The 144179-nt window shown below is 37.9% G+C and overlaps 1 protein-coding gene across 1 annotated transcript; it reads left to right on the top strand.

The window, feature by feature from the left end:
- Nucleotides 1–85535: 85535 nt before the first annotated feature.
- Nucleotides 85536–110332, top strand: VSTM2A (V-set and transmembrane domain containing 2A). Its single transcript, XM_013952773.2, has 5 exons — nt 85536–85614; nt 87896–88062; nt 88979–89029; nt 92540–92876; nt 110244–110332. Exons 1-5 carry the CDS (start codon nt 85536–85538, stop codon nt 110330–110332), a joined length of 723 nt encoding a protein of 240 aa, XP_013808227.1.
- Nucleotides 110333–144179: the final 33847 nt, after the last annotated feature.

Raw genomic sequence — 144179 nt, 5'->3', positions numbered from 1 at the left:
TTGAGGTTAAAAAACATTTTCTTCTCTTAAGCAATACATAATTATATATTGCTCACAATGATTGATGGTTTGTTGAGTGCTGGATCATGAAACAGTACCCTGAATATTACAATAAAGCAAGTCCCACCAAGTCTCAAGGTTTCAGGAGCTGTCACACAGATCAGTCATTTTGTATTGTAATCATAAAAGGCCTCCAAAAATGATTAAAACAATAATAAAAGAAAACGCATCATTCACTTGCAGAGTGGAGACTGCTTGATCAGCATAATTGTGGGAGAGGCACTAAAATGTCACAAGGGAAAATAATCTCAAGACATTTCAGATTCTTTTTACTTGTTTAGTTGGTTGTTTTTTTTAATGTTATTTGACATGATCTCTAAGTAAGAGCAGTTCTGTAAAATGAATGCTGCAAAGAGAAGTTGTCTGTATAGGCAACAAACCCTTAGGAAGTTGACCCTTTTCAGAACTTCCTCAAACAGGAGAACTTTGAATATGTTGAACCAGAAGATGTATGACAGCACCTTTTCACCTCAGGGATATATACAAATACACTGAGATAGGATAGACTCTTTTCCTTTTGGCCATAAAATTTTGTGTCTCTTCTTTATGGCTGCCATGATGTCAGTGTTGAGCAGCATTGCATACTGAGTAAATACAGGCCTTATCTCTAATCAGCTCAGGTGACTGACATCCCCTTTCACTGATAAGGGCAAAACCATCCCCAAATTGTCTAGCTTTGGGATAGATATGATTTATTGTTGCAGACTTATCTATTTCACTGCTTTTGCAGCTGACAATCTTTTGCGGGCTAAATTCTGGGGAAGAAAACCCCTCTGTATTTGCATATTCCAAATAACACGCTGAAGGGTTGGTTGAACAAGATCTTGTGTCTAAAGAATACCCAACTCTGAATGAAAAAACATGGTTCTGTGGCACACCAGATGTTAATGAAAGGTTGGCCAAGGTCTTCTGAGAGGCCAGAATGAGAGTCATTTAGAGACCTTATGGTTAGGTTTGCAGTTTATAAAGATCACAGTGGAATTATTTAAATCACACCAGTGCAAAAACAAGCAGAGAGGGATAGGCATGTTGAAATTTGGTCAAAACCATGGATTAGACTAGGTGACATTTCAGAACAACTGCAACAAATTAAATGCAAAGTGAACATCTGCACTCCTTGCACAGAAAAGCAGTTAGCAAGCATGGTAGTGTATTCAACTTAATCTAAGCTAGAAACATCCACCAAAACTAACAGATCTATGTTTTCTCTGATTTGCATGCAGAACAGCTTTTATTCCCTTTAATGAGACTCATTCACACAGAAGTGTAGGAGAATGAAAAAACTAAATCAGCCCCCTCAACAAACCTAGAGCATTAAGACTGAAACCTGCTAATATGAAGACAGTGCTATCATACACCATAAAAGCATATTTTACAATAAAAACATAATACTGAAAAGCAGTACTAGCCAAAACTTTCCAGTGAAAATGCTTTGAGTTCCTTCTGACCAGAAGGGGTCAGTTTTGAAGAAACCTTTTTTCTTTTTTTCCCCATCAGAATACAACAGCCTTGATGACCCTGGTACAAGTACATGATGGAAAAGAAATTCGGTCATGTTTTTGGCACTAACTAAAGAAATCACTTGAAGCCCATGCTTTTTCAGTTTGCCCAGTACAAGCCAAGTGCTTTGCCATAGTACAAGCCTTAGAGCTGACCTGCTGCAGAAAAGGAAGATGTCTGAAACCTCTGTGCTTTCAAATATTTGAAACCCTTGGAAGGGGGGAAAAAAACCCTCTTCTTGCCCAGTTGCATTCCCAAATTTTTCATCTGATGACTACTACATTGTACAATGACTGACTGAAAAAATATTTCCTCGTGTGTAACTTCATTGTTCATCATACAGCTGAAGCAGCAAAGCAGTGGACAACCATCTCCAGTTATGTTGTGCACCGTCTTTTTATGTTAGAAAGAACCTAACAATATTGTGACTGCCTTGATTTGTCTGATGGCAGATGGCTTTCAATGAGGCACACTTCTGCATTGCAACACAGCTACTGTGAGCCACAGCAGAGCTGAAGGAACAGAGTTTCCCTGACCGCTACACAGTAATTCCTTGTTATCTTTTGACTCATGCACATTTTCTTGACTTCATTGCTATTGCCACAAATGGTATTGCTTTTAAGACAGGAAGTGAATCATGCATTATGCACACTTTCATAATTGTCAGCTATATTGCACTTATGCACTACTTTGCAATATTATGCACTTCGTTATGCATTACACTCGCTTTGTGCCTACAATGATGTTCGTATACACAGCTGTTGGGGAGCAGCAGGGAGTAATCATGCACAAACACACCCCATGACATCTCCAATGGGCTGTTGGTAGATGCTCTGAAGGAAAGATCTTCTTCCCATCCTCACCTGGGATAACTTTACTGGTGTTTGTGGCTGTTGAGGGTATTCAACAGCAGAGGTATCCCATTGCACAGTGTTTTAATTTTGTAATCATTTAGAGAAATATGGAAAAGCAAAATATCAATTTCAGCATTTCTGTTCAGCTAATAATGAATGAGTGCCTTTGGGGGAATAATGCATGTGGTCATTTGCACAAATGTACTTATTGTTAGATAGTTACTTGTATGCTACAGCCTGAGTGGAATCATTTTTCTGCCTCATTTTTCTGCCTTCTGCCTCAGAAGGACAACTACTTGTTGCTATGGTAGTACATAGTACAGCACGCAGTTTCAACAAACACAAGAGGCTCAAGTTATTAGAATTTAGCTGGATTAGTGTGAGATATTTTAAATTTAAGTCAGTTTTTCAGTCACAGTCTGGGGAAGGAAAAAAAAGAAGGATTTGTGTGTACTGCAAAATTCTCAGCAGAGACTGTAACCAACAAGATCCTTTTCAGTAGCCAGTTTGCGAATAATGTTATATCACAGTCCTTTCAAAACAGTTATTTCAGTCAGAATATTATTGCAAGTTTTTAATTATTTTCCTGTGAGGAAAGAAAAGCCTGGCTTTGTAATCAGTGTGGGTTTTTCATTTGAAGCAATGGCAGCTCTTTGTGCATAGTCAAAATATGACTTTTGCCTGCAACTAAATACTAATTAAACGATTTTAAGATAATATAATGTAACTAATCACATGTCTTTACTTGTATTAGGGCAGTGCTCTGAGACCTCCATAAGGGTGTAAAACTTTCAAACATAGATATAGGCTTTACCCCGATACAGCTTATTTTACAAACAAGTGACTCACAAACAAAAGGATGAAGAAGCAAAGTTAAAGATCAGGCACATCAGCTGTAAATCTGTAAACCACTACAAATCACTTGATTTCTTGGGTGTTTCACAAGTCCCCTTGCTCTAACTGCCTATCATTTCTCCAAGGCATCTCTGACTTCTGCAACTCAGCACATAAGTTGGCTGAAATTTGGCCTGCAAGTTTCCTGCCTTTCCTCTTTTTTATCAGTCCTCCACCAGTAGTAGAGAAAATTGAGATAAAAATGCTGCCCTATTTTTCAAACTGACATGTAACAGGACATCTGACAAAAGCTACATCTTTCCCTTCATGAAGATTGCTGTAGGAGTGAATGAGACATTACTGCCTTTTACTGAAATGGCGGTTCATGGGTACCATTCCCAGGGGAAGGCTTCCTTGATAATATTTCTACAAATGTTAGTATTCAAAGTACCTTTCAAATTTGTCCTCACTGAATGTCCCTGGGTACAGAGCAGAAGTTGGTGGCTAGCACTCAGATTGCCTTGTGTTACATTATGCAATTTTTGTGATAGTTTGCAAAATGGATTCATGACCCCTAAAAGATTCTGGAGACATGAAATTTAATCTATTTCCTGTCAGTGTTAAAATACTTTGAAAATAAATTTTGAAATCCAGTAACTTTTTATTTGACATGAAAAAAGTTAGATGGCTGCAGGGTAGAAACAATCAAAGATCTTTAAAAATTCTGAAATATTAGTAGCCAAAATTATTGGTAATTCAGTATCACAGTGTATGCTCCCAATTCATCAAGACAGTTAAATACATGAATAGTTTTAAACTTGTGAGTAGCTCTTGCTGAGATCAACAGACTAAAATCACTTCGTGATATTTACATGCCTAAATACCTTTATGAATTGGAGCCTAAATTTATAGCTGAAGTACAAATGCTCTCCACAGTAGTGTCTGTCTTTTAAGATTGTATGACTAAATGATAAAACACTGCATTGCTTCTCATACTCTTTGTGCAATTGTGTTCAAAATATTATTTTGTTTTAAAATTGCATCAGTGATAGAAATACAGAAATTTAAAGTTGTTAAAGATACTTTTTATGGGGATAATTGGATAAGATGAACCTATATTTATCCTAGATTGTCATTTGTTATTTATTTTCTGACCACAGGCTCTGCTCTACTTTTTAATCAAAAAATTTAAGGAATAATCTAGAGAAATGTGTATTTGATGAAGTATACAAACCAACAACAGGGTTTTTTTCACACTTGAGTGTGCTTCAAGACCACAATAGGCATTTATTCTGAATGTGTGCTAGTGTCTTCACCTAATTCCCTATTATATGATGAGCAAGAACAAAAAATAACTTGTGAGAATATAAGAAGCAAACTTTATCTTGTGCTAAAAGATGTTGAATGAGCAAAATTCTGCTTTCTTATTCAGTCATGTCAATCTCAGGGCAAAGCCAAGGCAAGTAAATGTGAATATTAATTTGAGGCTGTGGATTATACAAAAGTGACACCACTAATACAACCACATCAGTGCAATATATTGGGAGATATCAGTGGCCATTCGTGTATTTGTATCTCACCTCTTACATGCAATTGGCTGAATGTTTCCTTTTTTTTTTTCTTTTCTTCTTTTTAACCAAATACTGTATTGAGTCTTAAACCTAACTTTAGATGTAATAATTAAGCATCAATGAATTATTTTGCTAATTAGATTATAAATACTTTTGCATTAAAACTTTGTGGGAAAGGGTTATCTTTAATCTTTGGGGCATTCTGTGCTGTTCTCTACAGCACCCTGGCCCATATATACTATACTATAATATATAACAATTTATAAATCTGCATTCGAATTTGGTAGTTTGCTAGGAATTGGTTTTCATAACCCATGAAATATAAGAAAATACCAGTAATTCTAGTTCACAATGGGATGAGAACATAGGACCTTCTCAGTTTTTCAGTGCCCTGTGCCCCCAAAATAAACAAAAATCTACCAACACAACAAGCCAAGAGACAAACAGAAAAAGAAGGCTCTCTTCTGAATGCCCAGAGTCACGTGCTTGGGCTTCTCCTTCTGGACATGGGAAGAATGACAGGGACTGGTCTTTGCATACTCGACATCCAGTGAACTGCCACATGTATTGAGCTGTTGATGGCTTCTGGAACATTTCGTTTTACAAATGCAACCAGAAATTACAGCCTAGCATTGAAAAAAACCTTTCCCAGTAGCATTTCTTATCTAAACTGGCATGTTTCTACAAACAGACAAACAACAAAGAGGTTTTAATTGTGTGATGAAAAATTACCAACTATGTATAACTGTGGTACCACTTCTACTAAACCAATAAACGTGAAGGAATCATATACCTCATTACGGGATCACAAATGCGTCACACTGCAATACATCATAAGCCAGAAGCATATGGTATTACGGAAAAAAAGTAAAGAATTGACTGGTAAGCTGAAAATTTATGGCTTGGTTTTATTCTCCTTTACACTACTTTCCATGTCTGGATTTGGCTAATGTGAGATCAGAAATATATCCTTTTCCCTGGGCACTGTCCTTGAGCTGTGAAATTATGAGTGGTTGGTGAAGAATGGCAAAACTGAGCTAAAAATAAGGCAAAGGACTCAAACCAATTCACAGGTGTTTGGAAAACAGGATTTCCTGTGGTACTTCATAAAAAGATAGTATGTAGAAAGACAGACATGGTAAAATTAAACCACTTTTCAAGTGTATTATCAATATCAAACGTGATTTTTGCTGGTATAAGCTGAAGCAGCACAGTGGCAGGACAGGCTCATAGTTCATGCATTTGAAGAAAGAGAATGTCAAGCTGTTGAAAGACAATACAAAAAAGGTAAAAATGGTAACAACTTGCAGTATTATGGACTATACAAAGTTGCCTGAACTGCCACATTGTCTCACTGTCACGCTATGAAGGTTCGATAGCAACGACTGAGACAGTAATATAATAATAATAAAAAATGTTTATTTCCTCACACAAGTTCTTGGATTAGTAACATCCATTAAAATAATGCGATTACTAATTTAGGAAGGATAACACAAAACCATCAGTTACTAATTTAGAAAGGATAACCCGAAACCATCGATTACTGCGTTATTAATTGGAAGGACTGCTTATCCCTGCTTGAAAGCTTTCTTGTTCACTCTCCTAGTGAGAGGACTCTCGACCTCGAGGAGTTACCTTAACCCAGCGTCCCAGGAAAAGGGGAGGGGGGGGATACTCACGGTCCAGCCGGAGAGGATGGTCAGGTCACGTTCCCGTCCCTGCTCAAACTCTCCTAGCTCCCAAGTCTCTCTTTATACGGCTGGGGCTCTGGGCAAACACTGCTTTTGCTGACTTTTAGCAAGTTTCGCAATTTCAGGACTGTTTGTTTGTCTGCTTGGGAGGACCCTGCTAGCGAGGCAAGACCACAACACCTCCGTATTGCTTCTTCCCTCCCCGGGGGTCCGTGCAGGTTCCAGGTGGCAGACTTCACTTCTCCAGTCTTGTTAATGCTGCCATTCCGCAGCCTTGCGCATGTCAGTCCTTGCGCATATCAGTTGGTAGACTTCTTTAGTCCTGTTAAGTCCTCTGTTCAACAGCTTTGCGCACATCAGCTCTGGTGCGTATCAGTTTTTTTGTATATTGATTGACAAATTTCAGTCCTGTTAACTCTTCACTCACCCGTCACACGTGCTGAGACACATTGTAATGAACCAAACTGTAGGTTTAATGTGGAGTTATCTGTCATCAAGTCACTGAAACCACAGAAACTTCAGCTGGATGAAGCAAGTCCTTAAAAATATGGTCTAAATCTACAAATCCGCTCTGTGCCACTCTGTATCTCCAGCAAAGACTGACAGCAATAGCTAAGGCAAAGCAGAACAGGACAAGCCTATAGAAATATTCCTCCATGGTACTGTCCCAGTCTTCAGAGGTTCACAGCTCAGGGACTTTCTGAATCAGAGGTGATATCTTTGCATTTAAGTAAATGAAAGCCGTTAAACGAGTGGAGATACGCGAGCACTGAACTCTGTCTAGGGAAACCCAAAGTGGTTGTAACCAAGGTAATCGATTTAGCACTTGCTTCCTCTTTCTGTAGATGCTGTTCTGAACTTCTGCACCACCACCAGTTCACACTTAGTTCAGGGGTCTTCATGCTCCATTCACAAGAGTGACCACAGGGGAGATGCATTACAAATACGTTACTATTACAAGTACACATACAGATTACACAATTTTGAGTGCTTTGCTTTTTTTGAGTATGCTTTATGTAGAAACACAATTGAAATACTGTCTTGCTTTAGCAAGAAAAATAACAGCAACAATTATTCAGTACAGTCCAATTCTGTTTTTCTGAGTTAGTTTATCTGCTGAAGAAATAATTATTCACCAAGTCCTCCTCAGGACAATATTTTGTCATGTCTATAATGATAATACTTGCTTGACTGATGACTAGAGAAAACTGTTTTGATACACATATAACTCAGGAAGGTTTACTTTAAGAATAATGAAAAATATATATATTGAATCTCCAAAAAAGAAATATGCAAATGTATATAGAAAGGATTTTACAAACATTGTGGTAGACTTGGGATGTAATATACAGCAATTTTAAATGTAATGATTTTAGATTCATGTCTGTGTCATTGAAGTGGTTATAAGGTATGCCTTTTTTTTTCTTGTAAGAGACAAGTCATCATGACATGCAGGAATATGATCAAGGTTTTTTATTATTATTTTGTGCATTCCTTCCTGATAGAAAGTATTCAGAACAGTTTGTTCAAAATAAAAGCACATTTTGTATTAGTATAAAGTCCCTTTTGCCCTTTTTCAGCCAAACCACTCAAACATGAAGGATGCTTAGAGGAAAATGAGGAATAACTTGGGTAGAAATTCCAAAATGATAAAAGGTCATTCTCTGCACTGTAAATCTAGACTTAATACAAAACTTCAAGAATGTTTTGATAGAAAAACCTTAGCTCTCTATGAATCTCTGCAACTAGGAATCTCAGATCTGAATAACAGGAATAGTACTATTAATAGCTCACACATTGTTATAGAAGTTTTCTTTGAAACCCTCTCCTGACTAAAATCCTAATGCTTCTCTATTGTACCCAGGGACCAGCAGCCACACAGTACATTTCACCTGTAAACAAAACCTTTCTATGCTTTTGTTTTCTGAAAGAACCTTAATGATCTTTTAATGTATCTCCTTTTCCTTCTGGTGTGTGAATGATTTAGAGGTCCCTTTTGGTACAATCATTACTCATTTCTTTGATAAAAAAATGTGCCCTGGTTTAGTTAAAAAAAAAACCCAAAAGCTATGACATGTATGTATCATCGATTCTAGCAGATTCCAAAGTATTTTAAAGCAAGTGTGTAAAAATAAAGTAGATTTACTTTGCTTGTTTTTCTTGAATATGGAATAAAGTAAATTGCAGAGAGGCAATGTGATTAATAAAATTATTTGTCAAGACAATACTTTCATTCCCTTCAATACTCCACCTAGAAAACAATCAAACAGCAGTCAGCTCTATAATTTTATACAGCCTGGTAGACTAATGGAAAACCCTCTTGGCAGCGGGTGGTGGATGCAATGAGGATATAGCAATGAACATAAAGAGGATTGGTGAGCAACAATTAGTAAGGAAGCACAGAAAAGTACATTGTTTTCCCCATTTGGTACTTTGCTACTTACTCAACCACATCAAGAGAAGTTATTATCATGCAGACAGTCATGTATTTCTTTCCTGAAGATGAAAGAAAGAGCTCTGGAATTTTACAAGAAAAGACAAGATTTATTTTTCCATCAGAATATAGATAGGAAAAAGCAAATACATAAGCACATATTCTGGAAAGCAGTTTATATTGCACAGATGATGAAATGTTGAAGAAAAATTGTGTTTATTTTTCTGTTTAGCTGTGTGATCCTGTGATACACCTATGTACAACAGTCTTGTTAAGCAGTCAGAATATTTGATGAGGGAAAGACCGTTGGGTTTTGAGGTATAGATCCACAATTTGAGGCGCATGTTTGTGCTGGACTCTGTAGGACTAAGGCCAGAGTAGCCTCAATATGTGATAACTTTTCCAGGGTATATCATCAGCCTCTGATCATTGGCAAAAGCCCTAAACTCACCAGTTCTCCTTGTGGCACAGTCAGCATCAGACTCAGACCATCCTGGTGTTCTCAAAGCCATGATCACTGACAGTGCATCTCCTATAACCTCTTATACTAATCTCCAGTATTATATACAAACATGGTGAGCTTGTCTTCCTTAGCAAAAAACATCAAGGTAAAAGAAATAAGAGGTCTTAATACAGATTCTTGATTAATTTTATGGATAATTTTGTAAATAATATTCTGCAGCCACATTATACCTGTTAACCAGAGTTAACATGTTAACTCACGAAAAATTGACATGATCCTTGAACATAGCATGTCCCTATGCACGTTAACTGCAAAGCTGAGATCTGTATTATATCAGTTTGCAGGACTCTGCAATGTCTAGTTGTTTTAAAGATCCAGTCTTCTTGTGGAGACAAGCCTAGTTAGCTTTCCACCCAAGACACTTATAACCACTCAGCTGAAGTCTAAAGGATTGTAAGTGGGTGTAAATTGCACAATGAGGAACTGTAAGGTAAAAATTAGTTACAGTACAATGATTTAATTTACACCTTCCAAGTTTCAGCACCTAGTTAGACCTAGTTAGACCTTAGGAGTGGGTGTAAGTAACTCTGAAGAAGCTTAAGTAAGTACATGATGATCTAGCTTATGTATCAGTACCAAGTTGTCCTTGATGGCCAAAAATCAGTTTGCTACAACACTGTTTTTGTTTAAACTGTATAAGGGGCAACATTATTAATTTAGAGACCTGGGCAAGTATTTCTACAACTCCTTGGCTAAGTTACATTCGCTCCCAGAATTATTGACTCATGCTGACAAGTGAAAAATAAATTACTTCTGTTTACATTCTAATGACTTTTACTACAGAGAAGAAGCAAGCAAATACAAAACTAAACCAAATAACTAAAGATAAACAACCCTAATTTCACTGAAGGAATTAAGAGTGAAACACTGTCATGGTCAAATTAAAGTCACAACTCGGAGAGATTTGACAGACCAGTGGATTAACAGTGATGTTCCCTTAAATTAGCATAATTCAACCTCAGATGCCATAGGAGATAGACTCCAGCTTTGGTAGGAGCTCACATCTGAAAGAAGTGAGCATTCAACACTTCTTTTCCTCTCAGGTGGAAACATCAGCTGCAGCACCATTCGGCTCTTGGCTGTCTCATTCAGGAGCATGTCTGGTTGCTTCCGTAAATTTGATCCTGGGCAACTGCTCTTCACGTCTTTCAATCTTATGGTGATGAGCCAAAATTTGGTTTGCTTTTAACTGCATAGTATCAGGGCATCTGTGATTAATGCAATGAATCTAATTAAATCATGAGACCAACACACTGGCAACCTCCTCCCTCTTTCCCCTCCCCACAACCTCATAAAATAAAATGATGATTTGTTTTCTTCTATTTTAAAATCCCACCTAGCCTACTGGTCACAACAGTAGCCTTGGCTGGTCAGGGCTCTATCCTGAGCCAATAGAGACTTTCCAAAGTAGATGGTGAAATAAGCATGGTGCCTTTCCCTCTTCCTTTAAGACTTGGCCTGGGTCTGATACTCACTCTTAATATCTTCCCCACACATCTCAATATTGTTGCATCAATAACTAATTTTGCAGGCCTTCTCTTCCTTTTCTATTCTCTGATATTCTGTAGCCCAGAATCTAAAGAAATACCTGAAAAACAAGTGATGAATAATGAACCCCAAAAAACTAATAGTTTCTCAACAACCTAATTTTAACCTTGTGTAACTCCTTAACCCATAAGATAGAACTAAGGGCTTGGGATTTTCTTTTTCACACGTGTGTGTGTGTGTATGTGCCTATTTAGAAACATGGACACATCCACACTGTGCAGACACTCATGAGGAAATTGCTTCTCCATCAAGCATTTTTCTGCCTTTGAATCTGCTGAATCCTTGACTCTCCAGACTCATGGTAGAGAAGTATGGATAGTTTGATACTAGCTGGCATCATTTAGTCCAGCATTTAGCCATAATCTTTCACTTCTTCCTCTGGGTGGCTTTCCTAGAAAGAGTGAACCTTACTCTGAAGTGACGTTTATGATGGGGAAATCATGTTTTCCCCATCTGTGATCTTTCTTTCTATAGGTCAGCTTGCATTTACTCCACCTCAAAGTCTACCTTTGCTTTGGGGCCAAGGTCCAGGGGATTTTAATATAGGCTGTGTGGCCCAGTCCCTTTTTTACTGGTGAGACTGTAGCAACTAGGTCACTGGAAGGGCTTGTATATGGATGACAACTGCCTTTCAAAAATACAATGTTGTAATCACAACAACAAACAGACATACTGAATCTGCACTGACAGAAGAAGTCCACATTGATGCAGTCAGTCCATACAGAAAAGAAAAACAACACACAACAAAAAAGAATCTGGGGCAGTGGTCATAAGGACCAAATATAGCAAATTCATTTAAATAGTTGAGGTTATCAGTCTAGCTGACCGTGCTTGAGCAGGGAGGTTGGAAGAGATGATCTCCAGAGGTCACTCCCAACCCCAGAACACTGTGATTCTGTAATTATCATTCTATATAAAAATCCATATTTTTCCCCAGAAACAACAATCAAGCTTCTTTCATAGGCTGAAAAATAGCTTAAACTGTGAATGCCAGCAGAAAAATTGGTATAAGTGTGCATGTGGGTGAATATCCAAAATTTAAATTCTAAACTCTCAAGCAGAAGCCTGCTACTTGCTAGTTGCAACCGGTACGGGCTGGTTCTAAATGTTATTAAAGACTATTTATATTGGGAAAAATGGGGACTTGGCTTCTGGAAGAAAGATCAGGAGAGATAAAGAAGGGTTCCTGAAAAGAAGTGATTTCGGAAAGAATGTGAAGATCCTGGCTGAAGGAAAGATCCTGGAAGTTGAGAAAGATCCTGGAGCTCAAAGAACTGCATGGAAACACATGCTGGGGGATGCCCAGGAACCTTGGACTTTAAATTTTCTAAACCAAAAAGAAATGTGGGCTCTTTGCTTCAAAAGAGAGTAAGAAGCACAACAGAATTACGGTCATTTTGGCCATAGATACTGATCTTGTGACACATGTAACACTTTTACATTGTCAGTCAATGCAAAAGAGCAAGGTGATTCCATTTACAGCTTTCTATTTAGTAACTTTTCATTTAGAGAAAAAATGACTGTGTAGGAGGATGAGAGAAATTACTAGTGAAATGATTTTGCTACAAAGACTAGTAAAATAACAAAATAAGGAAAATATGTGTAATACTCCATCTCCCCTTTTACTATTTTGTTGTAATCTTGTATATTACTAGAAGCATGAAAAGAAAACTAGAAGCAAGACGTAAGGTATCTGAAATGTATCCTCATTTCCTTAGAACTGGATACATACTCATATTCTCAAGACTCTTCCATTTTTCCCACACAACTGTGATGGTAGTTTCACTGCAGATTTAACCAAAGCAAGGATCATTCTTGTTTTCAATGGTAATGAATTCTTCACAGTTTTTGATGCTTCTGTATGTAATGGGATTGAACTCACTCCAAGGTTCATTGCTGGTTATTCTCTTTTCTTGAGTTTGAATTATTTATTACAGGATATTCAGCTGGAGTGTTTGACCTATGTTCAATTTTCCTTGGATGAGTGTTCTTACTCATATTAGTGATTGAGCCATTTGTTTGATTTACAACAATTAACCAGTTGTCTGTGCTCTGAGCGTGAAAGAAAGTAAGAAGGTTGCTCACTTTGCCTTTCTTGGTCCACTGCCATGGTGCCTATATACTCACGTAAAAAATCTTTGTGCTCTTGTAAAAGCAGATTTTCATTAAAGGTTAATTTTTCCTTCTCCCGACACATTTTCTATAAGAAGAATGTTACAGTGGCTTAATGATTCTAGTTCAGATTTGCAACAGGGAAAGCTTAGACAGGTGTCTCAGGAGAAAATCCTCTAAAAATATGCTTGCAGAAATGTTGTGTTAAGTGTTGAAAATTGGTTAAATTACTTGCAGTAGGTGGGGGCACATAATTCTGTTTGCTTCTCTTCCAGAGCCTATGACTCATGTTCACCTTTGTAAAAGTTATTTTTACTTTGGGAACCACTACTGTTCATCTTCACTTCTTCCAGCACTCTGTAAGCACCTAGTAGTAAATCATTTGGACCCAACTACCCGATCTCTTGTACAGGTTCATCAAGCCCTTTCTTTGTATTGTTAAATCATTTGTAAAATTAAATAAAATATGAGGGAAATGATGAATTCATGAACATTTAACTAAATTAACTTTGAGAAAGTAGTTTAGCTGGCAAAGGTGAGTGATATATATTTATTTTAAATTGATTTTGTCAGAATATTCTATTAAATTAAATACAGAAGTTACAATTTAATGATGTGATTTTCATTTCTGTCTATTTAAATGGTTAGATTCATTAATTATTTAATGCAGAGATTATTTAGCTTGAAATGAATGTGCAATTAAATCCATCTCTAATTTGATTTGTATTACACATTGCAAAATTCATAGCTTGCTAAGTTTTCTTGTTTAGTATTTTGAATTAAAAACAGCCAGGTAGGTGCAGAACCTGTAACACACCCATGCAAACAGGCTACTGCCACACCTCCTAGAGCCAGGCTGGAAACAGTACTATTACCTGTTGGTACATCATTTTCGACATTTGGAAATGGATTCCTATTAGACAACTGGGCAACTTGGGGGTAGTGTTTGGCCCATTGTATTTGCATCTCCTAACTGCTGCCTCTTTTAAGTGTCTAATTACGTTGTCAGTAGCCTTTGCTTTGCAAATGTGCATTCATCTGATATGTGACGGAGGGGAACCCTCAAACCGTACTTTTTAGTCTTCAATTTTCCCATTAGGATGTACTTGGAAAGGAAATTAAATCGGTGCTGTGATAATGATTTATTGCAGGAAGGAACCCAATTTACACAGAGAAAAGTGGAATTTTAATTTTATACGGTTCACTAACAGCACGTTCATATGGTCTAACTGTAGGTGTTGCAGTAAAGATGACAATCTGGGTTTGTTTTCTGATAAAGGGACAACATAAAACTATTTGCACTTTTAATACATTATTCTAATGTCTTTTCTGTACAATAAAAAGGGATTTTTCTGGTCAATTTCATTATTATTTTAAAGAAAAGCATATCTATACTTTCAAAATCTTCAGAGCATGGTAACCTATCTGCATATGACATTCTATTATATAATTCCTCATATGTTAAAATATGTCAGCACACAATGGCACATTTATTGCAATAGTTCAATGTGTTTATTATGTATTTAAAAATCATAGAAGTAGTTTTCCAAAGTTGCATAAATGTCTATTACTATTTGTTGCCTGCAATCAACCCTTTGGAGCCAGCAAGTTAGGAACTCCTGCTGCTCATTCTAATACATTTTGCATTAGTATCTCACTTCAGAAGATCTCGATTTGTGGTGTCAAAAATGTTAAATAAATAAATAAATAATATACACCATTGACTTGTATTATCTCTGTGTCATTCTATCATTTATTTATTTAACCTCTGAGCTAAAAATGAAGTATTTTCTTTTTGATGAGAAAGAAAAGGTTTGCTGCTGGGAGCTGCTAGCTAGGATATGTGGAGTGTGCAAATCCATTGTTACAATTTAAATGTAACCACACAAAAATATTTTTGTTTTTAACTTAGATTTATTGCACTGTCTTCTGTGAGACAACTCTACATGAATCTTTAGGAAGGGAGTCGATAGTTCCTCTTTTCGCATTATATACTTAGCATTTTGGAGTTATCTTTACTAGATATCACTTGTTACTTGATGAGGGCTACTTTTTTTTTTTCCAGAGTCTAATTTTCTTCTGATTCCAGGGGCTCAAATTTATCCTCTATACACAGGGAAGAGAAAGATACTTGCATAGTTAGTGGGTCATTGCCAGCTCACGTTTTCAGAAAAGAAAGCATCTGGAATTACATATAACGATCTCTAGAAGAACAGGATGTAATTATTCCTTCACTCCAAAAGACATTGCAAAGGCTAGAATCAATAGAGTCTAAACCATTTTTTTCTGATGAGCTAATCTGTCTGTTACCAGGTTGGTCACATCTAGAGTTGTAATAGAAGTAAGGACCATTAAAAGGACAAAATTCCACAAATACAAACTTAAAGTTTACAGTAACATAAAAAATAACATGGTAAGACTACCATAACTGAAATCAACAATAGTTATTATAGATCCTCTCAGCAAAAATGAAAAAAAACTGACTGAAAGTCTTATATACACAATAATTTGGCAAACTACAGACATATTACAGCTGGTTAGCCAGCTTTTCAGTTTAAATATTGCTTTCTGAAAAATGTCTTTTGTCATAGTTTTTTTTTTTTTCTGAAAATGACATGACCAAACAAAAGAAAAGTATTTATTTCTTTTGGGGGTTGTTCTTTGGGTTTTTTTTCCTATTAGTGCTTATTTTTTCTCAATGGCAAAATGAAAAAGCAACAAGTATGATAAGAAAACAGAGTGGAGAGGGAAAACAAAATCCTTCGGCTCCCCAAAATGTTAATGCCCCCCCAAGTTTTTTGTTACACTCATTTTTATTTTATAAACTTGCCCAAAGCAGTCAAACAGTGTTTTCAAAACCCCTGCAGCCAAAATACTTGAACATTTTTTTTTCTCCCATTTCCTTCTAATATTCTCTTTATGCCACCATCTTATTGAGAAGTGAGTGAAAGGCCTTATGAAGGGACAGGGAGAAGAGAAACTTCTAATGAAGCTGGATGTGTTGTAACTGCTGGGAAGCAGAGCATTAAACTTTCTAGCACAGACTGAAGCCGCTACAGTGTGTGCAGCCTAACGAGGTGTACGGTGATGGGCAGAGGAAGGTAAGTAGAAGAAGATCTAGTTAAACACTGAAAAAATAGTATTCACAGACACATGCATTTGAATTCCGAGCGGAGCAGGGCAACTTTTCACTTTATTAGTCTCCTGTACATGTTCCAGTTTATATTATCACCATCTGGTTGTGGTATTCTTTTGCAAATCTGTAATATTACTCAATTTGTCTTGGTAATTTGGCCCATCTACTATGATTTACTGTTGCAAAAATAAGGAAATCAAACAAAAATATTATTTACTTTAATAAATACAAATTTTGCTTGAAAAGTACTTTTTACCAAGTACTCTGGCAGCCAGCTAGTCTGCACTACTACCATTAACAAGTATTTTTGCTCAGTTAGAAAAAAAACATCCTCTACCCATTTAAATAGCTCAGGCTTTACAAAATATTCAGTGAGATAGTAGATTTGCCTTCAAGTGGTACTGAATCATGAGTGTTTCTAGCATAAAGGGGTTGCACAAGGTTGGCCAAATTACTTCAGGAAGAGTTTTCCTTGTTGGATGATTCTTCCTTCCTGTACAAGCCAAAGTAGGAGGAACAGAAAACCTTCAAAGACAAAAGATGCTGTCTGCTGTAGTTACATCAACAGTAAAATGTTAACAGTCAGGAGTCTGAAGGAGATAAGGAAAACATCATTATGAGCCAAGACTGAGAATTAATGATAAGTAAGGAGAAAACCTTTGAACCTAAGAAATAGATGAATAAGACCGAGAACAAAGCATACTAACGTCCTTGGGTTTTTCTGATTTTCAGCATCAGCTACTGCTGAACATATACTTCCTTGTGTTCTTAAGGCACCTGCTTGAGACCAAATGGCCATCCAGATCTTTATCTGTTTAGCAGTAAGATAAGTAATAAAGTCCCAGGCCCACTGAAGAAAACAGTATTTTTTACAGGATTTCACCAAAACATTTTGTCATTCATGCCCTCACATTGTTGCTACTTTAAGTGTTTTGCTTTAAAAATTAAAATAAAGCAACCTTTTATATAAACAGATAGATGTTACAGAATGCTTTACAATATTAACATTTTTCAAAGTCATGGAGAAAGTTGAACAAAAGTATTAATATTCATCTCGAGAAACCTAAATTTTTGTTTCAATATTCTTTTATCCTCTTTTTCTGTGAACATTCGTATTTTTATCTTTCCTCTCTCAGAAGTACTTGTGAAAGTCTGACAAAGGCTACCACATGGTGTTCCAAAATCTTTTATAAAGAGACCACAAAGTAAAACAATACTATCTTATGTAAATGTCCAAAGCCCACCATGGATAATTCAGGGATGATGCTTTATTGGCTCCTGAAGCTGAAAGGAAAAGAGAAGCATGAGCAGCATATGCAGGGCTGTGGATGTCCTGCAAGGCTTTGTCTTCCCTCGCCATAGCACCAGGTACTGGGGTACCTGATCCCACATTATGTATCATGATTGTCATTAAATGATTGTACATCCCCAGATGAAAACTGGAGCTATGTCCTCCCCTAGCACTCAGGCTGCATTTTTCCTCCCCTGTTTTTTCATATAGAAAAGCTCAGGGATTTTTGTTTGAAGTCTTTCATAGAGTCAGGAGATTTTTGACTCCCTTTCAACTTAAATAGGCAGCAAATTTAGCCTGATGGTTACAGATGTAAACATTTTACACACAAAAGAAAGGCTCTTCAAGGAGACAGAATCTGATTTGCCCCACTTTTCCTCCTCACTAAAAGCTAGATTCCTCCATGTGTGGCTATCCTTACTGTACTTGGGCACCTCATCCGATCATTTCTATCTTCCCAAAACCTCTCTGGGAGGAACTATCACACCTTTTGTACAGGTGCACGGAAAGCTAGGTTGGTATCACCTATGGTGAGGAAGTCACATAATAGTCCACAGCTGGCCAAAGACTGTTGAAGACTGTTCAAAAGGTTTTTGTGAAAACCTGTCCTTTCCAAGACACAAAGCTGAACACTGGGAATTCTTTCAGATCCTTCTGCACATTTAGCATATGGTTATAATTATTTCTATGGCTTTCCCTATTTTCACCTATTTTTCCTTGCTTCTTCTAAAATTCGTAATTTATTGAGCAGGCTCTCAGTGACACCCAGTTTTCTTGAATAAATTGTGATTTCCACTTTGTTCCTATTCTGGCTCCATTTGTCTTTCTACTTCTGGCCTTTTAGAGCTTGGAAGTCTGTAGGCTCTTTGGAGTGACGACGCATTTCTGCCCTGACTGCTATTTCTGCTTAGTTAGGGCATATCTACACGAGCAGACTCTGCGCTCTGAGTTGGAACTATGTGAGCCAACTTCATTCAGAAGCCAGATAGCCATGCAAGCAAGCACAGTGTTGTGCTCATGGTAATAAGTCCTGCTGAGAAGTTAATTAGTTGCTATTGCAGCCCCTTTGCACTTTTTATCTGGGTTTTGGTGTCCAGTGGAGCTCACTTATGTCTCAGCCTGCCCTGGCCAATGTTGACAGCAGATTGCAATTCATCTATTGGACAGTTACACTTCATCCTTAGTGCACTGCAACCTATGCATCAGACCCCATGCGATGGAAGACAATATGTGCGGATGGCTTGTTCTGTGGCTTAAACACCATGTACTGTCCTCCACATACTCACCATCTGGACAGTAACTTGTCTATTATCCAGTTTTCCTTATATTTTCAGAAGTACCATATTAATCTGCTGTTTTTTTCAGGAGCACTGGGGTTGACTTTAGGAGTGAGATTCATCACATCCACATCTGCCATGAGAGGTCTAAGCATCTGGCATGAGAGGACTGCTGTCTTTGTCCAGACTCATCATTTGGTAAGTGAGGAAAAAACAGGCACTTCTGCTGTACAGTTCATTGTATCCTAAGGTAACTATCTAAAATAGGTCAGGTGAACCTAGAAGAACTGTCTCCCCCATTGATTAAAAATGATTCTAGGCAGCTGCCTCGGAGGTAAATCTATTTTGTAGTTACCCACAATGAGGTGAACCAAACATCCTCTGGCTGAGATGGCTAGTCAGGTTTCATATGATTTTGGAGAGGTACTCTTTGCCAGGTAGGGCAAACGTTATCAGGGAAAATTTATCAGTTATTTCATAAATTCAGTTTGTTCTTTTTAAATCATGTTCTTTGCCTTTAGAGTTTGACCTTGCATTTCAGCTTAACTTACGCTTTTTTCTTCTTTCTTTACTTCCTTTCCTTTTTTGGTATTTCTTTTTGCTCATTATGTTGGTCTGCTTTTATAACAATAGATATAAGCCATCCATAGAAATTCTGAAGGTAGTGCACTACTGTTGCATGGTTTGGACAAAGCCTTAGGGTATTTCCTTTTTATGACTTAATTCTATATAATTTCATTCAAAGTTTCTTATACTTTCCCCACATTTCTTTTTCCATAATGCAAAGTCTTCAATGCTATTTAACCTCATTTCAGTCCTATTACTAATGTAATTGTTGTCAATACTACTGTAATACGATTTGGCATTTATGTCGCCAATTCTTTTCTTTAAAGTGAACCTGGACTGTTTTTAACTTAGTCTCCAGCACAATATACCACATAGGTCACCATATTGGTTCTACACGCTGCAGCGTGTAGCGCTACTGCAGCAGCAGGAGGCAGGAGGAGATTTTACAGAGTACAAGGGGGGCCCTGGAGGGAAAAACACGGGGAAGGCAATGACACAGGAGCAGTGCAGACGCACACATGGCTGGGATGGAGCATGCCATTGTCGGGTAGCAAGTCTGAAACCACTGATTCTATTTATTACTCAGAAAAAAAAGAAAAAAATATATATGTATATATGCATATACACACTTATACAAACATGCATATACACATACATATTTACAGAAATATATTCATAAGATAAAATAATTATGAAGGCTACATTTTCAAGTATAGAATGCAAACACTGTTGCTACCAGTCATTATTACAAGGGGATTATCTGGCTAGTTGAATGACAATTCTGCGGTTTAAAGGGAGATTGTTATTTCCTGCTTTTATGTTTACTCTCCACTTTTCCTCCATTTATAGGACTCTTCATGAAATGAAGCAAAAAACTAATATCAAATTGAGCTTGTTTCACTGTTGCCTTAATCCAGCTAAAACCAAGAATATGCCACTGAAATAAAAAACAGTAATGATGTGAAGGAAAACCAGGCTCCTTAAGATTTTTAATCATTAAACCACTACGCCAAAGAGTTGGATAGTTACATGTTTGAATTTGTTTTCTCTTAATGACAAATTTCAAGACCTGAATTATAGGAGATGATAAGCACCCCTAAATCATTACTTTAATAAAACAATCTGCCAAATAGAAGAAAATAAACAACGGAGACAACCTGACTCCTCGCAGCAGTTAATCTGTACAATACATATGAAAGGGCAGCAAAACAATTGTGTTTGTTTCATCACCTTGCTTAGGACACCCTGTTAATGATAACAAAATGTTATTGTCCGCATTTAAGAGCCAGCCATACTTTATTAGATGAAAAAGACATATTGTTGATGACACCACCTTTAGATGTTCATTTTTAAATGTCACCTATGAGAAGATTCTCATACCTTTCACAGTCTCTGTAGACTTTCTTTCTGTAGAGAATCCTGGTGAAATCAACCATGCTACCCAAACACAATAAAAAGTTGTATCAGAATCTAGATGCTGTAATTCAAGTTACAAGTCTAGTATGAAATGCTCTTTGTGTTATGATCTTCCACTGTTCTTAATTGCCAAGCTAACTTAAAGCACACTGCCATCCATTTGCAGCTTGATATCATCAGCATGTGAAATATGAGCCCTTATTCTGTAGCGGCATGCTCCTAAATGTTTATTTTCATATTTTATATTTTGAAGCACATGAAATGTGATATTACAGAGATCTCTGTCATCCCAAATGAAGTCATCTGAGAACAGTAGAAGATTAGGAGAGAATAATTATGAAACTCCCTACAAATCTGTTTAAAGTGTTAGCAATGCCAAGGATCTGATTTTCCATTCTTGTCCATTTAATTTGTATGCTTAAGGAAAACCATTTAGTGAGAGGCTGAAGTGCATTTGGTAGATCAATACTCCATTGATGTTGATATTTGTCAGCATTTTCTTTAGCTGATGATTTATAGGGTGCCAGAAGCATTTATAGAATTCTTAACTCTTTGTCATGTCTCAATTTGCTCTATGCAGAAAACGTTTATTCTTTATTACACTGTATTTTTAACAAAATAAAGGACATGCTACGTTAGATATTTTATAAGTGTGCTTAAAACAGAGTTATTGCATACTAGGAGTTATTAGGCTGATGTTACTTGGTCTAAAATCTTTTAAAAATAGTTGAGAAAAGAACTCTTTTTAAACAGAACAGTGAAACACTTTTTAGCCTATACAACATTAATCATAAGAAGAGTTGAATTAATTTCTCTCTTTTAACCCAAATTTTTTCTTTCAATAACATAAAACATAATCAAAAATATAGTTCATTTAAAGTGGAATGGCCGTTCCTGATTAAATTAAATCTGAGTTCTAAGTAAGCTTTTCCTCAGATTTGTTATGAAAAAGACCTAGAACAATAAAGCTGTCTCTTTCTGTGGTAAAAACTATATATTGCAACTATTTTAATGGAGAAATGTAATTTGCAACTCATAAATCATAAAAAGGTATAAAATAGCTAACTAAAAATGATAGTATCTAGCTCTTACATAGCAATTCCAATACAAAGCTTGAGAAGAGCTACCTGCCTTTTTCAGACACTGTGAATCTAAAATGCATAGAGATGAAGTAAAGTCTCCAAGTCAGGTTCCCAGGGGGCAGATTCAGCTGCAGAACATGGGCTCATGAGCTGCAGCACGAAGTCCAGCTGGAGGCCAGTCACTCGTCATGTACCTCCAAGGTCAATACTGGGGCCAGCACTGCTTAACATCTTCGTTAATGACCTAGATGATGGGACAGAGAGCACCCTCAGCAAGTCTGCAGACAATACAAAATTGGGAGGAGTGGCTGATACTCCAGGTGGATTTTATGCTGCCATTCACATCTGGAGTGCTGTTTCCAGTGCTGGGCTCCCCAGTACAAGAGATACATGGACATACTGTGGAAAGTCCAGTGAAGGGCCACGACGATGATTCAGGGACTGACATACAGGGAGAAGCTGAGAAAGCTGGGGGGGGGGGTTGGCCTCGAGAAAAGGAAACTCATGGGGATCTTATCTCTATGTATAAATATGCGATGACGGGGAGTAAAAAAGCTGAAGCAAGATTCTTCTCAGTGGTTCCCAGTGACAGGACAAGAGGCAATGGGCACAAATTGAAGTACGGGAAACTCTGTTTAAATATAAGCAAAAACATTTTTACAGTGAGGGTGAGCACTGGAACAGATTGCCTAGACAGGGTGTGCAGTCTCCATCCTTGGAGATATTCAAAATCCTACTGGACATGGTCCTGGGCAACCTGCTCTAGCTGGCCCTGCTTTGAGCAGGGGTTGGAGTAGATGATCTCCAGGGATGCCCTTCAACCTCAGCCATTCTGTAATTGTGAACCACAGCCCTCAAGTAGTAGCCCAGCCCTACTACTTGATTACTCTAGTGATGTGCACATTTTCATCAGTGAATATACATCAGTGTAAAACTGAAGTAATGTAGTGATAAAATATATGACTATGTAAGGCAATGTTCCAAATACAGTAGAAGGTTATTTTAACTTCAGAAGAGATTTGTTTGCTGCTAAGGTAGTAAAAAGAGGCCAACTGTTACAGAGCTGTAGTATACTAATTAAACAAATAGCCACAGAAATATCAATATTATCTAAAATCATTTGTTTTACAAGGGTTTTGACATGCTTCATTGTGAAACAAACTGTTTAATATTTTATTCATGGATTAGTATAATATATTTCTAGATAAAAATCAATACTGTGTTTTTATTAAGAACTACATCATTCTTCCCAGCAGAGAAACAAAATGCACATAAGAAATGAACTGCAGAATTAGAAAAAAAAATAATAGCCAGTGCTAACTCGTATCACTATGGACAGTTCAATAATCCTTATGCGCGTGCATTTAGTTGTGTGCCTGTTTATTTCCTTGGTTGGACCTTTTTCTGTTTCAACAAGGGACTCCTCCTATTGCATCTCAGGACTTAATTTACAACCAACAATGCACTCATCTGTATGACACATTTGGTGAGATCCCTGAAATAAAAAACCTCCAACCAAGAAGGTAGAGCACAGGGACGCACATGAAAAGACAGTTGGAGAGGGGCAACCCATATTTCCAGATGAATTTCCAGATGAGACCATCACACTGCTTTTTGGCTGTACTTGGAAAAACTGAAGAGTTATATAGTAGGAGAAATGAGTTGTTATAAAATGAGAAAGAAGATCAAAAGAAAATTCAGCGTCTAACACTGACAACAGTGAACTTGGGAAATCTATATGCTAAGCGCCAAAAGATATCTATCCTTTGTTGACTTACAGCATATTTGGCTGTCCAGTGCATTTTGAGTGGAAGCTGTAGTTTATTTGAGACATCTCACTTTTGAGATGGCAAAAAAAATATTCAGCAAAGAACATTAAGACTTTTAAGTACCATTTAGATGCAGCACTCAGGCTATTTTTCACTTCCTCTTTTTAACCATTCATTGTGACATATTGCCTGATAATACTTCAATTCTTGTTCATTTCCCTGGCAAACTGTCGTCCCCTCAAACCAAGTTATAGCTAAGTCCTTTTTGAATGCTGGTAATGACAGAGGAAGCTTATGCTTGACTGCAGTTCCTCCTCCCTTGTGAAATGAGACTCTGACAGAGTCTTTCCAAAAAGGGACCTCCCTCATTTAATAGCATGTTGCATTTACTTTAAAAATTTCTCAGTACTCTGAGTGTGAGAAAGTTTTGGTTATTGATATTGTGATATTTGTCCTAGCAGTTAGCTTAGAATCCTACTATCCAAAGAAAAAAGAAAACAAAAAAGGAAAAATCTCCCTGCCCACAGACATTTAAGAAATCTATATAACTAATGGCACTGAGAAAGCGGTTCCTCCTACCATTCCAAAAGCTAAATATATGGGTTATGCCTGTCCACAGTTGTTAGTCCACATCCAAATCTTTGCCTTCGTACCACCTGCAAGTCCAGCGAGACTTAGTGGTGCCCAAGGAGGATAAAAGAGTGGTGCTTTTATACTAGTCTGGCAAAAACAGCTTTGAGAGTTCATACTCCACTACGCAATTCTCTGGATCAGCTCTGGGGTACTCATTCTTTGTCTGGTTGAGTAGCTTGGGAGCTGTGAAATAAGGTCTTCATCACTGCTTAGACTTTTCCATAAACTCCTCTCTACTCTATCCTGTAAATTCATTCCACGCAGAGCATACAAACGCAAAAGAAAACACAAAACAAAAGGGGCCCTTTAAGACAATATTTTCCCCTACGACCACAGCACCTGCCTGGTCTCTGACAGAGTCATTTTTCTTCTTTCCTGGTTGTCTCTTTAGAAGAGATCAGTTTAGAGTGACCCTTTCTTAGAAGGACTTTTCTGTATATTCCCTTTGCCCTTTCCCTGCAGTAATATTGCTTAATTATCTTTTAACAAGAGCTTACATTTCAATTGAAGCAACAAAAGTCAGCAGATGGTTTTATAGGTATGAAACACTGCAATTCATATACACTAAACTAATGAGAGCTGGATTGTTGGATATCCCCCCCCCCCCATTCTCTGATTAGGGAACAATAATTTCTACTTTTTCTAAGTCTTCAAACTCAAAGGATGAAGTCTGTCTCAGACTAACAATTTTGAGGTATTAATTGAGCCTGTAGCTCATTCTATGTCTTAATATATTGTATATGGGAAAAAAAATCCTTACCCTCAAAAGTCTGCAATCTAAATAGATAAGACAGATAAAAGACTGGAAAGAAAACAGCAACAGAAAAGGGAGGGAGTAGTATAAAGTCACATAGCCATCTGTAAAGTCACAAAGAGAGCCCAGCTCTCTTCACGCTCAAATTAATCTATTACGTAAAGCTGTTTTCTTTCCACTGGAGGGAATTGCCAAGACTGTATGCATACAATTTAACTTAATTTAATTTAATTAATTTCTTGTACATAGCACTTTTCCCACACCAGAATTTCCCATATAAGGAACTGTTAAAAAAAAAGAAAGTGTAAACTCTTTCTTGTGCTTACCTAGTAAGATTAAGCATTCCAGATTTGGGTTGATTTTGCCTCTGATCTACAGTTTCCATAGTCGAGGTTTTAAGATTTTCTTACAGGATTTTTCATGAATGGCCTGTCAATTGCTGTGACTTTTACCTATTTTTCCCTTTTACCATATTTTCTTTGCTCACACCAGTGACTAGCCTACTGGGCAAAGGAGTGAGGCAGGGTGTTTCTGAATTTTTTTTCCCCAAGGATTCAATCTTGGAAGTGGTTATGACTTCAAGATCAACCTCAAAAGCTCACCCTTCCCACGTGATTAAGAGACATCACATATGACTAGGAGAAACAGCCACCTGTGTGTCACCATGCTGCTCTCACAGGGTGTGGTAAGAAGTTCTTGAATCTGTGTGAGGAAAACTAGCAGAGAGGCTGAGGAAGTAGTAGCTGTGCCAAGGAAAAGATCAGGGAAAATTTGGCTCCAAGATCTTCTCCAGCGCTTCCTCAGAGGACTACAGCATCAGAAAAAAGTGAGGGGAGTCACCAAAACCTTCAGCTATTGTATTTCTGACAAGTGCTTTCCACCATATACTTTTCCACAGTGACAAACATTTTCTGTAAGTTTTATCTTTCAGATCCATTGTATCTGAAGATGCCACAGGGTACTAAAGGGAGAGTGAACATATTCATAGAAATAAATCCACTAAGAATTACCAAATACATAGAAACCAATGCTCAAAAAGTCCTGAATCGCAAATTCTTAAGAGGCTGAGAGAGTACTGCATTACTAGAGCAGTCTTACTACACGCTTGCCCTGCACTTAGTCTTTCCCAGGTATCTGCTTTTAGCTACTATCAGAGAGAGTTTACTGAACTATATGGACCCTGTAAAGCCACTTTTAGCATCTTACATCCTGAAGTCATGTGATGTCTACAGAAGGTCTAAGAATATGAAGACAGAAGAAGGGAAAAGACTGAAGGATTAGCCAAGGACATGGCTTCATCATGACCAAGTGTATGTTTGGTCCTGCTCCCCTAATTAGTTATATTTTGAGTTGAAACAATGCCAGTTCCAGAAAGGGACAGACCTGGGCTTGCCTACAGTAGACTGGGTATCTCACTGGGAATCTCTGCAAAAGGAGTGAAACTCTTCTCCTCCCTCTCCAGCTACTGCAAAGAGGGAAAATAGTGGGCCCTTGTTTTGTAGCTATAATGAGACAGGAATCTGGATCTTGTATTAAGGGTGAGCAGGATTTGTGGTGTTTCCCCGACTTCAGTATGACTAGGACCAAGTCCTTAAAGAATGTGTGATTGAGAAGGAAATACCAATCCATAATGATGACAGTAATGACAATATTTTAAAGTTATTTATAAGAAAGAATTAAATTCCTCATAAAACAAGTTATCTATCTGAAATAATGGACACTTTCATTGAAAACAAACATGAATGAAAGGCATTTGCAGAAAACCTAGTTTCATCAGTCCTTGGTCCAGTAGAATTATATATGCATTGTGCACAGTACAGTGAGTAAAACAGATGCAGGAAATCTTCCACAGTCATAGGTCGTCAAAGAAATGTGCATGAAATATAGACCAATACTATATATCTGGAAAGAAATGTGATCAAGGAAGTATGAAACTCAGCCACAGAAGCACAGAGAACTTAGCTCTGAGAAAATGCTAAGTTAGAAATGGGAGCTTTAGGGTGAAGTGTCATGAGATAAGAAACTCTCTATGGTCATTTGGTTTGTCCTTACATTCAAGGAAACAGAATTTCATCTGCAAAAAAAAAAAAACAAGAATGAATCAGAGATACCTGAAAAATCACTACCTTCTCCTCCTGCTCATAACCACAAGTCAAAATTTTGAGTTAATACTATTTGCTATTTCCATTATGGTTTTGTGATCTCAGTCAAGGGTCAGATCTCTACATTATACGTACAAATAACAAAGCAATAAGCCTTGAAAAGTTTTATGCAACACAAACGTGGTCACCAATTACGATAAACCCTCCTCTGGTGCTATTCTAGAAATTGTACTCTGTCAGGCAAAGAGTTTATGTTTACATATGCACGCTTATTTTCACTACTGACAATACTGAACAACAGCAAGATATGTCAGCATTTTTTTGAATGTATGTTCAGTAGTTGCAATATACATTTACACGGCGTATACCACACAGGTGCTTCTCATGGATGATGAAGCTGACTAATCTGAGTACTCTAGGACTATGTCACTCTTTCAGGTTAATAAATGTTCACTTATTGTAAAAGGATGGTCGTCACTGCAAGAACATCCTCTTCAGTTAGCTACTGAGTTTTCACAGTGTATGTGAATATTTGGGGATAAAACAAAACAAAAGAAACAATAAATATGTTTACCAAATATTTTCTAAGCCAGCAACAGTGACAGGAGCAATAGTGAGAGTGATTCCTAAAATGGCATCTCAAAAAAGTGAAGAAAGTGTTTTATGGTCGCACAGTCAGAAAGCCAACCCGGAACGTGAGCAGGCTTTGGCTGACTGCAGCCTTGCCAAGCTTGGGACACTATTCAGGAGCGCCGTGCAATGGACTGCCCCACTGTGCTCCTCCCCAGCTTTACGCTATGCATTTGCAGGTCGGTGCCGCGAGCTCTTGCTCGCTCCCCGACCCCCCAAGCCAGACGCAGCCAGCCAGGGTAATCTGCCAACGAGCAGTTCAGGTCACTTGGGGTCCCAGGGTCACGGTGGAGCTCAACAAGCAGAATTCAGAGGAGGAAGCTGGGAGACAAATGCAAATTTCAGGAGCGACCCACAGCTGTGGTACTTCCCCTGTCACTACCAACCATGTGGGGCCTGCCATGTGACCTGGCAGAGGGCTGTCAAGCGTTCTTGGACCACAGCTGGTTCAGCATTTTCTTTGTGCATGTATTCAGGACCCACTCAGTGACAAAGACATTTGCCCCAGTGTGTGTGTTGTTCCACTTGTTTGCTGTTCTGCAATAAGTGCATTAAATACCCACTTCATATTTCTTGGCTAGCCTGATCTATTCTTCCAGGCCAAGCCTCTAAAATGCTATTTGCCACAGAGGAGTGTAAGACCAGCTTTTGGAATGAGGACAGCACAGATTATCCAACTGTATTTATTTACAAAGGTCCTTGTCTCATATCTCTTTTCATAACGAATTGGAAACTTACAGTCAGATTTTCCAATATGTTCAGGCTCAGCAAAGTGGCTGTAATTCCACTTTATCCATACAGAATTTACAAGCTGCCCTGCATAAGGAGGGCATCCCTGGAACGAGGCTTTTAACGCTGATTCTATATTGAGATGTTTTGCAAAATAAAACTGAAGTTGATTCCACTTGTTTGGTTTGTACATATGGTTTACTCATTCTTTTAAATATGTGGTTTAATTGAAAGATGTAAGGCTGGATGGATTGGTCCTCTTCAGTGTTTCATATTCATATTGTGTATTACAGACCATTTGAAAGTCATACTTCCTGGGAGTGCATCTAAGGACAGCATATATCTTAAATGATATACTTGTGGGTAGTCAGGCATTTAACCCAAGAACTGTGTTGTATGAGGTGTTTGATGGTGGAAATTTTTATAAACAGATTATACAACAGTCTTTGGCACCAGTTCTCAAACAGTCTCTGTAAATCAGACACAACTGCTTTATTGAAGTTAATGGAAGATCTGGAGATATTCAAAACACGCCTGGACGTGATCCTGTGCAATGTGCTCTAGGTGACCCTGCTTGAGCAGGGGGGTTGGACTAGACGATCTCCAGAGGTCCCTTCCAACCTCAGCGATTCTGTGATTCTGTGATTCTGTGAATTAAATTGTCATAAAAACAGTGTAAATAAGGGGAAAATCAGGCACATCAAATTTGAATACTGACTTGCAATGTCAGATTTAAAGTAATTATTAGCCTTTAATTTTCAGTGACAATCTGATCTTTCACATAGTGAATATGGTAGACATAGCTGTAATGCTGAGAAGTAGCTATCCTATCTACTAACATGCATGCAGCTAAATCCAGCCCTATGACTACAGTATTGTGCTTTTTTACTTGCCCACCTTGAACATGCATTTTAATACTATATTTCCCTGTTCACTACCCTGTTAACACCACTCTAACTATTGGGTTCTTTTTGTTATCAGTTGCTAGACAGCCTGCAAATAATAATTCTACCTGTCACATGTCCAGAAGTGTTCTTAAGTACTACTTAGTGTAGTAAAGCCTTTTAATTCCACTAAAAGTTAATGTTTCTAGACCTTGAATTAAACTTCCATGAAAGGAGTTTGCTCTATTTTCTGTAAGAAAATTCTGTGACTATTTTTTCTTCATGCAATTTAAATTCTTCCAAGACTTAAACAGAATATAATTCTATCAGTTGTTAGCATCCCCAATATATTTGTTTATTGCATAAAGTTTTTTGAGTTGCATGAAAACCATGGGATTGAAGTTGTCATGAGTTGCATTCTATCAGCACAAATGAAGGGTTATTTGCCTTATAGAATGATTATTTCAACTCAAGCTGTGACAGTTCTGAAGAGAATGACTGCACATATATTATGCAAAAATCAAAATAAAAAAAGTTAGAAGGACCCTGCAACACAGTCCTCTACATGCAATTTTTTTTAATCCTTCTACATTACAGTAATCTATTATTGTGTTACTCTGAGTTTGATGAGCTGAGAATGTATGTATTTTTCATGTAAACATCCAGCCATTTGTGTAGTCTCCTAATTATTTTCTGATATTCTAGAAAGAAAACCAAGCAATTCTGAATTTGGAGAAAATGCTTGTGGCTTCATTATTTTTTATTTTAAGCTGTTTAGTTTCATGAGTCTGGGGAGTTTTCAGAGCTTAAAATAAAGAGAAGGAAGCAATCAAACATTCTGTTTGGTAATGATTCATTTATTCAAAAGCCCATGAAAAAAAATGTATGGTTGAGAGGAACTCTGTCATTTGCAAAGGTGACTTGAGGCAGAAAATAAAAAGAGGTTTAGAGTAATGTTACAGCCTTTTTGACCACATTAGCATTGCAAATATGTCCAGGCAGGTTCACATTTTCTGTTTATGCCATATTCTCCATTCTGATACATGCACTTAATTCTACACATGGTCTGTCTCCTTTGGTGAAAACCCAGATACACAGAGAAGAGGTTTGGTTTACAAGTCAAGGAATAGAAAACTTTTAGTTGTTGTTGTTGTTGTTGTTGTTGTTGTTGTTACAAAAATAAAATAACTTTTGCTCTTTTCTTAAACTTCAAGTACTTCACACCTCTCAGGGATTGGAAGAGTATGGCACTTTTAGAGCTAAAATTTCTGATATTTCTTCTGTCTTATACTGGAAATTCCTAAACAGAGGTGGGCATATTCTACTTCTTCAAGCAATGTGTTTGAGAAGTGTTCTTTATCACTAAGTCAAAGTCAAAGTCATAGTAGGCAACACCTCAAATAGAGAAGTTAAACTCAGTAATATGCCTGTGTCTTGCTCTCAGAAGTCAAACAGTTCTCAGGACATATCACAAGTGCCATACAACAGCCAACAAAATAAGATACTCTTCCCAGTGAGCATTGGCACCCCACTCAGATTCACAAACAGAATCTAATATTTTTAAATTCTCAGAAATAAGTAATTCTTCTTACATTAAATTTATGGAGATGTAATATTTCTCAACTGTATTTCCTTCTTCCACTACATTGCCTCTCTCAAGGTATATATGATTTAGAATTTTTCTAGGTCACATCAAAATAAAGTCTCATGACCAGTAAAACAACCAAAAGAATGGAATTATTTACTGTCTCGTGGTCTAGTTTTATTGTTTTGCAGTAGCAGAACAACCCACAGACATATTGGGATTGATTGTATCTCCTTAACCTGGACTTTCTTAGTTGGCTTAAGGTAACGTCTTTGCACTGATGAACTAATCATAAAGAAATTACTGAGTCAAAACATTTTAAAAATCTTTAGAGTGTAAATTCAACTACAAAAACTACAGATAATATATACCAGCAGTGAGCCAACATGAATAGTTCAACTCTAACATTGAAGAAAACTTGAATTTAGTTGAGATTTGAGTATAACGTTATCTACATGTATCAAAAAAATCATGGAACAGAATAGGAATATAATAGAAATATAACTACCAAAGTATTCATCCTAAGGCAGGCAACTAGTTTAGGCTAGTCCTCTCAAGACATTTGAGTTCTGCAAAGCCATAATCATCTGTCTTAGTAGAGCAGAAGTGTCTGTCTAGTCTTAGAGTAGGAAGTGCTTGTATCTACAGGTGCAGCTACCTGTTCGATGTATAATAGGGATCAGTTCAGCAATTTCCCATACAGTCTGTATTTTCCCATGGTTATATGAAAGACACACCAGCAATGTAAATTGCTGGTGCAGCCAAGCAGAATACTGAAGGATCGATATTATCCCTTTCTGCTCTCATAGGCAGGTTTACAGGCAATTCTTTTTCAAAACCAGAGTTAAATTACCCTGCTTAAAGTGCATTTTGCTTTGACAAGTGACTGTGAAAATGTTACCATAGAGCTTTTAATGATGACCCAAACGGACTAGTTAGAACTATGAAGTTTTCCCAACAATTCTGTGTGTTTAGATCAAATGTTTAAATAAAGAACATTCTATTGAAAGAAACTGAATATGAATCTAGGCTCAGAGAGATATGGTTTTGGGTGGAGACATTCAAATGAGGGGGTTTAATTTCATCTGGTATCTTCTAGCCACGGGTGAACTGAGCTATCAAAAGTATTTACAGAAGAGTCTAAAGCCCCCACATATGTAGTTTAGGGGGAAAGCGAATAATATGAATTATTCAGTAAGAAATGAACAGTTCAGTAAGAAAAGAACAGTTCAACCTGTTCTGAAAATAAAAACTGTGGGAGCCTCTCATAAATGAACTGCGAGCAAATTTATCATGTGCAAAAGAGAATTGATTATGTAGTCAGAAGTCATTCTGTGGAACTCACTGCCATATAAAAAAATTGAGATAAACAGGTGAATAGGATTTCAAGTGATCTGGCAGTGCACAGCAAAACGTTCAACATAAAACAACTTGTCACAAAAAAAGAATCTTTACAAATCTTACCCCTTTGTACCTGCAAGGTATGTTAGGGTTTTAATCTGCAATGATGGGTTTTTAACAGATTATTGTTTCTCCCATTCCCATCAAGAAGCTGCTGTCTTCTGTCATAGAAGTAGATTCTGCCCTTTCTGATATTTCAGTTTGATCTTACCATCAGATTGTTGCATCCACAAAGACGGCTAGTTGATTTCACAGGGGTCTATCTGATTCAGGTGCATTGCAGTATCAGGTCTGCATCCTTTTTTAATTTATAGGTTTGTTTAAGAGGGAGATAGGAAAGAATCCTAGTAACGACCTGGTAGATTTTTCCATGAGAAACACTCGACGTTTTTAATTTATTTATTTTTCAGATGTTGCCTGTTCCGCATAAAAAGTTTTCTGCATTGGTTGGCTGAACTTTGTTCAAAAATGGGAAGACAACCTAATTCTTCATCAGGAGAGAGAAAAAGATGGCTGAGAATTTTTAACATAAACAAAACATCAACATTTAAAGGGAGGGCTACATCTGGCCTTGAAATATCCACTTCCTCTGTCCTTTTGCATACAAAGAAAGGCATTCTCAGAACATGAAGAAATTGAGAGTAGTTCAAAAACTAGCAGCAGGAGATTAAGAAAATGGGGTATTCCAGCAGTACAGATAACCAGGCTAGCTAAGGAAAAGTCATAGATTCGAAAGAGGTAGAACATTAAAGGATAAGGGGGTAACTTGACACTTTTCAAAAAAAAAGATTTCAAGTCATTCTACAGTTTGGGGATAAATCATTTTCAAAAATTAAGACATCTAAGGGTCTGAATAATCAAGGAAGCACTCAGTAGCGATTACTCTGGGGTTGGGATTTTTTTTTGTTTTTGTTTTTCTTTGGGTTATTTTTGATCTTTGAATTTGCATATTGGAGTGTTTGGAAGAAGTGTTCAAGGCCAATGAAAAGCTAAATGAGCCGGTGGAAAAAAAAAAGCTGCAAATACTTTGAAAAGTTAGCTGATTTCTACTTGAACTGTATCATGCCAAAGATTTGATGTTTAATTACTGAATGATTGGAAAGGAAATAGATATTTTGTTTGACAACTCTGAAGTAGTATACATTCATTTCTTTTCCTCTCAAAATTACTTAAAGACTCTGAACTTTACAGACTGGGATTTTAAATTTTACTTGCATTTATGACTGTCGGCTTGTGTTGTACCCAACTACGTATCTTTTGCAATAATGGAAGTCTAATTCTGTACACTTCTAGGGGTACATTTGCCTCATTCAGCCTTTGATGTCATTTTAAACTTTGCAAGTATTTTCCTCTCTTTGATACTACCAGACTTTATTTCTGGGGGCTGTCATGATCCTTAGGATCACTTTTTCTGAAAATGTTTGACCTAAATAAGCCACAGGGGGGTTATCTCTGGTCTTTGATATAGCCATTTTCCTGTTCAAAAGTAACCACCAAACTCTGGGAACAGGATGTGACCTACTCACTGTGTAAAGACCTTACCTCTGGAAGACTACTAAATATTGTACCTTTGTGCTAAAAACTAAAAGCTGTAGTTTCTTCTCCTAGCATAAAACCAAGAAGTTCAGTTATTCCTCCTTATCTGAGCCAGGCTTTTATTCTCACTTCTTATCCTGTATCAGTAGTCACTATCTAGAAAGTACATGGTAGTGTCCACACAGTACATTGTAGGCACTGAAGAATAAAAATACGAAAATAAAAGGTTGAAAAAATTGTTGGTAATACTTAGCTGACACACAACAAAACAAAACTGTGTGCCCAACAGTGGGCAAAGGCCAACAGCATGTATAAGAGAGAGAATAAAGACTATGCTAACTATTAAAAAGTCACAGCCTTTTGAGCGGTTCTTTTCAATTTTAGCCTGTGTGAGTCAGCTGATTCCTCCTTTGGTCACCCAGGCAAACAAATTAGAGATGAAGAGAGCAGAACCATATGAAGCTGAACCAAAATGAAAGTAAAGATTTCCTCTCTTTTTTTTTTTCCATTAAAATTAACAAATCAAAAAGTGTTTGGTTCAAAAAAAAAATTCATACCACTTGCAAAAAAAAATTGCTTCTGTTCCATTTGAGATAATTTTAACCAAAGAAATGAAAGAATATGAAGATCTAGATCTTAACATGTTTGCAAAATCAGGAAGGAGATGGTGATGCACTTTCATGAAACTCCTCGTCAGTCATGAGATATGAGAATGTCCAGGATTCAAATTTCTACACACCGGTGCTGTACGCTTTCATGAGAGAGTACTATACATATTGCTACAAGATGTTTTGGAATGGGCTGCTCTCCAAATGATGCTGATCCTTCTAGTTTAAATATTTAAATATTGTTTGGGTTAAAAAGGAAGCACAAGAATAACTTGATAGTTTTGTAGGTAGGTGCTTACTTGGAAAACTGGACATTTACATTTCAGTCCCTCCTCTCACGAATATTTATGTACATTATGACACTGGATGAAATCCTGGCAATATTGAAAATACTAGAATTTACAGTCCAACTAAAACTTTGTGTTTCATCAACCCAGCCATGTATGTATTTACAAGCCTGTATATATATTCGCTTTCTAAAATGTCTAAATAAATACAGACAATAATACAGGGAGCAGATCTGCTTCAGAAATTCATCACAATATAGGAGCAGATCTGCTTACTGATACCCTACAGTTGTTGCAAGGGGAAACCTTCCAAAGTGTCTGCACCGAAATAAAAGCTCTCACAGAAACAAAAGTGGTTTACAATATGGACTCTTGAATTTCTAATAGTAATGATCCATACACTTCTGACACTTAAATTTTTAATGAAATAACCTGATTACGCCTTTTATTTTTGATCTGCTTTTACGATCAGCATTATCTGATACGGTTTAATATTTTGATGAAGGGTTTTGTCACACAGTACTTAGGAAATTGCAGACTTTGTTTGCTGCCTACCAGCTGTTCATTGCTACCCTTTGCTTAAAGGGTACCACCTCAACAACTGAGCTACAGTAATTGTGTGGCAGCTCCTCGTCTGCTTCAGTACAAAGTCAGAGAGCTTGCTGGAAACACTGCTGAAGTTAATTACCATGTACTATGGGGTAGAATCAGATTCCTACCTAAACATTTATTGATTCTACTGCATTAATTACTTGGCCTCTTAACTGGGTTGCAACATATTTCAGCATCTAGCTCCCAGGTTGTGTTAAAAAGACCTTACTTTGTAGAACCTTACTTTGACCCTCGCTGTAGAATAAAGTTAGCCTTCCTCTGATATACTAATTATTAGCAAGTAATGCTTTAAATCACTTCAAAACTAAGTGAAAATTCTTCTGTGACTTCAGTATATTTTTCTAATACAGCTAGCAAACTGTTATCTAATACCAACTCCCACTATATTAGTGATCATATTGTATGTGATGACACATATTCCTTGAGAACTCATGGACGTACTGCAGGTGGGGGGATGAGAGTTCACTGTGTATGCATAGAAATTTCACACTGCCGTAAACTATTCCAGACTGAGGAAACAATCCCCACCCACACTCATTAACAGAGGATCAAAACGAGATCTAGCTCCACCTATGGCATGCTTTATCAAGCCTCAATTTTGAAGTCCCATCTGTTCTTCAGGCCTGTCAGTTCATCGAGCAGCCAATCACATTAGACATTTTGAAACTGTGAGAGGAGTTAGCTGGAGCTCTTAACAAATTGTTCCTGTCATTTACCATCATTTTTCCCATTATCATTGACAGCAGGACCAACCCATGGCCAATACCCATTTGCACTTCCAGCTGAGAAAGTTCCCCCACAAAACTTCATTTAAGCTGGAACAGAAATTCTGTTAATCTGAAGTACACCAACTGAGGACTCACCCACCCCTCAACTGAAATATAGAGAGGAACTATTTTTTGGCCCTGGAATGATGGGTGAACCACATTTTATTAGGTAAAATCAGCTTATGATTCTGCACCTATATTGAAAATTGGAGACCATAAACTATTATGGGTCAGAAGAAATCTTTTCTAGCAGTTTAGCAAAGTACTGACTGAGACTGTTGTTTTGTAAATGGTTTTTGACATTCAGTGGAAGTTCAGCTCCTAACTCTCCTAGGGTCCTTCAAAAACTTAGTCCATCATTAGCAAGATCACTGCTCTTTATGAAGTCACAAGTTACTTTTGGGAACTGAAGAGTACTGTCTATCCTGTCTTACAAACATAAATAAGAATATTATTCCTTAGAGTACTGGGACTCTAGACCCTAGAAATAGTATTGGAGTACTATTTCTGCAGTAGATCTTCTTGATGTCTGTGGTCAAGTCATTTCACCATATGTCTGTACAAGATACTTTCCTGACTGTGAAGTAGCACAATAAGGTGTAAACTAGGTAGCTCACCATGCGCTGAGAGACCTGCCTGGGAAGCTGGATAGGTGTGAGGAGGTGAGTATATGCTAAGTTTCATGCCACCACAACTACAGCAATAGCTTCATTTAGTCAGGATGTGCCTACGCTACACCGTAGTCACATCCTCTACCTTGCTTTGTGTAAAATGGGACACTAATATTGATGACTTTTTGTGAAATGCTTTAAGATCTGTTGATTAAGAGGCTGATGAGATAGGAGATTGCTCTACAGATTGTAAAGCTAATGTACAGTGGGCTTAAAGAACTTGCCAATAACTGATTGGGAATGATAGTGGGGTAACAGTGACTGGTACTTGACATGCTGCATACGTCTTTATCAATAATTTAAACTTGCCAGGAACATTCACAGGCACGGAGACCAACTGGCATGAATAATCTGCACCTGTGCTAGTAAACCATATTGTCATGCCAAATAGAAGGGCTGCATGCAAACTGTCTGCCAGAATTTGTGGACCATGTATGGGAATTTTTTGTGAAAGTGCAAGTCAGCACTGGCCAGAGGTGCACCAAGAAGTACTCTAGCAGGATAGACAATTGTGCTTCAGTGCCCCAAAACGTCTCCAGGCACTGCTTAATTTACTCATATAGACCCAGTGTCTAAGTCCAGAAATCCTGAAAGCAACAGTGATTCAAAAAGGACATTGCTAGTGCTGAGCCCTTTAAAAACCCTGATTTTCTGAACCGTTAAATCTTCTCAAATGGAACAAATGATCACTTGAAAGTCTTGAATAGTATATCCTTATCTCTAAAGATTGTCTTTTCTGCTAATATGCCTGGCTCAAGAAGTCGTCCAAGGTTTTCTGGGGCTGTTCAAACACAAGTAGACCTGATTAAATGTGTCTGGATAGAGTGTTGAATGGACATCATGCTGCATCATCAGAGCTTTCCAAATTATGTGACTTTTTTTGCCCATGTGTATAACAATGTTCCTTTTGTGTGTCATCCTACAGCTTATGTCTCTTTTACAAAATCTTTGCTCCATTTTTTCCCATAACGGACTGAACAGTCTAAATACTACCTTATGGCATGTTGAAAGAAGGTTTGTATTATTTTTCTCCCTCTACGGTTTGTTCTTGCTTCACTATCATCATTAATATTTTCCCTTAATATATTTAATATATTTAATTTGAAAAGCCCATGAAAATTTGTCCAGAAGGTGCTCAGCAGAAAACAGAAAGGAAAGATTATAAATTATTATTCTGCTTCTATTTATGGAGCATTACCTTCTCAAAGATACATATTAGTTCTGATGCTAGGCTGACTCAGCAATTTGTAATGGTGCAGAATTTGTTCTCTGCATAGCTCCAGGTCAGAGAAATAGCAAAGGTGTCTTTAATTTCCTTTGGTTCTGAAGCTGGCCAAAGACCATTTAAATCAATAGTATAATGTGAAGCAGTGGTATACAGACTTTCTGTGGAGAAACACCACGGAGTTTCTTATTGAGCTAATCGAAGATCAGACTTCCTGGCATTTCCTGCGTAGTATAATTGTCTGAGCACTTGTCACACAGCAGGAGCTGTCTACATATGTAGGCCTGGGGAATGAGAGAAATAGGAACAGTTCATATGGCTTGAAGCTCTCTCCCTCTCCAAATCTGCAGGGACATGACAGAAGAAAACTTGAGAGTGGGCAATGGACCCAAAGGAACTGCTCTGGCAAGCCAAATTTACAGCCTATAGCATTTCATCCCCACCTAAGGCAGCCTCTGTTTCATGTCTCCCATTTCATAGACCTCCCAAATTGCTCCACTAGCCAGGAATCAATTACATATCCTTCCACCCAAGTCACTGGCAAATGTCTCCTCCTGCTGTCATGCAGCATCTCACTGTAAGACAGGTTAGCTTGGATCCATTAGCTGTTTCAAGTCACCTTGGATCAGTACCATGACTGCCCAGGGAGACTAAAGCTCCTTCTGTGCAAGTCCGGGCTCAGCCACCATCCTGTTTTTTTACATGCCTTTTGTAGACTGCTCCTTGACTGACTTTTACTTCCTTCCTCCAGTCAGAAGGTACATCCAAATACCTCTACCAGTGGCCATACAATGTGAAATGGGGATGTGATCACACTCACCCATGTCTCTTTTTCTTGAGGAAAATGTCTTGGGGGTGAAAGTTGGGAGACAGAGAGATGTTGTACATCAGAAAATCTGATAGCCAAGCAAAGCAGTACTTTTGTTGCTATTGGAACCTCTTCTCTGTTGTTAGAAATTTTTCTTGCCTTGGTCTCTTGAGTCTGTGGGGTCAATGAAAGTCTTTCTGTGACTAAGATGAGCCATCTTTACTCCTAAGAATAGCAGTTAATGAAAAAGTAAGATAGCAATCTATAGAAGTATTGAGGAATGTTACTCTTACTATGATTAGCCATTGTTTCTTAGGTTTCTATCTCTACTAAATGTCGACAGTAGATATGAAGGGAAGCATTCAGGTCAAAATCAGATGATATCTGAATTCTGATTGAACAAAACTATATGCTTCACATATTCCTCCGTATCTTCGTATTGCAGGGAACAAAGTCTGGGAAGGCACAGAAAAAAGAAACAGCTCAGAATGCAGCAATCAGCCTCACTTTTAAATGTGCAATGTGGATGATATTGAGGTGAATACCCACAAGGAAACTTGAATAAGCTGGTTCTGTCATTTAGATATTTACTGATTCCAAACTGTCTTGTGAAAACTGCAATTTAAAGAGCATAGAAGCTTAATTCAGTATTCCCTGAAACACAAAGGAACAGAGGCATGGTATCATTTGATTGATTTATTCTGCTTCTTTCTTCAATAGCTCCTGCATTTTATTCTCTTGAGAAGACTTGTATCTTACAGAAGAGCAGTCTGTGAAGCTAACCAGGTATTGTCAATGCAGCAGTACCTTGCAGCTGGGAATGAATTTGATGAGCTGATTCCTGGTGACACAGCTTTTAAAATACAGGTAATGTAAATGGAGAATCTATACAATTGTCAATAGTTTTGGAAAGCTTATTTGTCATTACCCCAAAGTTTAGAATCAGACCAGCTAAAGTTTTCTCATTACTAGATGGCATTTTGCAGAAGATAATGTCAGCTTGTTGGGCTAAGACTAGAAGCAGTTAATGCTATACAGAGTGGGGTGGTAGGAGGATTAAATCTCCCTCAGTTCCAGACCCAGATCCAGATCTGAACAGTCTTAAAATCACCAGCATGTAGTTGCAGGGGTTTGTTTCAAAATATTTTGCTTTTTTTACAGTGAACACATCACATTCACTTGGAGTTACCAAGCCAACAACAGAGAAAATCATTCACTAGCTATATTATATGATTTTACAAGATTTGGATATTGTTTTACAATCATGTTATTTGGTGAACAGTGCAAAGAAACAGTGGGGCATAGTTTCTAATGGTCCTCATCTTGTCTTTTTTTGTACTGGTGCAAAGTGACCTTAAGATCTATGTTCCTATATGTTCTTTGAAAAAAGGTTTCTGCAAACACAGCATCAACTACTGTGTCACTCCTTCATGATAGATAAATGATACTGTGGTAATCAAATACAGATGACGCCCTTTGTCCTTGAGATGTGACAGATGTGACAGCTGTTTCAGGTTAAGGTATCTTTACAACTGCTCTGACCTATACCTGAATTTGATGTAAAATTACTTTAGAGTCATGGGTCACAAACAGGTCTTCAACGCCTCCTTCACTCAGCTGCATCAGCTGCTGAGTCACAGCCAAGATTTCCATGTGGAGGCCTGATTCTCCACCTAAAAAACAGGAAGCTGCTTCTACAAGGCCTCTCATATAAATTACAGGCCCAAACTATGATCAGATCCGGGACGAACTTTCTCAATTTTTAAAGATGTTTGAATCAAAGTGTTAACTTCTCGGTCTTTTTATCTAATCAAGCTTCACTCATATGGTGGCAAAAATTATCTATGTCATCGCAAAAATTCTGCAGCACATTTTTCCTCTGAAATTAAGATCTCCTTCCTAGGACTTACACTGGAAAGTGGCCTACCTTTGTCTGCATACGAAGACACTACTGAATCCTTTGCTTTGAACATATACGGGTGAGTTTTTGTTTGGTTGATTTTTTTCCAGTGTAAATCAGTAGAAATGCAAGTGAAATGGGAGCTATTCAGCAATGTACTGACCCTTCTTATATTCCTCACAGTAAAATGTCAGGTACGGTCTTTGAGTACAAAAGATGAGTGTGTGCACACGAACTATTATTTAAGGTAAACAAACCATTTCCACAAGATCTATATATTCTATGTGTGCCTTTTTTCTGCCCTCAGATCTTATGCTCCTCTGACATTCTTGCTTTATTCACAGCTTAAGTAACCCTAAGAGTAAATAAGCACTTTAATTCTTCAGTCAAATATGACTAAGCATAAACGCATGACCAGCTTATTTGTATTCATTTTCCATGAACATTTGCAGTCACATTTTTAAAAGAAAATCATTTGGTAAATAGACAGCTGCAGCTCCAAACAACCTGGCCTCTGGAGCTTCCTATATAATTCACACTCAAGGGTGCTTTGTGCTACTTGAAGAGCCAAGTAGCCTCCAAGTGCAGTTAAATGGAGTCAGACACTCTCTTTCTGCTGGATGCCTCCCTCACCTACTTGCATCTTAAATTCTCAATCTGATCTTTTTCCACACTATGTATTGACTGCTTATTTTCTGCCATGTATCCCCAATTCTTCATTCTCCTCACGTGTCCACCTTACTTCTTTGCCCAGTCCTTCTGAAGCTAGACAGTGGCTTGTCCCCTTTCAATGAAAATCACGTTTTCATAATGAGAGATATTTCTAAGTCTTTGAAAGAAGAAAAATTAATCCTGGCAGACTCCTGCCTTCCATAAATGCTGTTTTAGGCAAGGAAGATGTTATGTGAACTGACCACAGCATGCTCCCAAAACAGCTTACTTCCGAGGGTGTCACAGCTGGTTGGGAAATGGAATTACTGTCCTTGGGAAATTTTAATGTTTTGCTGTTTTGTTTTCTGGCTAATATATCTCTGTTGGCAGCAACAGGGAAGGCCATCCTTTTAATATATTTATGGAGCTGACAGCGCGTGGTGTTCAGGGCAGGAGATTACTTAATGCTCCTGTGGAAAAGAAGTTTCCCTGCTGCCGGTCAGAAGGACTCTAGCATCAGTGCACTGTGATGCTCCAAACACTTTCCCAGGGCTACATCCCTTAGAGAAGTAATTGAGCACTGCTTAATTAGAACAGAGTACAGAGCTCTCTTCAGCCAGGTGGCAAGAGGCAAAGGTATGAACCACAATGCTCTTGGAGCAATCATTAGTGGCTTGTAAGAAACAAGGGAGGTCTAAGGTTGTTTCTATATACAACAGGTACAGTAAGAGTGGGAATCCTAATCCTTTATCACACTTTGCACCAGATTATTTCTATCTTGCCTTGTACATCAGAATTAATTCCCTAGTGCGTTTGGGAACACTAGAAGTGCAGCCTGTGGTCTGGGATCCCAGAACAGCTGAACACCATAGCAATTATTCAAGAGCTTCTCTACATCCTTCCTGCTACTTTGCACGCTTTGGTTCCAAGGAGAAAACAAATCAACACAGCAGTATCAGAGTTGGCACTGAGGATAGAAAAAAAATCCTACAGCACTCAAAGCTGTTAAGTGTCTATACAATAAGTACCAAAGCCCCAGGCTTATTATTTGATCCTAGTATGACTAGATAGTTTGTGTAAATTTAATTTTATATGTGTATGAAGATAATTGATTGGGCATAGATGTTTTCAGATCACACAACACTGAGGACCAACTCTAATCTCAAATGAATAATTTGCAGCGTGACAAATCTTGAATATCTTGCTACTGTCTCTACAAAAGTCTGTTGCAACAGAGGATCGTTCACTTGCCATCTGAGATTCCCCATTCTTTTCTTATTTGAAAAATGCATTCAGGCATTACTGCTATGGATGTAACACACATTCACCTAACTTTCCATAAAAAAACAACTGATTGGAAAAATAGACCTAACTGATGGAAATAATTTGAAACCAAGTGGCTACTTGATGAAGGCTATCCCCTCTCCTTCTGTCTGTTTCTTTGCAAAGACAGCATATAGAAAGAGTCTGTAACTTTTTCAGTTCATGTAAGTTTGCCATTAAATTTCTTCCATCTGCATCACACAATGATTTGCTAAGGAAATCAAAAGCAAAGATGATACTCTGGACCACTGCAAGCGGTGTTGTCTACCCAGAAATCAATGGTCTTGAGAGAGTATTGGACCAGAGGAGTCCCAGAACTGAAATTTCCATGAGACATCAAAGGTAGTATCATAGTCATGATTTATTGACCTATGCTCGTTTGCCAGGGAGGGGGAAGGAGGAGAAGGAGTAGTTCCTGATAATGCTATAATACGTAGGAGAAATGCAAGCACAGGAGACCTGTGGACCAACTATATGAAACCATCATTAAACTTTACATACAAACGCAATGTGATTTATCAGAGCTGACGTGGAGAAGATATAGTTTCCCTAAAATAAGATGATGGCTGCTCTACCTGCTAGTCCTACCTGTTGATATACCTCCTGCCACTTCAGATGTCTACCAATTTGAAAGGTTGATGAAAATAATATGGGAGAGAGACAAATGACACGTGGCTTGATAAGTCAGCACACCACTGCAAAAGGTCTGCAAGGGGAGAAGGAAGGGGAAGAATAGTTAACAAATAATAAATTCCACTGTCCAACAAATTACACAGTCAAAAATTGAGTCAGGTGAAAAAGAAGAGTTCTTTTTCTGAAGTAGGTATTCTTTCTGAATTTCTTTTATTTGCTTTTCTGAATCAGAAGCTTCATGTTTTGGAGTTGTTCTCTGAAAAATATACAGGGGAGAAATCTACTTTTTTAAAAATGAAAGCTGAGATTCAGGCAATCTGTTTATTCCAGAAGATGAGAGTTTATGAAAAGCACCAAGTGCTTCATGAAAAATGCATGAAAAAAAAAAAAAAGCTGGCAGAGGGAATGGGCAAAAGTCCAGTAAAAGAAGAGGGAAAGATGCAAGAAAGTTTTATATTGGTAATGCTGATGCATCCAAGCTTTGCAATTCTGGAGTTGTATTTTGGCCAGGGCGGGTGGGGAGTTTTTAGAATCCTAAGTAAAGACAAATTTTGCATTTTTCAATTTTTTATGTACTCAAGAAGCTTTGGGATGGAGCAGCTAAAAGATACAAAGGGCACCATAAAATTCTGTCAGTAATTGAAAGGGAGAGCAGCCAAGGTTTTGTATAGTGTTTATAGAGCTAAGATCCTTGTGGGATAAGGTGCTGCTGAAAAGAGATGGCAATTTCTTGGTAAGCCGTAGCTAGAGAGCTAGTGTGAGTTTTGTGCTAGGTCAGTTGACAGCAGAAGAAAGAGCCAGTCCTTTAAATGTTCATCAGAACTTCGTATTTCAGGCTTTCAAGAGCTGTTCATCTCTAATTTGTTGTTCTGTCATTCCTTCTTCTGGCAGTGGAACTTCCTTTGTAATAAGAGCTAAGATATTTACTGCCTTAAAATAAAATAAAATTACCAAGCTGTGATTTTATGTGCAACAGAAATGAAATCTACAAATGGCTAGTTCAATGACAGGTGTATAATCCTCAGGATTACCCAAAGGAATTCATTTTGCTTCCTATTTCTTCTGCAACTTTTTGATCACGAGAGACCAGCTGAATACTGAATTCATTTTGACCAAATAATGCATTTCATCTTTGACCTACACACAAGAGAAAAAAATACTCTGCAAAGTAGACTGGCACCAGAGGAAAAGCATCTAGCTGGGAGGTAAAGGACAGTCTTATTTTATTTTCCTAACCAATACTCTCACAGTATGGCTTGAAAGCACAGAATAACAAATGTCTTCACAGGGAGCTCACTAGAGTACTTGGCGAGTCTTCAGTGAATGCTTTTACATTCTTCTCTCTCAGAAAGTAGCGGCAGATGTTTTCACCCCATGATGCTATATAATTGCTCTGGAAGATACGAATGAAAAGTCTCCATAAAAATGTATTGCTGATAGCCAACAACAGGACGGCAGAAAAAGTAGGGTGCTTATGGATAAAGAATAAAATTTACAAAGACACCTAAGTGATTTTGAAGCCGTAGTTCTATTCTCAAAAGTTAAGTACGTTTGTAAGCCCAGATCCTCAGAGGAACATAGGACTTAACTTAGGATGCAGCAAGCTCAGTGATGCCACAACTAGAGAACTACCAGTACCTGACCTAGCCAATTTGAAGTTGGCTCTTGTATCTGTGGTACCCTGAGGGTTATTGACTTAAATGTCTAATTCATTTCTGAAAATGGGACTTGGACTCTTAGCTGGCTTAGATCCTTGGGAAATGTGTGTCATATGACTCAGTCTTGGAAGGTACAAGGTACCTTTAACTACCATTGTCATTCCAGGAGACTGAAAGAACCAGAAGAAAAACAGAAAAATACAAGTGTGAGAGTTAACAGAATGAAAAGAAAGCGCAATGAGGCTTCTTTTCTCAATAGCAAATACTGTGCAGTATTTAATTTGGAATAAAAAAACTAAGATTGATTTCATCATATGCATACCTCTAAATATAGTGATTCTACAGAGTGTTTGTGTGTTTCTATGTCTACACTCATTGCTGATGGTCCTGAGCAGACAGAACATGCCACACCAAATCAAGTGGCAAACCAGGCATAAATCCAATGCACCTGTGCCAAGTACCTATGCATATAATGATTAACGGAGGGCGTAAGTATCACAGATACAATATTCTGCCTTCAAAATGTTCTCAGTTATCCCAAATAATTAACTGTTGATTCATCAACTTTTCTAGCATACTTTAGGCAAATAAAGGTGAACTGAAAACAGTGAACTACTTGTCTGAAAGACTCAAAATGTGACTATATTCTCAAAAGATATCAGTTCTTATACCGCCTTGTGTTTTGGAGTCACCAAAGCAATCCTATCAGAGGAATATGAGTTTTAGTACGGCAGCAAGCTCATGAGAAAACAACAAAAACATATAGTAAGCTGTGTCCGTCATGCTCTGAATATGTAGGATTCTTCATAGCAAGAATACCTATGGTTTGCATCATTATTAACCATACCAAGCACGTGTAAGAATCATGTTTAACAGTGTTTCCTTTTAAGTTATGGTTCCTACTAGATAGTCCTATACTCTGAAGTAATGCCATCTAATCCATTGAAAGCATCATTTCAGCTTAATGATAAGAGCTTTCAGTAATGGAAAGACAACCTTGCAGGAAAGTCAGCTTTGCTATCTTGAAATTTAGTACCATGTCTTGGCAAAATCCAGGACAAGTTCTGAGAGATACTCTGACCTAAATTTTTAATCTGTTGTTTTATCACCTGCCCCACAAATTTTTGTTCTCAGCTGCTCCATCTTACATGCTCTCCCTCTGAAGTTCTTTCATACTGATAATGCAAAATGATATTGCTATACAACTTGGGTACTGTCTAGAGTAATTCTTTTCTGGAAATTGAAATAACTTTCTAATACTTGAAGTTGCCTTGGCTTACACGTGACAGATATAACCACATATTACTGGGAAAGGTGACTTACTCCATCACATTCTGCAGTAATGACTTCTGCTTTGCTTTTACTGAGGTAGGCATGCATCTTTTGTGTCTTATATTTCAGTTCGATATCACTTGAGGCTAAAAACATATTTGACCAGGCTTGTTTAAGGTGAAGAATCCCTTCAGTATTCACGTTACTTTTGTCACTTTCTTCTTTTTAATCTGTCTTGCAAGGATCTCATATATTAATTTTTCTTTCAGTTAAAATGGCACAGGACTGATAGTGCCCTCATTATCCAAACTGTTATTTCTCCCTCTGGCTTCACAAACTGTATTAAATGACGTTTCATTGAGGGAGTCCAGCAATGACATTCTGAGTAATGCTTTAAATGTTGGGTCTCAAAATGGATTTAATTTACATTTAATAAGACATGTACTGTATGGCAAATTAATTATAACTGACTATTGAATGCATTTTCAAGGATTAACAGTTAAGGAATGAATAGTGTGTTTATTATATGCAGGGTCACAGAATATCAATTATATTTGTTTCTCGTAATCAAGTAGTATTTGTTTGACATAAGTTAATTATTTGGTCAGGTTTAAAAGAATAATTATTTGAGCTGTGCTTTATTAATTAAAAAAATTAGACACAAGGCTTCACCTAAAAATCAAGTGGATTTTTTTAACTACTGTTTCTTTTCTGAACATTTTTCTTCTTGTAATTTTGAATTTTGTGATTTTTCTGAGTGACTCAGAATTAAATGATGCCAAAATACCATTGTAGCCCATAAGTCTGTGCACACCTCACTTTAAACAAGTGATAAATTTGGTCATATGTTCAAGTGTATCTTTTTGTACCTTCAGACTACCATAAAACTGAAAGAAATTAACAGGTAAGAAGAAGCTGTATTCTTGAATGATTATTCAAGCCCTGCAGTTCAGAGGAAATTTGATTCCAAATTTCTGGTTGCCTAGCCAAGTCAATTCAAGTGATGTACCAAAAATACATGGTTTTGTTTTGGTAATTCTGTTTGTGCTTGAAGTTTTTTTTTAATACTCTGTCATTAAAGTTCAATTTTGTGTAGATTTAGAATTTCTCACCTGTACCTTAAAATGTCTCACTTTTGCAATGCAAGTTTTATAAAAACCTATTAAAATATTTCACATAGATATTTAATGAGTATGTCAAGAAGTGTTAACTACTTGTAGTTAATAGCAGTACAATGGACCTGATTCTTCACCATCCTGTTCCTTCCGTAGTCATTTGTCTCTGTGCAAAGTACTGATAAGTGGACTATAAGATATGACAAAATATTTTTGTAAATCTTTACCCTATTTGCCATATGTGTAAGTGACTATAGGAGGAAGAAGAAGCAACCCCAATGATTATAGAATATCTCAGGGTTGTTCTAGTCCACATTTTTGGTTGCAAGGTTGATCTCATGGACTCAAGTGTCATTTTCATTCCTGTAGTTTGGTCAGGAAGATTTCCAAAGTTTAATGCTGTGTATATTCTTGAACTGATACATGGGTACAGTATTAAATTGACCTTTCTGTTATTCTGCAGTTTTGACTGGATAGCCAGTCCACTTTTTCTTCTATACACTACTATAATAAGGCTATAAACAATGCAGGAGTCAAATGACCACCCAATCAAAGTATAAAATATTGAAAAGGTCAAAAGAGTGCAGCTCACTACTAAGATTCATTGAATATAAATTAGGCATTAAACTCCTGATACCTCATTCCCTTGACTGAGTAGTAATGAGAGTGGAAAATGGCAGAAAATTAATCCCTTCTCATTAAAAAGCTTGTAATGAGAATGTGGAACTTGGTAGAAATGTAACCCTTTCTCATAACAGTCTTCAGGAAAGAGTCTTTGTGGTCTTCTTCAGATGTCATAGCAGTGAACATTTCCTCTCTAACAAAATAGTGCAGGAAATATGGTTACATTGTATACAACTCCTTTGTGTAAATCTTCCGCATTGTAAAAATCATCCTAAAGTGACATAACCTTTTTCATTCACTGACACTGGAATTTCTGCTGTATCTATATTTTATATTAATATTCACATACGTCTGTGTCAGCTGCATTTTCAGCGTTGCCTAGAACAGTGGTATGCCCACGTCCCATTGAATTTCAATGTCATTTGCAGATTAAGTTCCCTCAGAATCTTTTGCAAAAACTAGCTAGTCACATCAAATGAATATCCTGATATTTATCCAAATACAAATGTGCACATATAGGTTAATGAATGCAGACTATCAATGGGCTAAACAGCAGGAATGTGCTATTATACTTACCCATATACACACACACACATTTTTGACAGAAGAGGGCACACAGGTTTCTATCTTCCACAATAAATTCTACTGTGCCCACAATGTTTCATTTACCACAGTGAATTTTACTGCTCCTTGACTTCATCTGGATCTGCTCACACCTTCTATCCCACACCAGGACCCATGGGGCAAGTGTAGCTATTTAGGCAGCCAGGCCACTTCAGCTGTCATTTTACATTGTCTCAGTGGGAACGAAACAACAGTGCTCTGCTGGGGCCAGGGAAACCACTGATGTCATGACAAGGGATTGTTACAAAGGGTGTTAATGAACTAAAAAGAGAAGGATTTCTTTATGAGAAGAAATTCCCAGCCTACTCATTTGCATTTCTACTTATGTATGTGTACACATGCGCATGTACACACACACACACACACACACACACACACACATTTTGCCCTGGCTATAAAAACTCCCACGCTAACCAGAGACAACTATTCTAAAGGTCTATGTCAGCTCCCACCTACTTTGCGCAGCGGGAAATAGTAACATTCAATGCTATAGCTGCTCCAAATACCCTTGACAGCTGCAGGTTGCAGAGCTACTCACAGGCAACCTGACAAAAGCATCTGTAACTTAGAGCAGCAACCTGGCCTGTCTGAACTGTGCTGGCAGCAGTTTGGGTTTTCAAAATACTTCATGACTGGGAAAGTAGAAAAGCACTAATCTCTTCTCCTTCTCCGGATCTGGCTGCACCAGTGCATATAATGCTTCCTACTATCAACTTAAGTGTATATTTTCATGACACAGTTTGTGTGTATTTACAAATATGCATATACACACACACGCAAACTTATGCATCTCCCCCAGCACTTTCTCTCTCTCTTTGTGTACAGATAGACAGATTAAATAGATGCAAACTTTTTCTTCCTAAAATTTAATCTGGATCAACGTACAAGTACTCATAAAAATGATCATTCTCAATGTGATATTTTTTGCAAAACTATCACTAACTTCTGCAAAGTGACTTGCTCTTCTAAGAATTTTTCATAATATTGGATATGTGTCGACATTTTTTCAGCAAAGCACTTAAAGATTTGAAAAATATTGTCATGCTAGTAGCTGTGAAAAAAGTAACTTAGACATTTGAGAGTTTTTTAGGAAGAAAGAATTGTAATGCAGGTCCAAAAAGGATATAGTATATTGAAGATTTTCCTTCACAACAAGGGTCTCTGGAAGGAATATTGCCCTAATGAAGCAAAATTCTATTGTGTCCTACACAGCCTGTGTGGCATCACAACTTCTTAGGGCAGATCAACGTCACTAACATATGATTAACTTGGCAGAATCAGCAAATACACCTAGACCTAAACCCAGCATCGTAGATTCTTCAGTGTACATAAACATTTTAAGACTTTACAGAAGGACCCCCCCCCCTTATTTGTCGCATATTTTTCCATTTCGATACAAAAGAATCACTGGCACTAAGATACCTGCTCTGTAGCTCTCTCTCAACTTCTCATCCTGCAAAGGCTAGATCCCTTCATGGGTTTTGCTAAGTGTCTATAGAATAAGTTCCCCACTACATAATTTCCTTTTTTTCTTTTTTTCCTGAGAATTACATTGTAGATTTCACAGCATCCTCTCTGTAATTGGAGAGTGTGATTTTGTAGCTTTTCTCCAAATACTCTCTTTCCAATATGTATTTTTCAAAATTAATCATACTTTAGAATACATTTGTTACTTTGTTCTTCTTAATATAGAGCATCTGAGAACTCATCTGTAGAACTAAGATTTTCCACATCGTTTATTATCAGGAAGCACCTGCCAAAAGTGACTGTTATCCACATTTGCTCATCTGGGCAGTCTAGGCCCTGGCGGGTGGGAGGGGAGGATAGCTCATTTCACGGTCTAATTCCCACACTGATAATCACAGTTCACAAATACCAGCCCTTCTCATTGCAAATTTTACCTTGTAGTATCATACTCTCTGTTCGCTTCAAGAGGCACATCATTTTCTCTTTCTTTCTGAATGACCATATTCTTGAGAATCCAAGGTACGGACATTTGCACGGGCATTTGGGGTCATTAAAGAGTCACCTAGTCCCTGGGAGTTTAGCATCAAAAATGTGTCCTTCACCATTAACTTACTTGTGCAAAATTGATTAAATATCCTCTGGAATCATGTGGCCAACAGCTCCAAAAAATGACTTTGTTGTTTGAAAAGTACAGATCCATAATTCAATGCTCTTTCCAACCATAGTTCCTGACCCAACTGTGTGAAATATTGACAGTGGTAGGAGCACTCTATTGCTCTTGAGTGATTGCAAAAGCTTCAGAGTCTCCTTCCTGAATCACAAATGGACTAGGTGATTCACACTTATTTGGCTACTGTAGAAGTATTTTTAAGCACATTTACAAAACCATGATTAATAGTTAAAAAAAAATTAGTTCAGTATCAGGTTAGAATCAATTAAATGGAAATGAATTCTGTACACCTGCTTCCTGAGACTTGAAGCCCTTCATGATATATTGCATTATGAGTGCCCTCAATGGAGTACTGTCTGGGGTGACCCAAAGGATACAGTGATGAAAACATCCTTCCAGCTGCTTGCATTAGTGCTCCTTGGGATTGGAAAGAAAAGAAAAAGAAAAGATGGTAGACTAAAAGGCATTAATTAACAAATCACTTATACTTTTCTTGACTTCAAGCATGTTAAAATTCCATCCCTTCTCTGCAAGGCATTTAAGTAAATGCTTACCTAAGCAGACTGCCTTAAGTAGGATTTAAGCACATGCTTAATGACAGATAGCACCTTTCTGAACACTAGTAGATTAAAGCATGAACATACTTTGTTTCCTGACTTGAGCCCTCAGTGAAGCTACATCTGCCCAAACTGCAGAGCCCAAAATGCAACACTCTTAGATATTCAAGGATCCCATCTGGATCTTCAGCACCACCACCAAGGTAAACCTTTGCAGAGTTTAAGCCACAGTCAGAGAACAAAACTGAAATGCATAAATGTACTATGTGAATAAAATATTCCGTGTCAACTAAAATCTTAAGCAAATAAACATTGTTGAATTGCTATTCATGTCAAACATTTAAATGGAATATACTGAAATCCTATTTTAGGCAATGGCATAAACATACGTTTATACCACTGTAAAATGAAATGGGAACTCTTGGAACTTTCCTCTCACCCATCATCTCTTACAGATTAGCCTCTGATGCACAAACACAGAAGCTGATGGTAATATGCAAAGAATCACTGTTTCAGGGAACTGACCTTCTTAAGAGATTTTGAACTATTTTCTCTCTCCTGTGAGAAATACTAAGAGTTAAGTGAACCTGATGTACTAAGGTGAGCAACTTGACAAGAAAAGAATAGGAGGAGGTGAAGAAAAAGGCAAACTATGACTATCCCACTCTCCCACTTCTGATCATCCCTCTGAGTGCTGATTAGAAAACTATCCTTATAAAGGAAAATGGAAAATTACTCTCCACACTCAAAAACTAAACCTTTTATTGGGTAAGCTATTGTATAGCATGAATAGTTGAATGCTTGAAAAAAAAATGTATTTTATGCCATGTTACCATTAAATCATTGTTGACTAAACAAAACTAAGAATAAAGCATGGATTAAATGGGGAAGATTAAGCAATTGGCAAAAGTAGGCATTTGCTTCTTTCAGGGTACTAATTCTGACTTTGAAAGAGATCAGTACAACGGTATTAGTAAAACAGCAATATCACTCAGCTTTCTCTTTTGTCCTCCCATATAAGAACAAGAAAAACTGCAACATTCTTGAAGGGCCTTCTTTGGCCAGCATAAAAGTCTTGCCTTGAAAGCAGGGTGAGTTGGAAAGAAAGGGGAGAGTGTTCAAACTGCAAAAAATTCTTGTTGATAATTTTATTTTCATGTTCAGAGCCAAATTCTCCTGTTCAGGAGCGAAGGGGTTGATCTGAAGGAAAAGTCTGAGCATATAAATAATCTCTTAGCTCAGTTTACACCCCACATGTTGACAAAGCATCTCTTTTCTATTTTCTAAGACATTGTAGTACCACATTGTTTATTCTCTACCTACTTCTGGTTCAAATAAAAAAGGTCACTTGTATTAGTCAAGAGGTCTGTAATGTTCTCAGGAGTCAAAAATGATCTGAAATTATGTACTCGTTCTTCATAAAACTACCTCTTAATAGGCAGAAACACACAGTGGGAACAGAGTATAACAACTTAGTTATTCCTACTTTAAATGCTGTGCACTGTTTCAGTGCACTGTTGCGCCAAATGAATTGAAAATTCTTTTTGTAATTCTTGGAATTACAATAAAGCACATGCCTTCCTGAGTGTGTGGCGCAAAGCCTATTTGGCCTGCATTTTTTTGTACATGCTATATAACTTTAACTCAACTTTGAAATAATGCAGCTGTTCCAGCAACACAAAAATCAATCTGTTGGAAATACAGCATATTTAAGCCATTCTGTCACTTAGTTATCTTTCAGGGATCCCTTACAAACAGTCCATCAATTCCCCTTAGCCTTAGAGTTTATCGAGTTCATGAGACATCAGACTAAACTAGATGTAGTTTGGTGAGGTAGCTGGGCTGGTAGTAGAGACTTCAGGTTTGGATTTCCAGCTGTCCCCTAGATTTTCTTTAAAATCTCAGCAAATCTCAGATGCAGATGATAATGCTTCTTTTGTCTATTTACTCCCCCTAACCTGAGCAACGACATACGTGTGTGTCCTGGGATGTTGGACAAGATGTAGGGTTATGCCCCTTCTCCTACCCCCACAAGTACAACAGCTGCACACGTGACCGTCTATTGCTAAAAATGTGGAGTAGCACTGGGGAGAATGCCAACAGCCTCCATGTCACATCTCTGCATGATAAGTCTTCATCTGCTTTTTGTTGGCTGATAGAAAGGTGCATTACTAACTCTGCTTTGCTGGGAGGGCTGCATTATTCATGTCAATCCAAGTATTAATCTTTTCTCTATATAAATAGAAACAATATATCTATACTGCCTGCACCCCTGCAAGCATTCTTTGAGCACAGTTTGGAAATCTAGATTAAAGAAAAAAGACATCATATTAAAAAGTAAGCCTATAGCTAGCAGCCTTCTCCTATGGCATGAGATCTGTTGAGACACAAAGTTCAGTGACAACAGAAAACAGCACTATAACATTTGTAGTTTATTTAGGGGGTTACAGAGCATAATGCAGACAGGTCATCTAAAGAGAGCTTTGCCACAAGAACTCTTTATTATTACAATGATTATTACTGTTATTATTATTGTGAATCTGTAATGATTGCTTGGCTGCTATATATTTCCTCCTCTGATTCCCAGATACAGAAATGACAAAAAACTTCACCAAATGAAAGGCTGCCCTTAGGATATTTCCAGCTCAGTAAGAAGTGGGAAGTACAAGACATCTCACAAGAAAGCCTATCTTTAAGCAATTTATAGCCATATTGTGCACAGCCTGAATTTTTTGAGCAGGATCTTTGCGACCACTCTCCTTTTGTCCGTTATGAGTATACCTCCTTCTTCCTCATCCTCCTTTTTTTTTCTTTTTTTTAAACAAAGCTAACTGCAGGCTGCTCCTCTTGTTTCACTAGTGCTTTAAACTTCAGTACTCGGTCAGGTCTGTGAACTCTCCTGTCATGTTAAAAATCCTGAGATAAAGCCTAGTTTCCTTGTGGTCAGTGAGAATTTTACCTTTGACTTCAACAGGACAGGATCATACAGAGATGCTTTGTGCAAAGATCCAAGAAGGGAGGTCTTTCTTTTCTTTCCCATTTAACTCTTTTCTGATAGACACTGTGGAGGGGTGGTTGATTTTGATCATAAGTTACGTTACTTCTTCAAATTAATAATATTATATAGCTCTTCTGTTGATTCTCTCACATATATCTATCAATCCACTTCATAGAAGGGGGTAAGGATCAATAGCCATATTGAATGGACACAAAAACTAAGGGGTAGATACATTTCCTCAAGGTCATCAAAGTGATCACTAACAGAGAAGGAGCAAAGCTCAGGCTTTCTCATTTCAAGGCTAGCACCTCACCCTCAGGGACCAGACAGTTTTACAGACTAGCAGTCTGAGAGGAATTTATTTACTGAGTTGTTTTTCACTGCACTAATTTAGCTTTTGTAGAACTAATTGGTGGCTTGTGGAGTATTTCTGCTGTCAAAGTCTCATGACACATGGTGGTGTTATTGGGATAGCACCTCATACTGCAATAAGCAAGGGATACACCCATCAAGACCTCACACAAGGATTGGGACCAGAGTTGAAATCTAAAGAAAATAACTAGCAATGATTTATCAGATTTAATTAATATAAGATCATCTTGAATAATATTCAATCTGAAGTTTCTGTATGGCTCAAAAGTGAGTCAAAGCCCTGATTAAGCTGAGGTGCATAACCCCACAGCAAAATACTGCTGCTGTGATACATCCTCCCCCTAGTGGAAACTCTTAATACTGAAAATTGGGGAGTTGCTTCAGTAAGGAACTCCCTAAGGGGTGAATACCTGTGGATCCATGACTATCAGAAGTATTGCAGATACTAGATCTCACTGTGCACCAGCTAACACCAGGATGGGAAGTCAAATAGCCATTTCTGCATGGTTCTGGGACCACACTAATAAGCACTAATGTGATCTTTCTGACAGTAATCAGCAATGTCTCCGCAGTGCCACCTTGCACCAGCTCAGCTCTGTGCCTGACTCTTCTCAACCTTTCACTATGTGGTGAGAGGCACTCAGAAAAATCCACTGAAGATGCTGGGGCTTTTGGTTTTCCAATTCAATCCTGCAGACCAAAAGAGGTCCACATAATTTAAAGAGCCACGTGGATTTGGGGGAGTTCTGCCCCCTTTGCAGTTTTGATGCCACTCCAGAAAGCCTCTCTAAAAGAAAAAAAAAAAAAAGTATTCCTTCTGTTTTATTTTGATATTGATTTTATATCCAAAGAATGACATCAGTGTGTTTTTCATTGGCTTATATGAATTCTGGAGTACAGAAGAGTTTATGAATTTGGGAGCATAAGATAAGTATTGACAGAAGTGCAGAAGAATAAGTGGAAGCATGGCTACAACATTAAAAACAATAATTTTTAATATTGATTGACTGTTGCCCTGACTCACCACCGCTATGCTAGCTGCATACAGTATATTGCTGTCAATATCAGAGTATCCTATACTGTTATGAGTAGCTACTATTAATGCAACGTTATACTGAGACACTAAGAAGAGAAAAGTAAGCACACACATATTATGAATACAGACATAGATTTTACAGAGAGGGTGAGTTAAGGGGTCAGATTTTACCATCAGCAATTCACTTGTGACCACCACAAAGAGCAAAGAAGCTGTCTGGTTGAGGTCACTGAATCTCATAATAATCATAATTTAGCTTGCTTATATGTCAAGAGCGTTTTATATTGCTGTTCCATTTTCAGCCTGCACATTTACACACATAAAAAGATAGGCAAGTCTGAGTGCTAAAGTTAATTTCTTAAACCCGCATCTAGGCCTGTAAATGCAGACCCCATTGTTCAAAAGTGTGAAGTAAATGTAGCCTCCACTTGTTCTAATAAGACATCAGGGTGCTTACTGAAACAACAGAGGAAGTTTTGATTGCCATCAGATAATGTGACAAAAGACAGGCTAGGAAGAAATACTGATATTTAAATGTTCCTAGACGCATGCAATCATCCAATTTCTTAATACAATTCTGATGTCCCTATGCTTTGCCCTGCTGGATGACAACACAGCTCCTGAGCTTCCCCATCTCCTTGAAATCATAAGCCACAGCATATCCTACCTGGTATGGGGGCAGACCCTGCTATGCGGCAAACCAAGGAGGAAGGAGACACTGGGCAGAACGCACATACCCAGTCTTGGCTGCTCTACAAATATTCCAGATTTTTTCTGTCTTTGGAAGAACTGGAAAGAAGCTCAAGTATAGTATGGCAGATATGAGTAAGTTCCCTATGTTTCAGAGCAAGACTGAAAAATAGGAGGAACACCTAGGAGAGACTGAAATACTAAAATCCCTGTAGTCCAGCTGATAAACCCATACTTGTATTCATTTAGCCTCAAAATTCTGTTTGAGTAAAATTAATAAAGGGTTGCAACCACATATCTTAAAGGTGGACTGAGCCTTCAGATTTCACTTGGTACAGTCAAGACCAGGTATCATATGAAATTGGCACTGCTTTAATGACTCTGTAATGGACAATGATCAGGTGTCCATGCCGATTCTTTAAGAAGTCATTTCTGATACTGTTGACCTCCAAAGTTTTAATGAAGTGCCTTCAGACTTTAGCTAGAACAAATTGTCTTGTGCTATCATGATTCCTGTCTTTTTAGATGAGAAGGGAGAAACGAGACACTTGTCCAACAAGTTTCTTGTGTAGATTTCTACAGCTTTCCTTTAACAGCAAAATTAAAATGATTTAATGTTAATTACATTAACAAATACATGTCATTACCATATTAAATATGTTAATAAACATTAACAAGTATGCATTCTTTCAGTTGGAGGAAAGAATCAAATGTGATCTGTGGTGCAATCAGCATATAGATTATAAACCTTCATGTCTTTTCTCAGCCCTCAACAGGACAATTCTGTTTCTCTCCTGGTGCCTGGCTGAGACTGGATCACAGACATGAAAAAGCTGGTTAAGACTCAAGAATAACTAATAAGGGAAGGCATGAATCATAAGCTTGGTCAGAAAAGGAGGGAGAAACACTGAAAATATTACGTACGTTACTTTTTAAGGTTTAAAATCTCAAGTCTTCACTTGTTTTTGCTTTACTTTGATGGCAAGAAGTTCTGATTGCATTTCTGACTGCAAAATCTGCTTTTTCAGTCTTCATCACTAACAATGAAGGAATTGCACAAGCGACAATCAAATATTCAGAGGTCTAGTGGTAAGACACGTGCCAGAAACAAACACACATTTCTGTGAACAGCTTTTTGTATCACGAAAGACAAGCAGTCACGTGATTTTTGTCTATACTGCACTACATTGTAATTGCATAATAATTGATTTTTAATGATAATTGAACTCTTTAAGGACTTGGAAGAAATTAGGGGAGAGAATAGAAGGTACTGGGACCAGGTTAGATTTGCAGGGAACCAAATACTGAACTGCATAAAAACAGGAAAAGAAACCAATCTGGAATTCTGTTTATGGTTTACTTGGGCTTTGCAAGGAAACCACCCAGTCCATTCTCACTGCTCACTTAACACCACTCTTAATCCAGATCTTCAGAAGTAAACACATTTCTAATATCTGTCTCTGGCATCATCTCTTTTGCAGCCTTTTATGTTTGAGGATGAACGTTTTCAGGCTTTGTCTCATTCTCACAATGTGAAGAGCTCTGTGAAATAGCTTTTCAAGTAACATTTCAATGAACAGAGCTCTAATGATTTCATTAACATAATGACTGTTCACAGATTTAACTGTAACTGAGTCAATGCATTGCCATTTTAGTGATGTTTAACAAAGTTCATTAACCCAGGATGTATTTATTTATCACTGTTGCAGTTAAATTTTAATGCAAGAAATGCACAGGGCAAGCATTTACTTGTAAATTTGGCAATTTTCATACATAAATATTTTCAGAAGAATTTCATATATGTCTATTGTTAGAAAAAATACTTGAAAGAGAATTGGACAATACTGCACATAGCTCTTTGGATATGTTCTTTACAGTAATGTATGAAACTAATGAAGGTGAGGAAGACAGTGAAAATACATTTATTTTCTGCATCAAGTCTCTACAATGAATAGCTAAGGATTATACTGACTTCTACATTATTAACAAGCAGATTTCATTCATTCATTCATTCATTCATATATTTTATGAATAGTAGCAGGAGTGATTAAATGGGAAAAAAAAAATCCATCAAGTCATGTAAAAGGGCACCACCACCATATGATTCAAATTGGATTTTTATTTACAGTAAAAATTATATTAACTGTAGTGAAGAGGACAGTTTAACATTGCTGCAGTAGTTGCAGCTAGATAGTAGGTAAGTATTTCAGCTGAAAGATTTAAATTACTTCAGATTCACTTTGCATTGTAATTGCTTACATAGGCGGCCAGCAGAAGCATCACCCCTATTCTGTGCTCCTTTTTTTTGCACCTCAAGTAGGAATAAACACTTCTAGATTGTATTAGTTCCCAGTAATTATTCCTCCACAAATGCTCTCACTCAAGATCATTAAAGAACCCTAGAAACAGGCATTAATATATGCAAAAGGATTAAATAACATAAGTAGCACTGACAGCACAGTGACTCCGAGCTCTCAAAATAAGGGCAAAAATTTTCTGACCACCAGCTAAAAAAAAAAGAAGGAAACAATCTCATTTTCCTCTTTCTATATGATTCTGTTGCGAAGTTCGCTTTATAAGTAACTTCATAAGTTTGCCACAATAAAGCATTATTTTATTTTTGGAACTCAGGATCAGATTTTTTTCATTCATACAAGGGGTAGATACATGTTTAAACTAGCTAAAGCACTCTTCTAAATCTCAGTTTGTTCTAATATAACTTTCTCACATCTTTTTGTCACACCTTCAGAGTTAAAAAGTTCCCTTATATTCAAGCTATTGGCAATAGTCCTGTTCTGGCATGCAGGGTGCCTGCATATGTGGCATGGAGAAATGAAACTAATACTGTACAATCTGTGCAAAGAAAAGTCCAGCAATTAGAGTAGATAATAAGCCTCTCATCAGCTTCTCGTAGTGTAAGATCCCATTGCAACCTATTCAATATTTATACAGTAGACAAATCCATTTCTGAAAATCCCGAATAGAAGTTCAATATCCTCACTATCCAAGACCTTGCTGACCAAAATAACTTGATCAACAAAACACTCATCTGCTGCCAGCTGTCCTGCTCCTCCTGCCATTGCTACCACAGGCATTGCTGGTTGGGACGGGTAGCCCTATAGCCCAGTAATACACTATTACTATTGTTAGGAACAGGCCATGGGCTTTACACTGACATTGCAAGGCCTCCGGGACAAGACATGTCAGGCTTATTTTGTCCGAACCTGTCTTGGCCTGCCTGGAACTTTGTTTGAGCTTGGTTAGCTATAACAGCAACTTCTCCAGTGACCAGGTGGCTATCTCTGATTTGTTTTACTTCTTATTGTTTTGTGCTATAAGCACAATTTCTATATACGTAGTAGTAACAAGCAGCTATTCTGTGCAAAATGAAATATTTACGACCCTAGCACAACGATGCAATATAGAGCAATACAGTAGCAAGAACACTGTACGACAGCAGAGGCCTTGAAAGTGGGCACACAGGCTGCAGTGTAGAAGAGTACAGGCATGGGAGACAGGATGACACCGGAGACTCCAGAGCTAGAAACAACTCACCAACAGGCAGTTAAAGAAATGCAACCATGGGAGCAAACCATTTTTAAAGGCAACAAAGAGAACAATGAACAAGTATCCAACATATGTAAAACAAATTTTATATATAGGAAATTTGGATGTATCATGGACTTGCAGACCAAGGGAAAAAGAGCCAGGTGTAAAGCATGTTGGAAAACATATAAAAACAGCCCCAAGTAGACCCTGGAGTGAGGAAGAAGAAGTCACCATAATCATTTCACGCTCCTTCTGGCAAAGAAGAGGAAGAAAGCCTATCAACACCATCACTCTCCTCCTGGTGAAGGACTGGGACACTGTCAACTCACTGCAAACTCCCTCCCCCCCCACTCACCCCCCCCAAGCCAGACTGCAGTCCTTCGGACCCAGAGGGGCAGTGGACAGGTGAGCAGCAGTAGAGAAAAGGGGTAGGCACTATGAAATGTGTTTATAATAACTCTAACTGTATTATTATTATTGTTGAGCCTTTTTCTCTAGTAGTATTCTTTTGTTTTCTTTATGTCTTTTTTTCTGTACTAGTTAGATCTGTACTACTAATAATTATTTGATTAGCCTATTAAGATTTCAATTACACTAACAATAAATTCCTAGCTTTGAATATAAGGTGTGTTTCCTTTATGTCAAAACAAATTTTGAGTGTAGCAGACTATCTGAATACTGTAGAAATATGCAATCAGAGGTCTACATCTGAACTACTCACCTTATGCTTCCTTTAGAGCCAATGAAAATCTAGACAAAGCGATCAATGGAGTCAAAAATGTAATTCATCCTAAGGCAAGTATTTAAATTAGATTCTCTGTTTCAAGTGACTCTAAAGAGAATCTCAGTCCGTAGCTGAGACACAATGTCTACACTGAGGACTTTTAAGATTAATGGAACGAGTTGCATTGTGTTAGTACGTGAAAGTTAGCACTGCTTTTGTTTTTGTATGGTGTCAAAAGCTTACATTTCAGTGCACATTCAGCTCAACAAAAGAGACAGCTAAAGAATATAGCTTTGCACTAGCAAATACCATGTTGCAAAAATCTAAGCATTCATACTGCTTCAGTCTTTGGATCAGTGAGATTCCACTCTGCATAACACCACAAAAATCAACACAGTGAGCCTCTATCTGCCACATACTCCATCACAGTCTTTGGAGAGCATGCATACACATTAGTAAATCTGGCAAGGCTGTCTTCTTCCATGTTCATGTCAAATTTTTCTGTCAAACTTTCTTGCAGTAATTCAGTTCTTAAAGGAGTATGTCTCAGAATAAGTAGATAAAGGAACAGAGGTTAAATCATCAGATATTGTAAGCAACACAGGACTACTAACTCTTAATGCTATGTGAGTATTTGCTAAAGAAAGACCTACTCCAGTGTTCAATATTATACACAGTAAGAAAGAAAAACTTAATTACTGGTCACCCAGTCTGGCATTTTCTTCCTCCTCCTCAAGGCTCCTTAGCAGCAGAACTAAGAAGCAGTCTTATGGCTGCACCATTCAGAAAACAAGCAAAAAATCCCTCAGTCGAATGTGACACACAATGCTCATCTAAAACCTTTTTATTTCAGTAAGGGTGGCTCCCAAACTCCAAAGATAAATAAGAAACAGCAATCTCAAAGTCAAAAATACCTGTGGAAGATACCAAATATTTACAGAGAGATAACTGGTAATTTTGCACAGCTCTACCTGCAAGAAATAAATGAATCTGGATTCTGTATGTACTAAAGCAATCAACATTATTTACAAACACTGCAATTAGCAAGTATGGGCACAGCCATGATTTATAATGAACCATGAAACAAAATCTTCTACATGCATGAAAACAAAATATTTTGTATACTTACAGTGATTTGATCCTTAAATTTCAACTTGCTTCTTCTAAACAAGTGATTCCAGCCTTTGACTGGAAGAATTGTTCATAGCCAAAAGCTTTGCTTACTTTCAGTAGCTTGCTTTAAGTAGCCAATAAATATTGCTTGCTTTCATTGATTAATGAGGACTGAAGTTGTTTTCAAAATATTGTTGGGAAGTATATTTATTATACCATTTTGATTAAATTTTAGACCCTGCTCACAAGTTGGAAATACCTAGCTTGATATATATTTTGTTAGCAATTTGTCACACCCAAGTTACAGAGGTTGCTTTAATTCTCATCAGTTTATTACATTCAAAATCTTACTATGAGCGAAGGGAACATACCCTATATGAAAAGCCAATAATTTCTTAGTCTAATTAAATCTTAACAGACTAACCAAAGACTTCTTATTAGTCCCCTTACAGTGATCCTAATACTTACAGTTCAAATTATATAGAGTAAAAATGATTTGCAAACTTTCTAGTATCTCCCCCCTTTCTCTGCTATTATCTCGCCCTTCAACTGCCCCTTTGGGTCCTAAAGTGAATGCCTTCAGCTAGAGCAGGGTGTGTATGGCAAGCTCTCAGGTGTCCCAAATCCTTCACTGGGAGGGGTATGATGTTGACATTGACTATTTCTTCCTCGTCACTCTAGGGTTCACATGGGGCCTTTTTCATGTCTGCTAACGTGTTCTACACTGTGCTCTCTTTTCAATGGTCTTCAAGTACACTTTACATTCAAACTTGCTATATATGATATCGGATACTCGTTCATTTTTCTCTTTGTTACGTCTAAACCGGCTTTACCTGGCTCCCAAGGTTACGTTTCTTTCATCACCAGCAATCATCGTACCTGAGCTGTTTACATCCTTGAGTCTCCCATATCATCCTGTGCCTGTACTTTCAAAGCCTCTGTTATCAGCTCTTGCCTTTATTTGTTTATGCTGCATTTTATTGTAGGGTCACAGTTAGCTCATTTACAGAGTAACTGCTTATTATTACTACCCGTTAGTTACATATATATAACAAGGTGTGCATGTGTCTGTGTGTGTGTGTGTGTGTGTGTGTTCGTAACATATATACGCCACAGAATTGTACAAAAGCTTAAACACAGTAGGTAACAGTCACCATTAGATAACTGTTAGAACTAAACAAGCTAAAACACAGCTCCAGATATGCCAAAAGAAGTCCAGGCAAAGCCCAGCAAGCCCTGAAGCATGTGCTGGAGCTTAATACAAAGCCTGTGGCCTGTTACTAGTAATGGCAACACCATATTTACTGGGCTATGAGGTTAAAATTTCTTTAAAAGTTAAAAAAAACACTATGAGGAGGTCATTTCAAAAAATTGTCTTTGGCAGTATTCAGGCCATGTTAGAAAGAAAGCCCATTGATAGACTTACAAATTACAATTTTCCAGATATGAAAGAGAAAATCTGTGCATTAATAAGAGAAGAGCATGAAGACTCATCAGTAGTCCAAGCAAACACGGTCAGTGAGGAAAGAACTAGGCTTGTATAAGACAGGAGGGAAAACAGGGGAAAGACACAGTACACTGGTACTTTTCACTGATCAAGAGGATAGAATAAATGTTTATTCACAGATGTTCATGTAAAGAAAAGGAAGTTAGATTCGATTTTTTTTTAATATATAGTTTTCATAATAGAGGTTGGGAAACATTGGAATAAATTGCCTGGGAAGACTGTAAAATCCCCTTGCTTGCTGGGGCAGGAGTCCAGAACAGGCTGGACAAACAGATCAGATACAGCACAGGATGGTCCTGCCTTGAGGATAACAGTTGGCCTTGGCAATCTCTTGGAATTCTTCTAGTTTTCATCTCTGTAATTCCCCAGATAAGGTCTTGTGAATCCCCAAAATTGGGATGTCAAATATGATAAATTAAGAACAATTCTGGATCAAAAAAAATAAAAGGAAAGGATATGGGAACCTGCGAGACAAGCCAGGTGCCTCAGAATTCAGGAAAGAAAGGAGCTAATTTTGATGGTGCCCACAAAGACCTGGAGTTCCATTTTAATAGATGACACAGACTTCAGTTATTATTTGCACATTTCCTCAGATACACTGATGAAAATGGGAGAGCATTTCTGCAGTATTCAGAATCAAGCAGTATTATATTCTTTGAGATTCTTCACCAGAACTCTTAATTAAGAAGAACCGGGTTCTTCTTTCAATACAGCTTAGCATTAGTTCTAGTAACAGGACTGATTCCAACAGATATATCCTTGGCACACTGGAAGCAGATCCTGTGATATCAAGTGTGCGTAAAGATTCAGTCCCATCTGTAATAAAATTCACACTACTTTACTAGCAATAAATTTTTATTATGAAAATGTACTGCTGAAAATGTTACGTTGCTCTACATGAATCCTGCACCATCATCCACAAACAAGTATGAATTGGATGTTTAGTGGACAGACACCTAGAGGGCTTGTGATCTTGGTGAGTTCTTGGAAATATATTCACTGGAATTAAAGTTTTCAGTGAATTACTACCTGCAAAATGTAATTAAGTTACAAATGCATACAAGTCTCATATCTTTTTCTAAGCAAATTGTTACTAACAAACCTACCACACACAAGCACACACGTGAACATCTTTTTATGCCAGGCCAAAACATACATCTACTCTTCACTTTCAAAAATAAATCTGAGGAAAATTTAAGGCTGGGAAAATAAAATCAATGCATGTTATGATAAGTATTAGTGTTATGTTAAAATATGCTGAACCGTGGCTCACCTCTGAAATTCCAGGGTGCTTGTTTTCCTTCTCGTTGTATGAAATGGTTACAATGTCAAATTTGTACTCTAAATATAATTTTAAGAGCACCACTAGTATGTAAAATTGCTCCTTTTTTGTAATGTATTTCTTTCTTAATTAAGGAGAGGGTGGGTTGAATATCAATGACTAGAAATGCTTACCCCAGGCAGAGGGTGGGTGGTTAGCTGCTGACAATGTTTGTTGGAACACTTAGTTTATTACTTCGGGGTTTGAATCTGATCCTCTCCTTTGTGGCAAAGCTGGGTGTGTAAATGTATCCTGCAGTGATGTTAAAGGGCTTAAATTGGTGATGCTGTCAAACTAGCTGTGTCATCACATCCAGAGCTTTAAAGTGCAGTTACAGCTTGAAAAATGATTATGAAAAATACCACATTCTTACCCAGCTGATCTAATCCCCACATGCACTTGATGTATGTCTGCTTACTTTACTGACTAAAACAAACGTTTTGTGCTGTGAGCACTGCAAAACCAAGACAACTCTGAAAGATTGCACAAGATTTTGCTCTGCCTCATATATCATCAGCAAACCTGTCAGATAAATTCCAGCTGCAGAGTATTTATTACTGATGATGATGTAACAGAGAGGAAGAACAGATTCCTGGTTGAACTTGCACAGTAGGCAGTTTAAAAATTCATCTTTTGACTCACACACAGAAAAAAAAACGCCATCAGGCAATCATTACCAGACAATGGAGAATCTTTATCACAGTTACTTTGGTCTTGAATGTTGGTGTCATTTGGAAGACCAAAGTGAGGAGCTGAAGTCCTCCATCAGTCAAGAAGGAAAGGTAGGTGTCTCTCTCTGGGACACAGGAAATACATGTGTTTGGTGTATGCGTATGTGAGATTTCAAGTTAGATATTTAAAAGAGCCTAAACGAAATGCTGTGAATTTGCATCAATATACGAATCCCCATCACTTCAACACAGTCATTTTTCTGATGCATCCACACCTTTATGGATATATAGGTGTGAAGTTTCTTGAGGATAACTTCTTTACCAAGAGGACTACACTTTTCCAGTATACGTTATAACCTCAGTTTCCGCAGCTATTTTTTTAGGCAGTAGAACATGTTATTTAATTAGCTATCTACCTAATTACCTACCTACCTACCTGTAATCTGTAATTTCTTCTGAGATTTCTATCAAGCAAAAGCACATTTCCATAATACAGATAAATTCATTGGAGTTAGGGCTGTCACTACTGTTCCTTAGTTATTCCTTCACACCAGAACCAGCTAAAGGGAAGTAAAAGATATGGATGCTGTGTGTGCAGGCTGCAACTATTTCTGAGTCTGTTCTCACTGTGTATGCAACGTAAGTCTCTGCACATGTTCCTGTAGGTTCTTCATATCTGGTACCTTAATGTACTTCACACTGGCTCTTGTCTTTTCTGAACTGAGAGCCTGGACCCTACAGGTCAATGCCTTAAGAAAGCACTGATGCACCTTATTAACAGAAACCTTGACAAGACAGTAGCTGAGGGTAGTAAAAAACTCAGGATATGTGTATAAAGTGTGCTTTCAAACTTGCCTTAATCTGAAAAAGCATAGCCAATTTTTCTCAGACTGCTGCCAGCCACAGTTGAGACCTGAAGTCTTTCTTCTTACAGGTTTTAAATTTCTAACCACTACCACTAGAGCTATTATGAAATGAGACTGAAAAGGAAAGCTACCTACATTGTTTCTCCATGTTCAGTCCGAAAGAGGATACACTTTTGAGCACTTAAAGCATGAGTTGCTGTCTTAAGAACTATCAAATTGCAAGCCCAAAAGAAAAATAAAGCACACCAAAGAAGCTATAGACAGCTGAAAACAAGCCTGAGAAAGAAACATGTGTATTCTTAATTTGTCATTAGTTCATCTGCCTTACACTGCTGCTGTGAAGATACAATTACAGCTTCTGAAATTCTGGCTGTTTGCAGTTTAAAGTCCGTATGCTGCTCTTCAGAGGCCTCCTTGGGACCAGGTCTAACTGCCAGGGAGATCAGCTCTCACACTGTGACCACAAGATCAGAGCAATAATGCCCTTTCTCTGGAATCAATAAATTTGCAGTGCTGTAAGAAGACGTTTGTGAGTATGGAACGCAGAACTTTCACAGGTGCTTAGCTGAGAAATGACCCTTTATTGCTTTCAGCCCTAAATACAAAATTCATTTCTTTCAGCTAAGCTTTCTTCCATATATTCTTCACACATATAGATCCCATATCCCCTAACCCTTACTACAAGAAATAATCAATCTGTTTCTCCTACAAGCTATAAAGTAAAAAGGATTGTTCTTTTCTATTTTAAAATATTAGAGAGGTATAACAGAGATCAGGACTTAAGAAGAATCAAGATAAAAAAAAAACATACGAAGGGGAACAGGCTAGAATTGTCCACAAAATTTAGATGAAACCATTTGCTATTACAGTGAATAGCAGATAAAATATGCTGCTGAATTTTCCATGATTCTTCCTTCCTTTTCCTGTCTATCATTTAGTATGGGTGTTACTTTGCTACTGTCATTTTATAGACAGACAGTGTACAATGTGATACACAAGTGAACTTCAATGATTTATTTATGGAAACCTGTTAGCACACAAGAGACCAAAATTCCAATATAGGTTCTTAAAGTCAGCTTTAGAAACATAAAGACTATTTTTTACTCTCCTAACTGGCTGTCTATTTTATGGCAATATTTACGGTCCATATTTGAGTATGTGTTGGATACACAAAAACAAATGTGAACAGCGTTTATGGTAGGTCATGTCTAAGTGTGAAAAAAATGTGCCCAGTAACCTGACATACCTGAAAATGTTCTAAATACTGTGACAAACTACATGACACTTTGTTCTGTGAGGCCCCTTTCCACATTTCTGATTCATCTGCCCTGAGCTTCCTTTTCTATATGGTATCATTCTTTGAATGTAAAGGCATAATATTTTTGCTGCAGATATTCTAATTTCTCTTTAAAAATGCTTTCTGAGGCTACAGAAGTGCTTACCTAAAAAACGTCAGGCAATCTATAGAAAATATCAAGAGAATGTTCCCCAGATTTTGATAGTGGCACCAAAACTAATGGAGTGCTCCCCTTAAAAAATCTTTAACAGATGGCTGGGTGACTCCAGGGTTTGACCATCTCCGGCAGCCACCGTATCATCTGTTGTTCTTAAAACCAGTTTTTAGCAGCTTGGCTGCCAAATTACAAATTATCTTGTCTTTGGACAGAATCAGCAAGGAAAAAAAAGAAAACAAATTAATGTCACTGAATGTTTCTCAAGTTATTGACTGTTCTATGAACACAGCTTATCTCATTTTCATATTAGCACATACGCAGAATGCAAACATACACCATCTTAAAAAACACCCTCAATATTAAAAAAAGAAAGCATCACTTTCTACCTTGCAGGAATGAGAGGTTTGAGACTTCTTTTTTCTTTTTCTTTTAAGCCAGAGGTTGCATCCAGGCTAGTGCATTTAACAGCCACCAATGGACAGCTACTAAATAAAATGGTCTAATTCATTTCTGAACCTATTTTTGGCCCTACACAGTATCTTACAGCAACAAGTTTCACAATCGAGGTCTGAAACAAATACACTTATCCAAAATAGCCTATAGTCTTCTGTTTAGCATACTACCCTCACAGGGAGGGCCTGTATGTTTGAAACCCTTGGGGTCAGAAGAGAACTTAACTGAATTCTTCATATTAAAGAATGAGTGTTTTAACCCCTGGGATATTGTACAATTCAAGATACTGATTGCTGTATGGAGCCCAAATCAGTTAGCATGCTAGGCAAGCTTTTGAAATGTTTAAATGCTGCTGACATCCCAACTCATGTGCAACATTCTTGTTATGGGGAGAGTTTCTTTGACATTCAGGAATAATACTTGAATAATGATTTTTACAGTTCCTAACTAACATGAACCCTAGGAATTCACATATAGCCGTGGAGCTTTATACTTGGAAGCACCTGGCACAGAGAAGCTCCGCTGATGTTCCTCAATACACCCAAATACCTTGAAGAAAGAGCCCTACCTATGTTCTCCTCTTGTATATATACACATGTACATGCAAAAATGATACAGTCACTTATTAAAGAAAGAGTGAATTTACCTCCATAAGAAATTTGAAAAATGTTAAAAATTCCTTGAAAGAAAATAATAATAAAAATTCCCCTCTGGAGAAATGCCCAACATTTCACCTTAAATTCCTCATTGAAGTCCATGGAATTTGGTACAGCATCAAACCCTAGATGACTTAAGAAACTAATGAAACATTACCCAGCTCATATGATTAGAGGTTACTGTTCAACCTTGGAACAATTAGCTACTTTAAGTACATCAGACTAGTAGCAATACACCAAATACATATAGGCAGTTATCAGTTAAATTAACCAAAATTCAGGGAAATCGTGAATGACTGACCTCTATTAGATAGCTATAAAAAGGAGGAGCAACTATATATCACCCCCAAAAGCTTCTTTTTAAATTTCAGCCACTGTTCAGCCCATTATAATTATCCTAACTTATAAGCAATAAAATGTTTAGTGGTACAACTCAGGGAAGCAGAATGTATGAGAGAAATTATGCAGTTAATGGGGAATTGCTCAAGTTGTAATTTACTAAATATTGTTGCAGATTCCTTGTGTCAGGTTGCAATAAAAGGAAGATCCTCCTAAATTAATTTATACTGGTTAATTAACTCCTAGATAATAACTAACTATATTTTTACGCAACATGAACCCAGTATTTTAAGCTGGATGCCTGAGGTTAGACACCCAAAATCTCATGGTACCAGCTGCTGTACTGATCCTTTAGCCTGAGCATGGACTTACATGGCTGAAAGGAGGTAGCCACATTTGAATACTGGGCTGTTGATATGCTACATCAATTCAAGAATCAATGTCATTTATGACTTCACTCTGACCAGCCCTGTGTTTCTGAGGCAATTCCTAAAATTTTTTTTCCTGAAAAATGAAAGTAGGGACGAAAAATGAAAACTGGGCTGCATGTAGATTGTTATAAACATTGCCAAGGAGTATAGTAGCTAGTTATTTATTTGAGTGGCACATTTACTTGAGAGCACTGGACACTTCAATAATTCATACCACCTCAAGCTAGGAAAATGTGTCCTAAAGGCAGGACTGTAAATGTTGCCCTGTACGCCATTTCTTCATTTCTTCAATCCTTTACTTTGGAGGGGGAAGGGGGAAGAAGAGAGGAAAGGACTTGGCATGCTACATTTGCTGCATGTGCTTGCTCTTGATGCTCACCTTTAAAGAAGTCTTACATGGTTGTTGCTCTAAGAATAAATAAATAAATAAAGTGTAAATAAAAAATAGAAAAAAAATAAATAAGCCACACATTTTCAAAGAATTTGCTTCATGAGAAGACTTGACATATTTCTGTAACTATGGAAAAGCTATGGAAAAGCTGCTTGAGAAAAATGTCACACCTATACCACAGATTCAAAGAGAATCCAAACCAAGACATATTTATTGGCTGAAAAAGTTAGCTTCATTTTTTCTGGAATCCATTTTCCTGTTCATTATCCTTCCAAAGTATGAAAGAGAAAGGGGCCTGAAAAGTTAATTTTAAAATACTGCTGATAATTGCCTGTCTCTGTGCATTTTTAACACTAAGACTCTACAAGATACAAACTGGACTAACTCCACTGAAGGTAACAGGGCTGAGGCTTTGACTTACAATCTTTCCACACTGTTCCTCTAACATATGGCACTTCCAGGAAGGACAGTAACACTCCAGGAAAGCTCAGTCAGGTCCTGGCATTACAACATCACCCTCAGAGGAACTAGACACGTGAAGCAATGACACTGTGGGCAGCTTTAGCAAGTGGTCAGATTACTATCACATAGGACCAACACATCAGCTCTCATCTGTGAATTCCAGAACTCTTTAGACTAAAAAGACTTATCATTCTTACCTTAAATACAGATAAAGTACTACTAATTATATGCAATGTCTCTAGTGAAACAGGGAAAGTCAATGCCAGAACAAGAACAGGAACTGAGCTCTTCTGAATGCACACCTGATGGGGTTTAACCAGGTAGCTTTTAGTCAGGGTTTATAAAACCACATTTTGACACCTAGATAGCTCACTCAGTAGAAGAATTTTATACTGTGGGTTGGTGTTTCTGAACAGCTTGTGGACATTTCAGATCAATATATATCAGTATCACATAGGGGTGAGACTGGCCCTTTATTCTATTTGTTGACAGCTCTTTGTAATTGACTGAATCTAACTCTAATCTTTTTGCAATAGAATTGGAATATAGTGAACCTGAGAAAGTCACAGATCTAATGGGCAGAGCCAAAGAGGGCACTTGAGGCACTGACAGTAAAAGAAATCTGTATGATTTCTGAAAAGTACCAAGGAGGCACTGTGTGAAAGTCGTTCTGCTCTCTGCCTCCACACCCTCCTAAATCGGTATGCTGCTGTGGAAAGGCACAGTTCTGCAAGGATCACTTTGTGCTTTTCACGACCAAGGATGGAGCCATCTTCATGTGCTGCTAAGTACAGGAAGCATTGCTGCTGTTGGGAAAAAGAAGGCCCAACTTTTAACTTCCTTATCATTCCCTGAGGTACCTGCAGGGATCAGATCAGTACGTTCAGAAGGAAAGTCCATCTTCCTTTATTTTCTTTTGCAGCCTGTTACAATTTACTAAATGCTCCCCAGGGGTCAACCTGTATGTAGCAGCACTGTACATTATACAGTAAATACTATCACAGTACTTACACCAGCATTGTAAAGAATTACACCTGAAACCTTCTGGTTCGTTTTATAGTACAGAATAATGTGTCGTCTACAATACTTGCAAGTTTACAGTATAATGTACTAGAATGACTCATTGTCCTACTTCAGATTCAAGAGAAGACAGACTTTTCCCTCATTCAAAAAAAAAAAAAAAAAAGCTTTCAGGTATCTTCTGTTCTAGCTGTAAAGATGTGATAAACAATGTGAATTGAGCATTCTTGGCAGGTATCTTCTTCCTAATATTTATGGGTCAGATTGTCAGACATGAACAGCAGGGTCAGCCAACTCTTTCCAACAGTAAGAGGGACACACATTTTTACTTGTAGAGATATGAGTGATTCTGTTTTGTGGTCACCTTATCCCTGTGTTCCTCTTCCAACCAAGATTATAAATGATCTTTCAATTTTAAATTATCATTTAAATGATCTTCAATCAAATGGGGGTGTCCTATATTTAGATACAGAAAATACTTGTTTTATTCTTTCTCCTTTAGATACTGTGCCAGTAACTCAAGTCTTCATAGCATTAGTTTGTAATAATACAAAGCAGTCACCATTGACCATATTTACCTCTTGTGGGAATCAGTGAAAACAATTAAGCACAAAAATGTTGTCTTCAGAAGACAGGAGTTTCCAAATACTGAAGGAGCCTGTTCAGAGATGTGAACTCAAGGTCCTAGCTTCTCAGACTCAGAATTGTTTCTCTACAAATTAAGAGCATATCTGATCTGAGATTATAGAATCAGATTATTAAGAGTGTAAACATTACTTGAAATTGGGGTGAAACACCAATGACATGGTGCCTCTCTCGGCACCAAGAGATGAAGCTTTTATACTTTAAAGAGACAGACATTTCTACCAAAGCCTTACCAAAATGTTCCTGAAGAAAAAAATTATTTTTTTAATCTGAGAAAGACAGAAGGCAGGATCCCTCGATTTCAGCATCAGAAGAATCACTTTCCCCAAACTTTCCTTTGTTGCCAAAACATGGTATCCTGGATTTAAGGAAAGAATCAATAGAGTTTTCAGAAACATTATTTTCCTTAAAGATTTCTTCTGACTTTTCATAGATTTCTAAATCCATGTACCATCATGACTTTTTATCCCATTAAATGACTAAGTGATTATAAGTGAACACCAGTTTCTTTCTCTTGGATTCTTATTTTGTGGAAGAATGGAGAAAACTACAGAAACCTTGTGTGCTATTGGTTGCCTCATGGGCATCTAGTGCCACGTAGGCCTCTAAGGATATCCTGACTGGTCTCCAGCTACCACTCTTAAAAAGAAGTAGGATAACACTAAGTTCTGTTTTGCATCTGCCAACCTAATGCAAATATCTGAGATACTCTAGGGAAACTAATAATAGCAGTAGACACCTTTAGTCTAGGCAACCGAATTGTTCCCCTACTTCTGAACAATATTAGAGATGCAAATAGCATCAGCAAAGCATGCATTAGAGATGCTACTCTCATAACCCTTCCATCTAGAGTGCAAAGTTTAAATACCTGATGGTTCTCCTCTTAAAATACACTTCAATAATGAGAAAAATGTAGCTAGTCAAGCTATGTCGCAGGATTAGAGATTTATCTTGGACAGGCAACATTTTCACACTTCCAAATTCGGTTTTACTTAAACTCTCTTGTTGTCCTCTGCGGGGTCAGCAAAAAGTTGCTTCTGTGCCAACTCCTAGAGCTGTGCTTCCTGAATTTGCTCATGCTAAAATGTTCCATTTACAATGCCTTCTTCTAAACAGTCCACAGCCTTGACTAGACCAAAACTGTCAGTAACTGTGACTTTAATATAATTCTTATGGCTAGAAAAGAGGCCACTTAATTTTCTTTCCCTTACTTTGGTTCTACTACTCAACCCACGCTAAGCAAAGTTACAGTGTCTCCCAAAGTATCACTAGAATAATTCTGGCTAGAAACTTTATTGCACATGCACCTATTCATGAAGAAAAGTTTCAACAAGCCTTTTCTCCCTCACATTTTCAGATCAAAAAGGATTAATGAAGAAAGTATCCCCCTGTTTGTACTGTGCTTTCTTTCATTTGTCAGCTCAATAAAGAGTGTCTCCAGCTTTTTCAGAACTCATTAGGGTGCCACTCTCAGGCACTCAGAGCAGAAAGGGCCACCTTTCCTCACCCGAGCACAGTTCCACATGGCCGAGAGACACCAGACGCATACCATGTACTTTGGGGAGCCAAGGTGCAAGCAGGTACAGTCATTATCCCTACTGCCCCATCGGGACCTGGGCTGGCTATGTTGTCAGCAGTCCCTTCTGGCCTGTTCCCAGTCAGGGATTTCAATTGTTGAGAAGTCTGAAGGCTGGAAGAACCACTTAAATGGTTCGGTGATGTAGCCCAGGCACAGGAACCAAACCTGGACTGCTCAAGAATCAGACTGTTCTAGAGTCACCTGATTACCTGTTTCAAAGAGCTGCCCACAGAAATTCAGAAGGCTTCCACTAACTCAAGTTAGACAGCTGAAAACTGGAAACTACTTCATTAGTCACTTTCCCGTATTTAGATTCAACTATCTTACCTAATGCATGTTCTGAATGAGCTGGGAACACGCACTTAAGGCAGGTGTAAGATCCTATCTCTATCTTTGTATTTGTTGGCTTTCACTGGTATGTATCACAGCTTTCAGAATAATTGTGACATTTTCTTTGTTTGAATACAGAGGAAAAATATAAATATTTCAACAGAGGGACTGATCCGGTTTTCATTTAGATCAATAGAAATTCTAACATTCTTCTTCCGAAATTATATCAAGCCTTTAATAAATAAAACTTTATTTTGCTTAAATAAAATATGGAATGGCACCATTCCACAGGAGAAGGTAAAAATAGTTTTTTTCTTTGAAATGCCTGTATCTGCAGGTTCCTTCCATTTCCAACAGATGCATTAGCATCACGTTTCAATTTTGTACTTAATGCCAAAATATATTAAAAAAAAGAAAGGTTCCTCATTATGCTGAACTGTACTTGCATAATTATTCCTCTGGCTTCACTTAATTATATGCCCCACCATGTGTTACTTTTCAACATCCTAAGTGGCACCACCTTACCGCTAAGAAATATTAAACAATGAAAGGCAACGCTCTTTTGTTTGGTTACACAGCATGCTGTGTCAGGATTCAGTCTCTTTGCACAGGTTCTGAATTATATCCTTTACAAGTGTTTCAAAGAAGGACACTTACAGCCATGCTTGCTCTACAATGTTAGGGTTGGTGTATGGCTTTTTGTATTTCTTGTATCCCAGAATTTCCTCCACTAGTCAAACTGAAATTTAAAAAATAAATAAAAGAGAAGAAAGAAAAGAACAGAAAAAGCAAAAGAAACTACAGAGATTCAGAAGTTTTATTTCTAGTCATTTTTCACTTACCCTGCCAAGATCACAAGCTAGCAATCAAGCAGAGGAAAGAAGTATTGGAAAAGGTATTTAACTACAAATGGTATTTCTTAGGTACCTAACACTGTGTTACCCTAACAGAACAGGGATGCTTTCAGTGAAGAAAAACAGGCAGTGACTAGAAAGATACTAAAGATTTTGCTCCGGTTCACAATTGGATGGGAGTTCTGATCAGGCCTTGTACATCCTATAAATTTTTTCAGCATACTCCAAAAACACAGAACCTCCTGACCTCACAAGTGTCAAACTCTGACAGATTGACTAACCAGCTCAGAAAGGCTATTTCTGTATAAGCAGCACTTTCTGAGAATAATTTGAAAGAGCCTGATTCTGAGAAGTACTTTAGCAATGTCCAATTCAGTGCGACAGATGGGATTTCTATATGGTCAACACTACTCTTTATCAGTCAGAGAAGCTGTGAATCCTAGACTACTTAAGTCAAGTAGAAGACTCCCATTAATTTAAATCAGCTTTATGTCAAGCTGAAAATGAGGATCTATTAGGAGTGTCCGTGAGATAGGAAGCTATCTTAATAGTCTAGTCCAATAAGGATTCCCTTTGTTTCATTTTATGGCTTATTTTGTATAACAATATTCCAAATTATATTCCTAAAACAAAACCCCTTCAAAAAAAGAGCATACTCAAATTAAATCTTACTGATAAATCATTCTGAAAAACAAAGCAACCTATCAATCATTTCCAATCAACAAATCCTAACATTTAATCACAGGCATATTCACACTTAAACATGGATCCACTTCTGTCTTTAAGCTTCTAATTAATAATTGTGTTGCTAAAATGCAGAATCATGAATAGTCCTTAAGGTTTTTCCTGTACAGAAGATGATGAATTCTTGTACTTAACCAATCAAAAGTTTATTCACTTGTTGAACAATATGTCCCTTTAAAGTACGTTCAAACAATCAAAATTGCAGGCTTTTTGCCATTTTAAATCCCTGTACTAATGCTGTGGTAAGCAAATACTTGATAAACAAATACTAAAAAGGCACTTCCCTCTGGGTTGTGAACTGCCATTCAACAGACATTAGCTAGTGTGATGGATTTATTACTGTGAGCATTACAGGGCAAATTTTATCATTCTTACTCACTTACTTCATTCCAAGTAAGTAATTTTTTTCACAAAATGGAAACATATGCAAAAATGGTGGAATCTGGCCTTACTACTGCACTGGATAGGGAAGACTTAATAACATATAAAGGCTAGAGATGCTGAGAAAAAATTAGACTACGTGTTCTCAGGTGACTACGTCAAAGATAAAATAATTCCTTTTTAACAAAGCTCACGGGAAAACTGGGCTCTGATGGCTTCTGCCTGCCAGGTAGATTTATAACCAAACCTTTTCCAGTTTGCAATCATCTCTGAAGCTTCCAGCGCCCCTTGGCTTCTTGGTGCCGCATTGTGAGGATAGCCTCGCTGTTATGGAGCCTAGTTGAAAGCTGCTGTCTCATAGGCAGGTGAATGAGGTAAAGTAATGGGCAAAGTCAAAGCCTGACACTCTTGCTTTTTCTCTCCTGAGAAAACAGTTCCTTCCACAGGCTGCAACTGCTACTGTGGCTGTTTCATTGAACTATAATAAAAATTAGAACAAAAGAGATACCTGTAGTTAAAATGATGAAAGTGGATTTGTTTACTGAAAGAACTAATAATTTGGTATGCAAATAGTTTAAGCTACCCCAGTGTTTTTCAACATCTCCTACATCTCCTCTATTTATCCTCTTTCCAGTGTGTTGAAAGGACATTAAAGTAGGCATTTTGCATTGTCACTAGATTACCTCAAAGGGAAATGCCACATCCGTTGCTGACACAAACAGCCTGCTCTATTTTGAAATCCTTACGTTTGCTCTCCTCAGCAGCATAACGAAAGATTACGGTTCTAGGGAAACAGTTCTCCCTTTTCAAGCTAGGTGCACTTCACTGTCTGGTTTTGTGAAGGACTCTTTTCTTTGTTTGTTAGTTGTTTCTAAAATAAAATAGCATAAAGGCATCCAGAGAATAGCTGAAAGGAACTGAATCTACAGATGAAAAGTTCTGTAAGTGCCTCATGCTCTTCTGGATGAATAATCACAAATACTGTCCAGTGCTCTTGTCCTAGCTGACCACAGACAGACAATGATCAAATGATATTTTTTACAGTCTGGCTCATCTGGGGGTTACCCAGACTCCTACAGTTTCACAGCATGCTGGGAAAAGTTGCAAGCAAGTATCCCTGTCCCCAGCTGCTCCTCACCTTCTCCTCTTCCTTCCCAAAACAACTGTCTGCAAGAGGGCCAGGCACAATCTAGAGTAAAAAATAATAATTGAAAAGCTATAAAAAAAACATAATCTGGACAAAAATTTTATAATTAGATTTTGAAACAGACATGGATTTTTATGAACTCCAACTCTACTGGCACGTAGAAATTGATAAGCCTATGAGACAGTTAAATTAGCACAACTTTTGCACATCCATAGGCTTAACTGACAATTACAAATGACAAGCTAACAAAAACAACCACAGTGCAATGTTGTTCCTAAAGACTTATTTAAATAAGTGGATTTGTTTTAAAGACAAATGAACAGATAGCTCCTAATATTGCAACAACATTAAAAGTATTGTTTTTCCAAGTGCTAAGTAAGGAATTTTTCTTGGAAGAAAGAAAACAGTATTTTCCCTAAGGCTACTCTGTACTTCCATGTTTCATTGTAAAATTTCAACCTAAAACAACACAAAATACCCCTTCTGCTTTCTTTGATGCTATTTCAATACAGAGTTGTACCCAATATGCCCTTGCCAGCGAAGGCAGAGAGAAAGAGAAACTAAATCAGAGAAAAAGAGAAATTCCTCAAGAAAATATTCCTGTGTTACTCTATTAAGAAAACAAAGTTTGTTCTTCTAGCACTACAAGATACCTTTTGTCTTCATCAGACTCACAGATCTTAAGAAAGCAAGTCATTTTGGGGGCTACCTCCACAAAAACATTATTTTCTTCATGGACAGAGTGTGATTGGCTTTAGCCTGGTTCAAGGAAAGGAACGGAGTCTTTCATCTGACTATAAGAGAAGGCCTCATAGCCCTCTCCAGCCTTCCACGTTTGTTTGTAACCTGATGAGTGTGCCCCTCTCTAACTGCACGCTGAATGGCATGGACAATGCAGTCCAGCTACTCTCCTGGTTTCCTGTGTGCCTTTCTTCCAAGAAATCCTGTTAACAATTACTACATTTCAGAGCAAGCCCCTGAGAAATGGAAAGCTGCTAAAAAAAAAAAAAAGGGAATCAAACTGAAATTTCAGTGAAGCTTGCATTTAGCAAAGCTGAAGTCAGTCAAAATCAATGCTTCAGACAGTATCAAATCCTACAAATAGAATTTCTGCATCTTCTTAAGTTTTGCTAAAAAGTTTTAAATATCTGATCCTAGGTGATTCAGTACTTCAAAACTGACTTAGGCCAGAGATATGAATTTATCATATTGTAACAGTATTTTGATACTGTTTGGGGTATGAACCAACCAAAAAAATTTTTAAAAGGAGGTTCATAACAAAAGTAATACAGTGTCAAGTCTTTCTGCATAGAATGTTTACCTTCACATGTTTTCTATAAACCTGGACTAGAGACTGTGTTTAAAACAGTTTTTTTTTTCCCCTTTTTCCTAATAAAAACTAAGGGAAAACCAGAGAAAAAAGAGCATTTAGATTGATGCCCAAAGATCCATTTTAAGGTTGTGTGAGTTTTTCTCCCAGCTACCTAATGGTAGAGAGAGAGAATGGTAGAGAGCACTGTAAAATGTTCACCATACGTAAAAAACTGTATTGAAAGCACATTGCTAAAGTTGCAAAATCAAGCACTCGAAAGTCAGCCAAACAAGAATTAACCTTAATTTGTCTCCCTTGTTCATATGCAATATCTTACAGTCTTTAGATACATAATGACGTGGCTTTTCTTCTACAGCCCCCCCAACCTCAATTCAAGGTACATGAAGAATGGAGTTCAAGTAATAACCAGGTCTCTGATATTTTGGGTTATTTTTATTGTTCAGTGTCTCTAGGCCTCCCTTATGCACACTATTCACACCCTGGGCTGAAGACAGAGTTATTCATTTCCTTATGGGCTTCCCTATGGTGCTCATCACTCGAATCTGCGTTTCATGCAGGTTAATTTATCTTAACAAAACTTCTCTGAAGTGGCAGCATAATCTATCCCCACTTTACAGATAGGCAGCAGAGGTGCACAGACAACAGCCAATTTTGAGCTACCCAGAACCTGGGCTGGGGGGGGGGTTGTAACATTTTGGAATAATTTGCATCTTCAAGCACAGCACCTATTCACTTTAACTGCAGTTGTGACTGCTCAGTGCTTCTTCATCTCAGACCTCAAGACCTGAAGCTGAGCATTCAGAAACGAGAAATACCGTTATTGACCATCTGTGAAACATTTGATATAAGTTATGGCGCAGCATCACACAGGAACTCTAGTAAAATCAGGGATAAACTCTACTTCTTCAAACCAGAACTTAACTACACTAAAGGAAAGGCATCCTTTCTCTTCCAACCTTTGTAAGAAATGAGGTAGAAGTGCCACATACAATGGCATCCTTCACTTCCCAAGCCTGGGCAGGAAACCATTCTTAAAGTAGGACAATTTTGTCTATTGAGTGAAGTATGAGTCCAGGATAAAAATAGGAGGCGTTCACCCAAAGTAGAACTTGCTCATAATCACATACGAATGAAAAGAATGAATTAAGATAATGGACAAACTTCATTATAACATTTTCTAACTTTCAACCCCCTCAGTGATGCTTCAGCTCTTTGTCACACCTTTCATTTCTCTTGCCTTTCTCTTGCCTTTCTCTCATTCCTCCAGATTCTAATTACAGATTTTCTGTGCAGCTTGTCCCTTTGCATGTCTGTTCACTCTGTGGAGATGCCATATATGCACTTAGTCAGCATTCAAAGCTGTGAGAAGTTTGAGCACAATCAGTGAACACACACTTCAAAGGGATATGAACTGTTATTGAGCATATGCCATCCATACTTTTTCAGACCTTACATATGGCCAAATGTGCATGAATTTTAACAGAAGTGGCAAAGGTACAATGTACAAACACAAATGTTAGCCCCATAAAATATCAAGTCCCTGATCCAAAGAGTAGGAGAGCGAAGGTATTTCAAATATAAGATCTCAAAGGTAATACAGTACTCATTTCTAGCCTCAGTTATAATCTTCCTCTCTTCCACTCTTAGTCGCATAGATGGCTAACCTGTGTTTGAAAAAAAATAAAATAAAAAAACAAGAAACCTAACCAAAAAACCCTGTTTGTTTTCCCCATTACAAATCAAGTTTGTTCATCAGACCTCCTTCATATTTAAATTATTTATTGCAAAGGTACTGAAAGCAGTGATATGCTGGAAGAGATTCATATGAGCACTTGGTTTACCAAAGCCAAACATCAGTCCTCAGTTTAAAAAAACCAGCCTCCTTTTTCAGTTTTTAAGTAATAAGTTTTTTTGGAACACAAAAAATTTTATTTGAAATGGTAAACCCATCTCTCTAGTAATAGTAACAATCAAAATAGCTGAAAGTATCAGTCAGCAAGGTTCCTTTCTCTTTCAGGAATCTAAACAGCTCATCATACAGGCATGCATACCCAAGAATTCTTATATATAAATACTCAAATACATTTGAATAGATGGTTTTATTCACACTGACAGCTACAAATAGTAGTGATTATGAATACTTAGTTTGATTGCTTAGGCCTCTTCCAAAATGATAAGATCAGTCTTATCAATGTCTTTATAAAAACGTTCAACTGTTTCCAATTGTGGGACCAAAACTGCTACTGTTTTTATGAGTGCACCTGCCATGTCTGTGATCACAACAGCTGCTACAAGAATAACAACCCTACAGTATATACCACCAGGGATATCCTCTGGCCTGCTTGATCAGCTGATGAAAAAGGAAAATTTTAACGGTAAGAAGGACTTCTACTGATTATAAAATGAAGTAACAATCCACCATTGATAAACCAATTGTAGATATCCTAAGCATACTTTAGCGATGTAATTCATGCTCTTGGTGAAATGATACAAGCTCTGAATTACAATGATGTGGAAAAAGGACAGTAGGACAGAGAAAGGGGCATGCTTTGCTCAGACCACTCCTGTAGCGGGCAGTCCCCTTTACTCTACTTAGGAAGACTACACAACATTGTTAGAAAGTGAGTCCCAAGGGCCAGTTCTACCTATAGAAACTTCTTTGACACCAAGCCACCAGAGTAATTAAGATGTGAATAAATCACATGTATACCAAGAGATTATTTGACTCCAGCAGGCTGCTGTTAGCAAGTAATATGAATTGACTCGCATAAAGTTATGACAAAATATGTGCATATCATATGGCTACCTCACATTGTACAGCCATCTGACTCGATTTTAGTATGAAAACTGGAAACATTGTTTAAATACATTTAAACTTACTGCTTAAACATAAGAGACCTCCATACAAGTGATCCCAAACAATTACTGAAAGCAACCACTGTGTGACTACAAGAAGAGAGAAAGTGGAGCCTTTTTAAGGTAATTCTATCAACTCCGGCTAGGATCATTCAACAGACCAAACACATTTCGTAGACAGCAAAATAAAAGTCACTGGAGAGAAACAGTAGCTCATTAACCAGTAAAATCTCAAAAAAGAGTAAAATTGAGCTTGAAACTGACTGACTTACAGAAGACTTCAGGTAGTACCACATTAACCTTTCTACTGTTTTCTTCTCAGCCCTTTAAGGAAGCCCGTAAGATACCTCTTGGCAGAACAAGATGCAAGACTCTCCAACCTATGAAATGATTTCCTGAGTAGAAATAATTTCTTCTAACTTGCTTACACAGAGAAACCATTGCCTAATATTCTAAGTTGTTAATTTCTAGAACAATAGATTTTCCACAGTAGCTCCACAAAAGGTCCCTTTGACCACATGGCTTTATTTTCAGAGTAGCCTTATACAAGTATTCTGCTGTTTGGTATTCTACAATAGGTATACTAGATTCTTTATCTCCTGTAAACCAACTTTATGATATGCTGATCCCCATTTCTTCAAGGGGCATCAATAATTTCTTTCAGATCTAGACTTAGGTAGACTGTAAATAAGATCAGGAATTAGTGTAGGAAATTATTTTTCAATACAGAAATTAAACTCATAAATATGAACCCCTACTCAGTGCTCCAAATGGGACCATACCACTACTTTTTCCATCAAATAGCTGCACTCCAAGTAACATTTTTTTCATTTTTAACTGAGTTTGCTGGATAGCAACACTCAGTCATGGGCTCAGGCCAAGAGATGGGGCATGAGCTGACCAGTTTCCTGCAGGGCAAGGAAGCCTATGCTAGAGTATGTGCAAGGTCTTTGTGGGATCAAAGCACTCCAGCCTTATTGTTGACTGGCAGTACAACATCTGTCATTTCTGACTTTTACTAAGCTTAGAACCATGACCTCAGTACCCACTTTTTCTCTCAATAGTTAAAACAGACACATAGTCCTGGAGACTGCAAACTGGGCAGAGTGGTGAACATACTTGGCCTTTTGTGGTTTTGAATACTGCCTAGTACAAAAGCAGCTGATCTGGAATGTGTACTTTGGTAGTAATAAGACTACCACAGGGTAAATTAGGGTGAAACTCTACAGTTCAGCTCCAGAGCTGCATAAATGGGACTTCCATTATTACATTTCTTTGGCATGTTTGAAAAGTCAGTCCCCGTACATAGACGTTCTGGCTATGACCTGGGAGAGTGTCCAGTGATGACTCATCTGTTGCAATCATTGAAGGGGGAGGCAGGGGGAAGGCACTAAAAACCTCACACATCCCATATAATTCATGCCACAAAGCACAACTGATACTTCTCATGTAAGTTAGGCTACATGAGCACCCTTTCTACAGCACAAAAGGCAGACATTTCAAAATGACAGCATACATTCACTGCCCAGATTCATACAGAATGGTTGACTGAGGACCTTATCCATCAGGGTGAAATTTAACATTGATAGTGTGAGGTGTATTATTTCTATCACTTCTGCTAGCAATATTTGACAGAATCGTATCTCCTGATTCAGCACATGAATAAAATAAACATAATAAACAGGCACGCAAGTTTTAGGATTCTTTTCATTAGATCAGTTTCTGAATAAATATAACCTCTGTTTTGATAATTTAATAACCATACATATTATTTTGTACCTTCCTGTGACGGTAATATAAGATTCAGTTAGTTCCATTGACTATAAGATTTTTGTGGCAATTATATTTGCTTCTAAATTACAAAATACTAAAATTAAATTTACCTACCAAGTGCCTTGAATTGGAATAGGCAGAAAAGAGAGAAAGAACAAGTGATCTATTTCTGTTTCCTGCTTTCCTTCTAAACCAGGTGATGCTGCTTAGATTTTTTTTCTTCCTAATTTACATTTAACTTGACTGCTGATAATGTGTCTCTAATTTGTAATTTAAACTGATTACTGATGATGTATATGGGTCTGAAGTGAACCCTATAATCAGCCTTCATATTTTCAGAAGTGACTTGGGATTTCTGGCTGCTCATCTGAAAAGGATCTGATTTTTTTTTAGAAATTATTGAAACACTCACCATCTGAACCTGTAAAGATATTTCTTCAGTTTGTCTAATCATTGAATCTCTCACAGTCATTGGCTAGTTTGGATAATTTAGCTCCATCAGCTTTAAAGACTTGTGCTTTTCTTTTGCTTTGCAGATTTTCTTTGGTTTTGGATACATCCATCATGACCTTCTTTAAAGTAATTAAAACTCTGTGGTAACAGAAAATCTTTCAGGCAACATAATTGTTTTCTTATTTGGGGGATCATTTTAAGCATTTCAACTATATTTGATATATTGTACTCATTTTTTACTGAGAATTATTGCTATGCTTAAAATATGACATCAATGGAATAGACCATTATCAAGGGGAAATGCTTCCTTTAGTTATATAAATAATGATGGGAACTTATGTGGTTATAAAATAAATAAATGTTAAAATGAAGATAAAAGGTTTTTTTCCAGTCAGATGACATTAATTCTGTGAAAGAGCTCTCTGCAACTATGTCAGATGTCTTGTATGCAGGCAGTAATTTGGATGGTGTACTAAGTAAGGTGAAAGTTGCGTCTTGTACCATTGTGGAACTGCTGCACTCCCATTGCTAGGAATGACAGAACCTGTCCAAATGCTTCACCCAATAGAAAAACATATTGTCCATATGAATAAAGCACTCTTTAATTTGCCCCTGTTTATATCTTTTTAGTCTGTGATTAGCATTAAAATGATCTATTTAGCATTCTGAATGACTATAAGGTGCTCTGTTTAGATTCTGTCTAGTCTTTGCCTCAGCCTTGTAAAGGTATTTGGTGCCTGTTTAGTGCAACAAGCACTTTCTAGATGGCTTCTTACTATAAACAGCACTACGATTTTAGTCAGGGAACTTCCCTCAGTGCAGATGTTTCTCATGGTGTTTTGAACACCTAATATAGTCAAGGTTAGTCTCTCATCTAAACGGTATTAGTATACATAGACAAAAAATGGGAGAGAGAAGAAAACATTCACTGCAGGAGGAAGCATTCTTTAATATGTTGTAAACAACTTCTCTGCTGTACACACATAATTTTTTTTTACTATGACTCATCTATAGAATATCAAAATCCATTTTTTTCTAGCTAAATAAATTGTCTCCCCAGAAATCTATATAAATACATGTATCCTAAGCACATTTTAAGTACTGTCCTCTTCATGTGTCTTTGAAGACAAAATGCACAACATTTTAATGTAAGATGCTAGGAGCATAGTTATTTGGAGAAGTCAATAGCAAGTGCAGTAGCATAACTGGATAACTATTTTCCCCTCAGATTCTGTAAGAGGGAGAGAAAAAGGAGAAAACAGAAACAGCTTAACTCACCAAAAATCAAACCACTGCATTGCCCTCTTAGCCACTGAGTGTTTTGGGATGTAAGATCGAAGATTACATCAGTACAATAAAGGCTCCCTTAAAAAAAAAAAAAAAAAAAAAAAAAAGCAGCTTTTCACCAGCATGTCAACCAGTAGAAATCAGAACAGGTAGGAGGCGCAGAGAACAAGGAGAGAGGGAAGGGTTAAAGGCATCATCGCAGCCATTAGAGGGAAAAGTTGAAGCAATACAAGCACAGTAGACTTCTCTCCCCCCCCCCCTCCTCCTTCTTTCCCCCACTCCCCACTTCCCAAGCTGGATCAGTGTTTAGGGAGGGCAGTCATCATGCCATCCTGAGCAGCAGGAGCTGACGTTGGACGGAGCTGCCAGGTAGCTGAAAAAAGGCACAGAAAGCAGCTGATACCCACTTTTCAACAGGGCTTTTTTTTTTAGTCTGAATCTGGACTTCAAGCAACACAGTGCCTGAGACAGCTCATCTAAACCTCACTGTATTGCAATACTCGCTCTTTCCAAAGAAAAAGACTCCACTGAGTAGCAGAATGCTGCCAGTGCTGCAGCTAGGGCTACAATACAGAGCCTTTTTGTAACATTTTAAAATTTTCTTCTGTTCGTATACAGATACATACATACACACATATATAAATTCTTCCTTTTTTTGAGGGCACCTTTGGCTTTTGTTACCCTGATGTGACTTTTTCTTCATCTTGGAATGATGGGGATCTTTCTGGCTTATGTTGGATTCATTTTCTTTTCAGTTATGTATATTCAAGAAGGACTTTCTACCCAAGGTAAGACTGCTTATTGTCAAATATGTGCATGTGTGTTTTCTTGCTAAAACAGAGTGAGAACAGTATTTGGGGGAGGGGGGGAGAGGAGAAGATAAAAAAGAAGAAAAACAACCACTATGGAGAGGAGAAGAGGATGCCAAGCGTTAGGCTTAAATTTGGCTTAAAACGGTCTGTAAATAGGAACAGAAGGGAGAAGTTTCCCCAAAGTGAGAATAAAACAGACTTTTTTTACTTAGCTGCAATGAGAGAAATGAAGCACATTGCAAAAGAGTAAAGGACTGGTAGTGAATGGACATATACACGTTTTGGTTGTGCATGTTTGTACTTTTGTATGCATGCATACAATAAACACCTACCTGTGCATGCATAATTACTGCATTCACATCGAGTACCGGATGGCTAAATCTACTGCCTCCCTTAAAATATTGCAGTCTTCCTCGGCGCTGCGTCCCTTTCCCCTCCAATCACCCTGAGATCCTCAGTCAGACCTTCGTTTCCATTTGGTGACTATGTGTATTTCTCCAAGGGGAAAAAAAAAAAAAAAAAAAAAGAAAAGAAAAGAAAAGAAAAATCGACTTCTCTGAAGACCTCCCCGCCGCCGCCTTCCTCCTCGCCGAAAGGCGCGCCTTGCATTTCAAGCAGCCCCGGCGCTGCAAGAGCCAGTTGCTTGGGACCTCGAGGGCTGCGGCGGCGCTGTCAGCACCATGGACAGATCGCGCGGGGCCGCCCCCGCCCCCTGCCCACCGCCCCTGGTCCCCTGCCCGCCGCCTCCTGCCCGCCGCCCACTGCCCAGTCCCCCTGCCCTCTCCCGCCGCCCCCTGCCCAGTCCCCTTGCACCCTCCTCCCCGCCCGCCGCCCCTGCCCATGCTCGCTGCCGGCAGCTCCGCGGGGCCCTGCGAGCCCGGCGGGCTGTGCTTGGCGGGGCGGCAGGGGAGGGTGGTGGCGATATTCCCCTCCGCGTCCCCACACCACTCACACGCACTGACCAGGAAGGGAAGGAGGGGAAAAAAAAAAAAAAAAGAAACCCCCAAACTTGTTATAAGCGCCGTGTATGCAAAATGTAAAGCCCTTTTGTCTGTTTAAATAGGTGACCAACAATCGCCGACTGTAGGGGGGAGGGAGGAAGAAGGGACCTCGTGAAATAAAAAGCTATATCAGCTTTGTTGAGTATCTGTTTCCAAGCACAAGTGTAAGGGCAAAACATGTAAAACTGGTTGAGCGTATTCCCAAATTATCCCACCAGTTCCAGGTTAGGAAGACTGGATGAGGTGACAGAGGGGAGGAGACACTAGCAGTATTTCCTTTGCATAATATGCTCCAGCCAATCTGTAACAACACACAACAGAAAGCAACACTGCAGGGTCTTTCCAAAATTTCCTCTTCTTGAAACACAGGTTTTACTATGTTGTTCTGCTGTAGTCCTCTCTTGCTTGACTATCATTAGTTTCCCTAGCTTGCACAATTTTAAACTGAGTTATACAAAAGGCTGAGAAGGAAGTCAAGACTGAGACTTAAAGAAATATTGGTGTCCTGGACTATGCCCATTGGGATAACTTCCCAAACCTGGCAGTGGTACATTGAGACAGACAAATCCGGTCAAAGGACCAGTGTACAAAGGCGAAGGTTAGTTCTAGGAGTGTCCATCAGGACAAAGAATTAGAAGATGTATTGCTTCTTGATCTGATCATTTAAGTGGAGGGTCTCAGAAAAAATAAGTTACTTGAATAAAGCCTTTGAAATAAGCATTTTGATGAGTGGTCATAATCCACACCTCAGAACAGTGTCCCTCCTTATTATCTGTTTCAGCTAGCCACAGAAGGTTTAACAATTCACTTTTCAAGCTCAACCCCAAAAAATACAATAAATCAGCTAGCTTGATTTTTTTTCCTCTTCCAAATTGGTCTTGCACTAAACCGCTCAGTGAGTTTGGTGAAATACTGCATTCTGCCCTAGGGTATTTGGTCCTAATTACATGTAACTGTACAGAGCGATGGGAGCAAGTGGTGGGGTCTGTAGCATTCCCATGAGCAGAGCTTAGAGTACAAGGTGGATTTGTGTGTGCCTTGGGGAGAAAATGTAAACTTCAGTGATTGACCAGGGGAGTTAATGTGTGGGGAAAAGAGAGAAGCAGAAAAGAGAAGGAATGAGGAAAGGAAAACAGAGAAAAGAATTAAAAGGGGGGGGAGGGGGGAGACAGAAGGAAAAAGGCAACAGAAAATGGAGAGAACAAGTGGTGTGCAGATAACAGGATATCCCAGTAAGCTATGCATTTGTTTTGCAGCAAAATTCACTGAGTTCCCCCGAAATGTCACGGTCACTGAAGGGCAGAATGTGGAGATGTCGTGTGCTTTCCAAAGCGGCTCTGCTTCGGTGTACCTTGAAATTCAGTGGTGGTTTCTGCGGGCAGCTGAGGACCAAGAGGCTGGAGCCGAGGTGACAGGCACTCAGGTACTAATGTTCTGTGTGGGGTCCCCTTTCCAAGTGACCAAACCACCTGGGAACACCACAGGAGACGGGGTGGAGAGAAAGGGAAGGAAAGAGAGAAAGGGGGATGGGAGAATGAGGAAGGAGAGGTGGTTCCAGATCTCCCCAGGGACTTAATTTTGACCATGAAACAGCAGCGCAGGAACCTGCAGAGAAAAATACCCACTTCAAGCAATGGCACCTTTGGTGCCTGTCACTCTCAGGATGAAGCTAGGGACATTCACGAAATCACAAGGATTTCCAAAGTGTGATTTTTTTGTCTCTCTCATTTTCCCTTTGGAGAACAGCTGGTCAGGGACTGCTCCTTGCGGGAATTTTTATTTCCCGAACAGCAAGATCTTACATGGGCCCTCTGATTTACGGGTGGTGCAACCAAGTTTGCACCCTGTAATTCTGCATGCAGCTGCCACGGGAGTGCACACGCCTTTTGATTGGGGGGGGGGGGGGGGAGGACAAGCAAACAACTCAGAAAACAGGACAGTTTCAGCCTTCCAAGCCGGGGGGAGGCGGCCGTGTCCCGTAGCACTACCTCCCAGGGAGCCTCATCCCCCCCTCACCTCTCCCCAGCCAGCCCCGCACCGGTCGGGGAGCGCAGCCGCCCCGAAAAGACGCCCAAACGTTTGCTCCGTGCCTCGGCTGGAGCCCGACGAGGTGGCGGGGCCCCGCTCCACCCGAGGAGGAGGCCGGGCACTACCCCTCTGCCCGGGCCGCCGGACCTGCTGGGTGCCCCGGGCCCGGGCCGGCTCTGCCCGGCGTGGCCCGCAGGTGGCACACGCGGCACGCCGCTGCCCCGCGCCGGCCCGGGATCCGCGCCGGCGGCTCCGCGGCGGGGCGGGCGGGCGGGCGGCAGGCGACCCACGGCCGTCTCCTCTCCCTGCAGGTGGAGCTCTTGCCCGAGCGCGACTTGGACAGCGACGGCACCAAGATAAGTGTAAGTGCCCCCGCAGGAAGCCTCTGCCGCGCCGTGCGAGAGCGTCGCTGCAGCCTTCTCGGGCCGCAGGAGAAGGACGGGGAGGGCGAGAAAGAGGAAGAGAGAAGCCCCCCGGAACCGGGGAAGGCCCTGTGCGGCTCCCGGCCCCCAACCCCAGCAGCCGCCGAGAGCCCTGCCTGCAGCCGCGACCTCCTCGGGGCAGGCACACCAGGGGTGCGGTGAGGCTGCCCCCACCCCGCCGCCTCTTCACATCTGCTTTACGAACACAGGCCTGGGGGCTGCTGAAAGCCCAGTGCCCCTCTCTCCCCCTGCCTCCCTGCCCGGAGCAGAGGGTGCCAGGATAGCCCTTGCCTTCAGTGCCTGTGGCCCTGGGGATCCCAGGGGGTGGAAGCATCAGCAAGCGAGGCAAAGCCCGTGGGGTGGGCTTGCGGGTCCTCCATTTCCACCGAGGCAGGCAGACACCCCACATCCAGCCTTTTAGCTCTTGTCTCCAATTACCCTGGACAACTGCTGAGTCTGCCTGAGCCCTCCAAAGTTGGTCTTAAGGCCGAAATTTGGCTTTGAAGCTGCACTTTGTTTCAGTGTGGTGGACAGCTATTTAAATGGGTGTTTTCACAGCTTCATGCCCACTGGTAGAAAACAACCCTTTTTGTAGCTCAGAAAATCTTTGGACAAGACCACCTTGCTGGGAGTAATCTCTGTTCTTTGCCACGGACTCTCCTTCTGAGGAAAGTGGACTTCTGATACCAGAGATAACTATCTGCCATTTGGAGATCAAACCAAAACATCATCTCAAAGTTGTAAGCAACACTGTCCCAGCCCTTGACCAGGGAGAGGACACAGGGCCTTCTCCCATTGCAGACCCATAACCCAAGCCAGGCAAAGCAACAGCCCCAACCTCCAAAGAGCTCGGAGCCTGCTCCCTCAGCATCCCAAGAAACATATGGAAGTGGGGTCGTGGTGTGGTGCTCACTGCAGTGGAAACAGATACTTAGCAGATACTGCAGCCTGAGTATTTCCTATGAGTTCCGAAGGGGTTTTTCCCTCAGCCACAATCCCTTAGGAAGTGCCTTTCAGCAGCATCCAAGGCTTTAACTATCAGCAAAGCTTAAAATAGCAACAGATACAAGCATTTTTGTTTACTCCTCTCTTCGATGCCTACAAAAAATTAACCAAGTAATAAAAGATAGGTCTACAGTTAGGTATAGCTGAAGGGCATTTATAAATTAGAATAGATGCATGTTATATTCAGAATCATACATATTTTGGCCATACTAACATTTCCCATGATACTTTTCACCCTACATTATAAACCATTTGCGCCACAGACCACATCTCTAGCTACATTTGCAGACCACCTTACAAATGAGGACCAGATGTGGCCTTTCGAAAAAAAATCCACTAGACATACTGCTAGCAGCAAATTTATTCCTTATCAATGCTAGCTCATTCAAAATTCCCACAGCAATCCAGAAGATCTGTGACACAGTATGGACTGTAAAGCTTGTCCCATCTTTCAAGTAAAAAATCTCTCGTTCTCTCATTATGTATGCTAATCATTCATGATGGGGCATTTATACAGCGTTTCTATAAGCTTGTGTAAAACATATTTTATATTTGCAATAAAAAAGTCAACATTAGGTTGACAGTCTAAAGATACTTTCTATAAAAGCAGCCTTTTTTTTTTTTTCTTGGAGGCATACATAGAGTCTCTGTTAATATTAATGGTAATCATCTTCATGAAGAGGAGAATAAGCTTTTAAGTGCATTTGATAAATTCTTATCAAGAAATGATAAAATATGGAAACTGGGTTTTTAAACTGTGCTGAAATACACCACTTCTATTGATTTTAAATGATAACTAGCTATAAATTGAAACCACATTTGCATGCTGTCTGCAATCATTTCTAAATTTTAAATGCAAACCCCCAAACAAATTCTGCTCTCTATTAGGGCTATGCAATACTGCTAACTTTGCAGATAAACATATGGGGGCAAGTGAAGGCAGAATATGACCTACAGATCTCTTTCCATTCAGATGGCTCATACAAAACTTCTCTAATCCTCTTGCTTAGGAGCTGCTCAGTAGAGATCTATTATTATTGAATATGGTTTAAATAACTATCCAGTACTTTCTGTGTAATTAATATTGCATATGTTTTGCCTGAAAGCATGCAATCCATACTTTCAACTCAGTTTGCCAAATATAAATTCAGAGCTGGAAATAACACTATAGGCTGCAAAGACCATCCACTACCTTAGAGCAGTAATGTATTCACAAGTATTGCTCTTCAATTTATCAAGCAGGCAGAATAACTGCTTTGCCAACACTGGTGACTACAGTATGCCAAGCTATCAGAAGCAATGTGTTGAATAATCATCAATAACATGTGCCTAGTTTCAGTCTAACTGTTCGCCATTTTTGTGATCTGCCATATAGTCATTACCCTGTCATTTATATGCTACAAAGTAACATTTGCGTCTATATTTATACAATGGTGGAATTAAAGCAGATTCTAGAGTTCTTCAAAACTCAAGCTTTCTGTCCCACTGAATCCCTTTCACTGGCTTCCTGTGAGGCAAGAGATATTAATCTAGATACAAAGTAATAGCCAATTAATTAAATATAAATTCTCTAAAGTAATGAACATACAGAAAGGAATCTGTTACCTTCCCTAATGTGTCTTAATACCTATCAGACATTTCTGGATGCCTAATTTACTCATGTGTGTTTTAATTATGTGAGACAAAAATATGTTACATTACCCTCAGATATTAAAAGCAACTAAAGATAAATCAGGAGTCTGATTTTAGCTGACAGCTTCTAAAATGATCTTGGATATGAGTTGCTTTGTATTCTCAAATCATAGAAATGATATATGACTTCTAATAAGTACACACTTATATAAATGAGATGAAAGGAACTACCTCACACAAGATGTCTTGTTGTGGTTAATAAACAAAAAATACCAAAGGTTCAGACACACCTGATGGGGACAAATTGACTGACAAATATGCAATTTCAATATAGTGAGGAGTACAAGCTAATCTAATAAATTGTTAAAGAAGTTCAAATATTGGCAAACAGCTCCAACAAAGTTGTTAATGCAGTGGTTCAAAAGCTGAATTATTCAATAAAGCCAACTAATTGGAAAGGTTTAACTGAAGAAATGCATAGATATTAGGTCTATATAAGAGCACTCATTAAGAATGTTCATGATCTTAAGCAATTAACTGGAATGAGCAAGGTAGTCTGGGCTGTTTGTCTGAGGCCAGTTAACATTTCAGACCATACCATCTAAACAGTTTGGGAAAGAAGACATCAGATATCCTTACAGAAGCAAATAGTCAAACCTATCCCTGATGTAACTTCCCTGCAGTAAGCATAAACACACCACTGATTAATCTGGCACTTGGTCTTCTCTGGATAGGCTCTACATCAGTAGAGTCTTCCCAGAGAAAGAATTGTAACAGCTGATATCTTGTTTTTTGTTCTTGGAAAATTTGCAGACAGTGAAAGTACAAGGGAATGACATCTCCCACAAGCTGCAGATTTCAAAAGTGAGAAAAAAGGATGAAGGCTTGTATGAGTGCAGGGTGACAGATGCCAACTACGGAGACCTTCAGGAATACAAGGCACAGGCATTTCTCAAAGTCAATGCTAACAGTCACTCTCGGCGAATGCAAGCCTTTGAGGCATCTCCAATGTGGCTGCAAGACATGAAACCTCGCAAAAACATCTCAGCAGCTGTTCCAAGTAGCATCCACAACTCTGCCAATCAGCGTGTGCGTGCCACTTCCAGTCCTGAAGCAGCAGCCAAAATCCCCAAACAAAGTCCACAATCAGGTATGGTAAAGCATTTTGAGCTTTTCATTTGATTGCTTACCAGCATGTAAAAGGAGGCTAACTCAACAAGATAACCAGGAGTTGTGACTAGAAAGATTGTGATGCTCATTTATTCCTCCTTCTTCCTGGCCCAGTCATTCCTGGCATCTCCTTACCTTCTAAAAGATGAAAAAAAAGCTTTTGGGCAAAAGAAACAACAACAACAAAAAAAAAAACCACCAATAAATTCCTGTATGTGTAATTCATCTCACCTGGCTTTATCCATCTAAGGTTAGGTCTTTAATCTAAGTTTAGTATTCCCTGTAATCAGGAGAGAGAGAGAGGCATGTCAAGTGAATGATTAATCCCATTTTATGATGGCTGTGCACGACAAATGAAATGAAACACCCATCAGGTAGTGTTTCTTCCTAGATTAATTTAGTTCAGTCACCTAACTTTTATACCTCTAACATTAGGTGAAATGAACCTACTTTTAGTATCAGTCCTATTTTCAAAAGGAATTAGACTTCTAAATGTCTAAGCAGACCACAGATATGCACTTTTTTATGGGGTTTCGACAATTTTTTTTCTCTTATATAGATTTTGGGAAGAGTTTCACAGGGAATGCAGGTTTGTCATCTTTAGCAGTGTGACCATACATTTTGAATCAAGCGTTAAAATGGCAATGCCTCAACCATTTGCCACATCGAAACTGACTACTACACGTTTGTTTGGAAAATTTCATACATCATTGTATAAATGACCTATATTGCTTATCTTTGCATTTGCTATGCTGATACAGTAAATTCTACAGTTATGCAAAGGTACATGGATCTACAGGAGGTGAGACTGTTCACTGCTGTATGATGGCAGTAGAGAGATGGACAGGATAAAGAAATTTGACATGTTGTAAATGATCAAAATTTTTCTGGAAAACAAGTTGTGCAAGTTAAAGCATCTCTGGGTTATTTCTGTTCATACTGAGGTCCCGTCTTAGCAAGACAGGTGGTCACCACCTAGCTTAAAACACATAGTGAAAGCTAACCCAGTTTGTTCTAATTCTTCATTTTTCTGCTGGCAAATGCCATGTCATCGAAACCAAAACTGGGAATACAACAAATTTCATAGCACACCTATTGTTAAATCACTTTTGTCTTACAGGCAAACTATTAGAGAAAAAAACATTTTGATAATATATTTACAGAATGGAACAATCTGATTATTCATATGAAAATTATTGTTATTGCTATTATAAAAGATGATGCACAGACTGTCACCATTTTACCTCTGTATATGCTAAAATCTTTTTTATTATTATTATTTAAAACTTACATTTAGTTCTCTTCCAATTGATTTAAAACCATCATTTTACAATTACTGTCCTTTCACAGAAATGTGTAAACCTCTTATTTTACAATTGAATCATACATAGAATTGTCCATAAAATGAAAACTCTGCTTTCTGGTCAGTGCTACGTGAAATCAGTTAAACTAGTCACAAGCTTGAGAACTCTACAGCTACAGATGACACTGAATTGGCGCCAAAGTGTGCACACGACAGCTAATCCATTAAATCACTTGGATATACAATTGAATTTATAATATTGTTTATGCCTTTGGTCCCCCCTATGTCTTCCCTGATTATTGGGCATTTGTTATCTGTGAATTAGTAGGTTATAACATGAAAAGGTCTCTTTAAAGATCATTAAAAACTTCATCTCCTTTTTTTTACCTGAGCAAAGATTACTGTAGATCAAGTATAGACAATCCCAATCATAAAGAATTTAAAAATTAAATATATTAAAACACAGTTTATTTCATTTGTTTTCTGATGGAACACAAATTAATGCTGCATTCATCAGAGCTGAAACTCATCTGCTGAAGAAACAAACATTATACCAGGAAAGCATATGAGGCTTAATTACAATTTAACAGTCACTTGCTACACAGTAATTACTGGTGATATTTTTCTTGAGCAACAGTTTAACTTTCACGAACAAAGATTTACTTTCCTTTTCTGGAGAAAACTTGGGCCTGATTTTCCAGCGTTAGTCTGATTTTGATTTTACCTCCATTTTACACTCATTCTACACTGATACAAATACCTACAGAAGCAGAAGGCAGTGGGGGGTTTTAGCTCTAAGTAACTTTGAGGAGCAGTTTCAGCTGAGGAAGGAGACACATCAGTTGTGAGACATCAGAAAAGCAGAAAGGAGATGGCAAAGATAGGCAGGAATGCTGTGAGTATTCTTTCTTTATACGGTATCTAATCAATGTACCTTCCTTATACTTTCAAAGAGGAAATTCCTTTCTTCTTAAATATTGTGCAAACTATACTTGCATGCATGAGACCGCTGTGTGATTATATTACATACCAGAAATACATCCATCCAACCTAGAACACAGAAAGAGGGTTTAACACAAAATTAGCATTATTACCCAGATGTTTGTGTCTGAAAGACACAGTGAGTGACTGTGATGTGTTTATTCATGGTGAGTAATACATTGACTTTGGCAACACTGTCTGAAGAGAGTAGTATCAACCATAGGTAACTATGTCAAACATCCACCAATATTAGAGAGCCAGCGTATGGTTACTAATGGCAAGCAATAAATTTTCCTAACATGTTCACAGATTATTACAAAATCCTTTTTACAGTAGAGGGAAACATGACACTGGGAAATTATTGGGAAAGCAGCATTCAGCTGTTTCTGAAGAACTCAGCTACAAACATAAGTAGATTGACTCTGATGATATGAATATTTTGTCCCCAAAATTTATATTTGAAAGGCAGAAAACACTATTTAACTCGTCCATGCTGAAGCATACTGCAGAATTCTGCATAATTCCAGTTATTTGTTATCAATACATTTTTATTAGGTAGCTCTAGAAAAGCAGTTGACAGTCATTGCCATTTTGAAGTATCAGCATTTGTCAACCGAACAGCTATTTCTGCCATTCTCTCACCCAAAAGGGAGAATATCTGTGATAACTGTCAAGAGGCTATACAGCCAGGGTTGGCAAATTAACGCAATACGAGGTTCATTTTGCGCTACTCTGAAAAGTGAGTATCAAAAAGCCCCCATTTGTTATCTCTAGAGTAATGGGGATTCAATACAGAAATAAAAAAACTAAAGAGAATATCTCCCCCAAATAGTCTTTAGATAATATACTGAGAAGCATTAAAGGTCTAAATCAAAGTTAAGGAAGTCAGGAAAGCAAAAGTCAAAGCTAACACAGCTTGACCCTTTCATTTCACATTCATGGGCTGCAGTAAATGAAGTAAGCCATCACAGCATAACAGGAATCTGAGTAATATGACAGGCTAATCTGCATATATTCAGAAAATGTCCTATGTAGGTGGAGTGGTAGACATTTTTTTTCTGCATAATTCATAACAACATATCTTAGTCCAAAGGTAAAAATACAGAGTTACCACAGGGTCCTGTGACTCTAGGCAATGTTTCAATTAACTGGGGTCTAAGAGCCAAAATTAATTCAGCCCAGGTGAAAGGAAGCCAAATAATCTACAGGCTATGCCAAATCTCGCTGTTTCATGGATATAAACCTAGCGTAACTCTGCTAGCCGCATTCAAGTCACTCAACATCTATAGCAATGCAAAGGGCTGCAGAATTTGATGTGCTGAGAATGTGCACGTCGCTCAAACTCCTCCTGTTCTGCCAAGGCTCTGATAAAGCATTCAAAACCATTAGCTGCTTTCCAGACTTGGGCAGCTCAGGCTCAGAGAACTCAAAAGGGAATAGCTGCAAATGAGGAAGGGCCGTTAGGCCCAATTTCTGACTGCTTACACGCAGCTGATTTGTAGCAACCTTTTGTTCTTTCCTAAAGTAACAAATTCAACCATTGACCTAACGACATGCCAAAACTGTTCCTCTGATGATGGCAGAGTTGCAGTGAGTGACTTGAAAAGCAGCATGAAGGAGAAGGTGGTCTTTACCTAAGACAGAACAACCTGGATTCTTGGAAGCATAAACCACATCAACAACCTGATCAACAGGCACGAATGCAAAAGAAGAGGATGAGAATGTATTTCTTGAGTCTGCTGATACTGATAAACAAATGACATTCCTTCCAGCCTCCATTTTATCTACAGAATTCAGGAATTCATTATTACCAACCTATTACAAGCACATTTTTTATGTCCAATTTGGAATCTTCTGGGATATACACCAACTTCTTTTTTTTTTTTCTTTTTTGGTACATCTCTTTTTAAAGCCATGGCACAGAAAGCTCTGGAGGCTCTAACCTCCGCCAAGGGGACAGCTGACATTACTGTTTACTTCACTGAGAGAAAGACTGGTTTTTGAAACTGCTTTTTTAGAAGCTGAATACCCACAAGGCTAGGAGGCACCAACTGTCATTGCAATTGTCACATTGCAGAAAGCCTATCGCTGTTTTCTTAAGACTCCATGAAAGCAAAAGCAAAATGAGAGTTTTGTCCTTCTTGTTCTGACTCTTACTCAGCAGCAGTTCTCAGAAATTCCTACAAAAAGATGACACAGAGAGTATCCCATTTTACACCTGTATACATTACAATCTTTATTTTTTATTTGAAACTTGCAATTAATTCTCTTTTCCTGAAATGGATCCACTCCATTTTTTTAGCTCTTCTGAAATAATGGAATAAATTATAACCATTTTAATTCATGTAGACGTATTAGCCAGTTAGTTGTTGACATTGAAGTTGTAAGGAGCTTCTGAGAAGTGCTACTCTACTCCAAGTAACTTCACTGGCAAAGCAAGGAGGTCATGACAGGCACTAAAAACATTTTTCAGGCCGGGATTTCCAAAGGAGAATGAACTCGCCACTACCGTAGGTTTCTTTCAAAAAACATCATACTTAATTTCTAATATGTGTACACTTAAGGATAGAAACAAATGTATACATTTAAATTCCTACTCCTAGTACTTAGTCCAACTGAATTTAGTAACAAAATAAACACCACTTGCAGAGGAGTTGGAGTTCTGTCATCACAAATTAAAAACAGAACCCATAAATCATGCAAGATGGTATCTACTGTCCTTTATCCTTTTTTTGTAGCAATCTCTCACTGACATTGCCACTCACTGATATTACAGCATTGCAAACTTTCTCTTCCTCTCACAAAAACAGATTCAAAAACTGAGGGGAGAAAGCACTCCCCAGCCGGTATGTGTGCATTTTTGTTGTTCTAAGCGTTTTAGCAATTGCTCAATCCCACGTGCTCAGGCCAGACTGAGTTCTGGGCATGCTTAGTTTCAAACATATCCTCCCTGAAATTAGGGAGACTATTTGCATTCTTAATCATGCCCATGGTTAAGCACTATGGCTGAACTCTAGAAGAAAATCATGGTCTTCTAACATTTGTTGAGACAATCATGGATTCTGACCTCCACAGATACATATATGGCATCTTCACTGTACAATCCATACCCCTGGTGCTTGTAAAGAAACCTTCATACCCTTAGATAATCACAATCAAGGGTAAGAGGGAATTTTAGAAAGGGGGTTATGGCAGATCAGAATCAGCCTACTAAAGGAAAGGGGATCCCCTGGCAGATTTCGTTTTTTATTAGACAGACATAACCTGGACTATTGCTGAACAGCTGCTTTTTCAAATAACTTACAGGTTCTGTGTATGAAAACATGGAAAACTGTCTTTGAATGCTGCACTAGATATCTGCCTCCCATGAAGTCAATCCAGAAACAGTGAGGACAAACACAGCAGGAACTATATATTCAAAGTGAAAGAAACTCATCTCACCCTTTTTCCATCTACACTGTTGTTTATCTATGCATATGTATATTGAGATCTTTCCTATTTTGTTAGTGTCCTTACCCATATATTTGGTTATTCATCTACCATTGCTGTGTATGCACTTAATCCCATCTCTTCCTTTTATTTTAGCTATTTAAAATGAATCTTTTAGAGTCACCTCACCTCTAGAACAAAACTGATAAATAAGAATGTGGTACAGGGCCCCACAGAAATTCACTGAGTAGAGGAATCACAGTTACGATGACATGACGTGCCTGATACAACTTTCTTTGGTAATTAACTGCTGGAAAGACTGCAGATGGGCCACACAGTTAGTAAAGACGAAAAGAAAAGAAAAGAAAAGAAAAGAAAAGAAAAGAAAAGAAAAGAAAAGAAAAGAAAAGAAAAGAAAAGAAAGAGAAGAAAAAAAAAGTTGTATATGAGCTGTTTGTCAGCTAACTCAAATTGCTTTTCATTGCTGCGCAATCGGGCAGCTTGCACTGGGTCATCAGAGATTGCAGCGTATGTGACAGGGCCTGCTTTTGAAATAACTGATGGGATTTCCTTGCTTCAGAACAAAACCCGTTTGTTACTTGATGCATATACAGCAAAGCAGAGGACATTTTTGCTTGTTTCAGATGGGAAGCGGGAAGCTTCCTGTCTATGATGCATTACTTCATTCCAAAATTCCTTTGTATCACTTATAATTTTAAAAGAATGGCTTGAATTATCTGCTGGTTGAAATGGATACAACTCCACTGAAGCCAAAAGAATGGCATTTATTTACAATAGCAGAAAATTTGGCTCAAGCATGAGGATAAGAATGAATACTCTCCCAACTCATAAAGTGAGGGTGAATCATAAGAAGAATCCAAGCTTTACTCAGCTCGTACCATCTGAAGAAGCTTAGAACAGCAAAGCTGTCTGCAAACAGAATGAAGGGAAGGAAAAAAACCTGAAAACTGCTATTTTCAACTCATTCAGATTCAGGGCTGGGGAGTTGTTTTTGTTCCGTCATTTTTTGTGTGTGTTTGGTTTTTTCCTTTCACTTTGATGGACTTTCTTCCAGTGTTTCTCTTTGAAACCTCAGCCTAGACTAGCTAGAAAGCTCAATGCTCTTAGTATTTGCTTAGTCTCTGAACAGGGATTTTCAATTTGACTAAATAATTCACAAGCTTCAGAGATATTCCAGACGCATAACCTTTTTTACATCTAGAGTAATAATTAACTAATCCTGCTTCGCTGATGATAAAGCTGGATGTCATGTTGAAGAACAGCTGATGATCTTTCCCCTGGCTTTGTGAAGAGAAGACTCTGCCCCAACTCCTACGTTTTACCTTATCATAAGGACGTTGCTGTCATACTTTTGGGCAGTGCAATTTGCTATCCTGTCTGTTTATGGGTGTTGCAGTCTGATCCACCTCACTGAAGTCTATCCCCCATCCACTGATAAATGCTACTGTCTTGGAACGAAGCTGCCTAATGTACTGAAAAGAATAAAAAGATGAAAGCTAACTGCCACAGCCACCATTCCCAGCCCTTCACACATAGGATCTGTTCACTCATCAACAGCAACAAAAACGCAGATAGCAAATCATAACACTGCTTTTGCTTCCAGTGGTATTTCTGCTGCTGTTATTCCCTCAGCTACTAGTGTTGTCAATGACACTGAGGGAGGTTTCTGGCCACCAAATCACAGTCACCACAAAAGAGCCATACCTATTGACAAAACAAGGAAGGGGAAGAAGAAGAAAACCCCTGTTAAACATGACTACAGGGCCCACTTTCTCCACTTCATCCTGTGTGACTGAACAAAGTGTTAAATGGACAAGGTATTTTGTCAAGGAGCAAAAATAAAATCATTATGAAGTCAAGAACTGGCACTAAGTTAAAGCTATCTCACAGAGAGCTTAATTTTCAGATGGTGCAAAATCCTTCAGTAAAGTAATACTGATTAGTACTGTTGGAGAATATGGCTACACAGCATCATGTCCATCTGAAACTCTTACCTGCCAAAACGACAGCTCAAACATCTATTTGATGTTGTGTTTAATCCTTCATAGGCATACAATATGCATTAATCAGCGGCTGTCCTATACCCAAGGAGTCTTTGAATAATGAAGAACAACATTTCATGACAATGATTGCTCCCATACCTCAGAATTTGGAAGAAAATGGTAAAAAAAAATCTGAAATAAAGGTAGAAAATTCAAAAATTTAGAATGTGAAGAAGATGAAATTAATACAGGATTCAGCACAAATCCTTCAAGCTTCCTTTTAAAAATCCACCATTTTTGAACAAGTGCACAGTGGTTGTAGTGGTGATAGCAAGTTGTATGTCTTTACTTGTATCACAGTAAAAGCAAGGGTGAAGGTTATGACTCGTGAACTCTAAGTTAGCTCCTACAGTTTAAGATGTTGCTGCTCTGAAGTTTTTGCCTTGCCCTGGATCAGCAGTTATTGCGCCAAACCAGGATGGGAGAAGCAAACAGGTGCCAGCTCCTCAGCTCTCCCACTTCACAGTCTTGAGTTAAGTCTTGAATTAAGCCAGTGGACTATGACAGATGATAAACTAAAACATCGTGTTGTTTAATGAAACAGATGTAGAGGTGGCACACATTTGCCTCTGTCACTCCTACTATGGGGGTTTTAATTTCTAAAAGAGGGGGAGGTAGAGAGATGGAGGCACTAACATCTTAAACTGCTCCAGCTAAAACCATTAAGAGCACATGAGTCACAGCCCTTAGAGAGAGGTATGCTCTGTTAGTCAGAGGCATTGTTCTAATCTCTATAACAACTACATTATCCATCAGGCAAACAAAGGATTAGAAGAATGGTCCCTGCCTCAAAACACAATCCCAGAATCAGACAGAAGAAAACAGACTGATTAGTTGGATGGGTACAGATAAATGGGAGCTTAGTTGAATTCCGTGAAAATAGCTCTTATTTGGAATGATATAAATAGAAGGAGATCAGGTTGACTGTATGTTAAACACAAGCCTAAGCAGTGTCAGGTGTGAAAAGTGAGCAAAGGGATTGAGTATCTCATGCTGAAGTATTTATGAAGAATGATAATTTTCCTTCTACCTGTCTTACAATAAGCCTCTTTGTATATGTTTTTCTTGGTATGACACTGCTGTTGAACATGACAGAGTAAAATTAAGGACCATCCTACTTAAGACTTCTTGTAATAGATGAAAAGATGAACAGAATGTGAAAAGCACAGGAGAAGGAAGAGATAAGTTCAATTATATTTTTCTTCAAATAAAACTTACTTTTTGTAAGTAACTTTAAGATATCTTTCAGAAATGGCACTGTTACCAGTTTAACTGTAATGTTGCATATATCATGTAATGCTGCATATATCAAATAGACAGATATTTACCTGTATTACAAAAATACTGAGCAATTTTTGGATGGAGCCATGTTTAGCTACAACAGTAGAAGGGGGGTACTAACAAAAAAATCAATTCAAGAAGAATTTTGGTTAACAGCTGAAGTTGCCACCTTCATTCCAGATGGGGCATAACTACATACAAGTAAAGGGATGAGGATGGGTTACCACAGGTCAGCCACAGAAGCTTGCATTTACTGTGGAATCAGCCATTTCACACAGATAAACAGAAGTGCACTGGTTTAGCCATTTTTCTGTCATGCATTAAAAAAATGTCTAAGACATTTTATATCCATGGTTTTCTGGTGTAGGATGAGGCAGAAAGGTGTTCAGTGTTGATAAGAGCAGCCATAAAACATGCTGCCAATGGTTCTCAAACAATAGGATTAACACCACCAATTAACCAAATTAGGGCTTGCATTTGTTTGAGCTTACCCCTCCTCTTCAGCTTTAACTATTGTAATGGGCACTGACATGGGGTTGCTTCTCACACTAGTTCAAATAGCTGACACCAGTGTTCCACAGATGTTGTGCAGACACCTCTACTTGCAACCCCTTTCCCCCAAAGTACTCCCTTACTGAAATAGAAACAGCTGAAGTCAATGGATTACTTACACATGTGAAGAGACATTCAGGGTAAAAAAATTACAGGCTGAAATACTAAATAAAGGGAGAGAATTAGCATATCCACTACAAATGGCTGATGAGAGCCACAGACACAGGGAATATCATTCTCTGAAGAATAATCAAGGAAGTTTGGGTATCAAGACAAGAAAATCCACAGTATAGCAATGAAAGTACTTATAGTTGTACAGGCACTGAACAGTTCAGAGACTTCAAGAACCCACTCCTTGGCTGAAAGCATGAAATTTGAGGCAGTTGAGCACTAAAAAAAGTTTAAACTGCTAGAAGGAGGAACATACTTCTGGGTATACCTAAAGATGAAAGCTGTGTGTCTTAGGTTCAAAAATCATTTTGACTCTGACACACTCCATCTTGCATATCACCTGCCCATCAGAGGCAATTCAACTGCACCCCATTTCACCAAACACATATCTAATCTAATTTACTTCTCTCAACTTGCTTAAGACTCCCATGTGAAAAATGTTAAGGAAACTGAAATTTCAGGAACTGAATTTTTCATGGGATAGTCTGTCCAGATTCCTAGACTCACTTTCAGACCAAAACAACTTAGATTAGTTTTTGAGAAGCATTTGAACAAAACTTAGGATAACTGCTAGAGAAAGTAAAGACACTCACAAAACCAAAGTAGTATTTTGTATGTCAAGACTTCCTAATCATGCTAGTATGAAAAGTATAATTTAATTCTCAATTATTTATTAATGCAATTTAAACAAAGCTATATATTAAAACAGAAGAAACTGCATTGACGGGAATGGGAATTGTGAATTACATGACAAAGGAGATGAGAATCAGAGAACAAACAAAAATTACACTACAGGTAGACTAAGCCAATTAGATTATCCAGTTCATTTTCCCAAAGCCATGTTTTTGAATTCAACAGCATATTTTGGGCTATTCTCATCAGAACAGTATGAAAATCTACAAACATTGATGCATTTCCCACTTCAGTTAGATGTTTTAGGATTTCAGCCCTCCCTTCTTCCAGTCCAAGCTAAAAGGATGACATGGTCAGGTTGATTGACATGAAGGATTATTTTACCTTCTTCACAGTGAATGCTGGGGTGGGAAGTGCAAATGACTGGTGGCCCAAGTAGGAAGCCTGTTTGCAGTCAAGGGTTAAATAATGAGGGATGAACAAGAACACTGCTTGAACATTAAAAAGAAAAGAGTGACTCGGAGATACATTGCAGAGGTGGAACAAGACTTAAATGTGGCCTTGGGTATGGGCTGAGGTAACAGAATATGTAGAAAACAGCCAGAATGTAAAATCCCACTTTTGGTCACACCAGTATAACAATAAGTCTTCTTTCCTTCTCCTCGGCATTGTGAAATTGCATAAGTCATTCAAATTTCCACTCATCTGCAATATCTAATTTGGCTAAAAATTTTTTTCCTTTTTTTCTCTTCATACTGCTATCTATTGTCCTTTCATAGATTTACTGGGACTTTTTATGGACCACTGCTTGAAACAAAGTATCATTTTACTACATGCTGCCTATGTTTGAAGTCTCCTCAGGTCCTTCTCACAAGTGTTCCCATCTCATTTCTCATTAGAACATGGCTTTAGGCATAGCTAGGAGCAAGTTAAAGGCTGTGACCTGTCCCAACCCAGAAAGAGCTCCAGGAGTTATAGTGGCACAAACCTTTCGCACAGGTCTCTCCTCTGCTCAGAGCTTGGAGTGCTGCTACTTTCTTTTATGCTGTGGGAGCACCCAACACCTCTATTTGCCCTGGCGCCTTTCCCAGCGAAAGCTAGGGAATAACCAGGATTCCATTCTTCTTCCTCACCGGCTCTTCTGGGCATCGCTGGCAAAAAGGAACACACAGCAGACAAGTAGGGCTACACATGGGACACAAAGTCTAAGTAGACTTCATGGAAACTCAATACATAGGGTAGTCTAAGTTCCTATCAATTTATCTACTGCTTTAGCTGCTCTTCTTACAAAATGTTAAAAAATTTAGAAATTTAGACTTTTTTTGTGTGGCATGCAAGATGAATTTATTTGCTCTCTGTGGGACATTCATCCAAGACAGTGATGAGCAGTTCACACTGTTTAAGACTGATAGAAGTCTGACTAGTATACAGCCAATGGAGAATAGTAGACTGGAAGCCTCAGCTAAAATACCTACATTAGAAGGCTTGAATACGATACCCACTTCTCCCCCTTTTTTGTTTATTTCCCCCAAATTTAACAGAAGTGATTGGCTCTTAAAATACACATTAGAAGTAATTCCCCTGAGGAGGAAAAGGGGGACCTTATATTTATTAAAGGGAAATTTTCTTTCCGAATGTGTGTATATATTCCAGCTGTACAGAAGAGCTACATGTAATTATGATTTCTGTAATTCAGAAGAATAAACAAAGACAGCAATTGGTAGGTCAGAGAGAAAGAATGTATTTATTTCAAACTTGTGTGAGATATATTCAGATCGAATTTGAGAGAGAAACAAGTCTACTTGGTGTCACCTATCTTTATGGACTCAAACCTGCAAAGGCCTTTCAATAAATCTATGATTCATGAATTTCCCCAATAAGATTACAGCAGGTATTTCATGATCTTTTACTTATTTTACATAGAAATCATGCAAAATTATGACTTCCAATGGTTTTAACTGGGCTTGACAATAAGGCTATTTCAAATCGAACACTAAGGAGCAAAACTGACTGTTGCAGAACAGCAAGCCACACACTTCAAAAATGGAAGAAAATGTCAGCATAAGTTCCTGAAAAGCAAAACTGCCAAATTCGTCACATCGCTGTGATTTCAGAAGCCAATAATATAATGAAATTACTTGGTATTCAGCACAAGCAGAGAAGGAACCCCTTCACCTGAGATATATTTAAGGACTGTTCAGCATCATGTGATACATAGAGAGAATCCAGGATGGATTGTTGTGTGACTAGCTGTATTTTTCCTGTACTGGTCAGCACAAAACCAGGACCCTGCTTGGGCATTAGTTTTTTCTTGTGATCACTGGCTTAGTATTTAAAGGAAGCATAAGGATAACCTCGCTAAACTTACATGATGAATAAAATATTAAAGCAGAGCTGTAGAATTCACAAATTCACTCTGTAGGATAACAGACTATTCACTGTAAGCAAAACTTTAAGAATTCAATTTTCATAGTTTAATAGCTCTGATTGATAGGTATTGAGAATCAGAGTGCAGTAGACTACTACATCCAGCATCCTTCCAGACCTTAGCAAGCCCAAGGTATGCCAACATGCTAGATCCTTGCAGATGCAAACTGCTTGCTAACCAATGTGAGTAAGCATGTAAGGTACTCTTACAAACAGCACATTCTAAAACTGTACAACCTAAAGCAGCTGCTCAGTTGATAAATTGGTGTTTTGTCCATTTGTGAAAAATAAATAGGCAAAATTACAAAACCAGCATTAGCTTTTCTCTGCTTGCCTCCTCAAATCCCACATATTTTTATGCAAATTTTGTCTGATCAGTACCTTAGTGGAAGCAAGGAATGATAATCATGCAGGCATCCTAACTAGCTTTTTGATCACCTCCATTATGGGTTTACTTAAAATTTACAGCTTCTGCTGATATGCAATATTTTATACTGAGACACTACAAAATTAATCTTATTAACAGAATAAAATTTATGTTTAGCCATTTGATGCATACAGTAAAGAAATCTGGCTCTGCATTTGTGGCATAGGTTATTTAATTATTTAAGCAATAAGGCCACAATTATTTATTGCTATTATTTTCTTTTCTTAGTTCTCCTGGCATTTAAATAAACCCCAATTTGAATAAATCACAGCTTCAAAGAGTTTAATGGCATGAACCACTCTTTCACACTGTTACACAGAAATTTCTCTCATGATCACACGCCTTTGGCAAAACAGCATTTTTTAATAGGAAAAAGGGTAAACATTTCACTTACTTACATTTGCCCTTTTTGATGCATGTCAGTGGTAGGACACAAAAAAAAACACGTGGGCATTCACCTTTTCTCTTCTCACAGCAAGAATTTCTCTGGATCCCAGTGGCTGATGGGCCACAGTGAGAATCCCTGACCCACACAAGTAGGCTTTGACTAAAAATGTTGAAATGATATATGCATACACACTACCATTCTTCTTCTGGGTTACTATCTTTGAGGGTAACACAATTATAGACCAACTTTGCTCAGTACTCTTGACCTGCAATAAAATCTCTTTTACCTTTCGCTATGTTAATTAGGAAATAATGTTAGAAATGACAGGGAAATGAGTAACTGATTTAGCAAATCCACAGCCCCATCAACAGTTTTGTACTTACTGTGCTCACAGTCCCAATGATACTATTCAAGTCCTGATCAGAACTGTACAACAAAAGTGAATCTGTATAAAAATTCTGAATTTGGATACTCTGTATTTTGGAGACATTTGGATTTGGATTCTGATCTGAAATTTGCCTCTAACTTAAGTGTAAAAGAATGGAAATAAATTTCTCATTTAAACACCCTAGGGCTTCTGGGGAAATCTAGATTTGCAGTTAAAATGGAAATTCCACACCTGTTTCTCTTAGCTGATCCTTTATCAAGATGGAAACCAAAATAATAGAAGATGAACAAATATAGACAGAACAGGAAAAGGAAGAAATCTAAAATAGCTACTTTGTGTAGCTAGCTTGGGTAGCATAGTTTTACTGTGTTATTATTCTACATTTGCAGCTTTCACCCTTCCAAAAACTAAAGAGATATCTGAGTTCATGAGAGTACAAAGAAAAATCTTTTCTGCATCTGTGGAAAAAAGCAAACCTGAGTATACATAAACTCTTATTGTATTTCATAAAGCACCATTGAAAAGATAAGAGTGCACCTAGTAGGCATACTTGCTGCATATCAATTTTATTGAGGATGAGGAATCACTGAAAATGCATCAGTTTGGGTTAGACAGCATTTTGCAAACTATTTAAAAGCAGTAAATAAGGCCCTGATATGGCATTAGGATACACTAATCAGTTCGTGAAACCATGTAAAGCACACTGCACACTGTATTATCTAAAGTGATTTCCAACAATCCTAACAGCTGCCTTCTTCACTTAGAGACTGAAATTTTTTAGCAGTACTTCCCCCAAGTACTTTTCTCATGTGTTCCCTATTGCTTCAACTTGCACTTACTGTATATACGCTGACCTAAATTCCTTTCAAGATAAAGACAAACAAACTCACTGTTTGCAGAAGAACATGCATGTACAACATGTGACACAACTGGAAGGAGATGGGAATTTATACAATGACTGAATGATATATAAAAAAAAGTCATCATGTGTATGCAATATGTGACCCCCAACTTTATTGAAGAAAGCAAAACAAAACAAAAACCAAAGAATGCTTTGCCTGCAAATATTATGGTGCTGCTTTTTTCCACCATGAAACAGTTTAAGTCAAATATATTTTGTATCATACTGTTTCTCTTCTACACATTACAGCTTTCAAATTCTCAAATTACAATGTCATTAATTGTTTTTTAAAAAAAGCCATTTTAACAAATATCCATGAGACTCTTGTGAGTATTTATCCTTATTTGTGTTCTGTATATTTCATGCAGAGGAAATATATCTTTAAAGACCTCTTAAGAGAAATACACTGCTCAAGACTATTTTATTTGATTGAAAAAATATTTAAACAAAAATAGGACGAGTGAAAATAATTCAATATAACATAAAGTGATCTAACAATAAAAAAAGGTGCTAAGTTCTGTCAGGGGAAGAAAAACATTTATAAAGATCTGCCAAATGACAGATTTTATGTCTTATATAAAAGAGAGAATAAAGCCATGCCACAATAAAATTGAAAACAGAAATTAAATTCAACCTGTGGGCTCAAGCACAGAAATACTACCTGTATGAGAACAAGCCACAAGAAGAAGTCCCAGCAAATTTGCATGTGTGCTTGTTTGAAGGCTCAATTTCCTAATGCAGAGCATGTGCTTTGAGAAGCCCAGAAAACTACTGCAGCCTAGTACGGGTAGGCTAGCGCTATCGGACGGGCAAGAGAAAACCGGGCTTCTGTCTCCTATCTACTTTCAGCAGGAACTGAGCACACGCTTCCCTCAGACTTCTTCAAAAAGTTCAGTCGTGTCTTTAAGACATGGCTCTATTCAAAAGTTAATATTCATTCAGAAATTCAGTTCACACATGGATGATTGAAATATAACTGTTTTACCTCTGAAGCTCTTGTGTATGTTACAGAGGGCTAAGAGTCTTTTACAGCAACTACTATATATGCAATGTCTCACACCATGCATTTACGAAAGGAAGCAGTATTCAGAAATCTAGGATTTAGTTTAACCCCCTTTCTGAAGGGGAAAACTTCCAAAAGACAGGAAATGAAACACTTCTTGCTACACTTATAAATACAGTTAGCAGATGTGGAAGAATGTTTTACTGATATGTGTCTGAAAACTCAAAGGAAAATGAGCATTTGCCTTGAGTTCTTTTTGCTTTCGTTATGATGAGAAGATACACAAGCTTTGGGGGGCTGCAATAGAATTCAGCATTCAATTTATTACTAAGTTCTTCATAAAAGTAACTTAAACATGATTAATAGATTTTTTAAAAAATAATGTTATTAAAAGTCCAGCACTGTTATTGACAGTGTATAACATTGTTCTGTTACAGATTTGATGTCCATAACCATCAATAGCACTCATTCTCTACAAATTTACCACACAGTCATAAAATCTATTAATCATGCATTAACCTGTTAGAGTTTTTATTTATGGTATAACCAAATTCAGTTTATGGTTTTCACCTCAAGTACTATGTTTCAAATTCTGAATGTAATTATGCTATAGGGAGTTATCAAGCACTAAGACTTGGTATGTAAGATATCTAAATATTCACGTCCCGGGTGTGCCAACATTTCAGTTTCATTAGAGTAGTTCTGAATATTTTTATTCTGACAACATCCTTCAAATATAATACCATGTTTTGAGAAATAATGATATATACCATTGCTTTCATAGGTTTCTAGACAGAAAACAAAAAATCTGGGAAAATACAGTTTCTCAAAAATAAATACAGTTCCAGCCTTTTGGCATTCTGTTTCCCCTTGTAAATAGCACAGCTGCTTTCCAGCATCTCCTCTGTTGCTCAAGGAAAGACTAGGTAGCCACTAGACGGCTTGTTTGTTAGCAGCCACTGAGGTCCCTGGCCACTGCTAGAAATGCCTTTGTAAAGAATGCTCGGAGGTGGAAGGTGGTTGTTCCTCTTGGTATACGGTTACTGTGGTACAGTGTTCAAAAAAGACAGACAAGAAACAAAAGCAAAGCAATACTGACAAACCTCCCTGGGACTGAAATACTTTGTGTTGTCACTTGCAGTGCATGCCAAGACATTCATGGGCACCAGAGCCAACCTGGCGAACTAATTAATATATAAATGTATGTGTTTAAAACAGCCTTATAAGGAGCATTGGAAATCTGCAAGATGAGCGAATATCTTATAACTTCTTCCGCAGGTGCGAGGATAGCTACAAGCCATGGACTTTCTGTCCTGCTTCTTGTTTGTGGCTTTGTGAAGGGTGCTTTGCTTTAATCTAAAAGTGCTGACTTTTTCCAATATCACTTTCTCTTCTTAAAGCAAAGAGCAAATCGCCTGTAAAATCCACGGAGCGGACAGCAAAGTTGACCCTAACCTCCAACCACCACTCTGCACCCAATGTACTCTAAATCTCTACACAAGGAGCACCTTCTTCAGGAAGTACAAACAAAAATACTAAATAAATAAATAAATAAATAAATATTATAAAAAGAAGAGGATACCACACATTTTCTTGATAGATCTTATTTTCTTTGGCGTATCACTGACCTTTTATTTGAAGAGAACTGGTGTGATGTAATAGGACATTTTGTAACAGCAAGACCTAGCTTCCTTTTCTTTCAGCAAGTAGAAGCCTCATATTCTTGACTTCTCAGGGGTCGGTCTGCGAGTCATCAGTATTATAAAATTAACCATGGATGACATTTAGTTTCCTACACTGAAAGAATCGTTCCAGTCGGGAAGCAAACAGAGGCCAAATAATGAAACAGAACATACTGAATCAACGTCAACCCTGATAAAACACCTCACAAACTTTGTCAAAAAGTCTTTTTTTTTTTTTTTTTTTTTTTTTGCATGAGGAATAGTGAGGAAAAAGAAACCCTAGAAAGCAGCTAAACACACTAGAGGGCATTTTTTCTGGAAAACAAACGAGGGTGTTTTTCTTTTAGTTTTTTTTTTCTTCCCTATCATTCTTCCCCGTGGGTTTTTTTCCCTCCTTTTTTGGTTTGTTTCTTGTTCAATGGTGGCATTTGCTGACTTAGGCCAACCCCTGACGACCGAGTGGAGGTTGATATATATACATCTTTTTTTGTGTGTGTGTGTGTGTTCTATATTTCAATGTGTTTTCTCTGATTTTGCAACTCCTGTATATGCAAAACTAACTTAAATTCTGTAAATTGCTTACAGTCTGTGTGATATAACTTCAGAGCAGCCATACTTTGGTCCTCATGCAAGCCAGTTTTTAATCTTACCTATATGTCATGCCACCAACAGACATCTTTATTTCCTTTCTTGACAAAACATCACTTTTTAGTTTGTAATTCAGTATTGTGTGGATTTTGTAATATATACATTCACTTCCACTGTTTTGACCCCTACCAGCCCTCTGTTTATGCTGTAAATGCACATTAAAATTTGTTATGGTCTCTAGACAATGAATTATTTTAGTTTTGTGTATGTTGTGTTGGAGTTCAGTAGCTGAAAGCTCTTTTAATTTGTGATGTTTATAGAGAATGAAGTGATTTGATCACTAGAGACTGTAAAATACAGGTTTGCAGTCAAATACTGCACATAAAGGAAGGTTAGGAGAGGAAAACAGACAAACCAAACAACCAGAACACGGCTTAAAGAATATTCTTTCAGCAAGGAGTTTTAGGAAAGTGAGTTTATTATATTGATAAACTATTCACAAAGCAGCTCCACCCATGTGACCGAAGAAGTGGCTTTCTTTGCTTTTTCTGCAAGTGGATTGTCATTGCTCATTCATATTCTTAATTAAAATACTTTGTCTGTGAACTGAACATGAACGTTTTGCTGTTGACTGAAGTAATATGCATTACATGAATTACATTCATTAATGCAGGAAGGAAAAATTGCTACCATTTGCAGCTGCAATCAGGAAGGTTTTTTTTTTTCTTGCCTCCCTCCTTCCACTGATGCTGAACAATCCAAACCCTTTCATTTATCAGCACAGACAACCATATATACCATATGCTTATTATGATCTATTTACAACAGCATTAAGCAGCTGCAGTGTGGTCAGCTATGTGATTTCTCCTAATTCTACAGATATATAGAGAGGGAGATAAAAGAGTATGTCTAGTATCTCACCAGTCCATGGCTTACAGGCCTATAGTTTTATTTCAAAATGTCCATATGGGCCCATTCTTGCACACTCTGAAGTCTTCCCTCCCTATTTTCAAAGGAAAAAAGAACAAATCATGTAGTACAGAATGAAAGGGTAACACACTAATGCTTTGGACATAGGTAATATAGTTGTGCATATACTATCTGCCTTATTCACGTATTCAGTACCATCACCTTTGACTGGGAATAGTCAGTCTTTCTTTGGTCTTAGAAAAATCTTAGTAGCAGTAAATAGAGTGAAAGTATGACCTAATATAGACAAATCAGGAATAACTTTCAGGAAAAAAGAGGGAAAAATATTATTTTTTAATGCAAAATTGATGACTCACTTGGAATACTGAGTGCTTAAAAGGTTTTGCCTAATAGTAATAATAAATAATCGGCCTACTGACAAACAGTCCTCCCGCCCCCAAAGTATTCTGAATCAAAAACAATAATTTGGAGTGAACAGAAAGCAAATCAGGAAAGAGAGCTGTTTCAAGTTCCATTTTCGGAATGCACCTGTGGAACCACACTTCCAGAACTCCAGAGGAAAGCCGACATTTTTCCCGTGCTACAGTTATTTATGACTGGGTGCTGTGAGAATTTCCCACACAGAGTTTGGAAATCTCGGTTTCCATCAATCTCAATGGGAATCAAAGGCACTGATCCTCTAGATGATGCTTAACATCACACGTACTTCATTCAAATACATGTTTACTGTATACATATCTTGTATGAATATTCTGTGTATGCACATAGTCCTATAGACAATTTGCAGTGACAAACATGGCATCACGTGTGGCGTTTTTCAGGAGCAGTTTAGCCTCACATTGTTAAAGTTAGCTTCTAATTATTATCTTAACCTGGTATTGTGTTTTATATCATGCTACTACTTAGCTATAAAGCACCACGTACTAGGAGGTTAAAGAACCAGCTGAAATTAAAAGCAGAATTCCAGATCATCTGGAGTAGTGTGATGTAACAACTCAAAAGACAGTCTCCCAAGGAAAGCACAATATGGTGATCTGCTATTGTTCTTCAACTGCATCAGCAAAAAAGTGGATATTGAACAGAGAAATTATAATCTACAGGACTTTTGAAAAGCCTTTAAATGTTGCCCAAGAGGCTAAAGGAATACAGAAATTTTCCTCCCCCCCCCCCCCCCCAAGTTAATAAACCCAAAAAGATCACATGAGGCTGGTCCAGCCCTTCTGGTTGCAGATCTGGATCACAGCTTTAGAGCTTCTGCCAAGCTGTGTGATTTGGCAGCAATAGCTCCTAATAGGTGCAAGTATTGCATTTCTAAACTTAATGCTGTGTCTTAACAACCATTCTTCAAGTTATGAATCAGCCTCTAGCCTCAAAAAATTCTCTAAGAGCAAGTTAAGCCCCAGTAATCCCTCTTTTTCCCATGAACCTAGTCATGAATGATTAGCATGTACATGGAACAATTGCCATTTTCTGCCATGGTCCCAGTTCCACAGATCCCTTCGGTATTCACTTAACTTTCAGTTTGGGCTTAAATCCAGTAGGAAACAAATTGACTTAATTATATTCTCAAAAGCTCCACTGAGTTAGGTCCCTCGAAAGAGGCAACTTGCACCCACTGGTGGCAAAATCTCTCATAAGCCAATGTCCTCAAGTTTTCTACAGAAAAAGTCTAGTTTTGAGGTGGCTATTTACATGACTCATGCTTCTCATGCAGTGCCCCCTAGACCTCATTTCATTAGATAAAGCTACAAATTATGGCAATAAAATAATATTTTTTAAAAAGCCCAAATATGACTTTCTTCACATTGTTCAACAGTTTTTGTTTTTAATAGAAGAGTTAGTATGGGCGAGTATGAAGCACCTTCATATTTCAAGGTATATGGCATCCAAATACAGCACACACATTTTGAGGTGTTATATGCTATGAAGCTAAAAGAAACCTATTCCCACTCTGTTAAATATTATCAATATTGCACTGTCCCATCCTGCTTTTGTATTACATAAACAAAATCTTTAGTATTTTTGTAATACTAACAAAGATTAGTACTGCTACAGATCCTGACCCATAAATCCTTCTCTCGTTCAATGGTTACCAACATTTTTTATCTCTGGAACTTCATGTATGTAAGCTGTTGCATAATGTGTTTGAACTTCCCTAACTGCCTTTTGTAGATGCCTCAAAGAAAACCCCAGAGCATGAGGGAGGCTCAGCCCATAGATTAAAAAAAGCATGACAAGACTAACTGAGGATTGACTGCTTCTTCCTCAGAATTGTTGTTAAGAAAGGTACTGGAGACCCTGAAAGAGAGCTGTCACTTGGTAAACACTGTATCTCTCATGGATTACTGTTATTTTTATCATTCTAAATGTCTAATATTTATATTACAGCACTGTCTAAAGGCAAAGATCAGAAGTAGGTATAAGCATATGAGGAGTCAAAGCAACAGCAATAGGACTGCTTGGAGGTTTAAAGCTATGCATGTGATTCAATGCCTCTGTAACTTAGGATCAGAACACACATTAGAACCAGTTTCTCTTATTCTTTCTTTGTAGTATTTTTGTTTCTTTCAAATAAAATGAGGAAACAGTGGCCACTGCAAAAATCTGAATGCTTGCCTAATGTTGTCCGGTGTTAAACTTGTAACTAAGTAACAATCTTTACAGTGTTATCCACATTTAATTCAACATAAAAAAAAAAAAAGACTGCACTACTGCCAATCCTCAATTCCTTCCTCCAAAAAAAAAAAAAAAAAAAAAGAAGAGAAAAGAATTCAAATTGTTGTTATTTGCAGAATAGGAGAATGTTTGTGCCTGACATTACTATTGGTAAATGTCAAATGTTGTTTACAGAGCTAAAAGCATTAGGAACCAAGAATGGGATCAGCATAATTTGCAATATAAATTTTTAAAGGTTAATCATCCATGATTAGCTTAGCTCAACAATGCTAAGTACAAAGTAAATTGCTTAATGTAAGTCATCATAAATGGCTTCAGTCTTTTGTTCTGAATTTTCTAAACAGTGATTTATTGATTTCACAGTTATGAAGTCTGCATATATATTCACACAATTTTATTCATGATAGTTGAAAGATTATAGTTTTCCTAGTGCTCTTCATCTAAACAAGAAAAAAAAATAAGAAAGCTAAGTTTGTCTGTAATAAAGAATAACTAGAATTACTAGCAAAGAAAAAGTGTGCTTTCTCAAGAGTCAAGCATAATTGCAATTTTTAATTCATTTTCTCCTTTCCTTGACATTCTTTTCTTGTTGACACTTCAGTCTAAAAAGCATGACAACAGTATTTCTTACTACTCACTTACACAGTGACAGAGGACAAAATGATGTCTTCCTTGTTATGAAAGAAGCAGAAACAAATTAGAATCTTTCCATTTAACAATAATTCAAGTGTTTATAGTGTTGTGTCACTTCAAAATCTCTCTGCTGTTAGGTTTAGGGAGAAGGAGGAACAGAGAAAGTTTCTTTGTTTCAACATGACTTCTCAGCTCTGTGAATCCTGTCAGTTAATTGTCATTCTGCACCTATGGACAGGAGTCCAAAGCATAGTCTTCTCTAAGTTTCACAAACACAGTTATTTTCCCATAACCACCAATGACAGATTTGTGTTTTGAAATGATAAATATTTGCAACTTGTAAATTTTTTTTACACGGTTATAAAATTCACAGAAAATTGTAACACATAAAGCCATAAGGAAGTCTGAAGGAACATTACAAACTAGAAAGCACTTAAAAGTTTCAAAATACCAGAAATACTTTTCAGTCAAAAAAGGGGCTTTTTTGTGATTTTTCTTTTAAAGTTTTGTTGCCACTCTCATGTATCCTGCTATAAATACTGTGAATTTGAATCCCATCTATATTATGCTGACAGTACAAAGGATCTTAAATTCAAATGGGAGCAAATGAGATTTTTATTTATTGAAATGCTCCTTTACATTGACATAACAGCATGGGAAGAGGTCTTATGTGTAGCTATATGAGACTATTTACAGTGACAGCTCATAATGAAGCCAGAATGTACATAATAGACTATTAATTCCTTTCCTCTTTTTATATACCATGAACTTGAAAAACAAGAGAGAAGATTGGGTTTGACAGCTAGCTGCTTAAAATAAACTATTGCACATAAATTTTTGAAGAAGTAAAGTCTCAAACATTCCTTATTCAAAAGACTTGTAGAACAATGACCTTTTAAATTATATGGCTTTCAGATTCTGAAGCAAAGTTTTATGCATTGTATATGACATCCTTGTACATAATACTAAGAGGGAAGGGGATGATGACTTCTTTTGTTACTTCAGATAGAAGAGTATGTTAATTGCTGCTGATTGTTTTCAATATCAAAAAATTTAACAGACCCTTCAAAACACTGGCAGCTATACTTCTTAAAAAGAAGTGCCAAATTTTATTATCACCTATGGTACGGCTCAGTTTTTGGATGTTAACCAACTCTGGTCCAAGTTTCAAAGATGTTGGTCATGCACCATTACAGAAAAGGAGGAATCCCCGCTTACTTTCTTAAAAATAAATTATGTTAACTTATGATACCAAATCACCTCGATGTCTTTTTCTTTGGTGAATCAGGCACTACTTTTATCCAGATGTGGCATCTGCCTCTGTAGGAGTAACCAACGATGAAAAAGAAGCAGAAATGTGGACCCTGGTAGATTCACCTACTCACTGGATTCCTGTGTAAGAGACAGCAAACAAAAGACAGGATTCCTTTCACTTCCCTACAGCAGTCAACAAGGAAGCATCTGATGGGAACTACCAAACCAAATCACTGCTGTTAAAAATGACATTGACAGGTCAACTCTGCAATAAAGTGAAACACCCTATGAAATTAACTGCAATTTCTCTAGCAAAACACAAAGGTATTTCTCCTGTAACTACTGTTCTTTCATCTGATCCTTGTTGATAACATGGGCTGATCCTAGCACACAGACCAACTGCATACTATCAGCTGGAGAAAGAGAGTCTAGTAATTCAGGCTTTGATCAGGGAAGGGTTTTGTCTACCTTTTGCAACTGCACAATGGCAACCCAGAGAAAAGAGCCAGCTGCTTCCCATCCAACATCACTGTCCTACACTGGATTATTATTTTCAGTTTTATAGCAGAAAGACCTAATTATATCATTCAGCTAATTTTCCTTAAAAAGTAAGGCAATATTTACATCATTTATGTTATTACCAGGTATCTTCTTATATCTGGCAATCTAGGTCCCACATCTTGAAGCCATATGATTTTATAAGTATCGTAGGGGGGATTTTTGCTTAAAAAAAAATAGTAAGTTCTTAGCACTCAAGGTAACAGAAAAGGCTTAAGAGGCAACCCAGCTGCATTATAAAGCTGCATATGTGTCAAGAGCTACTTGCATTAACAGAAAACAAACACACACCTCCCTGCCTGGAGCTCATTCAAATCAGCTGTGAGAAATGCTGGGGAATGAAGGCAGCCAGGAGAAAGCTGCTGGAAAGCTCCAGTTCTGGTGATTGTAATCTGATCTTTGCCTCTCGCCTTTCCAGTACACTTCTTAGACCCAGCAAGGGAGTAAATTCTGAACAGACCTGCTATACATGTGCAGCAGCAGAAATAATGTGTACAATAAAGCCAACAATCCTGGAAAGTGTAGAACCTACTGAGTATGCATGCGGGCACTGCCCATAAGCCAAAGATCTGGCATTGTCTGAATTCTGGGAAAGCTGCATGCGTCACACATCAGAAGGAACTGCCAGGTAGAGGTTCCTCTGGCCACTGGATGGGGTTTGTTTGACTACAAAAGTTGTTCCCTTTCTAAGGTTCCTAACCCAGAAGACAAAAAAAAAATACCCCAAAAGCATTTTGAAAATAAATCCTCAAGAGTCCTCATTAATGGTCTCCCTCACTTTACGTGCATCTGATTGACACTCCTGGTGCAGAAAGAAACTACTCTCCTCAGGAAAAACTTCCACAGATGGACTTTGGAGAATACTGTTTCACCTGAGGTTTACAGCCCACCTTTATTACTTTCATTTTTCAAAGGTATGTCAGCATTCAAATGGAAGATAGACAAAAGAAGATAAACAAAAGTGGCACACTGTGCCAAAATCCGCACGCAAAGCAATATGAAAAATAAATTACCAAGTATATTTAATAGTAAAGCTAACTTTTATCAGACACATTAAAGAAGTCACTGATTTATCATCATAAACTTTAAGGAGGCATTTGGGAATTTCTGCTATATTACTAATTTGTTTTAAAAAATAACAACCTTAGAGCTGCTTGTCATCTGGTACATTATATGATATTTAGTATGATTAACTATGAAGTTAAATATATATATACACATATATATATAAAAGACATTTATCATGAAGATGTACACAGAACACAGAATTGTGGATATAGACCTGTTAACGGTAACACATTTCTTTTTCTCGGCAGATGGATGAAGCAGATGGATGATTTATGTTTTCTTCACACTTTTCTTACTGATCAGTAGTTGCCAGTAGTAATATCAATGTCTGTCCTCAAAATATATACATACAGTGATTTTTCTTTTTTTTTTTTAATTAGCCACTTGTCTTTCTTCATCGACTAGGCTTTTGGTAGTCCACAGAAAAATGTAGGCACATACACAAACACATGCAGTCATAAAGAAATATGTGGACATATAAGCATTTTCATATTACCCAAATAAAAACAGGCTAAACATTTTCTTAGAGAAAGAGAGATATTAAGGATCTTATTTGGTAAGATGAGTCTGCTATATACAATGGAGTACTATTAACTACCATTGCATCAAGGGGGTCCCTCACAGAAATATTTTGCTGGAACAAGACTTGTTTGAGCCAGTGTTCAGCAAGCTGCCATCACAAATGTGACAATACAGACTCTTGTTGAAAACTCCTATTGCAAAGATTTTAAAATATCCTTTTGTCCCCATTTCATCATGGCTTTCTGTATTGTAGTCTGCATTTTATTTCAGCAATTTAGGCTTCTAAGCCACACAACGCTCCTAAAGCAAATGAGAAGCATTTGCACAATCTGGTTTACCAGTTTAGCTTCGAGGACCATTAACTTCCTAGCTAAAGGGTGGTAACAAACAGCTGGTGTGGCAGGAACACCTTAAAACAGCTACAGCTATCTCTGATCATCCAAAACAGATGATTTGAGGGGACTTCAAAGGAATGTTGTTCAGGTAGGTTACACAGATCTGCTGATGAATCAGCACATAAAGCATCTAAGATGAAGCCAATGGAAGAATGTGGCCTTTGAGAGGCAGGGTGTATATGCCAGCAACTCTTTCACTCTGTTCAGGCTCCATCTGCCAAAGAGGGTTCTTCCAACAATACTTACATTACCATGGGTATAGGTTTGGAAGATGCATTATATAGGCAAGGTTTTTCCAAATATGACCTACTGGTAGACAGGTTTGTTTCTGTATTAATCATAATCGTTCCAGGGAAAGACTGGGGCATGGTGTGGCAAGATCAACAAAAACCACCACTGCAGTGGTTAATGGGTAAACAAATAGCGAATATATTATGCCATATATGAAACAAAAATAAATAACAAACTCTGAAAATAATGAAACAGCTCCACATATGTTTCTGCAATATCCTGCTGAGGAATACTACCTGCAGATTTGGACGAATTATCAATTAGCAACGATACCAGAATGTAGCAGTGAGTTGGAGCACTATCTCAAAAGGCTGTGATGGCTGAAGTCATTGTATCCTTAGAAGTAACTGTATGAATACTTAAGAGAGATAGTAGAACTCAAAGTAAACCTGGACACTTCTAAGGATAATAATAAAATCTACAGATCCAATAGAAAAGCCTTTTTAAAAGGTTTGGTTGAGTGAATATAAATCTTGATGTTTCAGGACAGAAGCTAACAAACAGCTGTCAGTGGTTAACAATAAAATAAACTTCAGGCACATTATTCCAGGAACACTGAACATGGGATTTCTTTTGCCTCTGAGAAGCATGTAGCTATGGCTACCACTGTACACTGACTACTGAACTAGATGGACCCCATCACCTGTTGCAAAAATGAAGAGTGCAGAGATTTCAGAGACTCTTTGACCAGGAACATGGGTATGACCATGGCCAAGGCTAAGGCTGTAAAGCTGTGGCATACTCCTCTCAAATATCCTGACAATAAAGTCTGGTTTCAAGATTTTCAGGTTTTTCACACTGTAGTTTCTGCACACCAGGATGTATATTTTAAACAGAATTGAGAGAAATAAGATTATTGCCATAGGCTTGTCTGCAGGGCATTCTAAGCTTTAAATGGAAGAGTTTGGTGATTTATAAACTTTAAATAATTATAAACAATTTACTGTCAGCAGCACGTAATGGGACAAGAGGTAGATTCTGTGGTTACCTGAAGTTGCCAGCACAAATAGAAGAGTATTAGCACCCAGCATTAGCACCCAGCATTAGCACTCTGAGGCAGCTGAGACTTGATTTTTAAATTGATAAGATGTAATAATGAAGCTTATAGTTTTATCTTGCTCTCATTGGAAGTATAAAACAGTTGTCATATGCCAAAAAAGATGGAAGTAATATTTTTCTCAGCACAGCTGAAGACATTGGACCATAATATTAACTCTACAATGCCCTATCAAGGAAAAACGTACCTTATATTGGCCTTAAATCCTTTCCTCTCCTCACTAGTTGGCACGTGTTTTAACCGATATAAGCAGCCTAGCCCTAAGCCTAGTGCAGACAACAATCTTGTCATTGATTTTCTTGGGCTAGAGAAGGGACCATGTATGAAAATGGGGGAGGACATAAATTAACAAGTAAAGACTGAGGAAAGGTAGATGGACAGATGAATTATCATCACTTCCAGCTCATTTCTTTCTTTCAGGAAGTACCATGGAAGCACATCTTTGCCTTTTAGTATCTCAAGCTGCTAATCCTTTAATTTTTTCCCCTTCATTTTCTGTTTTCCTTTTATGCATCTACTGCAAAGGAATGTATAAATATGATGTGCTCAATTATTAATCATGTATCATTCAAGTCTGGCAGGCAGCTTGAGACACAAAAATACAGAGGAGACTTAGAATTAAATCCCATTTCAGGAGTTTTACCTAAATATAGCTGACTTCTGTATCAGCCATATCCTGTTGACTTTTATCACTGAAGCAGCAGACTGGGATTCTAAGTATTCACAACCCATAGGACACTTTCCGTGCTTCATCCCCCCACCAAATAATCAAATAAGTGAAGCTAACCATACCCAAACTCAGCTGCTTTCTTCTAGTGGTATATACAACATGCTGTCTGTTGAAATTGCATGCAAAGTAATGCAGCAATAGCATTTGTTTACCCAGATTAGAGGACTGACATTAAGAAGAAAAAGTAAATTTTTAAAATCACAGTCTGATTTTGGGTGCCCAGCTTGAAGCCCTGATCAGAATTTGCTAGACCACTCTTTCTGCACTGTAAATGATCAGATCCTTTAAAACATCATTGACATAGTATCCACTAAAACTAATACCAAACAAGCTCCATTTACTTTTGAAAACAAGTCAATTCGGAGAGGGGAAAGGAAGGAGGGGTGGGAAAATTAAGACTGGTGCTGATAGTAAGGCCGAAATAGGAGAGCTAGGGTATTTCCCCCCCCCCCCAATTTCTCCTCTATAAAGTGCATCTTAATATCACATGAGGAAACACTAATCCCCTTGTTCTCACTGATGTTCTGGAAAAGAGTAGGGAAAATAAGAAAAAAAAAGAAAAATTCTCATTTGCACAGTGTATGGGATGATGCCCAACTGACTTTTCTTTCATCTCAATAGGAAACCTTTCTGGTTATGTCTAAAGGTTTTTGGTGTTAACTGTTCTTGAGTTTAGGGTTAGATCTCAGAGGCAAGTGACTCAAAGCAGTGTCATGTGTGAGGCGCTTTCTAAACCATGTCTTCCTGTTGGGTTCATTCCAAGTTAGAGTCAGAACAAAAACCAAAATGTGGGCATTGTTAAGCAATCCAGGAATATGCACTCAAGTGCCATCTCAAACCCTAAGTTTACTTAACATAGATGTAAGCCAACATTTGTCTCCCTTTCCACAGGTAATACCACCTATGTATGTATTCTTAGATAATTTGGTGATCTAATCCCCATCATAGCAGAACAGGCAACCTCCTCTTTGTCCATGGAAGAGCTGCAAATTGGACTATTCAGCTCAAAGCCACACAAACAGAGTATCTCTTAGGTTCTGGCTTCCTGTTCAGCTGCATCAACTTTGGAAAAAGCACTCCTCTTTATCCTGCTTCAATGTCCCTTTAAAATCTTTCAAGAGAGCTGCCCCTGCTAAAAGGTAAAAGGTTAAATGGCAGAAGGTAAGTAATATAGGTTGGTCAACAAACTGGTCATGTATCAAACACAGCCTTTATAAGCAATAATCACAGAAGCAGACTAACGATGTTTATCCAGAAATCCTTGCCATGTACTACCTCAAGGGAGGTAGTGATGCTCCTCCGATCAGGCGGTCACTGACTGCTGATAAGGATGATGGTTCTTTTCCATTTCCTTCTCTGTGCAGCTTTCCTTCACAGTGATTTGTTGTTGGGTCCTCTGAATGTTTATTTATTCATGCATTTATTTTTCATTACGATTCTTTATGTCTCTTGTGGTAAGAAAGGCAAAGGGAAGAAGAAGCTTTGATGTGTCTCTTGACTACCAGTACTTGTCCCCAGGTAGAACTGTGTAAGGTTGTTTAGCATAGGGAGCTGGGGTGAGAAGGAAGACAAGAGTGTCAGAGAGGAAAATTAAGACTCTCTTTCCTTAGAATACTGCCTTTTAAAAATGAAAGCAGCAATATTAGAGCTGCCTGTAAATGACTCAAGGACACAGATTTGGAAGCAGGGAGCCCCAGAGCCAGCCAGGGCTTGAGCTTTTTATCAAGAAGGGAATCTTGTCAATATAAAACAATCCCTTCTTTAGTTATTATGAGGAGAGGAAAAACCTGAGAAGTAAGAATGTCATTTCAAGTAACACAGGGACCAAATAAAGATCATTGCTAAAACCAAAAATATCACTAGCTGAGAGCATGTACTTAATAAAACAAATAGGGAACTAGCTACATTTAGAATTTAGTCTTGAAAACACAAATTCTCAGGTCTCTGAATGTCTATATACTTGGGCCAAAGTTTTTCCTCAGTCAGGCAAGGGACTTCAAAAAGGAGAACAAGAGAGAAGTTTTCTGGTTGACAAGAGTTTTTTCAGGGTCAAATTTTCTTCTTAGAATCTGTTCTGAAGCCAATTTTTTCGTGACAAATGGCAGGTAGTGTGAATTGCCTCCCAGACTGCTCTACCATGAGGTTCACCTTTTCTTCAGAGCCATTCAGAGCAGTGCTAATGATGATGTTAAGCGTCATGGGGGGAATGCCTAAAATAGCTCCATACAATGTATAAAAGGAAGGAATTCAGACTGTGTAAAACAGAAAAATAATCCAGACTGATGAGAAAGCTGATCAGCTCAACAATTAACTGCTTCAGTCTAGAGATCTGTACTTACCCAGGCATGGTTCCAGTGAATGGTTAAATTATGTAACACACACATATACACACAGATGAAAATAGAGATTCACAGAAAGCACTTTAAGGTACCTGCTGAATTCTGCATGGTAAAAAGAACAGAATTAAATAAAATTCTACAAACTGATAATAAAATCTATGCAAGCATACATATGAACAAGATAAATGTCTTTGGATGGTGTATCTGGCTAAATCTCCATGAACATGACACAAATTCCTCAAATTATTTTGGTGCATGCTAAGTTGGTAATCACACCATGCAGTTAATAGTGCTTTAAGTTTGCCCGCACAGCAAAAAACTTTCTAGCACTTTTTCAACGTATTTTTATCTCATTAACAAATGTGTATAGGTATGATTTCAGAATGATGAACATCAGCTATGGCTTTCCAGTGTGGAAAAGAGACAACAGAGAGGAGGTATGATAGAGAAACATAAAACTACCAGCGGCATAAGAGAGGGTGGACTGAAATTGTTCACTCGCTCTTCCAGTGCAGGAAACAAGGGGTGTCTAATTAAGCCCATAGGAACCAGTTCCAAAACAACAGCAGGTGCAACAGACCTTGCCAAAACTGATGTGGATCGTAAAAGGTAATATAGGTTGAGTGGGAGACTGAACAAGTTCAGGGAAGAAAAATCCACTGGGGTCAACACACATATAGAAGCATGCAGAATTGGGATATTTCTAAACTGAAAATTGCTGGACGTTGCAATTAGTATTAAATAGAAGTAGTGCATAAACTTGTCCAGTTCTTCCTTTTTCTAAGGCATCCACTTCTGGATGCTGTTAGAAGCAGCACACAGCTTGGTCTTTGGCTTGAGCCACTACAGATGTTCTTAAAATTGTATTAAGTGCTCTAAGTGCAGTCACCCAGTGATCTCTCCAAATGAAACTGAAAATGAATCCTCCAAGCTTTTTGACTCTATTAACTTGCTTATCTATTCAGCATAACTATCTTGGGGAATCTTAGACAATTTTTTTTTTATAGCCTGCAAACCTTTCTATTCCAACTAGTTTCATACATGAGATGTCTTTATATATCACATTCTTGATGTATTACTCTAATCCCTAGTCTTATGGAAATCATATTTCTGTCTCCTGAAAAAGCTTTCTCCCCCTGCTTATTCCTACCACTTTCAGCTTCTCAGAGATTCTGTCATAAATGTGCTGGGTTTTACAGTCATGCTGAAATTATATTTTTTTTTTCCTTCCACACGTAAACTGTAAATTTGCAATATTTTTACAATAAGGTACCAGCTTTCATTTGCAAATAGTTTTTCATGGATGCACATCCTCTTTTTAATCCTGATTCTAAACAACGCAGGGGCAGTTTTGGAGAGGTAACTCAAGGGAGAAACTTGCCAACCTCTACAGAAACAGCAAGAGGCAGAGAAACATTTTAAAGATTTGCTGACCTCTGGAACATTTCTATGGGCAAAACCAGAAGTCTTGAGTTTTTTCTAACAGTAAGCAAGAAAGTTAAAAGCTTGGTTTGAAAGGTGGTGAGAGAAAGTTTTATGTCTATAGGTTTGTCTTCCAGCACTGACCCTTCTGGCACACAACTTGTTTAGAGGATACCTTTGCCCAGCATTTAATCCCTTGCTAGTCTCTATATTCATCCAGTGGTTATTCTGCCAAGATTTTGGTCTGGAATGGATACTGGAGAAATTTTTATGGGGACGCAAGATAAGCTGAGACTTTTCAGAGCACTGGAGAACCAGTTAAGTTGTTCATGTAGACAGAGCCATAATCTTTCATTTTTATGCACAAAGACACAATATAAATTCCATCATTTTTAAACATTCTTTGTTCAACTGTGCAAGTCTATCAATCTCCCAATTTAATTTCTCACATGGAAAGTTTTTCTCTATATATTTTTCCTATACCTTGACAGGATGAAGTAATACAAAGGTTTTCATGAACTCTCTTTGGCCGCTTTCCAAGGTGTTAAATTTGACTTTAGTATTCACTTCACTATCCTGTGGTTTATCATTGACTATATAACACTTTTTTATTTTTCTTACTTTATTAATACTATTTCCTATTAGTAATAATAACAATGACTTACATTTACATAGTTTTCTCTCTTAAGCAGTCCTTATGTCCCTTGCAAACTATACATTGGAATCACTTTACTCTGCACTGAATTTCTTTCACATCTCAGCTGAAACGTAGTAACTGTCTAATAACATTATGCAGCACCATCATAATGGTTGAAAACAGAAGAGATCACCACATCAAGGTGAAAAAGCAAGAATAAATTTTCACAATCTAAGTAGCTAAAATAGAATAATGGTCAGTCCACTGCCCTTACTCTTACACAGAATGCTAAGGAAAATTTATTAATCACAAATAGTCAGTGCCTTTCATTTTATTTGACACTTTACTTTTATGGTTTACCATTTATTAAACAGATCATCATCAAGGAGTGAACATTGCCACTCCTCCATAAGATAACGTAGGTATTTCCTGCTTTAAGGTTAGAAAATTATTACAGTATTAAGAGACTGCCATATGGTAGCTTTCTCATTCTGGCAGTAACGGTATAGCAGTGGTTCCAAAACAAACACACCTTTTAACACTCAGCATTGTAACAGCGGGCATGGTTTGTTTCCATCAAAGTCACCCTAATTCTAAAATCAGAATGCCTGGATATTGGCGTAGTACTAAATTAATACCTAGTCCTGTGTAACTGTATAATGTCACACCATCTTCACCGGCAGCACCCAACTGCATATATTATGCAACCTCCAGGTTGCTTACTTGCTTATTTCTAACTGGTGAAGAACCCAAATCAGTTGTAATACCAACATATTATTAATAAAAATCAACCAAGTTCACCACCTGAAAAAGCAGTGATGACAATTTGCTTCTTTGTCTTAAAAACAACACAAGGTTTTTCATAAAATAATGCTAAAATATTTGAGTATTTTTGAAAATTACTCAATTTCAAACCCAAACCTATGGGGAAGGAAAATCTTCAAAAAACAGCCTATAGACAAATCACTATCAACATTTAATTTATTTCTATGTTCCATTCTGTGCAATAATATGGCATAATAGCAGCTACCCATTAACTGCTCTATATTTATTTTTTATTTCTATCTATCTATACAGCTAGACTAAAAATGGTTCAATGAACAGGGTGTGCTCTATCTGGTCAAGGCTCTTCTAAGTCATTATTTACATGCGCAACTGTGATAGCTCCAAACCCTCTTTCTACAGACTGTTCTTTTTCATTTAGCACTGAATTAGTGAATGTGGCTAGAGAGTATCTCTCATTAGAGGCTTTTAGGAGCAGATTAGACAAACAATTATCAAAAAGGTTGTAGGACAAACCACCCTGAACTAGAGCAGGGAAATGAACTCTGTGACTTTCAAAGTCCCTTCATCCTACCTGCTAGGCTTTTGCAAAAGTTCAGTCAATGCTGAAGTCGAATGATAAAGATGACTTTGACAACTCTAGGCATGCACTGATGTCAGGTCAGATCAATGATAGCCTTTTCAATCAATTGCAAATCATACAGGATTAGGGGAAACAGTGGTGATTATTCTAATTCATATTTTTACAGTCTTTTATATCTTTTGTCGTTCTAGCATAAGTTGTCACAGAGATGATAACAGATATTGCAAATACGTTTAAAAAATATATTTGAACACATCCATACATTACAGAGTATCAGACAGCAATGTGTAATCTAAGTTGTCAAATGTGTTTTGAAAGCTATGTTTATAGCCCAGAGAGCTGCTCAGTGATTTGTTGAAGGGCAGACATCTGGATCATTATGGTATCTATATGAACAAAAAATAGACAGTTGATTTCACAGCCATTTTTGACCTCTCTGAATAATTTCAATCTGACTATGCAAAAACTCTTCCCAAAGCAGACAACAGCATTGTCCCCATGTCAATTATTGTAGGCAGTCAATGTATGGTTGCTGAATAAGTGATTCAGTCCTTACAGAATCTGTATTCAGATCTGGCATCTGTTTTTCTTGGCTTCTTTCTCTGCTGACTCTGGCAACTTCTTAATCTACCTCCCTTTCTTTCTTTTACAGGCTCAGACATTTTTCCTTCACCTCTCAATTTGCTGCAGCTAGCAACACATTAACCTGTCTGCTTTTCTGTGATCACGTTTCAGATGCAGTGTGCAATCCATTCTATTATCCCAATAAGGATGTTTAAAGGTTCAGCACACTGCTTAATCTTGTTCCTTTCTTCCCCTATTGCTCCAGACACATAGGACTGTAAGATGAAATGCAGAAAGGTCTGAATTCAATGCAAGAGGGACAGGACTTGGGGTAACAATGCAAATTTTTCCTTCCAAGTGCATATTCCTTAAGCACATGGTTAACACAGTATTAGGACACCATACAAGAGATTCAAAACCTACAGCTGCAACACTAGAAAGGCTGTAGAGGCATCAAAAGACTTGTTTAAAATTGTATTCATGTCTCTAAGGATGAAGACAGGTTTCTAAGTAGGGTTTTCAGAGTCTTTTCATCACTTTTTTTTTTTTTTTAATTAAAGAGGAATAAGGTGCTGTTTCACCTATCTGTATCCTAAGAACCTAAATGGCTATCGAACTCAGACCCTCCAGTCTCCAAAGAATCTGCTAAGCTGAATCTCTACCATGGTATATTTCTAGAGGTATAAGGCAATACTGAAATAACATCACTCACAGTGAAGTCCCATACAGCCTAAAAATTCAGAGTCTAGCAATCTCCTTCTGTGTAACCTACCCAGAGACAAAATGCAGGACTAAAGGGTCCTCAGCTCTCACCCTGGAGGGCACTGTCAATGTTAATCTGGAACACTAATTAGGTTGCCTGACGAGAAACACTCAAATAATCAGTTAAGGTCTTTAAACTGAGTAGATTCCTGCCACTAAGTGCAACAACCCTAATCATATGACAGCTGTACTCACTGTTCCCTTTAATAGTACCAAGCAAAATATTTGCATGCAATGTAAACAGAAAGAGAAGACAGTTCAAAATTAAGTCCTTGGAAATGCAAAGCAGAAGAACACTTGGTAATGATGACCATTACGACCATTTGCTACACAGATGTACATGCAGGTGGCTCACAGACATTACTGAAAATCACATTTTTCAGAGCTTTTGAAGAGGGCTGAGAGACTGCTTCCCATAACAATGACAGGATGGAACAGAATTTCTAGAGCTAGCTGGTTTGCTAGGTTCCTGCGCAGTGGCTATTTTAATGCCAGTGAGCTATTGTTGCCATCACCAGTGGCAACTTAAAGGCACTTTGAGAAAAATAAGATCTTAATAGACTAAGGGAGGTGATTCTCTCAAATGACTTATTTTATTGCCAATTATCTTGCATTGATTCAAGAAAGGTTACTAAACAACGTATTTAAAACTTTTGAAAACGTTTAGGTTTCTGTGGATCCTTTTATGTGTGTCAAAGCAAAAATTAAAGGAAGTCTTGACCTTTTTGATTCTTTTAGAGACCTTGGAAAGTCATTCTCTCCTCATTTTGGTGTATGTCTCCCACCTGGAATCTTCTTACATATGCAGAAGAAAAGGCAACAAATTCATAATCGCTACCACTATAAAGAGGATATATACCTACTTTTACCTCTACCATTGATATAACTTCACCTAATCAGTCACTTACCTCTTGGGCTTTCACAGGTGCCTCCCAATTTATGTTATATTACTGAATCCTGAAGTACAAGGCCAACTGAGCCAACTACATCATCTTCTACTGGGCTGCTAAATTAACATCCTTACTTTTCAACATGCAAACAACAGAGGAGTTCAGTGTTTCGATACTTTCTAACCCTGTACTTCTTTCTCTTAGTTAAAGAAGTTGATCTTCTTCAGTTTACAAACTTAATGACATTTGAAACTCCAAGCAATTCACCTTCAGCTCTGAAAGTAAAATAGCAGGGTTGACTTTGGAAATGCTATCAAAATCTGATAATCTAACTCTCTTAAATTCTGCATTTGCTCTGCTCCTCAGCATATGAAGGAAGAGAGTCTCAACAGACGTCTACATTACACAACTGCATGTAGTAAAGGTATGCTTCTCCCCCTCCCGCCTTTCCCCAAATGAAATGAACTTGTACTCTCAACCCAGCAGCACTCCTACATGAACCGATCTGTTGTACCGCATCCTTGAATGCTGTGGGTCATAAATTTCAACATTTCATAGATGCTTAACATTCATTAGGGCTTTAAAATCCTTAGTGAAAAGCAGAACAACATAAGAGGTTGATAAGAGAGGAGAATCAAGTAGGCAAATAGGTTATTTGGCTCTACAGGCTTAAGAATTTGGCTTCCATTTACAAAGACTGTAGTTTAATACAATAAACTTAATCACTGACAGCATATCTCAGCAAAATCTTCCAGACCTTTTACATCCCCCTTAATAAAACCATTTTTAAAAGCTGTGTCATTATTTCTTACTCTCCTAATCAGTTATTGATTGGCCTTTACTGACTATCAGCAATACCAGTAACATTTCAAATGCTATCAGAACGTTTATCAAATGCTGTCAGAATCAAATGCTATCAGAACCAAAGCCCTACCTTTTCTTATTTATCCTGCTAGATGTTACATTACAGAAAAATGAAACAGGTAAAAATAATATGCAGCGAATTCTGCTCAAGAAGCCAAATCATATTCAGAAGAGTGTTCCCAAGAGAAATACTTTTGAATTCACGGGAGAATTGTTTTTCCCTTCAAATTCTTCTTTGCTGTCTTACATGTATTCCCACCACTCTTGCAATCCCATAAACTACAGACCCAAATTAAATTTCTGCCGCTTCTCTATTTAGCCTTTCATAGACAGTATACTGATGAGAAAAGGGAGATGGATCATCATTCTCCTCTTGCTGCTTCCATGTGGTGATTTACTTGTTATGATCTCTGTAACTCCATCAGCAGTGCTATTTATTAAATATCAGCAACTAGACTAGGCAGCTTCACCTTGGCTAACATTCTTAGACCTACAGGGCTGTTCTCATGTTTATGAAAGTTACATATCAAACATATAACTAAAGAACAGCAAATTTACACAGATAGGCTTAGTTTGCTCTGGTAGTTCTTAATTTTCAAAGGAAATAAGTTAAAAAGTGCTCAGTCAAAGCAAGGTCAATTTCTCAGAACACTTTAGCACATTCTAGTTGCGACAGTGATGGATGGAATTATTTTTACCCTTAAAAATATATTACGCCTTACTTTAGAATATGCCTAGAGTATTTTATGTGATTATTTTACTGTGGCTTAATTCAGAGCAGCTTGCCAAACTGATTTTATGGTCTGTGATTCCCAAGCCTAGTCCTCAGCTATAAACTGAAGTAACTTCATTAAATTCAGTTGAACAATAGCAAATTACAAAGCTGAGGATCTGGTTCTCTCTTAATCATTTAGAGGTTAGAGTGAGAGTTTCACCTTCAAGACCCACATTTATTTCAAGCCCTGATTTGCTTCTATTATCCATGCCTTTCTGCGCGCATGCAAAATTCCAACACCTACACACTCCATTGATAAAATCACTGTAAGCAAGGCCTCTTCTAATTTGATTTTATAGTTTTGATTTTGCAAACACTCTAGATTTTGATGCTATTGACTGAATAGGCTGGCATTAGTCCAGTCAATATACAAGCCTAGCTAAGACTGTGCATTAAGAAGCAGAGACCATGCTGATATCCTGCTGAACTGCAGACATTTATAATCTTCCACATCTCCTGTGAGCTGCTTCTTTTTAGTGATAAAATATGCATCATTGCTGTCACGGCACAAATATTACTGTTTGCTTTTTCATGTTATTAAAATCATATTGTTATTCATCTTATGCTAACTTGTAAAGGGTTCCAAATCTTAGGAGTGCTCCATATCTTGCATGATCTGTCACCAGACCTAAAAGCCATGTTCTTAGATCTTTCCCTCCTACATTAATTTTTTTCTCATTTGCATAATGTGCAAAGATGAATTTGTTTTAGTCTCTTGGATTTGCATATTTTAAGTTTAACTTGATTAGTTAATTTGATATTTTTCTGCTAAATCTGGATGATTACAATCAAGCACAGCAAGAATGATACCCATTTTTTCCCTGGTGTTCTTGAAGTTCAAGTCTTACTGCAGCAATTACCTGGTAGGCTCCACTTTCCCCCTTTTGATAATTAGCTAGCATTCCAGGATTTTTATCCAACAAACAGGCTCTTAAGAAAAAAAGTCCACGGTGTCTTCACAAGGGCCTTCCTGCTTCTCTCCCTCCAAAACAGTAAAATGCTCTTCTGTGCTGCTTTGCGAAACACAAAGTACCATGAACCACAGGTAAATTATAGTCATTATTTATTTGAACCAACTGCCTACAGATATTATAGTAGTAGGATGCTACCAGTTCTTCTTTTATTGCCTCCTACTTTCTGCTGGAAATGGAGTCCAAGCTGGCTACAAATATCAGTGAAGTATTTCCTGAAAAGAAGCATGAATGAAAACAGCAGGAGATTTGCTTAGCTGCTGGCTGAGGTCTAAAATTTATCATTTTAACTAATACTAATCAGTTCAGGAGCTACAGATATATTTAATTTAAATGAGTATGTATTTACTGCAGAAGCAAAATACTTAACTGAGTGCTATACTTTGCTATGGTGAGTATCCTGTACAGAAATGCTTGGCCACAACCTGATTGTATATCCATAACCATATAACATCTAAATTTAGTCTTCCTAGTAGAGAGATCTATAGTCAATTTAACAACGCTTATGGCACTTGTCACTATCATTTTAGAAGAGGGCTTGGAAGAGGCAAATGGATTAACATTTGAAGACATACAACTACAGAGAAAATGGGAGTAAGGCCTCACTAAAGACATTCAACCCAGCTGCATATATTGGCTCTGTCACATAATTCTGGGGAGAATTTCCATTTCTTCCAGGTAGTGGATGGTGAAAATTGAAAAAACCCATTTCTAGAAGAAGATAATCTGGTTATTTGACATTAGCAAAGAATTTAAACAGGGAAATCAAGCTCTAGAAAATATTCCAGCTTTGTGAGTGGAAAAAGGCATCAGTTTGCAACCAAGGATTATATAATTAGAATAGAAAATTGTGTCACCCTCAACCTGCAAAAAATTCAGACCTAGTTTATATTTTTAACATGCCCACTCTTTCTGTTCTAGCAGAACAGTGAAAATCATAGAGGGTAGAAAACTGAAGTCCTGTTGGACAGCAAAGGTGTGGTGAATTTGAGTATTAGAAGCCAACTGAAGAGAACACAGGAGCTATTTATTAATGAAGACCAAATGGAATTTCTGTGAGGATTTAAGTCTGATTTTAAGTTATAAAACTACCTTAAATGCATTCTTGCCTGAACTAACATTTATCTTTCAAGGGCAAAAAAAAAAAAAGGTGGTTTAATCTTGATTACAAAATAGCTAGTGACCATAACTCTTACTAAATCGCCCTGGGGGTAGGGAAGCCATGACTGGACCACAATCTAAAACCTTATGCATCTTATTTTCAGGATACATAAGTCAAAATTTATTTTTTTACACACTGGGTCTCCTTGCGCATCAGCTCAGTTTTGAGGATCTGGCTGGGGAGAAATTCAGGAAGTCTCTAAAGAGCCAAGCTATTACATATTCATAAAACGCATACAATGAAACAGCTCCCAATTATATTAGCAAAACTATTTATTCAAAATATATTCATTCATATTTTGAATATTCAAAAATATTCAAAAACAAATAGATCACATCTGTCATATACTTTGAGAGAGTCACTAACTAATTAATAGCTTCATTCTGTAACAGCTAATGTGTGAACAGCTTTATATGAAGCTTCACTTAAAGCATTCTCCACAGATCTCAAAGTGGGAGAGACGTGAATTACCTGCAAGATCCGTATAAAAACCATTCTATTCCTTAGCAAACACAGATGAAAAGACTACTGAAGGAAGACTAGACTGTAGTAAGTCTCCTCTATTTTGCAGGTGTACACATGACGTTTGCAACCTATAGTTTTGGGGAGCTATCTGGGTACAGAGGTGTCCATGGTCCTAAACTTTTCCTAAATTGCTACCTAGGACTAACAGAACTCAAATGAAGTGAGACTACTTCTATCTGTAGCCTCTGTCTCCTGGCTTTTAAAGTTACCAGCTTCCAACCATGTCCTCTCATTCTATTCATTGCCATGCCAGGCTAAAGTGCTAAAGGGACGTTCAAGGATTTCAAGAAATGCATAGTTACAGTATTGTTTTTAGCTACAGTTCCTGGTGACCAGTGTAATTGCAGGTACAGCAAGCTGGTAGTACCACGATGAAATAAAAATCATTTAAGCTAGTAGACTCACAAGGTTCAGGTTACTAACTGAAAGTTTCGCAATGTGTCCAGTATATGTTCTAGATGTGCAGAGCACAAGATACTAGCTGGTCTTCCAAGTACAATACCAACTCTGTATCTTAAATCCTTACTTCTACTAGAGACATCACGTAGAAAAACAACAGCAGCCACTTTTGAGGAGTGATTATAGGAACCCAAGGCTGAGCAGATGTAACTTGAAAAGCAAGATACTCCGACAGATATCAGAGAAATCTGCTCCAATGTGTGACCAGTGAAACTCAGTCTGGTAACCAGTATGTCATACTGCTATCATTCAAGACTAATATCTGATTTGTGTCCAGTGTACAGTCACAGTTGAAATCCACTGTATATTCAGCTTTTTGCAAAACAGAAGCTACAGAACAACTTTCCACAGCTCTCTTTCCCTCCTCCCCTTGTTCTTCCTGATCTCAAGCATTTAAAAATAAGTAAACAACTAAAGCAAAAAAAGTTTAGACCCAGAAGCACAAACTGATTTCATAACTTTTTTCTAAACTACATTTTACTAATTTTTTCTAAATTACATGCTTTGCATGTTGTATAGATATTTGATTAAAAACACTCTTCATGAATCAGTTGCACCCATATACAACAGTTCCTCTTTCTTTGCTGCAAAAGATATGACCATGAATTACTAGAGACAAGAAACTATCCTGACAACCTATTTAGTTGCAGGACACCCTTTTTTTTTTCATTGTATTGTGAAATACAATTAATCCTTTGTACTGAAGTAAGAATCTTAAGAACCAAATCTCTGCCTTCAATAGTTAAGAACCCAAACTCTGATTCTTGTTCTGATAATTCTCCAATTGGGGACATCCCCAATTTGCATGGAACTAGCCACAGTGGCATCTTACAGGTTTTGCAGGCAGCACTGTCTCACCTACAATCCACAAAGCGCAGTCTCTGTCATTGTCAGCGTTCTGTTACTGTTAAATAACTAAGTGATTATTTATTTCTCAGGTCTGGTACTTTCTTTGTCCATCAATATACCCCACTGGTCCACTTAATTCTGTAGGAACAATTGCTTTTGCGGTTAAAAATTTTGCCTGCTTTTCTAGGAAGAAAAACTCTGGACTGATCTTACACTAACAGCTGCAATACAAATTGGAAACCACATTTCCTAAAAGCCTGGAATCTCTTTTTAAGGTTTGTTGTTACTCTCATAGTTCTCTTCAAGAATAGCTGCGCAGACTCATAGCAACAACTGCCTGAGTATGAATCACAAGCACTAATCCAGTGAAACAGGGTCTGTAACATCTAGCAGACCCCATTTCCCCATGGTGATTGGGAAATTGCAATGCCAGCATGCTGAATGATGGCCCTTCATGATGGTTTGCTTTCCCGTTCAGAAGTTCGGTAACCACCAACAGCCATTACACTTGTGCAAGGTGGATAGATCCCACAAGTTTATGTTAGTTCTCCAATTCCAGAAGCTGATGTTTGAATGGGTGTAAGTGGTAACTGCTTCACTTATTATGTCAGTCCAAGTTTTAATTAATAAACTGTATTTGTCTTAAGGGTTTAACATGCTTCCACAAGGTAGAAAGACCTAAAATGTTTTCTAAAGCTTCTCTGATTCACAAAGATTGCCTCACAGTTAGCTTATCTAATGGTTCCAGGTCTAACTAACATATATTATCTGGCAATAAAAAAAGAGTCTGCAGGACTTTAAGATCATTGTGTGATAATATGGTAAAAACACTGCAGCTTTTAGTGTTATGAAGGGAAAATGAGCTTTCTTACATTTCACCAAAAAAAAAGCTTTGTATTGCATGGCACTGAAAACCTATGTTATCTCTCCATAGGGAGGCAAATCCTCATAATTTCAGTTACCACAGGGAGGCTTGTATATGCATAATAGTATGTATGTGTGTATAGCAAGCAAACAACACAGATGAGTCAATATACAAATTATTCGAGTCAACTCACAAACATCAGTTCACATGCAGGTTTAGCCTGTAGCATCAATATACTCTTATTGATACTGAGAAGGAGCACAGTTTTCAAAATAGTTCCCCCATATCAACAGAAGCACTTGTGGAACAAAACAGCACATAACACAAACACAGGGATCTAATAATTTACAGAGAGGTTTTAAGAGTTTTTGCTCTGAAATGAAGGTTTCAGAATTTTATGCAATTCATATTAAAATATGCTATCCCATTCCAAGCACCCTGACTCTAAAAAAACCCATAAAATCAAACACGTCTTGTGGCATGGGCATTATTGAAAAACAATCTTCACTCAAGTAACTCAGTAGATAACTATGACACCTGTCTAGGTCAGGAAATGCAATTGCTTACTGTTGATATTCTTTTTCATTTTTAAGCAGTTTCTTTCATCTGAACACATATGCCATTGCTCACCCTACACAGATTATACACTGCCACAGCACGCCAAGGAATGGAAGGCCACTGGGCAAGTCCCACAACGGGCAGCCTATGCTGCCATCGTGAGAGCTTGCGCTTCGACATCTCCTCTGAACACAAGCTGTTTCCAGCTAATGTGAAATAATTTGCTGTTACATATACACTAAATATTAAAACCATCACTGCAGTGTGATATTAAGTGTCTGCCTGCTTTCTGAGAGATGTCTGTACAGTTGCTAATGGAACAGGCATTAGCAAAGGATCCAACTGTAGTCAAATTTTACTGAGAAATGCTAGGAGAGAAAATTAAAGCTTAAGAAATATGGTTTGCTGGTGGTGTTATTCAGTCTTTTCTACAAATTTTGTCATTGTCTTCAAGAGAAGTAAAATCACATCCTAGTTTAACACGTCTTAGTTATTAGACCATAAGGAATTCAGAACTGCTTTTCTCCTCATGTGTATAATCTTCAGTAATCTCTAAAGTGTTTTTTTTTTCCCCCTCCACTGTATATTGTAGCCTTTTGACATGAGGAGTGTTTTAGGAGCTGTAATTGCAGCAGCTTGGATGACTAAATGGAGAATGGCAATGCTTCTTCCTAGTGTTTCCGGTTTGTTCTTGACTATACAAGCTTTTATCAAAGTATTTCTCAGGGTGATTCTTGACTCATCTATCCTTTATATTTTGATCTTCTTCAAACAGAAATGCATTTGCAAAATGCTATGAGGCTGATTAGCCCTCTTCCCCCAAGAAATCAATCAAGCATCCTATAGTTGCAGAGTTTTAGTACTGCGGTCATTTACTCTCAAAGCCAACATTTTGAACTTCAGACTCTTCCTTCTTGAGAAGAATAAAGTATATTTCCGCACTATCACTGAATCAGTAGCACAGATCATAGCCTAACCTGGTTCACTGAGACCCTGCAAAGACAACCTGGATGAAAAAAAACTCAGTTCAGCTTGAAGAAGTCTTGGCAGCCTGGAAGGTAACACTCTTTCAGTAGTCAATGGACAGACTAATAGACAAGGTGATACCACAGAACCCAGCTTTTAAAAAATGAACTGTTTGTTGTTTTGTTCCCAAAAGGCTCACTTTTAGCAGAGAGGTGATGACTGAAGTATCCTGCTTCTGATCTCACACGAATTTGTCAAATGTTTACTCCAGATACAGCTGCTTTTTAGCAATGGGAATGTAATTGCAAAACGTGCAGCTTACAAACTTCTGGAAGCCTTGAGAATGAAGACTGTTGTATCTGTGTAAAATGTAACAGCAGAATCCTTTAGCTTAACCTAAAACTCCATTAAGGGGATTTCTTGGTTAACAGAGAACATTTCAAAAGAATTATTTGGGAGCTTCACAGTCAATCGTGCTGATGGATGCATTCACTCGTCTCAGAAGGGGCCCTTTCAGTACTGGGAGAGGCAATAAGCAGTAACAGGCAGGACAGCTGTGAACCACCTGGCACACTGGTTCAGCACACACTGCTCTGTGTCACAGCAATGGAGGCACAGAAAGCTCTTAGAGAAGCAGATAGGCAGAATCAATCTCTTATGAGGCAACAAAAGACCTAACTGCCAACTTCAGCTGAAGATATCTACATTAAAAGAACTGATTCTCCCCATTAAGCAGCAGTCTTTGCTAATAAATGTAACTGGTTACACTTAAGTACTCATGGAGTAATACTAAAGCAGAAGATTTCTTTCCTGAGGTACATTTCCTTATCCTGAACAAGTAAAGTATTAAATTACCTACATTTTACAGACCGGGCCAAAATTCCTGAATATTTAAAAATTCAGAATCAAGCTATAATCAAACTCCACACTTTCCACTCAGCACCAATGATGACAGGCCTTAGAGAGCAGATGTCCCTCAGCTGATAATCTGTTCCATGGCCACTCTCATGCTAATGGCACTGCTCCTTAATGAGGCCAACACCAGGACAGGATTCATCTAGTGCAATGAAGGTCAGCTGCATCACTCTCAACACATCTGCTGCAGCACAAAAGCCTGAGGGGAAAAGCTAAAGGCTCTTCAGTTGCACAGATGTGCCTGCAGGAAAACATTTCTTTGGTTATTTATGGTTGGATAAAGTCATTTACAGAATCTGAGTGGAGCCAAGGGGCCATAACCAGGCTTAAGAATCTATTTTCTCTTTTAATCCTCACAGGCATTTCTGAATGCTGGAACTACACTGCATTCATGAAACATTCCCTTCAAAGAAAATGTGTTTTTATTCAAACTCATCATTTGAAAGAGGTCTGTGGAGGTGGATTTCTGCAGAAAATTTTCCACTAGAAAATCAGGGTGAAATGTACACTTGGCATGCATTCAGTATTAATTTCTCCATCTATCTGGGCCAAAAGAGAACAGGAACTATAGAGGAGAATGGGACAAAAAATACAAAGAACTAAAGCCTTCAACAGGCACCAAAAGTAGCTCTGGCAAACATACAGATTTAAGGTTAATTCTACTCAAATCAGAATATTCTGATGTATACTAATGTTATTTTTGGAATGATTTCCCCTCACAAAGAAGGGCTCTGTACTTTCACTTCTGAGCAGATGGAGGCCAAAACAGTACATCAAAATCTCAGAATTTCCTCTGTGACTGAAATTGCCTTTACTGATTATTTTCACCAGTGACTGGCAAGGATCTGTCTTTGCTAACTGCAAACAGAAGTTAATTGGAAGAAAGGACTATGTGAACCTTGAGATGGACAAAACTAAGGCATTTCAGAAGATGTGCCTCAGGGAGCCAAATGAAAATACAGGGGGAAAAAAGAGTCAACGTATGAGTGAAAGGGAGGCTGGGGAAGCTGCTAAAAAAGGATGGGTAGAGCTTAAGTACAGTCTTTCTGCTAATAGTCCTATCTGTCCCTCAATTACATTTTCTATCTTATGCCTCTAAATATCATCCGTTAAGGATTCTTGTTATAGCTAAAGATAGTCCTAAAATGTGATTTAAAAATATACTTTAATGAATATGTTGCTTAACTTTCTTCTGGCTTTCTCTTTTTCACTATTTACACAGTTCTCAGTGATCTTCTGTTAGATCACTTCATATATTTAGGACATTTCCTACACACAGGTGCATAAACATGGAGTTATTTCAATTAGCTTCCTATGATTTGCCATAGAGCAAACCAGAAGTTCAGTTTTAATTTAGTGCACCTGTAAAACATCTGGCTGTGAAACCTCATCACAAACTTAAAATAATCGTCCCTGCAACCAAATGAATCAGCATTTGCTCCAGTCAACTTACCCTAAGACTCATCCTAATTAATAATGCTTTCTTCATTTCTCTCAGTTTTGTATTAGCCTTCTCTGGGAAGTTAAAATAGGTTCAGACACCTCTGCCATTTTACATATGCAAAGGATTTTTGTCATATTTCTCAGATTCTATAATCTAAAACACTGTCAAAATCTTCTGTTGGGTTCTTTATTTGTAAACCCTATGTGACTTATGTAACACTGTAAACTTAAAAACAAGGCCATCTTGATTTCCACCATATTGTCAATCTTCTTTCCAGGTAAGTACTATATAGAGGTATGGTTACAGCACTGAAAAAAGCAAGAAACTACTAAAAGAAACAAAAATGTTCACATACAGATGTTATATGTGTGTGCACTTCACCAAAGCACAGAACTAAGTACCAATACTTACTACTTTATTATACATAGCATGTACATCTATGACAAATATTTTCATTCTCTGCATAATCTTAAACAATCCTGCAAGATATTTTGACCAATTTAGACAGTTTAGATTGTCCCATTGCTAATATCACCATAACTTAAAAATATATATATTTACATTTTGGAAACTTATATATGCATTTATGAAACTTTTTGAACACAACTCAAAAAATGAGTTATGCTCAGAAGCATTTGTAACTTTAACTGGATACTGACTGAGAAGCACACATGTAGAAAGGTCAGAAGATCAGCAACTCTCCATGGGTGTGCTGGAGTATCACCCCAGATCACACTTAGCTTTGTCTCAATAGTTTGCATAGAGAGGGAGGATGATTAGTTATCTTGGGTCAAAGATGCAATGCCAGACTCCACACTTATTTATGCCTTCTATACATCAACTTTAAACTGGATAAAATTTTCAGTGTCCTTATCTATTTCTGTCACTTGTCACTGTGAAGATCAATTTAACTTTACAGCATCCAAAGCACCTTTTATTCCTTTTTTGCTGCCATGGCACATCTCAACATGATTCTTTCATTGAGTGCTCTTAGGTCCCCAGTGGGCACTTAAGACTCTCAGAGAAGCTATGTAATGAAAATCAGTATGACTGGCTGCAACCTACTGGTTTTCCTGCACTTCAGTTAAAAAAAAAACAAAAAAACCCACCACAGACAGACACACAGACACAGACACACACACACACCCCTCACTGCTGGAGGGAGAGAAAGAGAGAGATGATAATAGAATTCAGGAAAGAAAACTAAGCTGGCCATAAGCATTCAGCGCAAACCTGTATTCATTGCATGCAGAGGAAAGACAGTGATTTGAACTCAGTCATAAAAGAACTACAGGCCTTCAGACAAGAACTTCTGATACTAGTTTACATGACAGATAAGTTTATACAAAAGTCTGTTTCTTTCTAATATACATTTCCCTTCAGCTCACCTGACAAACAGAATTAGTCATGAGTCATCTATCCAATGTGTTCTCAAAGTCAAACAGAATAAGTAGTTACAGTACATCTTCAGAATATGCTACATTTTATTTATAATTCTTATTGTCTGCAGGTGATTGCCAGTATACAACAGCAGACTGAATATGTTTCTAACACAGTTTCAAAATTCATATATTGTTTCAGTACTTAATAATATTATCTGTCTTGTTTTCAGCTTAAAAGTCACGCTTCAAGGGGAAGCTGAAGGATGATGGACCCTTTAGCTCTTTAAAGAAAACCACTTTGAGGCCTCACTGTTTCTGCTTTGAAATTAGTTAGAGGGGGTATAAGAGTAATAAATTATTCAGTAGAATGTGCAAAATTAAATGCTAGTTATAAATATTTTGAACATTATCATTCAAACTGCATTTTCAAGAGGTATAGTCACAGAAACCAAAGGTAACACAAGATATTTCATCACATGAACATTTACTTGCTTACAATCATTACCTTTAAAGGAAAGCCATTACTATAAGTAAGAGAATATGTTATTTTGTCCAATTTCATTTCAGTCCTCAAAATCTGTATGTTCTTGTGCTGCATTCCTGGTAATTTTGCATAATCAAATTTATTTACCTCAGTTTGTAAGCCTGTTTAAGCATTTAACTATTTACTTGTATGTTTTTTGAGGAAAACATGTAACTGATTTGTCCACAGCAAGGTGACAGGAAGATTAAAGGAAATCTTTGTTGTTTATAAAAATGTATTTTTTTCATTTGTTTTACTTTTTTAGCTTCAATCTTCAGTTTAGTGACTTAAACCTATTCAAGTATCTAGGTAGGTATAAAGGACCTCTTTCAGAGCTAACCACTCTCCACCATCATTCTGCTGCAATCCAGATGAGGTTTGCAAGATTGAGGCATTTTTCTCCTCCTGCCAACAAGAATGATCATGTTCTGCTTGCAGTGTTTTAAAGTACATATTGTAGTTCTTACGTATCTAATTACATCATATGTTTGAAATAAACCTGAAAGCGCAAATGGTGGACTATTTCTACCCAGAGAGCTATGTGTCCAACTCTTCTTTCTGGGGCTAAGAAGAGCCTTGCTTTACAGCAATGATTCTGGCTAAACACTGCTGTTACGGTACAGATGACCAAGCCAATTAACACTGATTGGCATCTGCTCTGCATTTTATGGGTGGAAAGCATGGGCAAAGAAATCCTGTGCTTCTGACTTGGCCATTGTTTACACTTAGAATGAGGGGTTTTGACTTCCTGCGGTATGGAGAATCAGGACGAATCTTCCTTAAAGCTGAATTACACCCAAAACAGGAATTTTTCAATACTGATTACTGAATGGGAATTAGAAAATTATAATTCATCTTTACAGTTTCCGATTGTTGCAACTTTGCATGAATCATTACCAAATTTGAGAGACGCACACAGGTATTTTCACATATATGGTGCTTGGAGAATATTATGGTCTGTATGTTTGGTTGCATACTCTGGAAAAAATCCTTATGCTAATTAAAGGAATGACAAAGGGTGTCTACTTTGTCATCAGTCAAAGACTAACGAAAACTTTCATAAAAGAAGTAAATACAAACAGGTGAATTACTTGGGTGGTTTTTTTGTATTGTTTTTTTTTAACCTTACAGCTTTTACCTTGCTTATCTCTCTAAGCTCCTTTAGATGAGGAAAATTGTATATAAGAATTCCTTACTGTGGCTTGTGTGATGTATAAAATATTTCAAAGAAGTATTCTTTTTTTTTTTTACATATGAAATACATTATAAACACCGTTATAAATTCAAGAATTGTTCTAATCAAAAGGCAAATAAGGCACATGAATGCCACTGCTAAGGAAACAAAACCTGCTTGGTACAGAGTTTATTCTGTCCCTGCAAAACAAGCTCAGGAAATGTCTATATGTTAGAAGAAGTCCAGACTAATAACATCTAAAAGATTTCTGTCTCTTCAGGAGGTAAAAAAGCAACTTGAGAATCTTTTGTTGGAATTCAGAAAATACATCCCCCCAGCCTCCCTTTATAGAAGACAATATAGCCCTGTAGCCCATTCAACACAGTATTGCCACATTGATAGGAATAGGCCATGGACGTCATACTGACTTTGCAAGGCCTCAGGACTGAGTTTTGTCAGGCTTACTTTGTCTGAACTTTTCTTGACCTGCCTGGAGCTTTGTTTTAGCCTGTTTTGCTATAGTAGCAATTTTTCCAGAGAGTAGGTGGCTATGCCTAATTTGTTTTACTTTTGCATATCTTTGTACGGTGTAACCATAATCCTACACATATAGCTGTAACAAGTAGTTATTTTGTGTAGAATTAAATATTTATGACCCTAGCATAATGATGGTATGACAGCAGAGGCCTTGAAAGCGCAGACTCAGTTGCAGCGCAGAGGAGTACTGACACAGGATAATAAGAGAAGGGACAGAGGCTGGCACGAGAGAGCCCAGAGCCATAAACAACTCACCAGTGGTCTGTTAAAGAATGTAGATCTGCAGCTGGTCAAAATCAGTTTAAGGGCAACAAAGAGAATAAAATATCCAATGTATGCAAAACACATCCTATACAGTAAATTCTCCTTTAACATGGACTTACAAACCAATGAAGAAAGAGCAAGGTGTAAAATGTGTTAGCAAACAGGTAAAAAGGATCCTAAGCAGATCTGACAGTGAGGAGGAGGAGGAGATCAGCACTAACATTGTATTGCTCTCAGCAAAGGACTTGGGATCCTGACATCTCACCAGACCCCACTGAAGCTGTCAACCCTACAAACCTGCGAGGCAGTGGAAGGGTGAACACCACAGCAGAGAAAGGGGCAGACACAAGGAAGCATGCATTCAGCTGTTTTAACTGTATTATTGAGATCTTTTTTCTGCAATACTATTCTTTTCTTTGTTTGCTTCCTCCTTATTTTTCTGTAACAAATTTGAAGTAATGATAGTTCTTTGATTAGTCTGTTAAGATTTCAGTTACACAGAGAATAAATTATTGCCTTTACATTTAAAGTCTGTTTCCTTTCTGCCCTTAAGAAAATACTGAGCGTAAGAGAAGGTTCAATTTAGACACCCACAAAATTTCATTAAATAATTTCTTAGTGTTTATTTGGGTTTTCAGTGTCTTTAAGAGATACTCCAGGGAACAAGCTGCACCTTGCACAGAAGCACAGTACAGCCAAAGGGTTGCTCCTGCTGAAGCAACAGTTCCTGCTCCCTCTC

Source organism: Apteryx mantelli, chromosome 2 (genome assembly GCF_036417845.1).
Source record: "Apteryx mantelli isolate bAptMan1 chromosome 2, bAptMan1.hap1, whole genome shotgun sequence".
NCBI lineage: Eukaryota > Metazoa > Chordata > Aves > Apterygiformes > Apterygidae > Apteryx > Apteryx mantelli.
The sequence above is the reverse complement of the archived record's forward strand: the minus strand, read 5'-3'. Positions and strand labels throughout refer to the sequence as shown.

Excerpts from the sequence above, each read along its gene's own strand:
- VSTM2A (XM_013952773.2), top strand. The coding sequence starts at position 85,536 with ATGATGGGGATCTTTCTGGCTTATGTTGGATTCATTTTCTTTTCAGTT. Across the intron at positions 85,615-87,895 it reads AGAAGGACTTTCTACCCAAG|CAAAATTCACTGAGTTCCCC; the intron begins GTAAGACTGCTT and ends TTTGTTTTGCAG. Across the intron at positions 92,877-110,243 it reads CAAACAAAGTCCACAATCAG|CAAAGAGCAAATCGCCTGTA; the intron begins GTATGGTAAAGC and ends CTCTTCTTAAAG.